The following is a 144179-nucleotide window of genomic DNA, read 5'->3' as shown; positions in this document are numbered from 1 at the left end:
CAAGGTTGGCTGACCTGGAGAGAATGAAGGGGAAAGGATTAAGATATGAGGTTAAAAAGGAAATGGGGTCCAGCCCGTGTATGACTGTGTGAGTCAAAATAAGGACTTGCGTTTTTATTTTGATTAAAATGGGAAGTCATGGTGATGGGGGAGCCCTGAGTGACCCTGGCTGCACTTGTGTGCCGAAAGTAGATTAAAGGGGGGACAAGGGCAGAAGCTCATCAGTTAGGAAACTATTGAAGTAATCAACGCAAAATCTGATAGTGTCAGATCAGAATGTTGGCAGAGGGTTTTGTGAAAAGTAATTAAATTCTGGATGTATTTTGAAGGTAGAACAAATAGGATTTGCAAGAAGGCTGGAAGTGGGGAATGAGAGAGAAGTCAAGGATTATACCAAGGCAACCAGAGGGATGGAACTGCCATTAACAAAGCATGTTTTGTGGGGGTGGGGAGAATTTCATGAGCTCATTTTTAGACATATGTTTAATTTAAAATGCCTATTAAACATGCAGGTAGAGATGTCAAGCAGGAAGTTAACTATGCGAATCTGGGGTTTGTGGGAGACATCCGGGCTGGGGATATGCACTTGTCTGTGTAGGGGTGGTATTTAAAGCTAGGAGATGGGATGAGATCAACTGCGGAGTGAGCACAGATGTAAAAGAGAAGCAGTTCAGGGACAGAGCCCTGGAGCATTTCAACATTCCGATGTCAGGGAGATGCAGATGATCTAGCAAAAGAGGCAAAGGAAGCATCCAAAAGTGTGGGAGAAAACCAGGTGAGTGTGGCATCCTGGAAACCAAGTAGAGAAAGTGCTTCAAAGGAGAACAGAACGAACCCCTGCGTCAAAAGCTGCTGGTGGGAAAACGTAAGATTAGGACTGAGACATGTCTAGTGGGCCAATGCAAAGGTCTTTCTTCACCTTAATGAGAAAGGGTTTTGCAAAATGTTTGAGAAGACAGAAACCTGCTGTGGGCTGAACAGAGAACAAAAGGAGAGAAATTGAAGACTGAATTTAGGCACATCTTCCAGGAAATGCTGCTGTAAGGAGAACTAGTGAAAAGGGTGCTGTTGACAGAGGGGAAGATGAGAATAATAACAGCATGTCTGTATGCTAATGGATCCGACAGAGAAGGGGGAAAAGTGATGCAGGAGAGAGAGGGCAGACTTGCTGGAATTAGTCCTTGCGTGGGTGAGAGGATCATGATGTTCTTTTCTGAACACTTCATTTTTGTCAAGTGGGAAGCAGGTCAGAAGCTGTGAGATAAGAAGGAGAAGGTGCTGGGGGTTTGAGAAGAAATGAGACAGTGTGAAACGATTATTGGGGAGAGTGGGAAGGAGAATGGCCAGGGGGAATGTAGTACGATGGCAGCTTTAAGAACTTACTTAGTGATCGCAAGTTTAAAGAGAAATCAGTAGTTGTGGCTGGGGTTTATTTTGGGGCCTTTCTTTTACACATTCTACCCCTGAGTAGATGAAGAATTAAATTTTACCGTGACTGTAGTTCAGGAAAGCAAATGTGGTGAAAGGGTGTGCATTTAGGAGTTCAGAACCTGGGGAAGGGAATTAAGGGTTGTCAAAAGAGAATGAATATAATGAATGATCATATAATATAGCAAGATAAGGAAGTGAGTGAGGCCATAGGTCAAGGGCCTAAGGACAGTATAAAGCTGATGGGATCGGGCTTCCCTGGTGGCGCAGTGGTTAAGAATCCGCCTGCCAATTCAGGGGACACGAGTTCGAGCCCTGGCCCAGGAAGATCCCACATGCCGCGGAGCTACTGAGCCTGCGCTCTAGAGCCCACGAGCCACAGCCACTGAGTCCACGTGCTGCAACTACTGAAGCCACGCACCTAGACCCTGTGCTCTGCAACAAGAGAAGCCACCGCAATGAGAGCCCCGCGCGACACAACGAAGACCAAACACAGCCAAAAATAAATAAATAAATAAATTTAAAAATAAAGCTGATGGGACCAATGGATTGCAAAAACAGGGGGAGTCAAAGATTGCTGGAGACAGGAAGTCCAGCAAATGAGCTTGGAATTTAGGAGGTGGCAAACAGAGTTGGAACTGAGATTTTGGTGGATTTGAAATTATGGGAACTGATGAGGTCTAGGTTATGACCATGAGAGCGGATAGGTGAGGAAGGAATTGGATCGTTAGAGGAGAGGAGGTTAAGACACTGCAAGGACTACTTGCTGCTCCCTATTTTTTAAATTGAAGTGCTTATTTATTCAGGACTGGGGCAGATGTTACTACTGCTTACTGATACCTATTTCACCTCTATTTTTAGAAAAACGGAGAACATTGTATATACGTATACATATACGTGCGTGTGTGTATATATATGTATATGTATGTAATTCATCTTCTTGATGTTAGGCATGGCCATGTGAATTGCTTTGGCTAGTGAGGAGTGGGCAGGTGTCACATAGGTCACTAGAAGGGAGCATTTATTTGCCAGAGTTTGATCTGTCAGTCTTACTTGTCCCCTGCCATGTTGAGCTTGGTAACACAAGTTGACACAGGAATAGTTGTCTCAGATACCTGACCGTGACTTGGAGAGCCGCTGCCTTGGAGACCCAGCTACACTTGCAGTGGACTTTGGGCGAGCAAGAAATTGTTGAGATGAGGGTGTTGTTTTCCAATGTAGCACAACCTAGCCGAGGCTGGATGATATTTGCATCACTCTGTAGCTGTCCCTGTGCCAATGGTTGAGGACACAGAGATGAATAAAACCCCTTCCTTGCCCTCAAGATGGCAGGGGTGAGGGACAGGGTGGAAGAGAAGAGGTGTCACACCAGGGGCAATGAAACAGAGAGCAGCTGCAGAAGGGGTACAGAGGAGGCTTTGGAAACAGGCTTTGGGGGCACACGTTTTCTTGCTCTGGCTGGACTTTTGGAGCCCTCCACAATTAGGCCTTATTCTCACTTTTCTGACTCTCCATTTGAGTTCCTGGGCTCCATTCAACAAATCTGTATTGAGTGTCAGATACCATACTAAAAGTTCAATGCAGCAGTATATGAAACAGACACCCTCTGTCCTCCTGGATTAACAGTTTAGTGGAAAAGGATGTTAAATAATTAATTTACATCTGGAGTGAGTGTTCTGAAGGAACCATATATATCAGGAAACCCAACCTGGATTCACCCAGGAAATGAGCAGCAGATGTCGAGGTGCCATACTGTAGTCGTTGAAAGCAGCTTGTTCAAGTGTCCTTATGTGAGAGAGACTACGTCCTGCTCAGGACACTGAAGGCGATCTGATGGCTGAGTAGGGAGACACAGGAAGTGAGTGGCTGGAGGTGAGGCTGTAGAGGTAGGTGTGGGCCAGGGCCAGTCCCTGGAGACTTTACAGTCTAAAGACTTTGGATCTTGATTCTAAAGACAATAGGAAACAATCTAAAGTCATATTCTTAGTAATATTCCTTCATTTTCATTTTTAATATCACTTGGGCAGTAGAGTTCAGAATGGATTTGAAAGGAGTAAATGTAAATATGGTTAGAAATATAAGGAAACCTTTGTAATTGGCAGATAAGAGAAGGTGGCAGCTTGAAAGGATGGCTTGGAAGGGGTCGAATAGAAGTGGGCAGCTACAAAGTATATTTTGAAAGCAAAATTCAATTTAACATGTGATCACGGTTGATACAAGAGGTAAAGGAGAGGGAAGGAGAGGGAAGATTCAAGGATAATTCCAGTTATCTGAACAACTAAAGGGACAGTAGTGCCGTTGCTGATAAAGGAAGGCGATTCTAGGTAGGAGTAGAAGAGGGAATTCAATTTGAGGCATGAAAGATCTGAAATCTTCAAGTGCACCCATCCGTCTTAGGAGAATACATTTCTCTGCACTTCGTATTTGCACCCATGCCTATTTCTTCCATTTGGTTATTAAAGTTCTGAGAGCAAAAACCATATCTGATTCATCTCACATGCAGTTGCTTACCAACAGGCTTGTAGGACTGAGCTATGCAACAAATAAGCCCAAGGATATGCTGACCCAATGGGCAAAATGGGCACATCTGGTTCTTGGTGTCCAGATTGGGAGAAGCTGTTCACCTTGCCTCCACTCCAGGATCCATTCTTGGTTTCCTGGTGCCTGTATCACTGTGGCATCAGTGTAAGTTGTATGCAGGTTTGGTTCATCTGAGGTGAGCACATGAGAAGTGGTTGGTTATTTCTCAAGCATACGAACTGTTTGTACTTCTTTGATCTGAAGGCTTCACCTGAAACCAGTACTAAATTTTTTTTTAAATTGTGTTCTTGGTAGATTTCTGATATATTCCATTTCATCAAGCTGGAAGTGTCTGGAGTGAGAACTCTGTCTGATAGCAGGTTTACCAAATACACCCTTTGCCTCCTTTAAGACCTCGGAGGTAAAGAGAAAAAACAGGTAGTTCAGAATGAGTGCATTTATCATTATCTGTGCACCGTAGTTCATGGGTTTCAGGATGGACTAGTATCCCTTTGAAAAGCCATATGCACCAAAGGATGACTTAAATATCCCCATTAGTACAGCATTCTTCAGCTTAAGTCTTTGGTTCCTGCTAAAAGATAAATCCATCTCCCCTCCTCTCCACTTTGTCCTCTCAAAAATGCTAGGATAATGCCTCAAGCTATTTGCATTCATTTACACTTGAGTTCAGATGAGATTTTGAATCTTCCTTGAGCACAGGATTGCTTTAGGAAAACCATCTGGTGTTCTAGTAAGGGTGGTGGGGCTCAGAGTCAAACGTCTGGGGGCCTTGCACTCTGCCTTGCTCTGTGTGGCTTTGGGAAGATAAATTAACTATTCTGGGCTCTAGTTTGTTATCTGTGAATGGGAGATTCTCATCCCCACTCTGCGTATCTAATTGATAACTACAACACTTATTGGAGAGTTTTAGAATGCCTGCTCAAATCACTCCTCCTTTTCTCTAAGAAATGTCCTCCCAATTTCCCCTAGCCAAGAAGCTAGTCTCAAGCAACTGTGTCATCTAAATGACTTCCCTACCAGCCAACGTTGGGCAGGCAGGGTGGACCCTAAATTTCAGCTGGACCAATCACATTGTCTCTTCCAGAACGTTAGAATTGTGATTTATAGATGACAGCTCATCTGTGCTGGTGGACTGCGGCCAGCTGGGACTCATGGGGCGTCCTTATGCTTTTTGAGTCAACTAAGGAGTCCCCAGATCAAATTTTCAGAGACGGAGGATGAAGTAGAGGTGCCAAGAGGAGCAAGGACTAGAGACCAAGCTGTGCCTGGGTTCCTGAAAACATTTCAGATCTTTGTTCTAGGCTTTTTCTGAGGTCTAGGGGTGACATTCCTGGCCTCAGGTTTTCTCAGGCATTCTTGTACCTTTTTAATGATTTCCCTCTTTTTGCCTAAGCTAGCACAGGCTGATTTCTCTTCTGTGCAAGCAAAATGTCCTTATCAGATTAATACACTGATGCAGGGAGCCACCAGGGCTGGAGGAAGGATGCCCTGTCGTGTGGAAGTGATTAGGTAGAAAAATAGCCAACTGGAAAGCCTGTTCACCACCACTGGGTTTCCATCCACTGATTAACTGAGGTCCCTAAAGTATCTCACAACCTTCCAGTCTAATGACCATTTTTCCCTTTGACCTTTTTTAGCTTTCTGCAACATTCGATGTTTTAACCAAACCTTTCTTTTCTTTTCCTATAGTGGCATTTTTATTTTGTTTATGCATTTTTATACCGTATTGAGTTATAATTGATAGAGAATAAAAGGTACATGTTTAAAATGTATAATTTGATGATTTTGGTTCCTGTATACAGCTGTGCAACCATCACACAATCAAGACAGTGAATACATCCATTACTCCTTAAAGGTTCCTGGTGCCCCTTTGCAATTCCTCTCTCTTCCCCTCGTCCCAGGTTCCCTGACAACCACAGATCTGCTTTCTGTCACTATAGGTTAATTTGCATTTTTTAGAATTTCATATAAACAGAACCATATAGCATGTGCTCTTTTTAGAAACCCGTCCATTGATAAATATTCAAGCACTTCAGCCCTGGGGATACAGCCAAGAACTGGACAGACATGGTCCTTGCCATCACAGAGAGGCAAGACTTGGTTTAGTCTACCAAGTCTACCAAGAGAGGCACATCTGTTTTCATAAGAGGAGAAGCAGTGATGGAGGTATATACCAGGGGGATCTCACCTTGGGGCTTATGAGAGATCTGAAGGTCTATTAGGAATAAGACCAATTAAAGGCACAGGGGTGGGAGTGGGGTCCAGGCAGAGGGCACAGAGCGAGAGAAGTTCAGCCATAGGGGGTGGGGGTGTGTGAGGTGAGCAATGAAAGAGGTGTGTGGAGAGGTGGGCAGATCACTATTGCCCTTAGTCTTAAGATTCTCTTTCCTCCTCACTTCTGACCCTCATCCAGCCTTTCCAACAGTTCTTTGTCTTCTTTCATTTCTTTGCCAGGATGTTTGCTCCATAATGGTTGAGGCAAAGAAAAATTAAAACTAGAGAAGGAATTGAATTACTGAGAGTCACACAGCTAGCTGGAACCAAGGTGTGGTTATAACTCAGTTCTCCGAACTCCACTCTTAATAATTCTGCACATCTAGATGGTAGGACAGAACGTCAATTACCCAGGGCTTCTGAGCACCTGACACCATAGCAGACTCCGGAATCATAGTAGAAATCAAGGATGTGACAATTGTCAGAGACACAGGGTTGAAAGAAGTTGTTTCATTGACACATAGACAGCCCCACACCACTTAGCACTTGATTACCTACAGTAAAGCCTGTTTATGCCAGCCCTTACATTTTTCTCCCATTTAATGAAGTAATTAATGCTATAAAAAGCTATGAAAATATCAGTGTAAGAAAGCATGTTGCATAATTAATAATATATGCATATGCATGGCAGGGTGTTTCTGGCATACATATGCATATGTCATTAATTAAAACATAATCACTTTGTTTTACTGCCAGGGCATTGGCACAAGCCGTGCTGTCTATATGTCAGCTCCCAGCCTGATTCCAGGATATATTACGTTGATCCAACAGAGGACCCTCAGGGACAAAGTGCTTGGCCAGAGAACTGGGGTGCTGACTGGTTTCCACAGTCTGTATTAACTCATTGTGTGACTTCAGTTACTTTCCTCTGGGCCTCAATTCCGCCACCTGTCAAGTTGCGAGTTGGACTGCATTGGTTGTGTATGTACAACAAAGGCAGCATAACGCTTTATTCAAACAAAATCTAAGTGGAAACTGATATGGAAGACGTAGAAGCAGACTCTCTAGTTAAGTTTGGAGCAGGGCCTTCCCTCCCGTTCAATGCTTTCTTACTCCATACTCCTCTGTGCCCCTCGAGGAACTCTCTATTAACTTGAAAAGTACTGGGCTAGATCATTGGAAAAGTCCATTGCAGTACGTTTCATTTCCTTTCAGGAATACCTGCTACAGAAGGTCACATCAGGCCATGTAATATGGTGGGGAAACTGGACGGAGGGTTGAGAGACTGAGCACACTTGGGCTCTGTCCCCTGTTAGCACTGTGACCTCACATCTGTCTCCTCCTCCACCTACTTGTCTTGCATTTCCTACCTCTCAAGAAAGAAAGCCATCCTTGTCCCCTATTATCACATAGAGATATCATATTAGATACTGTATATCAAAGTGCTCCGAATGTCAAGTGGTCAATGAGAAGACAAAAACACTCTTTTCCTAAGGGTTAAGGATGTAGGCTCTGAAACCAACTGCTCTGCCACTTACTATGTGACCATGAGTAAGTTACTTAAGCTTTCTGTGCGGTGGTTTCCTCATCTGTAAAATGGGCATCATACTATTATCTATGTATCAATGAATGGTTGGGTTACTATATCTATTACACTTCAAAGCAGTGTCTATGTGCAATAAGCATTCACCATTATTACTGGGTTTTTTTAAAAATATATTATTATTATCGACATTGGTAGAAAGCTTGAGGAGGCCTGGATTTTACCTTGAATGTACCACTCCCTAAATGCGAGTCCTAAGCAAATGAAGAGGCCCACCTCAGAGAATTCTGCCAATCACGTGAGGAGAGAGATCAAATGAAGCGTGGATATTAAAATGCTCTGAGAAAATAGCACATCTTTACAAATATCAAGTTTAGATATGCCTTCCAAAAACAAACCTAAATGAAGCAACAGTATTGAAAAATGATCCTGAGGGTTAAATGGAGAAGATAACAGGTTTAACAGGACATGCAAATTTCCTATCGCAGTTTTGGTTGAAGCATGAAGAAAATAGGTGCTGTGTTTCGAAGTAAGACTTGTAAGATTTGTAAAAATGAGATGGCAGGTAAATCATTTACCCACCTCAGCCTGTAAAGTTAGAGAGGCTGAGGAACAAAGCACAGAGAGACTGAGCAAGGATTTTGGAGAAGAATGTAAGTGTTTTGTGAACCTGTCTGGCAAGGGGGAGGAGTGGGCAGTAGCCTGTCCCTCACCTGAAGCCTGGGTAGAGGGGCTTTAAGATAAGACTACTCTTTGCTTTTCTTGGGGTGTGACAGATGGAGGAGTGGTGGCTAGAGAATCATGGCAGCAGACTGGTTATTCCTGAGAAACTCACTGGCCGGCTCCATAAACGGTAGAGCAAAGGAGAGGAGACAGAGGTGGAGATCAGTGGTCCCAAAAGGAGGTTCTCAGAGTAAAAGACCCCTGAACAGTCCCAGTGGACCAAAGGTGGGCCATGCGTGATAGACACTGGAATGGGGTCATCTTAGGCATTTCCAAGGGGACCTCCTGAAGAAGTGAAAAGATCTCACCCAAAAGAGGGTGGAGGTATACTGCCTAGTTCCCAGGGATTAACAAGGAGCCGTAAATAACAAGGGAAAACAGAGCATTAGCCCTCTTCATGGGAACTGTAGATGCCAGGTATGCATTAATAAAAGTTCTCTGAACACACCCGTCCCCCTGCCACACACAAAGAAAACAGTCAGCTGTGAACATCTCCCAGACCCACAGAGTGCAACACCAGCTCACACAGAATCATTCCAGCCAGAACTTCCCCACTCACTCCTCCCTCCCCCCTCAAGCCTGAAGAGTCAGAAATCTCAGTTAGCAAAATGAAGCGAGGGCTGAAGCACAAGGTGGGGAAAGAGATTAGGAACAATCCATGATCTGTGTCCCTGTCCACCATCTGTAACCACCTGCTTATAAAGTGTTTAAGTTGGGTATGGGGAGAAATTTTGCTTTGAAATTTTGACTCTTACATGGGACTAGATATTTCACTCTCTGGATGGAGACTGTGCATATTACTTGGGAAAAGTATGAGACCCCTATATGGGCATGAGGAGCTGGTCCCCCTGTTTCATGGGACAGAATGAAACAAAAATATAGTTGCTTGGTGATAACATCTCTCAGACTATGATTTTCAAATGAATGGTTACCAGGTCCTGAACTACATGTTATGAAAGTCAGACCTCCTTTTGTCCCAAGGGATAGAAAAATTTATTGTTGTTGTTTTAATCTGAAAAAGAATGAAAAAAAATCAATTTCAGCCCTTAAGCTGTGTAAATCATAAGGCTGCTACCAAGATGTCAAGGACTCAGAATTAAGTTGTGAACTCAAGGTTATTCTGGAACAGAACTCGTATACAGGTAAAGTAGTTAACTCCCCAAATTATATAATTTTAGAGGGATTGGAGGGTTCCATCATATCTCCTACTCTCTGCTTAAAAGTATATATCCTTAATATTTCATTTGAGCTAAGAACTATTCCTTTTGTTTCAAACCTTGGGTCTCTGAGTCAATTAACTTTCTTATGGGTGAGTCACGCTTTGCCGTTCTCAGTCACTTATGCCCCAGGCAAGATGGGCACAAAGCATTTCTGATTTCAGGCTTTGATGGAAGAGAAGGAGAGGTAGATGGTCCCTGTGTGTATGAGGGAAGTCAAGGAGCGCCCATAAAGAAGGTAATATACAAGGTCTACAAGAAGGTTGCTCGGGCAACCTTCTAACTGACTCAGATAAGCTCTGCCCCCAGAAGCTTGCTATCATTCCCTCTACTATTCTTTGATTTTCTTTAAGCCATGATAGAGAGGAGAAGTTGAACTTGTATCATAGCATCAACATATCAGAAGCAAACCTAAAGATCATCTAGAATTAGGAAGGTAATCACATTTCATCTCGCATGTTAATTCCCAAAGTGGTCCTGACAGCCTGGCCCACGGGGTGGAGGAGAATTGTAAGGCCCTCTTCTTACTGAGGAAATCATGACGAGGTCTATAGGTGAACGGAGGCAAGGAGGGCACACACTTCATCTCATTCCCAGCCTGATCTCCACAATCTGCACCCACCCAGAGTCTTCCCCTGTTACCAAATTGGGTCCCGCTGCTCGCCACTTATAAAATCAGTACTCACAAATGTCAATAGAAAGGAAAGTTGCCTTGAATCAGAATCAGAAAGTTGCCTTTTTTTTTTATATGACTAACCCTTCCTGGGTGAGTTGAACAGAGATAAGGAGGGAGGGCTTCTCATAGGAAACAACACCGTAACATTGGGTTTTGATGGGTGAATAGGAGTTCTTAAGGAAGACAGTTCATGAGGAAAGCAACAGGCTTTGAAGTCTTAATGAAATGGGTTAAAATTGTGACTCAGTTGCCAGCTGCGTGAGCATAAGCAAGTTACTTTCCCTCTTTATGTCCGTTTTCTTACCTAGAAATTAGGGATAATAAAACAAATGCTGATCCAGCGTTATTGTAAAGATTGGCCATAGTGCCTGTGAGTTGCTTGGCAGACTCTAAGTGTTCAATAAATAAGCAAAAATTCAGGACTTCCCTGGTGGCGCAGTGGTTAAGAATCCACCTGCCAATGCAGGGGACATGGGTTCGATCCCTGGTCCGGGAAGATCCCACATGCCGCGGAGCAACTAAGCCCGTGCGCCACAACTACTGAGTCCATGCGGCACAACTACTGAAGCCCGCACGCCTAGAGCCCGTGCTCTGCAACAAGAGAAGCCACAACAATGAGAAGCCCATGCACGGCAAGGAAGAGTAGCCCCTGCTCACCACAACTAGAGAAAGCCTGCGTGCAGCAACAAAGACCCAAAGCACCCAAAAATAAATAAATAAAATAAATAAATTTAAATAAATAAGCGAATATTCTTCTTTGGGGGCATTCATGTGGAGAAGTCTGAGGCCCAGAAGGGTCTGCCATGTTTGGAACATAGAGGGAAATTCTGTGGGCTCCATCATGTTCCAGGGGCTCGAGTTCTCTCCTGTCTCTTGGCCCAGCCCAGCCCAGTTCACTGTACTTATCGTCTTGACCCACTGATAATAATTCGTTACAAGTGGAAGCATCCGGGTTCCAGGCATGCTCAATGTGGAGGCTGGGCTGAGAGAGAGGCCACGAGGGAGGTAGGGAGTTGGAGGGGAAATTGCCTGGGTTTGCTGGGCAATTGCTGGAACGTTGGCAATCTAGGGAGACGGTGGACTCAGCGCCTTCCAGAAACCACCTCTGAAAATTCTGCTCCGCCATTAACGTTTTAAAGGGAAGAAGGGAAGTAATCTCAGTAAATCGTTGAGATAGGGGGTCAGAGCCGTCTCCATCCCTCAGCTGCGTGCAGGCTCATCAACTCTACGTGATCTTCCTCTAGATGTTATCTTGTTCACACAGTTTGGTCACACAGTTTGTTTGGGAGATTACCGAAGGGGAAGCTAGGGAAGAGATCTGGTCACCTGTCACTTATTCTTCATTTCTACTTCTTTGATCTATGGAAAGAACTGACACGTTTGGCAAGATATCGTGTGATTAAAAGATTTGAGAGGTGTGCTTGGGCCGGAGATGACTAGAGCATGGGGGTGCCAGGTTTAAAAGTTAGTTACAATATAGCTTTGCTAAAGTGACAAGAAAAGGGGCTTCCTGCTGAGGGCGGTTTCCTGCAAAGAGCTGCTTACAGCCCTTTTGCCTGTCTCTCCCCACAGCCAGGATCATTTGACATCCTGTGTCCTTCTCTGTAAAATGAAGATAATAGCACTCATGCCGTAGAGTAATTGTAAGATGTAAGTGAGGTAATGTGGGTATAGTGTTGACCTACATCTAACTTATATGAGTGAGTGCTGAGTCAATGGTGATTATCAGGTATCTCAACAGCTTTCCCAGATGAGATTCATTCTCATATTTCAGGTCATTTTAAGATGTTAAAAAAGGATTCCACCCGAGACACACAGCACCACACGGCTGTAAATTGCCAAGCTAAGATTCAAATCTAGATCTTTTCTGACTCCAAAGCCTAATGTTTTTTCTACTAGACTATTCTAGGGATTGAAATCTTATTCTTTGGATTAGTCTTGGAACTGGGACCCCATCTCTTGCCTGTCATTTTGTGGATGATGTGTGTCTGTCCTTCAGAGGCTCACCTGTTTCTGGAGCTGTTTTTACTGTTGATACCCTTGCACCCCATAAGGAAGAGCCCAGCGTTGACTGATGGCCTGGACTGGAAACTGTTGCGTGTCCTCATGAACTCAGATACACACCTTCTGCAATGGACCTGTCCTCCCTGTGGCAGTGCCAGGGAGTAAATCTAGTCCACTCATTCAGTCATTATTTAAGGAGTCCTAACGATGGGCTGGGCATTCTACTTTGCAAACAACAGTGAACAGTTACAGCCTGTACCCTAGTGGAGCTTATAATCTAACGGGAAGGCAGGCATTAGAAAAAGTCCCACAAATATATAGTTGTCCCCCCTTATCTGTGGTTTCACTTTCCCTGGTTTCAGTTACTCGTGGTCAGCTGTGGCCCAAAAATATTAAATAGAATTCCAGAAATAAACAATTTGTAAGGTTTAAATCTCGTGCCATTCTAAGTATAGTGATGAAATCTCGAGTCACCCTGCTCCGTCCTGCCCTGGATGTGAATCGTCCCTTTGTCCAGTGCAACCTGCCCTTTAGTCACTTAATAGCTGATCTGTTCTCAGATCGACTGTCCTGGTATCGCACTGCTTGTGTCGAAGTCACCCTTATTTTCCTAAATAGTGGCTCCAAAGCGCAAGAGTAGTGATGCCGGCAATTTGGATATGCTGAAGAGAAGCCATAAGTGCTTCCTCCAAGTGAAAAGATAAAAGCTCCTGATTTAAGAAATGAAAAAAATGATATGCTGAAGACGTTAAGATCTACAGTAAGAAAGATTCTCCTATCGATGAAATTTTAAAGAAGGAAAAAGAACTTCATGCTAGTTTTGCTGTTGCACCACAGATTACAAAATTCCAGCCACGGTGTGTGATATATATTTAGTTAAGATGGAAAAGGCATTAAATTTGTACAATAAGATATTTTGAGAGAGAGACCACATTCACATAAGTTTTTTGTACAGTACATTGTAATAATTGTTTCATTTTATTATTGTTGTTAATCTCTTACTGTGTCTAATTTGTAAATTAAACCTTATCAGAGCTACCTTGCCTCAGGGTTCGGCGCTTTCTACAGTTTCAGGCAGCCACTGGGGGTCTTGGAATGTATCCCCCATGGGTAGGAAGGGACCCCTGTAGTTATGAGCTGTGACAATTGATATGAAGGAGAAGAGAAGTACAGAGTATACCAGTGGAACTGGACCTAGTTTGGGGAGTCAAGTTTTGAAACTCTCTTAAACCCCATCTCTTTACTGACATTCTGGAGATGAGACGAGTACTCACCTCATGCTGATGTTATTATACAAGGATTAAGTGATAGAATGAGTATACAGCGCTAAGCACAGGGCGTGGCCCAAAGAATAATGAAAATTTAAAAATCAGTGATGGCTGCCATTATGACCATTATTTATTTTATCCTCACCTGCTATGGAACAGGCATCTGTACTGAGACCTGAAGGAGATGGAGACATTCGTCAGGGATCTCTCATTTCTAACCTGTCTCACTTTCCCTCTCCTGCCATAGCCAGTTGGTCCTCACATGGCTAAATGTCAGTACCATACAAAATAGGATACATTACTGTTCATTCTGAAGAGCCAAGTGAGGTGGGTTTTTCGAGATCACTAGGAAGGTCATGGCTGAGGGCGAGACCTGTGTGTTAACCCCCCTCACCTAAGACTCTTTCGATGTCTTCATTTCAAGGTGATATCTCAGTCAAAAACAAATTTCCCAAAGTTGACAAAGTAGCTCAAGACACAACAATCTAGACTCCATATATGCAACCAGGCTTTAGGAATTTCTGTTTTTGATATGTTTTTCTTTCTGTTACAAAACCAGAGGCTCCAGTGGCTTGGACCATAATCAGCAAGTCCTGGTATCTGTGGTTTCATCGGTCTCCTGAACCCGGAAGTCCCTCTCCCCGGAATTTCCCCCCAGGAATCCTATCAGGAAAGTCAGTGCCAGGTGGAGTAGACTGAGCTGTGCAGATCTCAAATACCATTTGATGCTTGTTTTCAGTCCCTAGCATTCAAACCAAGCAAACAAACGTGAAATGAGAAAGATAAAAGGATGCAAATTAAAAAGAGGCGGCCAGGCTGGGAGGAGCTTGGAGCGGTAGCAATTGCCACAATTCAGAACGCCTGGCAGAGATACCACGTGCGTGGTGGCAGCGGCCGACCTTTCCCAGGTTCCCTCTCAAACCCGCCAGATAAACACGCATGTGAGCCTCGTCTGAGGTGACTGATCACGGCCGTTCTAACAGTCAAAGGAATCCAAGCTCTGAACGAGACTCGTTTATTCAAGAAGAAATATCGAGTTTTATTCCTTGCAGCAGCTTGAGATCCAGTTCCCCTTCATCATCACTCTACTTAAGGAGGATGAGCAAGCCATCTCACTAAACACAGACTGCCACACTGCACAGTGTCAGGGCGCCTCCCTGCTCCCCATGCTACCGGGTGTGGAAAACCACGGCCTACCTTGCCTCAGGTTTTGCTGTTGTTCCGTAGATCCTCAAGGAGTTTTGAGCCCTTAACCAGAGTAAACTTGGCTTTGTCAGTAGGTTCTTTAATGCTTGTACCTTAGTTTGTTTACTCATTCATTCATTCATTCCTAGAGCTGTTGAGTATCTACCTCTGCCAGGCTCAATTCTAAGCACAGGGGGTATAGAAGAACGCAAGAGGCAAAGTCATTGCCTTGCTACCCTCATGGAGCTTATGTTTCAGTGGGCTTGGACTGTGTAACTGTCTTACAGTTACTGAATGTGTTTTATCTGTTAGGATTTATGCCAGGTGCTGGGAAAACTAAAGTGAATAAGAACATGGACCCCACCATGTAGTGATACCAAGGACTCAAGCAGATCACTGTATTATTATTATTTTTTTTAACATCTTTATTGGGGTATAATTGCTTAGATCACTGTGTTATTAAGTGGCGGGAGCAGTAGGAAAGACAGGTCCCAGAGAGCGTTACTAACTTAGCAATATGAGGGGAAACGTCTTTAAAAAATAAAGTTTCTCGAAAGGACTTGAATTCATCTTTCTCTTTCATAGTTATTCATTTGTATGGTAAATAGCTGAATACCTCAAAATGCTTAGAAGAGTATCTGGCACACATAAGCCCCAGATAAACTGTTGTCTGTGTTATTTTTAGCTCCAGGCATATAGTATTAGGCACATAGTAAAACGAGGAATACGAAACCTAGAGGCAGCTACACCTATGAGGAAAGTGAGACCAGAGAGATGAAGGAATGTTTCCAACTGGAAGCAGAATGCAGATAGCCAGACACCTAGTCTGGTTTCTCTCCAACACGATGCTGTTGCACACACTACGAGCAGTGCAGGGGAATTCATGGCAAAGGTCTCTATTTTTAAAAATGAATAATGAGTTTTTAACACGCTCTTCGTAGACAGGCCCAGAGAGCAAATGTGGCTGAATTCATCCTTTCTCAGCTGTATCAGACCTAGAAAATTCTGCTGGAGTAACGCTCAGGGAGAGAAAGCTTGGGGTTCTGTCACCATCTGTTCTAAGTAAATACCACTGCTGGTCTTTATTTAGCAATCTCTCTTCCCAAGATCTCCATGCTTGAGTTTAGAGGAAAAGGATACAGGACACAGGGCAGTCGGCCAACCTCAAGTGGGGGACTAGCTAAAGAATAAAACCAAGGCCATCCACAGTCTCTGACAAAACCACAGAAGTTGCTGTTTACACCCTGGCTGGGGTCTGGAGAAACCCTGGAGAACAGAATTCCTCAATCCCCGCAGCAGAGAAATACGGTTTGGATATTTAAATCCAGGCATATCTTGCCTGCGGGTTATGTTTCCAAAGGCAAATATTGTTGAGCGAGTCATTCCGTCATGCTGTGCCGTGGGTGGAAGCAGGTTGAGGGGACCAGGACCAGAGCCAGGACTAGGGAATACAGCACAGAGGAGGCGTGGGGTGTCAGGGAAGTGATGGGGTCAGAAGCCAGGCCGTCAAGTCACAATTGTTACAGGGTGAAGCAATGGAGGAGGGCCAGAGCTGGTGTGAATAGCAACCCACAGGAGATGAAGTCTGCAGAGTTTGGGGGCTCAACCGTCAGCCTGGAAACTAAGACACACCAGGCACAAGCGGCACGTTGCCGGCAGCAAGAAAAGGACCGCGGCATGGAGACTGTTTCTGACCCAGCCTCCTCCGCCTTGCATTTCTTTTCATCCCAGTCAGAGCCAATTGAGAGCCAGTCTCACCCGTAGCCTTGGGATGTTACCTCTCAGCCATTGCTTGTTTTGGTTCCCGTGCAGGAGTAGGGAACATACAGAGCTCTGGCTCTGGCATATTTATGATACTCAGCCTCAATGAAAAAATCTGCAAGGGGAGAGCTCTTAGTAAAAAGTGGAAAGGGAGCATTTGTTCATTCATTCAAATATTTATTCAGCGCTTTCTATGCGCCAAACTCTGTGCTAAGTACTGTAGATAAAATTGACAGATAAGAGCAGCCATGCATGGTGTGTGCCCTCATATAGGTTTACAGACTCGTTGGGGAGAATAGACATTAATCAAAGATTTATAAATTGAGAGAGAGAGCAGAGAGCCAGAGAGACAACACTGTGGTGTGTGCTCTGAAGGAGAAGTATCCAGTGCTGTCAGAGGGATATAAACTGGTCAGGGTGGTCAGAGAAGGATTCCTGGGGAGGTAACAACCTCAAGTTTGCAAAAAAAATACTAGGGTTTGGCGGGGAAGGAGAACATTCCAGTTCTGCTGCTAATGGACTTCAGCAGGAGAGAGCAACATAAGAATAAATGCCGGAGCTTCCCTGGTGGTGCAGTGGTTGAGAGTCCGCCTGCTGATGCAGGGGACGCGGGTTCGTGCCCCGGTCCGGGAAGATCCCACATGCCGCGGAGCAGCTGGGCCCGTGAGCCATGGCCGCCGAGCCTGCGCGTCCGGAGCCTGTGCTCCGCAACGGAAGAGGCCACAACAGTGAGAGGTCCGCGTACCGCAAAAAAAAAAAAAAAAAAAAAGAATAAATGTCAAGTTTATTTCAAAATTAAGTTTTATGCTTAACTAATTCATTCATAAAGCAGCCCACTATGCGCTAGATGCTGGGCAGAATCCCAGTTTAGAAGTTACAGACCCTGTCCTGGAGAAGATCTATCGAAAGAGGTCCAAACCCACCAAAGGTTTTTATTAAATTCTTCCTCCGTGCCAGATGCTTTCCCTTTGCTATTTAACACTAAGAAGCTGCTACTGTTATTCCCATTTTACAGATGGGGAAACTGAGGTTGAGACAGTTAACTTGCAGGGTCACAGGCCCAAACCTGCTAGTTACATCTCTATTGATTGCCAAGCCACGAGCTTTTCATATAACACAGTGCCTCTAATCAGAACCCTGTATGAGAACTTACCCGGGAGGATTTTGGCTGTCAGCCTACTTTTTTCCCTTCAGCAAGAGTTCTATTTAGACTTGAACTGGGGGTCACCTATGGGTTGTGTGTGTGCAACCATAAATATGCGCAGTTTAAAATTTTCACTAAAAGTAATGTGTGCGCAGGCACGCGCGCGTGCGCGCAAACACACACACACACACACACACACACACGGATCATCTTTAAATGATCCAGATATAAAAAGGCATCCAGTCCTAAACCATGAGGAACATAATTTTAATCTTACTTTGTTGGCTCTGATTGCCCTTTAGGATCTCAAAAATGTGCAGGTCACCATAATAAACATCAGTTATCACAATATGGTTTGATTTAACAAACACAAAATGGAGTGTTACCAAGTCATAAAAATGCCAATATTTTAAACCCACCAAGGTCTCTAATTATGATTTTAATGAATTTAAGGGCTTGTCAAACTGTATTCCATAAGAAACTGAGTTCTACAAAAAGTCAAGATTTGGAACCAGAGGGGTGAAATATTATATATGGTCAAATGAACTTGAGAAACATTTTATTTTATTTTATTTTTTTAACTTAGTTTTAATTTTATATTGAGGAAGAGTTGATTTAAAATGTTGTGTTAGTTTCAGGTGTGCAACAAAGTGGTTCAGTTGTACATATACATATATCTCTTCTTTTTCAGATTCTTTTCCCATAGTAGGTTATTACAGAATGTTTAGTAGAGTTCTCTGTGCTGTACAGCAGGTCCTGTTGATCATCTATTTTATATATATTCGTGTGTATACGTTCATCCCAACCTCTTAATTTATCCCTCCCCACCCCCCTTTCCCCTTTGGTAACCATAAATTTGTTTTTGAAGTTTGTGAGTCTGTTTCTGTTTTGTAAGTAAGTTCACTTGTGTCATCTTTTTAGATTCCACATATAAGTGATATCCTATGATATTTCTCTCTCTGTCTGACTTATTTCACTTAGTATGATACTCTGTAGGTCCATCTCATTTTATTTTAAACCATCATGGCTCTTCTTAGAGCCTTTAATGGAATAAGGAGAATGTGACCTTACAACAGGGGAGAAAGAATACACAGGTTTTCCTAAAATTATATTTAGCTGTTCGATGGAACACACTATCCCTTCCTGGAAAACAAGTTTTGTAACAGGGGTTACTCAAAGCTACTTGTTTCATGCAAAGGTAGACAGGCAGAGAGACTAGCTCTTCTTTTGCCCAAGATTATTGCCAATAATCTTGGCAATAATTATTATTATTATTGCACAACTAGGACCAGAATCTGAGAACTCAGGAGAAATTTAAAGCATTGCTCTGACCCTTTTACATGTCCTTACTTGGACTGACAAATCATATTTTTGAGCGTGTTTAGGGAACAAAAATGTATCATGTTTAAATTCAGGTTTTCTTTTCATCCTCATTTCTTTTTTCTCTTTATTCTAGGGTCAGAAATGGAAATGGGAAAGCTCCATAAAAAAGAGTTCTCCTGGGCTTAAAAAATAGAAAGGGAAGAAAGAGGTCTGATTTTAAGATTATTCAAACACATAAATAATTTGCTAGTATTGCCTGAGTTTTCCAGGACATAAAAGCTTCCTGGGGCTTTTGCCTCCTGTCTTTTAGGTCCTGGTTACTGTCCATGGGTGTCAGAGTGGGCTGAGCATGGAGGGTGAACCATCAAAATCCTTGGTGATTTATGTAGAAACCCATTGTTTCTTCAGCTTGTCTACCATGGCATTTTTTTTTGCTCCAGACGCTGTGACTATGAAATGTCACTGTGGATACAGTTCAGTATTCTCTTAAAAATATAAAAGCAACTGAAATGAAAAAACTACGCAGAATCTCAAGCTCTCTTCAAGTCCAAGCTTTCTATATATGGAAGCAGATTGATTTTGTGTAGGGCAATGTGCACGCTTGTCCCTTAAAAATAATCTCTCTTCCACTGCCTGATAAGGTGTCCAAAGTTCCACCGTGAGGGAGGCATGAGGCCCTTGTTAGAACGACAAGTATGAGCAGACAACTTAGTGGGGACAGTTTAACAGTCAAGGGATAACGCAGATGTAAAGAAACGGAGTAGAGGCTGGTGTGTCTACAAAGTTGCTCAATATCACCTCCATACCCACCACGTGCTAAGCATTCTACATACATTGGAGTATTCTGTCACACTAAAACATGGATAATCAGAATGACAAGTTTGATGGAATCACATACAGGGATTTCACTCACTGAATTGAATTATTATGTTTATGTGCTGAACTAGAAAGATGGAATGAAATGCAACAGGGGATTTAAATGCTTGCCTTTGAAATGTGACTCTTTCACTTCTCGCTCGGCATGTCCAGGAGTCGGTGTGAGCTCGAAGAAGTCCACATGGTGTGGCAGGGGTGGGGCTCGGGCCCCCCAGTGCTTTCATGCTGGGAATAGCTTGATACAGTAAGACACTCATGGGTAAAAGCACATATATTTTCGTTCAGCATGGGAAAAAGCAGGTGAGAAAATGCCATTCTTAAGAACTAAATTAAAAGATTTTTAAGGGTAATTTTAACAGTTCAAGATTTTCTTTTAACACAGTGATTAGATGCTTAGCCCCAAGTATGATCGGACTCTATTGAATCAGCCATCATTGGTTTACATATAACCTGATGTCCTGAAATGTTGCTTGTATGATGCCACACAGCTGACGACACGAAGAACCAATTTCAAAGAGGGCCTCTCCTCTAAGAGCCAATCCCAATCTTCTGTAACACGCTAATATTGAGGGGACACTCACCAAGGGTGGTAGAGGTTTCCCTCTGTCTAACCCATACCCATTCCCCTTTGTTCCTTAGCAAGACATCCCTATATTGTAGGGGATGGCAATTTGCCCAGCTATAAGTGTGTGTTTCCCAGCTTCCTTCACAGATATGACTTATATGTGGAAGTCATTGGTTAGGACTTGAAAGGAATTGGCCTTTCCTGGGAGCTATGCCCTTTTTTCTCTTTTTTTGCTTCCGCCTTCTAGCTGCCTGGAATATTCATTTAATGTCTGGAGCTTCAACAGCCATTGAGCACCATGAGGCAAACTAGAGGGGAGCAGCCATTCAGTAAAGGTGGTAAAACAGGGAGAAGAGAGATCCTGAGTCCCTGATGAGTGGGTGTCTATCTATCTAGGTCCTTTACATGAGAGAGAAATCCACTCAAGTCTTATTTAGGGCAATGCTATTTTGGGGAACTGTCACTATCAGTCAAAAAGAATTCCTAAATGGTATACTACAGTTTTCATAAACACTTCTATTATGGATCGTTGAGCAAACACAGAAGAAGAATTCAATTTTAGTGGCGGAAGAGACTCTAGTTTGATCCAACTGCTTAATTCTTTAGACTAGAATAATAAATGCTAGTTATTCATTCATTTAAAAAATTATCAAATAGGTAGGATATATCAAGTTCGGGGAAACTGAAATAAAGAGAGATGGTTCTTTCCTACAAAGAACTCACCACATAGCTGAGAGGTTCAGTAAAAATAAAACTTAAAATTCAGCCAGATAAGAGCTATAATGGAAGAATATACTAGGGTATTTTAGGAATATCCGAGTAGAGTATCTAATTCAACTTTGGAAGGCCTACGTGACCTCAGGATATTCTTTGAAAAGAAATGAGCCCAGGGACCAAGGCTCCAAGGAGGAATAGAAAGTTAAATAGAAGGAAACCAACTGGCCAATGTCATATAACAAGCTCGTAACAAGGTCAGAGCCTCATCACCAGGGTCTTAAATCCTACTTCTTTGTTTTTGCTATTATATCGATTACTAAAATGTTCTTTTATCCCCCTGTCTTGACTTTATCTATTTTACGCAACCAGGAGATGATCCTCATCTCTATAGTGAATAACCACACTGGTGAGCAACTGAGGCTTCAGGACAACTTGGGGAAAATATTAATGAGACAGCTTTCTAAAAATATAAAAGTAGCTAAATTTTGATTTTTAAAAGTGTACATGTTCGTTGTAAAAAAGGGCAATAATTCAGCAACGTATGCAGAAGAAAGACCTGAATTCCCATCATCAGAGCAGGCCTGGTTTAAAATAACAGTATCTCTTAACTTACTACTTTAATGCGTACCCATGAAAGGAAGGAAGGAAGAGACGGAAGAAGAGTATATTCTTAATGTACTGTTACCTGCTTTATGAAACATGCTCCATGAAATACGCTCAAGCATCATGAGAAAGTTCAAGCAGATAGATCAGACTCCACCCACCACCCCCTCAGCATAATAATCAGACTCCAAGCAGAACAATTCAGCTTTTATCTATTTCATTTATTTACATATGAGATCAAGGGCTATATCTTCTTTTTTTTAGATGTTGGGGGTAGGAGTTTATTAATTAATTAATTTATTTTTGCTGTGTTGGGTCTTTGTTTCTGTGCGAGGGCTTTCTCCAGTTGTGGCAAGCGGGGACCACTCTTCATCGCGGTGCACGGGCCTCTCACTATCGCGGCCTCTCTTGTTGCGGAGCACAGGCTCCGGACGCACAGGCTCAGTAGCTGTGGCTCACGGGCCTAGTCGCTCCGCGGCATGTGGGATCCTCCCAGACCAGGGCTCGAACCCGTGTCCCCTGCACTAGCAGGCAGACTCTCAACCACTGCGCCACCAGGGAAGCCCCCAAGGGCTATATCTTAAAACTTGGCAGCCTAGATGAAAAGGCAGGGAGAGGCAGACAAGTAGGCTAGCCAGTGCATTAATATTCCTTGAAAATGATACCCTTCAAACATCTGAGGGTTGCGTAGGGAGGCAGAGCACCACGTGAGGAGGGCAGAGTAAGAGGAGGGCTGATGGGGGCAGCCTGAAGCTGAATCTGGCTTCTGTACCCCGACACTGAATTAAATCTCGGAAACAGAGTTTTGGGTGAAGTAGAAAAAAAATAGCTTTATTGTTTTGCCAGGCAAAGGGGACCACAGCGGGCTCATGCCCTCAGAACTGTGTGTCCCAACTCCCGGGGATTTGGTGAGGAGTTTTATAGCAATGATTCAAGGCCGGGGTTGCTGATAAGTATCAGGGTGTGTTCGGGGCCTGCATTCCTTTAATCAGGCCTCAGGTGGTCTCCTGATGAGCTTCTGTGGTTCTCCCGGTTATCAAACTGTGACCTTCTCTCAGAAATGAAGAATGCTTTATCGAGTAGTTAATATCTTCCATGTGTTGTGGGGTTTTAGTTCTGTAGAAGAGCTCAAAGTTATGGTTATGTGTATCCCTCGAGGGGGAACCAGGACCCTGCCCCAAGGCTGCACTATTGTTTCTGGACTGCTCCTCCCTTGTCTCCACATCCCCTCCCTTCCCTGATTAGCAACTGTTTGAACCTGCCCTTTGGAACTCAGGGAAGGTCATGGAGGCTGAAGCCTATTTCCTACAAAAAACCAGGGGACACAAAAAGGCTTCCATGCTGAGGAGCCCCACAGGGTCCTGCTCCGTTTCAAGCCTCCCTCCATGGTCTGGAGAAATTCAGCTTTGGTCCAAAGTAGCAAATGTTACTGAATCTCCCTGTTTAGGAAGAAGTTGTATCTGGTAGGATACTTGTGGCTACAGGTAATGGAAACTCCATTTCACATTGGCTTAATAATGAAGACATTTATTACTTTATATGACAGGAAATTTATAGGCATGGTTCAGAGCTGGTTGATTCAGTGTAATCCAGCACCCAAGTTCTTTATTTTTTTCCCTCCTGACTGTTGTCCGCAGGCTGTCCCTTCTTGGTCTCTAGATGGCTTCCAATAGCAACTGAGTAACCCCAGAAAAGGCCATAAAGAGAAACCTATACCATACAAAAAGAGAATAAGTTCTTTCCTTCTGTCTGATCAGGTCAGTATAGGTCACGTGCTCACACCTGTTCCAATAACAGACCCCAAAGGAATACCAAACTCTGCTTAAACCAGGGATTTGCAAACTATTTCTGGAAAGGACTAGGTAGTAAATAATTTAGGCTTTGTGGGATGTACAGTCTTTGCCACAAAAATGCAACCCTGCTATCATAGTGGTAGGTAAATGAGCATGGATATGTTCCAATAAAACTTTATGTATATGAAAAGTTGAGAATAGGCAAATCTATAGTCACAGAAAGTATATTGGTGGCTGCCTAGGGTTTCAAGGGGTGGGGGATGCATGGGGTTTCTTTGGTGGTAAAGAAAATGTTCTAAAGTTGATTGTGGTGATGATTGCACAACCCTGTGGATCTACTAAAAGCACTTGAATTGTACGCTTAAAATGGGTGAATTATACAGTATGTGAATTATACATCAACAAAGCTGTTAAAAAAAACTTTAGGGACACTGAAATTTGAATTTCATATAATTTTCACAAGTCAAGAAATACTATCCTTCTTTTGCTTTTTTTCTAATTATTTAAGTTGCAGAAACCATTCTTAGCTTACAGGCAGCTGTGGCCAGCCAAATTTGGCCCATGGGCCTTAATTTGCCAACCCTGGCTTAGACCAATCAAGATGCCCTTTCAGAGGTAGGAAAGGAATGTTCTTTCCAGAGTCAAATAGGGGAAAATTTCACATTTGAAAAAGTCAGGAGTCCCTTAGGGAGGAAGAAAAGAGAAATGGACAGCAGGAAGGCAAACAGCTGTGCTTTGGAGACAGTTTAGGAAACATCTCTTATTGGCCAAGCCTGATCCTTGGGTGTGAAACCTTAACCCCAAGCACTGTATCAAAATATTCTTTCTAATCCTGCTACCGCCCTGGAGGAATTCTCATAAATAATAATTTTCTCCATCTCATTATATTTCCAATGATACATGAGCATCCTCACAGATGCTCCCAGGAGTCTGGGAGTCAAGGGTACCTTTCCTGTCAGAGTTAGACGTGCAGACAAATACGCCATTTTAAGTCACTCCTTGCGGGTGTCACTGCTGAAACAAAGCTTCTGGGACTTAGGTAACTTGCCTCTGTGGCAAGTAATGTAAGAAACAACGACTTTTATTTTATTCCTTTGGCTTCTATTCTGGCTTGGGAATTTGCCTTCCAGAGTTTGAGAGGAAATGTGATGCATGTTACAAAGATCACAGACAGAAATTCAAGAGACCTGGCCTCACATTGCTTCATGACCTTGGGGCAGTCCCCTTACTTACTGGATAGACAAGTGTACCTAAGAACAATAAAGATAAGTTGCTTTTCTGAGTCCAGAGGATGAAGAGATGATCCTTTCTAGTTTGGAGGAGAGAAGAGGATTTTTAAAGCAAGAGCATGTGAAATATTCAGGGAGTGGTGGTAATTGAGAGGTTGGAGAAGGGGCCCCAAGTGGCAAGAGGGTGACATTGATTTAGGGTTCAGGGAGTGTGCTGGAATGCTGGAAGGGGAGGGGCATGGAGATAGAGCTGGGAGGGGGGTAACGGATGGATCAGCGGAGGGCCTTCAGGAGGGAGTGGGTGATTCATCCGGAGCAGGGCAGGGACGGGCCACGAGGGCTGAGGATGCTCACCTGGCACTTTGCCTGCTGCCCCAGCTGTGGCCCCAAATCTCTGCTTTCTTGAGTACAAACCAGGAAGCAGCTCCCTGCCACAAATCCACGATTGCTGCATCCTAGTTGCAGTTTCCGTCATGTTCCCTTCCCCACTAAGAAGGATGGAGTTGTCCGCTTCAGCGTATTACGGCAAGTTTCTTTCACTTTAAAGTGAACGCAGTTGAGTCCATTGACTTCCTGAGGCTCCTGGTGCACACTTTGTACGCTTTCTCACCGCTTTCCTAAGATAGCCCTTCCTTAACCATGTCAGCCAAGCAGGCAGGTGAACAGGAGGCTACGCAGAGTTTCCAAAGGGAGTGACCAACCTTCTTCCAGGACAGAATTTTCCAAAGGCAGTGAAGAGCAGAGGACTTGGGGTGGGGGGTAGGGTGTTCCCTCAGGAATAATCAGAGGGGCCACTTTTCAGGCTAACAGGGAGTTGGGTACTGAGGAAATCGTGCTAACAACCTCCCCTTAGAGATTTTGGCAGGGAAGCTTCCATTCTCAGTAACCGAGCAAGTCCTTTAGCCATGTAATTGGAAACAACTGTGGGTGGAGTGGGACGAAACCCTGGGGAGAGCAGGTGTTAACAAATGCTCGTGCACCCTAGGTGAGCCTGGGGGGAGGAGTCAGCGGGCTGCCCGGTGCCTCCCAGAGGCTGGGAAGGACACGCTTTCCCAGCTCCTGAAAATGTCTGCCCTACCGGGGTGACATTGACCTGTGAACTTGCCTTGAGAATTTCAGTGATTTGGTTTCTGCGTGGTCTCCTCTAGCATCCTCCTCAAGATGCCAGTGCCCTTTGAGAAACAGCATATGGAGGTGAGCCTGTGTTCAGTAGAGCAAGCCTTGTTGAAATAGCTGCTTAGAGTTTCTTTTTTTTTTTTTTAATTTTATTTATTTTATTTTTGGCTGCTTTGGGTCTTTGTTGCTGTGCACTGGCTTTCTCTAGTTGCAGTGAGCGGGGGCTACTCTTCGTTGCGGTGCGTGGGCTTCTCATTGCGGTGGCTTCTCGTTGCAGAGCACGGGCTCTAGGTGCGTGGGCTTCGGTTGTTGTGGCACGTTGGCTCAGTCATTGTGGCTCGCGGGCTCTAGAGTGCAGGCTCCGTAGTTGTGGCGCATGGACTTAGTCGCTCCACGGCATGTGGGATCTTCCCGGACCAGGGCTTGAACCCGTGTCCCCTGCATTGGCAGGCGGACTCTTAACCACTGTGCCACCAGGGATGCCCTGCTTAGGGTTTCTGAACCTCAGTTTCTTCATCTGTAAACTGAGATAAGTATAATCTTTCTCCTGGGATCGTTGTGAGGATGACGTGAGAGGTGTGGGTACGTGCCAGCCATATTCTGTATGTCTTTGCACGTATTGCCTTATCTAACCCTCACTACTTCCCTAGAGGCAGGGACGATCAGCATTCCTGTTTTAAAAGTGAGGACTCTCAGTTCCCAGATACACGGCAGGGCTGAGATTTGAACCCAGGCAGCTTGACTTCAGAGCCTGAGCCCCATGCTGTACACCACAGTGCACCATCAGGGCTCAACAAATAGAGGTTGGATACTGTCAGTGTGTACAATTTTATAAAATCCCTTTTCTTTGTGTCAAAAGGCTCCCAGGCTCTGAAAAACCCTGGGGGCCTAAGAAGAGAAAGGGAGAAAGAAGAGAGGCAAGGGGGCATGTGCAGGAAGGGTCTGCTGCTTAACTGGAATTGGGCTGGACCAGTCCCGTGTGGTCGTGAATGCTCCCAGCTGGGTGTGCACAGCAGTGCTGCCTGTTGGGCCAGCCAAGACTCACATCCCATCCATGGGTTGGGCTCAAGACCCAGAAGGCACAGGCTGCACTGGGTAGCCAGTGGGCTTCATGCCAGGTTCTACTCTGATACACTTTGGCTTGGGGAAGTCATCAAACCATTGTGAGCCTCCATTGTTCTATGAAGAGGGAATACTATAATCCTCCCTGCTTTCCCTCATAGTAAGGTTTTGTTTTTGTTTATTTATTCATTCACTTATTCATTCCAGTTCTACTGGGATGTAATTGACACATAGCTCTGTATAAGTTCAAGGTGTAAGCATCGTGATTGGATTTACATATATCGTGAAATGATGACCACAGGTTTAGTTAACATACATCATCTCATATAGTCAATACAAAGAAAAACAAAAAGGAAAAAAGGTTTTTTGTGCTTGGGATGAGAACTCTCGGGATTTAGTCTCCTAACAACGTTCGGTTTTCTGATACAGCGATGTTACTCTAGCCCTCGTGTGCATTACATCCCTACCACTTATTTATCTTGTAACTGGAAATTGGTACCTTTTGACCACCTTCATCCGCATTTCCTTCCCCCAAATCCCTGCTTCTGATAACTTCACATCTCTTTTTCAGCCCCCCAGGTGTTCTTGGTCAGCTGCACTCAGCAAGAGGCCGGGCTATGACTCAGCTCCCCTGCCTGGGCAGGGGCAGGCCAAGCTCCAGGGCCAGCAAATCTTCTTGTCTGAGGATCCGAATCAGGCAGAGCTGCTCCTTGCCGAGTTCCCTGGTCAGACTGCACCACTGCCTTCGCTCCACAGATGAGCAAAGCTGCCAGTTGGGACAACTACGTGGGTGATGCAGGTAGGACCTTGATTTGCCAAGATCCAAGTGCTGGTTGTTTCAAGCCCCTCCCGCCTTCCTTGTTACAATCAGATTGCCAGTGGTCAAGCCTCCCAGACTCCCCGACAATGTCTGTGGGTCGAGACCAGTGTAAGCCTCCCAAGAAGCAACCCACAATGCTGGGGAAGCTGGATGTCCACGCTGGTATCTCTTTTTCCACTGGAGGAACCACAAGGGAGACCTCTCAGTGTGGTGCTGTGCTGGCCTGGGGGATGGGCCCTGTGGTCAGCATGTAGCCGCTCGCCTTACCTTTCTGATGTGGTCTGTCTTGGTCTCTGTGATGCAGGGGTTGCTTTAGCCGCACCCCCACGTTCTCGGATTTTCTCAATGGTGTCTTGTCCATGAATAGTTGTTAGCTGGTCTTCTTGTGATGCGGAGTAGAATCAGGAACTACCTATGTCGCCAACCTGATGACGTCCAGTGAGGTTTTGAATGTCTAGTGCCAATATGGAGTGGGGAAATATTACATTAGGAAAGCACAGCATTCATCTGAGTAGAAGGAGAAGGACAGTTAAGTTTAATTACTCAACTCCTTTATACATTTATTCACTCATTAAATAAATATTGACCCAGTACCGATGCTGAAAATTTGGCTTCTGTGCACTGGTGCCGAATCGAATCTTGAAGACAGAGTTTTGGGTGAAGTAGAAAAGAATAACTTTATTGCTTTGCCAGGCAAAGGGGGCCACAGCGAGTTCATGCCTTCAGAACTGTGTGTCCCAACCCAGGGAGATCTGGTGAGGAGTTTTATGGCAATGGTTCAAGAGCAGTTGTTCCTGACAAGGATCAGAGTGTGTGCAGGGCCTTCATTCCTTTGATTAAACTGGCTGCAGGTGGTCTCCTGATGAGCTTGGCTGCAGGTGGTCTCCTGATGAGCTTTTTGTGGTTATCAAACTGTGACCTTCTTTCTGGAATGAAGAGTGCTTCAACAAGTAGTTAAAGTCTTCTATTTATTGGGGATTTTATTTCTGCAGAAGAGCTCAAAAATATTGTAATGTGTATCCCTCGAGGGGGAACCAGGACCCTGCCCCAAGGCTGCACTATTGTTTCCGGACTGCTCCTCCCTTGTCTCCACATCCCCTCCCTTCCCTGATTAGCAACTGTTTGAACTTGCCCTTTGGAACTCAGGGAAGGTCACTGAGGCTGAACAGAAAGGCTCTTGTGCCCAGGAAGCCCACAGGGTCCCGCTCGGTTTCAGTACTCACTTTGTGCCAAGCCTAGTGTTAAGGACAGTGGTGACATGAGCAAGATAAAGTCCCCATGCTCAGGAGTTTCATTCCAGAGATAGATATGCACACAGAGTGTGACACACACCCTCCACAGTCATGTTATTAAGTGCTATGAGAAGAGAACAGAATTCCGACAGCTGGATTGGTACTGATAAACCTGATTCTCATGAATTCATCTAGTCATCATTTGTGCTGTACAGGAAATGAGCTGGTACTCTTTTTTCTTTTTTTCAATTTATTTCATGATTTTATTTGGATCTTGGTTGAGCTGGTACTCTTAATTAGAACCCATTTCCATGTTATTTGGCCAAGAGGCAGAAAAGCAAAGAAATAAAGATAACACCTTGAATTTAGTTTAGTCTTAACACTTTTTACAAAAGGACTGGAGGGCAGCCCACCCTCTCTCACGTTCCCCAGTTTCACATCTGTTTCTGGGAAATGGTCTTAGCCTTATTAGTCATTCACAATGGACCAACTTTGGAGGATCCCATAGGTCAGACATTCCTAGTCTTACATGTAAGGACCTGGGGCCCACTTGGACATGCCCAGGGTCAGGTGAGAAAGATGCATTATACTCATTGCACAGGGTGTTGCATCTGACCTCTTAGACAGAATTGTTAACAAGCAAAAGGGTTTGAAAGGTTTATGCTTTATATACTAAAACAGGCAATTTAATCAAGTTCTCATTCCTCCAGCGATGTGATGGTTGAATACTGATGACGCGTACGAACTATGCCATGACCCTGGGTAATAGCAGGTCTGGGGAAATGAAGCATTACCCTGAAGGGTCATATGAGTCAACCTGAGGGCATCAGGTTAGAGCTTAATACTGTCTCTTCAACCAGTGACACAGACTCAGGACCTGGAACACTGCTACCATTTGCCCAGAGCATGGCATCCAGATACGCTTTCCTCCCCAGAATGGCTGCTTGAGTTCAGTTCCCTGTTACCATCAACATTATTGTTGAGTAAATCAGACTATAGCAATGAAAGCCCAGTCTAAATTACTATATTTGACAAGGAGAAGGTGTAGTGACTAATAGTCATCGATTCAACACATGTTTGGATTCCACTTAGGTGAAGAGCCCTGTTGGAGGGACTGGGGATACAGTACTGAACAAAAAAGTCCTTGACCTCATGGAACCTATATTATAGGGAAGGGAGACAAACAGATACACAATTACATACTTTGGCTTAAGCCAGTGAGTGATAAATGTTAATAATGAAAAATCGAGTAAAAATAGACCAATAATAAGGAAGAAAGTTGTCATTTTAGTTATGTGATCAGCAATAGCCTCTTTAAGGAAAGATCATTTGAACAGTATCTGAATGAAACCAGGCGTGAGGTAATACCTGGGAGGTAAGCTTTCCAGGCAGAGGAAACAACAAGTACAAAGGCCCTGAGGCTGGGGTAAGTTGGGATTAGTGTTCTGGCAAAGTAAAAAGGGCAGAGTGCCTGGGATAGAACGAACAGAGGGAATAGAGGTAGAAAATGAAGTTGGAAGGATGGTCAGAGGCCAGACCTTGGAGGGCTTTGAAGATCGTGGTAAGAACTACATATGAGTGAACTGGGAAGCCAGTAGAGGGCTTGATCTGCAGAATGGCATGATCTGATTTACTTTTAAAGGCTCACTTTAGCTTCTGTGGTGGGAATAGACTGTAGCAGATTTAAAGTGAGAGGTCAGTACACTACAGTCTTCCTGAAGTCAGGTTGGATAAGGGTGTTGAGATGCATAGGTGGTGTCTGCCCTGGGTGGGTCGTGGGGGTGAATGCAGGAAGGTAGGTAGCACCTATGCCAGTGTCTCTACGTTGGGAGAAGGTTCAGGTTCGGCAGTTAGACTACCACTTCCTAAATGTTGGACCGTGTGCAAATCACTGAACTTGGGTGTCAACTGCTTCATCTGTCCGGTGGACAAAAGCATCTCTCAGGGACTTTTAAGTATCACAAGAAACACCGTGCTGTCTGGCACATCAGTGTTCCATAGCTGTGAGCCGTTGTTTATTTCACCTCTCAATTTACAGAGAAGCACGCTGAGGCCCAGGGAAGAGCAGGCTTTGCTCAACCATCCAGGTTATTACTGGCAAGCCCTGGACCAGATGCCTATCTTCGCATTCCTGAGCAGCCCTGTGTCAGGATGGAAAAGATGGAGGGGACTGTGAGGCCAGGGAGCATGAGGGATGGCTTGGAGAGGCATTCAAACTTGAATCAGGCCCTTTTCCCCCAGCCCTCCTCTCTGAGGGTGGAATGTGGGAAATTAGGCAAGAATGGGTATAGCGCAAAGCAACTGCTCGTTCCCCATGCCTTTCACTGGTGACACCTGGAGATAAGACATCAGCACGGGCACCATTTGCTCAGGAGCTTCTCATGTGGGCCTTCCCATCCATCTGTTCTCTGTATGTCCTTTATGCTTATACCAGGCCTCCACCTCTGTCCCGAGTTAGAAGGGGAGGTTTGACGGCCCCTCCCATGCCATGTGGTTGCCTCTTCCCAGGCTGTGTGTGTGTGAGGGGTGGGTGGGTTCCTCCTCACTGAGTTCCCTCACTGGTAACGCTTTCTTCCGTCGCTGATTGCCCGAATACACTTCCTCAAATCATAGCGTGCTCGTCCAGTCTGCTCAGCGTACAGATGAGAAATGGAGGCACAGAGGCCAGGGACCCAACCAAGGTCACGCGGTAAACTGGGGGCAGAGCTAGGACTAGACCTCAAGTCTCTTTATTCCTAACGCAGTGCTCATGCCTTACCCCATTCTGTTGCAAGATGGATGACTCAGTCCTCTTTTCATCTTCTGCAAAGATGGAACAGTTCAGATATAAGGAAGGCTTCAGGGAGTGATGGAGTGAGGGCAGCGCATGGATAAAGCAGGAGAGAAATCATCTTCCTAAGGCCTGAAAGATGAAATGACTAGCTGTCTCAAGTGAGGATAAGCCCTACAGTTGCTCTCAACCTCCTCTTCCAGTTACCCTCCGTCATTTTGCACTGGTGACACATAGCCCCATGGTGCCTCATCTCTCCCCATGAGGGATGGCATGAAGAAGGTCGTTTATCCTTCTCTCCACTTAGTACCAGGACCAGCTGCAGATGGATCACTAACAAGGACTGGAAGGCAAGTTGCCAACAGCCCAGCCAGAAGAAGAGTGGAGTGTCTGAAAAGGCGGGGCTTTTATCTCAGAGGCTCCCCCTTCCAGCCCTTCCCAGCTGACAAGTCATTTACACGTTTCAGGCTTCCAAGGGCTCCTCATAGGTCAAGCAGGAATAAAAACGCCCAGCCTGCCTGAAGCTAGGGGCTAAGCCAGAAACTGTACGTGCCCACAGGAAGAGAGCTAAGGACAGGGTGAGCACATGAAAACAGAGGCAGTAGAGGAGCAGGAAAAACTAGTGGCTCAGAATACAGCTCTGTGCTCACCAGTCCAGAGTTCTTGGGCAAGCCAGGCATGCCTCTGTGCCTCTGCCGCGTCGGCTGAAAATGGAGATAATGTAGTACCTACCTCATAAGGCTTTTTTGAGCCTTGGTTAGGCGACGATTATAAACTATTAGCCACACAGTTACCGCCACTATTGTTATTATTGTTATTATAATAACAGTAGGTGGGGATCATTCTTGGGGATCGTTCTTCCACCTGTGATGGAAATCAGGAGTAAATTTGCTCACTCTTCAACGCTCACTACAATGCTTCTCTTGTGAGGTCTTCTGCTATCCTTCTCACTCCTGCAAGTGAGAAACAGAAGTATCCCTCCTTTGAACTTCCTTAACACTTTACTACCACAGCTCCAGCACGTACCACTACTATGTGAAATCATGTACAGCTGACTGTCTTTTTTGGTGCTCCTTGAGGGCAGGGTATACTCTCTACATCCTAGTCCTTGTTTCTGTGAGCCAGAGAGAACTAGGTCTGTAGACACTGGAGTCAGACCAACCAGGCTGTACTCCTTCCCACCTTGATGGGTCTTGTGTAAATTACTGTCAGAGTGTCATTTTCAGAAAGAAGAAAAAAATATGACCTGTGTACAAATATACAATGAGCACACATTAGAGATTTAAAATCATATTAAAGAAAGGATCAGCAGAAAGATACAGCTCAGTCAAAGAAGGATCTGACAACTGGCATCTAGTCGCTAAAAAACAAAAACACCGAAATAAGATGGCTAAGTTGCATACAAAGGTAGTTCATGCCCTACGGGGCAATAAACCATAACTTTCAGGGTTTTCTTTCCTTTTGGACAAAAATCATTTGCTTCCTGCCAGCCAAAAGTCATCAGTAACTTGTTCACCTTCTACAAATTAGCATCTAACATGAAAGAGTCTGGGCCAAATTAATGGTAAATCATACAAAGTACATTCCCCTTAAGAATCAGAAAGACCTCGGCTAGGCCCGTTAGACAATGCTCTAATACACAAAGGACATGAGGTTGTCTTTTTTCGTCTTTTCCAAGTTTTGAATACTTTTTAATCATTATTAACCTCGCTAAGCCTCAGCCTCTCAGTTTGTCAAAAGGGCATAACGATATCTGTGCCCCAGGGTTAGTTTGGTGATTAGTGAGACAACGTACATAAGGTACCCAGCACACTGCCTGATGTGTTACGTGTTGGCTCAGGACTAGCCACAGATTAAGGTCCAAGCTTTGGAAGGAAAATGACAATTGAGTATCTACTGTGTGTCAGACACAATGCTGTGTGCTTTATATATGCTTATATATATTCTGTTTACCCTCAGAACAGGCCTGTTGGGTGGTATTATTTAGTTCCACTTTATACGCTAGGACGCTCAAATTACCAGGAGTTAAGTGACTTGCCTGAAGATCTCAGAACTAAGGAGTACAGAGTAGGTCTGTGATTCCAAAGCTCTTTCCATCAATGTTGCTGCCTCTTTAAAAGACAGAAAAAAAAAGAAGAAAGAAAAATCACAAGCCAAAGATTTTCAAAAGCATTTGCATTGAACTCGAATTGGATTTGGAAACATTTATTCATTTTCCTGTTATTCATCCAGATTTTGTTCCTTCCTTCCCCCCTCCCCACCCTCTCCCACCCCTAAGCCCAAAAGCTTTTTTTTTTTTTTTTTCCACCATTCGCTTAGCACTTCAAAGTGGGAAGGATGTGCCTCTGAGTGAAACATTGTGCCGGCAAAATGACACTCCATTTTCCAGGAGCCCTGACAAAGCCTTTTGATTTGAATGTCAATGCTGTGAGTATGATTAAATATAAGATTCACTTTTACATTCCCCAGCTGCAAAATAAGTTGTACAGTTCAATTAGTTTGCCATGTGGCTGAGGATACAGACCCTAAAAGTTGCTATGGTGACGCGACTAATGAGAATGGTGTTGGGACCGGGGATGGAGGCCAGTGAATTTCCAAGTACTGAAACCAGAAAGGTTACAGGTTGGGAGGATGCAATTGATTTTTCTTTAGAGCCTCCTAGAAATGCTGTGTTTCCACGTGATGCTTGGGCTCTCCATACTGACATGTGAAAATACGTCTTCTTGGAGAAAGAATTAGCCACAGGCAGGGATTTTAGTCGGTTTCTCTCTCTCTCTCTCTCTCTCTCTCTTTCTTTCTTTCTTTCTTTCTTTTTCTCTCCTCTGTCTCAAATCATTTGCTGTCCTGTGACATGAATTGGGATCTGGAAAGAATAATCTAGGAAAAATGTCAAGGCCTTATAATTTATCTATTATTGCCTTAGGCCCTGTCCTCTCATTTCGGGTATCTCTTGCTCCTACCAAGGAAATCTCCTTTAGCTCTTGGCAGTGCCCTTTCGATAGCATGTTCCTCCTCGCCCATTAGCAATTTGAGCAGACATCTGAATGAAGTCAGGGAGCAAGACATGTGAACCTCTGGGGGGAAAATGTCTCCTGTTGACTTCCTTCAGGGTAGTTTTCAGCAAGTGTCCTCATTTGTTTTATTTTCTAGATTCTGTCCCCTTCACTGAGCTCTAAATCCATGGTGGCAGAGACCATATTTATTAGTCGACTGCTGTACTTCCCGTATGGTACCCAGCCTAGAGCCTGGTGGTAGTAGGCACGCACTAAATACTTGTTAATGGAATGATTGCATCTGAACCCGAATCCCGACTCCTGCTGGGTTAGGTGAGCCGTGATTTTTGCTAGACACAAATTCCCTCTTTTGTAAACTAGGGGTGATCAGCTTCCTCTGCATACCTTTGGGGTTGTGGCACGGAAACATTAGTAATAGACATGTAGGACATGTAGACATGGTAAAAAAAAAAGGGCTTTGTAGAAATTAAAGCCCTTTGTTTGGGATGGATGGCGCCTTTTGCATGCGTGGGTTTGTAGAGTAATTGCAGAGCCACGCAAAATCCTCTTTTGCACAAGAACTGACTTGAAGGTGTGCACAGCATGAGGTGATCAACATATAGTACTCATTACCATGGCCCTAGAGAGCCACACTGGCAAGATGTTGCCTTAATCTCTCTTTTTTTTTTGCCTTAATCTCTTTTGCAGGAGTGTCGTAAGAATTCATTAAGGTTGGTGGCATGCTTTGATAACCTCAGAGAACAGGTGTGACAGGAGTGTAAACTTATATTATTAAAACATGAATTGGGTTGTTTTCTGGATGACTTAAGCAGGGAATGGGGTGAAGGCAATTTCAAAAGGTGCTTTGCAATGGCTGGTGAAGAGTGAATGTGGAATTTGGCTACTGTCCATCCGCTTCTTTCTGCAGGAGGATGCAGGCTGTACAGGGAGGTAGGTAGAAAACAGTGCTACTAGTGGGGCAACAGGGTCCTGACGTCGTAAGCTACTAGCTGAGGAACCTTTGGCAGAGCACGCACCTTCCTGAGGTCTCCACTTCCTCCTGGGACAATAGAAACACTTTCACATCTATTCCACAATAGATCTTCAGGCTGTCAATTAGAATCACATGGGAGAAATGAAGGAGGTTCTTTGGTCCAATAAGGTAGATAGAGTTTGAGTTTAAGATTAAACAAGTGGAACTTCCCTGGTGGCGCAGTGGTTAAGAATCTGCCTGCCAATGCAGGGCACACAGGTTTGAGCCCTGGTCCGGGAAGATCCCACATGCTGCGGATCAACTAAGCCCATGCGCCACAACTACTGAGCTTGTGCTCTAGATCCCGTGAGCCACAATTACTGAAGCCCACATGCCTAGAGCCTGTGCTCTGCAACAAAACAAGACCCTGCGATGAGAAGCCCGCGCACTGCAAGGAAGAGTAGCCCCCGCTCGCTGCAACTAGAGAAAGCCCGCGCGCAGCAGCAAAGACACAACACAGCCAAAAATAAAAAGATTAAACAAGTGCCTTAGGACCTTACTTCTGAAAGCTTTTAATAAGTACCTGTCAATCTTGTGTGGGAAGAGGTGATGAAAGGCAGATGTGTTCTGTTTTTTAAAATTATTTTATTATGGATTGAAATTTTTTTATTTTTGCTGTTAACATCTTGACAAGTAGAGTTCTTTGACTACTTTGGGAAATATCAGACCTAAAAATGGTGTCTTAGGTGACTCTCCATCTGTAAGAGTCATTCGGGGCAACCTCCCAAGACACTACTATAATTTCAATTATAGTTTCAGGTAACATTTAAAAAAAATTTATTATTTGGCTGCATCAGATCTTAGTTGTGGCATGCAGGATCTTCGTTGCGGCATGTGGGATCTTTTGTTGTGTCTCGTGGGCTCTTTGTTTTGGCATGTGGGCTTCTCTCGTTGTAGTGCACAAGCTCCAGAGTGTGTGGGCTCAGTAGCTGCAGCTCACAGGCTCTCTAGTTGTGGCACTCAGGCTCTAGAGCCCGCGGGCTCAGTAGTTGCAGTGCTCGAGCCTAATTGCCCCGTGGCGTGTGAGATTTAATTCCCTGACCAGGGATCGAACCCGTGTCCCCTGCATTGGAAGGCGGATTCTTAATCACTGGACCACCAGGGAAGTTTCGAGATAACATTTTTACACTTATTAGATGAAATGTTAAAAACAGACAAGCAAATCCAAAGCACAAAGCCAGAATTCTTCCCTTTAGACAGCTTGTGAATGTCTTAAAAGCACTTAAAATCAACCTGTCCAAAGCCAAACTCAAAATCCTCCCCTTCTGCGTCATATCCATCCCACACCTCTTCCCGTGTTCTCTCTCTCAGTGAGTGGTACCATCCCAGCCATCTGGGACACTTCTTCTCCCTCGTCCTCAGCTCTGCATTCTCTCTTAGTCCCCTGTGCCTTTCTAAAACTGATCACTTGTCTCCATGTCATACGAGGTAAATGCTGGCAGGCAATTCTGGGTTTTATGTTCTAGCACATACGTGATCTCATTTAATCCCCGGGGTGGGTATTTCTCCCCAGTGACCAGATAAGGATATTGAGGCATGGGGAGCTTAAGGAACTTGGCCAAAGTCACACAGCCAGCCTACTCAGAGTTAAGCTGAAAGACAGGCCCAGCCCTAAAGCACCCTTTGAGTACATTATTGCTGCTTCTCTGAGAGCAACTCAAGTCCAAGTTTCTCTGTTGTTCAAATGTGATTTTAAAAGATCCTACCTGGCCTACATTATATAGTATTGATATAAGTATAAAATTCAGGACAGAGATGGATAGCACTTTAGGAATGTACAAACTGCTCTACAGATGCAAGGTCCTATTGTTCTACTAGGCCGCAAGATTCAAACAGGCCAGGAAAGTGCTTCTCAGTTAGAATAATCTCTGTGATAACAGCTTTGGACCATCTTTGAAAAGAAGGTACTGAGAGCTCTGTCCATTTCCTTGAATAAGAACTCTTACAAAATTCATGAAAGGCAGGCAACATTAAGCCATTTGAACTGCATTTCTCATTTCTCAGATACGTCAATCCAGAAGCCAAAGCCCAATTTTAGAGCTTTAAAGCTGTTGAGTAGCACATAGCTCATCTCTCTCATTTTATGGATGGGGAGACTGAGGCCTATAGCAACCTCAGTCAAGGTCAAAACCATAAGGCAAGTCACAATTCCATTTCTCTCTTTCTCTCCCCCGTGACTCCTGACCTAGGCTGCTTTCCAGAGGTTTTCATCCGTTCCATATAATCTCTAAGTTCCTAAAACTAAGACTAACAGTCTCCTTTGACAGGTAAGAGGCCCCTGGCAGCCTAAGAGGAGAGGAGCCTATGGACATTTGCCTTGGGAAGGAAGAAGGCTCCAGATGGGGCTGGCAGACGTAGCCATACTCTCTGCACGTTCTCTGAGTAAAGCATCTGATGGGTGTTCCCGAGGGCCTGTGAGCCTGGGGGCTGGGTTGTAAAGCGAGGTGTCAGGGTGAAAAGAAAATAACAAGAGTGAGAGCCTTGGCTAACAGCATCTCCTCCACCTGGAATGCCCCACCTCCATGCCCAAACGCTCAAGACGCAGCCATCCAGGTGTGGACCAAATATCACCTGAAGGTTCTATATTTCCTCCCCAGTATTTACAAATTTGTCTTCTTACTTTATAAAAGCAATACTGCCCTCCACTAGAGGTAAGCGGTATGTACATTTTTGGAACGATCCATGAAAGCCTGCTCACCAGCACCCCAATCCCCCCCCTTACAACCCTCCCAACTCACCTTCCCTTCCATATTTCCAGGTTTTCTATGTGCCTCTTCATTAGCAAGGGATGGAGGTGTGTGACCAGAATGCCTGGAAGGGCCAGGCATTAATAAAAATATATTCGGCCCCTGTATCTGTGGGTTCTGCATCCATAGATTCAACCAACTACAGATAAAAAAAAATTCCAGAAAGTTCCAAAAAACAAAACTTGAATTTGCCTCTCATAGGCAACTATATACATAGCATTTATATTATATTAATTTATAATTATTTACGTAGCATTTACAGTGTGTTAAGTATTATAAGTAATCTAGAGATGATTTAAAGTGTACGGGAGAATGTGCGTAGGTTTATGCAAATACTACACCATTTTATATAAGGGACTTAAGCATCCCATGGATTTTGGTATGGGGGCGGGTTTGGTCCTGAAACTAATACTGAGCGACACTGAGGGATGACTGTGAGTTAAGGAGGCTGTATTGGAGAGCACATGTCCCGCCTTTGGGGGACAGCCATAATTCTGTACCAGCTATTGCTCATGTGTGGCATTGCAGGCCTCCAGCATTGTCAGATGCTTCAATTTAAGACTAGCCCCAAATCCAGACTTTTTGGGTGGAAACTCCTGACTTTAAGATGTTGGCAGTGAATGCTAAGTATTTTGAAATGGGGCAGAGGCCAGAGAAGACACTTGTAAGTGAGATGTGGCCCATAAGTTTACAATCTCTGATTTATTAGCAGATGTACATAAATGGGGTATATTTTATGCGTTGCTCTATGATTGACTTGTTTTTCCCAACTCCATACTGTTGATAGTGATCTTTCTGTGTCAGCTCCCATAGATCATGTCATACATTTTAGTGGTTATATAGTATTCCCTGACATGGATGTATTATAATTTACCTTTCAGTCTTCCTATTGGTAAGCGTACAGGTGTTGATACTTTTTCAATATCATAAGGGGTTTCAGCAGATTTCTTATACATGAAATATGCATGTGTGAGGATTCTTGAGGATGATCACTGGTTACTTTCTGTCCTGACACTTGCCATGCTGTCTCATTTCCCTCAATGGATGTAGAGATCAGGAACCACACCTTAATCCTTTGTGTACTCCCACCGGTATGTAACCAAGTATACAACCCCTGAAAGTATGACAAAGTAAATGAACTAAAAAAAATGTCATAAAAATAACACTCATCAAACTTGATTTTTACCTCTGACTTTCTGAGTGACTTTTAGGCAAGCTACTTTCCCTGACCAAGCCTCTAACTCTTCATCTCCAATATGGACCCCATTCATTTATTCAACAAAATTTAAATATTTACTGAGTACCTTCTGTATAATGGATATTGGGTTGAGTGTGAGGAATACAGCAATGCCATGAAGTTATCTTCTGGGTCTACTCCAAGTTCCTTTCTAGTTCTAACCTTCTTTGATGGTGGTATGATGTCGTGCCATGCCGCTCAACCTCAAGCCCTAAGCAGATATGAAAATGGAAATAGTGTCACACTCTCCCAGGAGCAAGAGCCTTCCACTGAACATACATACTGTGGGGATTATTAAATGCTATGTACTGACAACTGCTAGGGACAAAATATTCGTAAGCAGGTTTCACTGTTGAAACATGTTATGCTTTGGATCATTTCCTCTGTCTTGTGAAAACTCGTTATGGACTCTTTCAAAGAGCATGGCTTCCACCAGTTAAGTTGATAATAATTGAAAGGCATCTTCTCTCTCTCTCTCTCTCTTTTGTTTTTTCCAAAACAAAAGAAGGTGTCTTCTTCTTTGGGGAAGGTAGGGTGTCCCAGCTTTGCTAAATCTTATTCCCCAAGGTTACAAGATAGTAAAAATAGGAAAAGTGAAAACAAGTAGGACTTTATACAATGGGGAATAAGTCAATAAACTCATTAACCATCAAGGAAAGACACAGGGGAGTCAGCATCCTGTCGTAGAAATAAAATCGCATTGAAAAGGAAGGCAATACAGTATGGTGGTTTAAATCCCCGATTTTTGAACCAACTGTCCTATTTTCTTGATTTGTGAGATGGTGATAATGCCACCTAAGTCACTGGAGTATTGAAATCATCAAAATAAATGTATTATCATTATAGAAGATGCAAATAACCTATTGTCTAGGTTTGTTTGTAAATGGGCTAGCTTTATGACCTTGGGAAGACGTTTTCTTTCTTGGGGCTTTTGTTGTTTCATCTCTAAAAGGGGGAACAAAACCTGCCATAGCCACCTCCAGGAGCTGTAGTGAGACTCCAAGAAAAAGGGTGAATGACTGCAAAAGCATCTTATGACCTCAAGTATGAATTGACAGTTAACCCAGTGACTCAAATTACACATTAAAGAGAGCTATGAATTGACGTATTTTCCCAACATTTGAGGTTGTTTCCATCCCACAGTTTCATCAGGGCATGAAAATGTAGCATCTGAGAGCAGGGCACATGACAACGCAATTAGATTCACTTTCTGGTCCATTCACTCTATATCTGAGCATCTACCAGGAAGCATCTAGGTGCTATAGGACATACAATGGTGAGGAATAGGGACTAAGATTTTGCTCTGATGGAGCTTAGAGTTGAATGGAGGGCACAGGTACTGATTCAATGATTACAAATAATAATCAGAGACTCAAAATGTGCCATGGCCAACGGAACAAAAAAGGAAGAAAGGAGGCCAAATTTCCATTGGGAATTCTGTATGTGGAGGGACCCCCGTGTTAAGATGGGGGAAAGATGGCCTTAAGTGGTTATTAACCCCTTACAACCTCTACCTCATTCCTGATTCTGATTTTATTATATAAGAATCTTCCAGTTACAAGGTGATATATGGACAAGAACTCTGATTTTGCATTTAGATCATATATCAGTCATTGAGCCCTTATTATGTGCCGAGAGGTATTCTAAGTACTTCACAAGTATTAATATTTACTTCTCAAAAAAAATTCCTGTTTTTTAAAATCTCTGTTTCTTAGATGAGGAAACAGATGTGAAGGAGTCACCAGTTCAAGTGGCGATTCGCCTCTTGGAGAGGGTGAAACCTTGAGCCTCATTGCTCTGCTCTGTATGTTGAAGGTAAGGGTCCCAGGCAGTATTTAGGGTCAGCATAAGATCACATAGAATAATATATATCTTCTGCATACTGAAAAAAATTACAGTATACCTATAAGGGGTTATTATGTGGGGTATTCAGGGCGTAGAGTCCCAAGTTCCTGTCAGATGCAGCAAAAACACTATATAGCAACAACACTCTGTGAATATTTGCAGCACTGTATTTTGTTCATGACTTGTAGTTTGCCAAGCTCTTTTTTTTTTTTTTTGCAGTACGTGGGGCTCTCCCTGTTGTGGCCTCTCCCGTTGCGGAGCACGGGCTCCGGACGCGCAGGCTCAGCGGCCGTGGCTCACGGGCCCAGCCGCTCCGCGGCATGTGGGATCTTCCCGGACCGGGGCACGAACCCGCGTCCCCTGCATCGGCAGGCGGAATCTCAACCACTGTGCCACCAGGGAAGCCCCAAGCTCTTTTTTTTTTAACTGTATATTTATGTCATGGTATTCCTAGATCCTCTTCACACTATTTTCTGGGATATTTGAAACTACACTGGTAACTGGAGAGGGCACTCAGCATCATTGATTTTGTGTGTGGAGGGAAATTTCATGGGGGGATGTTTTATGTTATTGTACATCTGATGACTTAACGCCTTCTAAAATATCCCATGGATAACTTTGCCCCATAAAAAATAATGGGGCAAGAATCAAGGTAATGAGCATCTAAGAGTGCTGACCTTGGGCTAGAGGCTAAAGCAGCAGTCCCTTCCCTGAAGAGCTGATGACAGCAGAACTAAATCCATACCACCTTAGAAATGGAGAGGGGTCAAAATTGGTAACATCACTGGTAATATAATTCATGCCATCACCAGGGATTTTTCTGATGCTCTTTCGCGAACATAGCACAAAGATCTTCAAGTCTGACATCCCCCAAATTTTCCTGGCCTCTCCCATAGGGTGGTGTAGGGAAAGTAGCATTAGTTAAAGGTTCTCAATTTCACATTCACATTTCACATCAAGGTGGCTTCTCCTGGTTCCCGGTGACTGCAAATTGCAGAATGGACTTTGCGGATATGATTACGTTAAGGCTATTGAGATGGAAAAATTATCCTGGGTTATTCAGGTGGGCCCAATGTAATCACGAGGGTCCTTTTAAGAGGGAGACTGGAGGGTCAAAGTGACAGAAGGAGATGTGACAATATACGTAGAGTTCAGAGTTATGCAACTTTACACCAAGTGATGCGGGCAACCTCCAGCAACTGGAAAAGGCAAGGAACAGATTCTCCTCTAGGGCCTCTAGAGGGAACGTAGCTTTGCCAACATCTTGATTTTAGCCCTGTAAGACCTGTTTCAGACTTCTGACCTCCAGAACTGTCACTTGCTAAATTTGTGTTATTGTTTTAAGCCACCAAAGGTGTGGTCATTCATTCCAGCAGCAATAGAAAATGAATGCAGGTGGTCTGTAGTTACATAGTCTGAATTTGAGAGAACAGGCAAGTGAGTGCAGGAGAAGCAAAGCCCTTGCTCAGAAAGGTGGAAAACTTGGTTTACCCTGAACGGTACTTATGGACTGCAATGCTGCCATCCTTAGGTATGAAAGATCTAGCAAGATGTCTATATACCTTGTGTGCCGACATCTTCTGCCAACTTGCACACCACAAGCTAGCTCTGATCTGCCAATTGGCTCTTCTCCTGGTGTCCTAACTGCTGAAATCAGCAGTTTCCCCCTGTATGTGGCAGTATTTTATAAGTACTAGATTTCTTATCAAGGCTTCTCTTGGGTTTCCAACACTTGCAACTATCTATGTAGGCGGAAGTCTAACTGAATCAAAATTAAGAAGATGATCTGGATCCCCTTTAATCCTCTTCATTTTTCCCCCTTCAAGTTTTAAGGTTTTTATTTACACAAGGCATTTCTATTCTTAAAACGTTTTACACATCACAATACATAAAATAAAACATGAAACACTCACTTTTATGCTCCTGCACCAAATCCGCTTTTCATATATGTCATCTCACTCTTTTTGGTACATATTCTGCTTATTTTTTAACCCTTTTCTGAAACTTGATACTATAGGTCTTGTAAAAACGGATTACATCCTCTCCATAAAGTGGTGATACCCTAATTTAATTAATTCCCTACTGATGGACTTGTAAGTTGTTTCTGATTTTTCACAATTACATGCAATTTGCAGTGTAGCCTTATAAACATCTCTGCACTCTACAGAAGCGCTTCAGTAGGATAGAGGTCTACAAGTAGGATTTCTCCACGAAAGGGTTGCACGCTTTAGATTATCGATAGATTTTTGCCAACAGGTTTTCCTGATTTACATTCCCATTAACAGTATATGAAAGCACCATTTCTTTATACCCTTAAGATTATACCTTGGGTATGATTCATCTTTTTACTGTTTGCCAATCTGATATGTGAAGAATGCACTCTGGCTGTTGCTTTTATGGGCATTTCCCTGGTTAGTAATAAGCTTGAACATCTCTGTATATATTCACTGGTCATTTATTTTTTTCTTTCTTTGTGAGTGGGATCCATTTTCAGTGGGATCAACAATGAAAAAGTAATGACAAGGAATTGTCAGGCAGTGTGGGAGCTGCAAATCGAGGCCCTGCAGCCCAAGGCTCAGACTCCAACACCTTCCTGTGATATTTATACCACAGCCAAGAGCAGCATGCATACCTGAGAAAGTGCTGGGTCTATTTTAAACCTGCAGGAGACGGGGAGAGTATCAATTCCATTGGCACACTTACTCTTTTACCACTCGGTCACTTTGTAACTTTTGGCATATGCCTTCTCATTTCCCATTTTGTTTCCTCCTTTATATTATGAAAAGCCTGGGAAGGGTGACAGATCTGGTCTTTTTTGTTCTCAAATTTTTAGGTTCAAAGAAACATTGACTGAATGAACACCAATATTCTCTAAGAACCAACCTTCAGCAAAATTATCAAGTCAGGGCCACCCTGGTGGCGCACTGGTTGAGGGTCCGCCTGCCGATGCAGGGGACACGGGTTCGTGCCCTGGTCCGGGAAGATCCCACATGCCGCGGAGCGGCTGGGCCCGTGAGCCATGGCCGCTGAGCCTGCGCGTCCGGAGCCTGTGCTCCGCAATGGGAGAGGCCACAACAGTGAGAGGCCCGCGTACCGCAAAAAAAAAAAAAAAGAAAAATCAAGTCAGCTCACTAGGGCTTTCATAGTTACAGACAAAGACTTAGAGAGGGAAAACTACTACTCTAGGCAGAGCAGCCCTATGGAGGGTAGGGATGTGGACTTTATAAGGAACAGAACCATGGCGAGGGGTAAAGAAATATGGAATGAGGCTGGAGGGGACAGTGAGGGCCGGACCATAGAGGTCTTTCACACCACGTTACAGGTCTTGTTCTATTTCCAAAAAGCAAAGAAGAGTCCCTGGGTAGGTGGGGGGCTTTCAACAGGCGGAATAATCCTGTCTAATTTGCCTTGCAAAAATATCACTCTGGCTGCAGGGACGAGAATAGATTGATGGCTGACCCAAGAGGAAGCAGTGAGACCTGTTAGGAGGCTCTTGTCATCAGCCAGACAAGAGAGGGTGGTTGTGAGGACCACAGAAGTGGTGTTGGAAATGGAAAGAAGTAGAAAGACTTAAGAGAGATTTGCATGAGTTTATGAAACTGACTGGGGAGGCAGACACGTGAAAAGAGAGCATAGGCCGCCTAGTTCTTGTAAGCAAACATCTGATGGCTTTTCTCAACTCTAATACCCCCTTAGGGCAAAGGACTACTGTATTTCTAGCAACTGGCCCAGAGCCAGTGCACAATGAATATCTCTTCCGCGAGGGAATGGTATGGTGAGAAGAAGCGTTCAGAACAGCAGGTAGCACTGCTTGGTGGTGAAGTTTCACGGGAGAGATGAGCTTGATGCTGGTCTCTGAGGGGTGATAAAGGCACTACGATTGTTTCACCTAATCCAGCCGGAAACACTTTCATTTTCTATATTTAAAAATCAGGCTTGGTGAACAACTCCCCCAAAGTTATTGATTGAAGAATTGGTGGAATGAGAGTTGGAACCCTCATCTGTGGGTCTATGAGGCCTTCCTTCTCTTGACATATTTTTGGACTTAACGCAATAGAGTATCTGGGTGAGTGTACCCAGGGGAAGTGATTTTCAAGCAATTTCTGGAGAGAGAAGAAGCTGTAGAGGGTGGAGATTTGACCCCTTGGATTCTCATGCTGTTCATTTTTAGGTTTCTAGTTTTTAATTACTGTTTATTAAACGGTTACTACCTGCCCCTCAGATCACTCTTGTTTTACATATATCTTATTTAACCACCAGGGCTTAATTAGATACCTAATATAATTATCCCCATTTTAATTTAGCAAACTGAGACTCATAGAGGCTAAATGACATTCAAAATTGAATAAGAAACATGTGGCGGAATCACTGTTTGAATCCAGGTCTAACTACAAAGCCCTTACCCCAAATGGCTACATGATCTGACTTAAGGGTCAAGGTGAAGAGGATTGAGGAAGAAAGAGTAATTATCTTGACTGAAGATAGGCTGATTATCGTTGTATCTAAGTGTGTTTGCCTCTTTTTGTTTCTTATATGATCATAGCATCATACATGCTCCCTGCCCAAATGCTAGAGATCCCCAAATGCTTCCTTCTCTCTAGAAGCTTACTATCTAGAAATAGCACAGCATAGTGGTTCAAGGTATGACTGGTATCTAATCCTGGTTTTTCACTTCCTAGCTCTGTGACCTCCTTAGGGAAGTTACTTCACATTTTTGTGTTTGAGTTTCAGCATTTGCAAAATGGAGAAAGCAGCCAAACATCCTTCATAAATTTGTTGAGAAGTGTTAAGCTCCTGCTACAGGGTAGGCATTTAGTACAAGTTAATTATTCCTGCCCTTTGAGGCTTCCCCAATGGCCTTTATGCATTCGTCGTTCAGAAGATGTTTATGATTGTCTACGATATGTCAAACATTGTGCTAAGGATTAAGGATACAAGGGTGTTCTGGTAGCCCTAAGCATAATGGCTTCAATGACAACAATTATATCTCATGATTTTGTGGGTCAGGCATTTGGGAAGGGCATAGCTGGGTGGTTCTTTTGGTATTTAACTGGTAACTGGGTTATTCTGGAGGGTTCAGGTTGATTTCATGCACATGCCTGGAGCCTTGGTGGGGGCAGCTGGAAGGCTGTGCTCACCTGGAGGCTTCCCTGTCTCTCCACATTGCCCCAGGGCCTCCCGTATAGTCTCTGGGGTAAGGGATTACAAGACTGGAAGGTGGTGCAGCCAGGACTTAAACCTGAGTTGGGTGAATCCAGAAACCATCAGTCTGTACCAGCCACGTGGCACACTATTTTAAGATTAAGACCTCTCTGGCACTGTTTCTTGGGTGTGCATATGATCCCCAGGCCTTTTTCATGAGGGGAGTGTATCACTGGGGTCAGGAAGCCTGTGTTCTGGACTCACCTCAGTCTCTTCCCAGCCACATGATCCTGAACAAGCCACTGCCCTTCTCAGTCCTACTTGTCTCCCTCTATGAAATAAAGACACCTTCTTCCTCTGTTTCTCATGTTCACTCGAAGGACTGTACTTGTAGCAGAGGTATCACAGGGAGTGAGCCAGGAGACCCCATGTCTAGTCCTGGTTCATCTTACTTACTGTGTGCCATTGGACAGTTCCTTCTCCATTTCTGGAACACAGGCTTCAAGAAGTGGTGTCTATGTGTCATTTCAACTCAGATTTCAAGGAGGATATTGACAAAAACACCATGAACAAACAGTGTGTTCAGCTGCAAGACAGCATTGCCATGATTAAGATTACATGGGATAGAATGTGCTGAGTATGTCTTTGTGAAAGGCAGACCCATCTTCTCTAGGGAAGAGCATCCTATAACTGGCTAGGGCTCAGGATGCCATCTGTGGGCCTGGATCAGAGCAAAACCAAATGGGACTGCACTGATGACGGTACCCTGGTACCGTGGAAAAATCAGCCAACCGTCATCCACTAAGCATCTTCATGCACGACCAGCCATCACAGATGCCAAGCTTTTTAAATCATCGGGCGAACCTTTTGGGTAACACATTTAAAATTAGCCAGAGTAGTCCAAGCCTCAGGGCTAGATAATGAATGATGAAATACATTTGAATTCATTATTATAAGCAAGGGACTTTTTTGTTTATCCATTTTAGTATCCCAGGTACCTAAGACAGGGTCTAGCAGATAGGAAGCACTCAGACATTTGTCACTGAATAAAATGATTAACGTTTAATGAAAATGGCATTGAGTCCTACCCATTATTCATGTATTGGGATTCTTTAAAACCTTGGTCAATAGCAGCAAATGTCATTTACATAAAGCTCCACTTCAAATTATTTTCTCTGCTTAGTTGGTTATATGGAATTGATCCTTGATTGAAGGAGATATCCTATAAGAAATAACTTATATTCTAGGCCAACCAAGGTCATGAGCCACGAAGGGCCCATCAAGGTTTTGCTGGCCGTTAGAGGCAGCCCACAGTGGTGCTGTGTGACCTTGAATACACTTTACCTTTGAGTCCTCAGTGGCTACATTTGTAGAATTAGAATACATTTAAAGTTCACTGTAGTTCTAAAAGTCTAGGATCTTAAGAAAATTCTTATTTTGCCTACATACAACATGATGTGACAGAGATTAAGTGAGATCCCTTCTGTTCAAGATAAAGTTTGATATAATAACAGTGATAAAAGGTATTAGCCTTGGGTTGTTAAGCTCAAGTTTTAGATTTGGTTCTTCCATTTGTCTACAAGATTTGAGGCAAGTCACCTTACCTCTCTGGGCTTTATTATTCTCATTTGTCAAATCACTCACCTAGATGACAGGTTTTGGGGAAGATAATTAAATAACAGAGCTGCCAGTGTGTTCTGCTGGAACAGTTTCCTGCCTGTCTCTATATGGCCCTTTAGAAATAATTTTGCTGAGTCTTCTAAGGTTCCTGCTGAAGAAACTAAAACCTAGAAAGGGAAATTGATTTATTCGGTGTTAAACAGCAAGTTCATTGAGACCTGGGGCAGGTATTTTAACTTCTTATTCATTTACTATGTTTGGTCAATGAGCATCTTAATAATAACAGCTAACATTTGAGGACTTAAGCATAGTACTAGGAACTTCACAGCAATTAATGTGTAATTCTCAGCATAGCCCAAAAATGTAGGTCTTATTATTATTCTTGTTTGGCAGATAAGGAAACTGTGATTTGGAGAGGCTAAGTGACTTTCTCAAATTTACATAACTTATAAGTGTTAGAACCAGGAATTAAACACAGGGGGATAACCATCTTAGTTGTTAACCTATACTGGTCTCTTCCACCATGCTAGGTAATAGTGGTACATATTAAAACATAATTTGTCACATTGCATAAACTGTTACCTTATGTTAGCCTTAGTTATGATATAACAAAAGGAGTGATAAGGAGGGTCTGGGCTGCTTTGGAGTTATAGGGCTGAACCCAGTGGGAAGGGAGTAAAAGCCTGTGTCATACAGCCTTCCAAGAAGTTCTGTATAGGTTGTAGTTTAGAAATGGGGATAGGATTGGGAATGCGAGAAAAGAATGTTCTAGGAAGAAGGAACAGCGCATGTGAACATCTGGAGACGAGGAAGAGCACGAAGCCCTTGAGGAACTGCAAGAAGTTCGATCAGGATGAGGAGAGATGAGGGGCCAGAAAGTAGCAGTGGCCATAAGGAGAAGGGCCTTGTGAACCCCGGTTCAGAGTTCATACATCCAATAGGGAGGTACAGGAGGGTTGTAGGCAGGGCAGTGACACAGTGTGACTCATGACTGTGATTACAGTGAGGAGAATGGAGAGAGGCATGCAACACTGGAGGCTGGGGGAGAGGTTAAGGGGCATTGCAGTGATGGTGAGCCCTTCTTCAAATCCCCTAGACAAAAAAGGGGCTTTGAAAACACAAGTACTAGACATGACCTTATTATTTCCCAACTTCTGCCTGAAAATCTGTTGCTCTGGCCCTGCTAGATGAAATCCATACCCAAATGGTGATGAAATCCATACCCAAATGGTTTTCACCAGTGTTTTCTGAGACAGAGCTGGAGTTCTGGTTTTTCCTCTTGCTCCCTGTCTACCCACAGACTTAATTGCTGCTGAGCCTTTGGTGCCTGTGATGCCATTGGCTGGCTGGTGGGGTCTTTACCCCACACCATGTCCCCTGTATTGTACACAAAGGGAAAACTTCAGGATGAGCAGCTTTGGAAGCTGACAGATAAGAGACCAGACCCTGTTTGGAGGCATTTAAGCTTATTTCACAGTTAATACAGCTTCTGGGGCACATTTTCCTACTTTTATGCTAATTTTTGGGTGTTTTTGCCACACAATCGAAAGCCAGGATCATAAAAAAGAATGAAAACAGTGCAAAAAATAAAAGTAAATAAGTACGTTCTGCTTTAACATTCTCGGGAGCACTGAGTCTGGCAAGTTTATGAGTTAGAGAAAAAAACAAAACAAAAAACCTATACCACTGTATATAAAGGAAAGGAAATACTATCCCTTTGTATTCGAGTACGTCAAGCAAAGATGGGAGAGGAAGCTCTGAGCTGAGAGTAGGCAGAACTGTGTTTAGACAGAATGTGTCACCAATTGTCCAAGTGGCTTGGAGCCAATCAAACCTCTTCTATGGGTCTGTTTCTCACTTATAAAACACAAAGTTTGTACCAAGTGCTCTCTAAGGCTCTCTAGTTCCACAGTTATGTTTATCATCCTTTACGTGCACAGGGGATACAGGCAGATATAGAAGACCTGATTTCTGATCTCAGGGAACTGAAATATATTACAAAAACAAGACTAACCTTACCTTAGCAATTTTAGAGCAAGGATGTCTCTAACCACACTGCTGTCAAAAAGACCAAAACCTTGCTTAAAAACTGAATACTTTGGTTTTACTTCTAATTTACAGAAAGTAAATTAATGGATAACATTGTCAGTGTTGAGGACTTCTAGAATAGATGACTCTTATTCCTCTGTTTATATTATATAAACTAATTAAAAATGTTATCTGATTTAGAAGAAAGTGATATATAACTATTTTGATTTAATATAACATTTTTATTTTCCATAAACTTATTTGTTATGCTTGAATTTGGATTTAGGCTCTAACATCTAGCTATGAGTCTTTGAGAAAACTTACTTCAGCACCCATTTCTTCAACTATAAAATGGGAGCAATGATAGTACCTACCTCACTTATTTATTGCGGGAATTAACTCAAAGAAGGGCCTAAAACATTTGGCATAGGGTTTGGTAAAATACATGCTGTGTTAAGTGTTAGGTATCTGATGTGTGGTATGAAAAAATAATGAGTTTGAACAGGGCCTTGAAGGAGGAGAAAGATTTAAGACAATTAAAGTAAGGAAACAAAAATTCCATTTGGCAGTTATGGTAGATTGCAGAAATAACCCCAATTCTTCACACTTCTTGCATTCATTCCCTTTGTAATTTGACTTTATAGCCCCTCCCATGAAGAGATAGTCTATTTCCTTATCTTTTAGTATAAAGCTAAATTTGGGTTTTGCTTTAGCACATAATATGTAGTGGAAACAGTGTTGTGCTAGTTTCATGCCTAGGCCTTACACAGTTTTGCTCCTTCCCTTGGAACTCTTCCTCAACTATAAGAACAAGTCCAGCTGTCCAGCTGCAGGATAGAGGTCATGTGCAACAGAGCTGAATCAGCCAAGTTGTCCAAGCTGAGGTCCCAGGCATCTGAGAGGTCCAACTAGAACCACCTTACTGACTTTAGCTGACCCCAGATGCCTAAGTGATCCCTGCCAGTTCAGCTCAGATCAGCAGAAACATCCAGGAAAACCACAGACTTCTGAACAATAATAATTAATTGTTGTTTTAGGTATTAGGTTAGTTTGTTACACAGCAATAGCTAACAGATACTGTGTTGACAGTGGTGGTAGTGGAGAAAAAGGAATGGTAAAATGGTTTCAACCAGAGGAGATTAAGCTGAATAAAATAGATGTCACACATCTATGAGCTGGAGAATATTAGGTTTTGTAGCAGAAATAAAGATTAGTTATAAAGTATATTAAAATGTACACAAAAAGAAAGAATCATTTATTATAATTTGTGTGAAAGCAAAAACATTTCTGAGTGAAAATACCGTAAATTAGAGTATAAGGAAAAGGACAAATGATGTTGAGAACAAATGACATTAAAGATTAATACCCTTAATAGAGAGAGTTCTAAGATATCTATCAAGAAAAATGAAGCCCCCTAAACCCTTTTAAATCAATACAAAATATTCACATTATCTTAGAGCTGTGGTACATGTTGTTACCAGTCTTCTCCCTTTATCCAGCTACTTTTTATTTATGTTTTTGATCTCAGTCTCTTCTTGGGGATGTCTTTCCTGAACTTCCAGATTACAATAGGTCCTCTTAGTGTATGCTTCCAAAGCGACCTGCTCTTCTCATTTCACTCATCATTTGTTCAAAGTTATCTCCACTGGGTTGTAAATTCCTTAAGGCATCAATTGAAACTATTCTGTTCACCAGTATAATCCTGGCATCTGGAAAAATACCTGACATAGGGTAGACATTCAATAACTATTTGAAAATAATGAGCCCTTGAGTGATGACCATGAAACCAAATCACTCACTGAAAATCAAATAAAAATAAAACAAACATGACTATAAAAAGCTAATACTTATGAGTAAAATGTCCAGTCCAGCCACATATGTAATCAAGAAATACAAAGGAAAACAAACTATGTTATGTGGCTGAAAAATAAGGGCTAAAATAATAAGGCTCCATGCAAGAGAGGCTGTGATAAGCATGCATCACTAAACTGACTAGCAGTTGATGCAAATGATACAGAAAGCCGTTTAACAGAGTGTTAATTCAAATATTCATACCCTTTAGCAGCAAGTGCACTTCCAGAGAAACAAAATCAGATGTAGTCTCAGTATTATGACTGAAGATCGCCATTGATCCTAATTTTAACAGAAATAACCTGTATGATCAGTAATGTTTTTGTATTGAGAGTCAGTGTAGTTTAAAGTTGGAACGTGGGTTCTGCAACAAAAGAAATAAGTTTTAATCCTGGCTCCATCACTTATCAGCTATGTGGCCAGAGACTAATAATTCAACCTCACTGACCCTTATGACTTCATCTGTAATGGTGACAGTACATTAATTAGGAAATTTCTGGGTTTTAGGGATTAGTCATTTATCTCATTTTTAACTTGTACATTCATTGCTCTTTGAGGAAGCAATAGCTTGCATTATTTCCAATTCTCAGTTTGCTTTTCTGTGCTCTTTATGGCCCACTGTGTATTAGTGTGTTTAAATGTATATTAGAACTACAAGAGGCAACAATGAGTAAGGAATAAGGAAAGGGATTACTCCTCTCTCTCTCTCTCTCTCTCTCTGTCTCTCTCTCTCTGTCTCTCTCTCTGTCTCTCTCTCTGTCTCGTCTTTTGCTGCCATGGTTTTCTCTGTTCTGAGCTACGTTTATTCTCACAAAAGAGCATACTCTTGAACACTAAGTATTTCTCCCTGTAGAAAAAAAGAAAAGCAAAAACAAACAAGTTAATGGCTAGGACTATATTATAACAAATAGTTTTACTGGGCTGTGTGGTATGTCTAAGTTCTTGACAAAAGACAAGACTAAACCAGTAAAAATAGACCAGAAATGAGATGTTCTTGGATGTTAGGGTTATAAAATCAACATAGTTGCTCTATCTTTAAGAAATATTAATATTTCTGTAACAACAAAAATAAACAAATGGGACCTCATGAAACTTCAAAGCTTTTGCACAGCAAAGGAAACCATAAACAAGACCAAAAGAGAGCCCTCAGAATGGGAGAAAATATTTGCAAATGAAGCAACTGACAAAGGACTAATCTCCAAAATTTATAAGCAACTCATGCAGCTCAATAACAAAAAAACAAACAACCCAATCCAAAAATGGGCAGAAGACCTAAATAGACATTTCTCCAAAGAAGATATACAGACTGCCAACAAACACATGAAAGAATGCTCAACATCATTAATCATTAGAGAAATGCAAATCAAAACTACAATGAGATTTTGTCTCACACCAGTCAGAATGGCCATCATCAAAAAATCTAGAAAGAATAATCGCTGGAGAGGGTGTGGAGAAAAGGGAACCCTCTTGCACTGTTGGTCGGAATGTAAATTGATACAGCCACTGTGGAGAACAGTATGGAGGTTCCTTAAAAAACTACAAATAGAACTACCATACAACCCAGCAATCCCACTACTGGGCATACACCCTGAGAAAACCATAATTCAAAAAGAGTCATGTACCAAAATGTTCATTGCAGCTCTATTTACAATAGCCAGGACATGGAAACAACCTAAATGTCCATCATCATCGGATGAATGGATAAAGAAGATGTGGCACATATATACAATGGAATATTACTCAGCCATAAAAAGAAACGAAATTGAGCTATTTGTAATGAGGTGGATGGACCTAGAGTCTGTCATACAGAGTGAAGTAAGTCAGAAAGAGAAAGACAAATACCGTATGCTAACACATATATATGGAATTTAAGGGAAAAAAATGTCACGAAGAACCTAGGGGTAAGACAGGAATAAAGAGACAGACCTACTAGAGAATGGACTTGAGGATATGGGGAGCAGGAAGGGTAAGCTGTGACAAAGCGAGAGAGAGGCATGGACATATATACACTACCAAATGTAAGGTAGATAGCTAGTGGGAAGCAGCCGCATAGCACAGGGAGATCAGCTCGGTGCTTAGTGACCGCCTGGAGGGGTGGGATAGGGAGGGTGGGAGGGAGGGAGACTCAAGAGGGAAGAGATATGGGAACATATGTATATGTATAACTGATTCACTTTGTTATAAAGCAGAAACTAACACACCATTGTAAAGCAATTATACTCCAATAAAGATGTAAAAAAAAGAAATATTAATATTTCTGGAGCCCAGTTTTCTCTTAGAAATGAACTTGTGGTGACAAATTGATATCTAGCTATCACTGTTTCACTGTTTCCAGTATTTTGTGATACAGTGTATTTTATTCAAGAGTAAATTGCAGGGAAGTGTTATGTAATTCATGGTAAATAATCCTAAATGGTTTAGTTTGGGGGTCTTTTAAAAAGTAATTTTCTTTTTATTTATCAGAGTTTAAACTCAGTGTAACCCAGTGTTTTGTAGGGAAAAGTATTAAATACCATGGTATATCAATTATGAAATAACTGAACTATTTTAATTAATTATTTAAGCTAAACTTTTAGTTTGGTAATAATTTTCAGTTTATACAAAAATTGTAAAAATGGGAAAGAGAATTCCCATATATATCCCTCATTGTCAGCACCTTCCATTGCCAGGATACATTTGTCTAAACAGAAACTGACATTAACCATTAACTACAGTATAGACTATATTTGGATATTGCATCGGTGTTTTTTTATGTTCTAGGATCCAGTCCAGCGTAGAGACCATGTTGCCTTTTGTCACCTCCTCAGTCTTCTCTGGACCATACCAGTTTCTAAGTGTTTCATTGCTTTTCATGGCTTTGACGGTCTTGAGGAATACTGGCCAGGTGTCCTGTAAAATATTCCTCAATCCAGGTGTGTCCCATGTTTTTCTCAGGATTAGACTGAGGTTATGCGTTTATGGACAGAATACCACAGAAATTAAACGCCCTTGTTATCGCATATCATAGGGTACATGATATGGACAAAACATGCTATGAAGATGGCTGTATAAATATGTCTTTGAGACACTGTTTTCAATTCTTTTGGGTCTGTCTCCAGAAATGGCATCCCTGGATCATATGGAAACTCTACTTATTTCTGATTCTTTGAGGAACCTCCATACTGTCTTCCACAGTGGCTGTATCATTTTCCATTACTAGCAACAGTGCACAAGTGTTCCAATTTCTCCACATCCTTGCCAACAGTTTTCTTTATTTATTTTGATAATGGCCATCCTAATGGTGTGAGGTGGTATATCATTGTTGTTTTGATTTGCATTTCCCTAACAATGTAATGTAATGTTGAGCATCTTTCCATGTGTTTATTGGCAACTTATATATATTATTTAGAGAAATGTCTAGTCAAGGCCTTTGCCCATTTTGGAATTGGGTTATTTGTTTTTTTTTGTTGTTGTTGAGTTTTAGGAGTTCTCTATATATTCTGGATATTAATCCCTTATCAGATATATGATTTGCAATTATTTTCTTCTACTCTTTGGATTACTTTATTACGCTGTTGATAGTATCTTTTGATGCACATTTAAAAAATGTGTGAAGTCCAACTTGTCTATTTTTTGTTTTGCTGGCTGTGACTTTAGTGTCATATGCAAGAAATCACTGTCAAATCCCATGTCATGAAGTTTTTGCCCTGTGTTTTCTTCTGAGAGTTTTATAGTTTTAGGTCTTACATTCAGATCTTTGATCCATTTTGAGTTAATTTTTGTATACGGTAAGAGTTCAACTTCATTCCTTTGCATGTGAATATCCAGTTTTCCCAGCACAATTTGTTGACGAAACTGTCCTTTTCCCATTGAATGGTCTTGGAACCCTTGTCAGAAATCATTGGACTGTATATGTAAGGGTTTATTTCTGGGTTCTCTAATCTATTCCATAAGTCTGCATGTCTGTATTTATGCCAGCACCACCCTGTTTTGGTTATGGTAGCTTTGTAGTAAGTTAGAAATCAAGAAAGTGTGAGGTCTCCAGCCTCTTCCTTTACAAGATTGTTTTGGCTATTTAAGGTCTCTTGAGATTCCACTGGAATTTTAGCATGGGTTTTCTATTTCTGCAAAAATGGTCACTGGGTTTTTGATAAGGATTTCATTGGATCTGTAAATGGCTTTGGGTAATATTGACATCTTAACAATATTAGGTCTTCCAATCCGGGAACATGGAATGTATTTCCATTTATTTATGCGCTCTTTAATTTCTTTCAGCAGTATTTTATAGTTTTCATTGTACACGTCTTTCACCCACCGAAGTTAATTCCTAAGTATTTTATTTTTTATGTGCTATTGTAAATGGAATTATTTTCTTAATTTCTTTTTTAGGTTGTTTACTGTTAGTGTGTAGAAATGGAACTGATTTTTTTAAAATTAAAGTGTAGTTGATTTACAGTGCTGTGTTAATTACTGCTGTGTAGCAAAGTGATTCATTTATACATGTACATACATTCTTTTTTAAATATCCTTTTCCATTATGATTTATCATAGGATATTGGATATTGTTCTCTGTGCTATACAGTAGAACATTGCTGTTTATCCATTCTGTATGTAAAAGCTTACATCTGCTAACCCCAACCTCCCGTTCCACCCCTCTCCCAGCCTCCTCTCCCTTGGCAACCACCAGTCTGTTCTCTATGTCTGTGATTCTGTTTCTGTTTCATAGATAGGTTCATTTGTGTCATATTTTAGATTCCACATATAAGCGATATCATATGGTATTTGTCTTTCTCTTTCTGACTTACTTCACTTAGTATGATAGTCTCTAGTTGCATCCGTGTTGCCACAAATGGCATTATTTTGTTCTTTTTTATCTGAGTAGTATTCCATTTTATATATGTACCACATCTTCTTTATCCATTCATCTGTTGATGGACATTTAGGTTGTTTCCATGTCTTGTTATTGTGTATAGTGCTACTATGAGCATAGGGGGTGTGCATGTACCTTTTTGAATTACAGTTTTGTCTTGATATATGCCCAGGAGTGAGATTGCTGGATCATATGGTAATTCTATTTTTAGTTTTCTGAGGAACCTCCATACTGTTTTCCACAGTGGCTGCACCAACTTACATTTCCATCAACAGGGCAGGAGGGTTCCCTTTTCTCTAAACCCTCTCTAGCATTTGTTGTTTGTAGACTTTTTAATGATGGCCCTTCTGACCAGTATGTGGTGGTACCTCACTGTAGTTTTGATTTGCATTTCTGTAACAGTTAGCGATGTTTAACATCTTTTCATGTGCCTATTGGCCATCTGTATGTCTTCTTTGGGGAAATGTCTGTTTAGGTCTTCTGCCCACTTTTCAATTTTGTTTGATTTTTTTGTTGTTGAGTTCTGTGAGCTGTTAGTATATTTTAGAAATTAAGCCCTTGTTGGTCACATCATTTGCAAGTATTCTTCTATTCTGTAGGTTGTGTTTTCTTTTTTTTTTTTTTTTTTTTGCGGTACGCAGGCCTCTCACTGTTGTAGCCTCTCCCGTTGCGGAGCACAGGCTCCAGATGCACAGGCTCAGTAGCCATGGCTCACGGGCCTAGCCGCTCCGCAGCATGTGGGATCTTCCTGGCCTGGGGCACGAACCCGTGTCCCCTGCATCAGCAGGCGTTCTCTCAACCACTGCACCACCACGGAAGCCCGGTTGTCTTTTTATTTTGTTTATGGTTTCCTTTGCTGTACAAAAGATTGTAAGTTTGATTAGGTCCCTTTTGTTTATTTTTGTTTTTATTTCTGTTGCCTTGGGAGATTGACCTAAGAAAACATTGGTACAACTTATGTCAGAGAATGTTTTGCCTATGATCTCTCCTAGGAGTTTTATGGTATCATGTCTTATGTTTAAGTCCTTAAGCCATTTTGAGTTTATTTTTCTGTGTGGTGAGAGGGTGTATTCTAACTTCATTGATTTATATGTGGCTGTCCAACTTTCCCAGCACCACTTGCTGAAGAGTCTGTCTTTTTCCCATTGTATATTTTTGTCTTCTTTGTTGAAGATTAATTGACCATAGGTGTGTGGGTTTATTTCTGGGCTCTCTATTCTGTTCCATTGATCCATATGTCTGTTTTCATGCCAATACCACGCTGTTTTGATTACTGTAGCTTTGTAGTATTGGCTGAAGTCTGGGAGGGTTATGCCTCCTGCTCTCTTCTTTTTCCTCAGGATTGCTTTGGCAATTCTGGGTCTTTTATGGTTCCATATGAATTTTAGGATTATTTGTTCTAGCTCTGCGAAAAATGTCCTGGGTAATTTGATAGGGATCACACTAAGTCTGTAATGGGTAGCATGGCCATTTTAACAATATTAATTCTTCCAATTCAAGAGCATCAGAGATCTTTCCATTTCTTTGAATCATCTTGAGTTTCCTTTATTAATGTTTTGTAGTTCTCAGGGTGTAAGTCTTTCACCTCCTTGATCAGGTTTATTCCAAAGTACTTTATTTTGGGGAGTGCATTTTTAAAAGGTATCGCTTTTTACATTCCCTTTCTGATATTTCACTGTTGGTGTAAAGAAATGCAACAGATTTCTGTATGTTAGTCCTGTATTCTCTACCTTGCTGAATTCATTTATCAGTTCTAGTTGTTTTTGTGTGGAGTCTTCAGGGTTTTCTATATATAGTATATATCATCTGCATATAATGACAATGTTACCTCTTCCCTTCCAATTTGGATACCTTTTATTTTTTTCTCTTGTCTGATCATTGTGGCTTGGACTTCCAATTCTTTGTTGAATAGAAGAGCTGAAAGTGGGTATCCTTGCCTTGCTCTAGATTTTAGCAGGAAGTGTTTTAGCTTTTCATCGTTAAGTTTTATATTGGCTGTGGGTTTGTCATAAATAGCTTTTATTATCTTGACATATGTTCTCTCTATACCCATTTTGGTAAGAGCTTTTTTCTTTTTTTTTTGTGGTACGCGGGCCTCTCACTGTTGTGGCCTCTCCCGTTGCGGAGCACAGGCTCCGGACGCGCAGGCTCAGTGGCCATGGCTCACGGGCCCAGCCGCTCCGCGGCACGTGGGATCTTCCCGAACCAGGGCACGAACCCGTGTCCCCTGCATCGGCAGGTGGACTCTCAACCACTGCGCCACCAGGGAAGCCCCATGATACTCTTTTTTGATCCTTTTTATTTCTGTCGAATAGGTAGTAATATTCCCACTTATATTTCTCTTTTTAGTAACTTGAGTCTTCTTTCTTTTTTTCTTAGCCCATCTACTTAAAATTTTGTTTTTTTTTTATGTTTTCAAAGAACCAATTTTTGTTTTAATTGATTTTCTCTATCGTTTTTCTATTTTCTCTTGTACTTATATTTACTCTAGTCTTTATTATAGTTCCCTCTCTTTTGTTGGCTTTGGGTTTAGTTTGTTCTTTTTCTAATTCCTTAATTTGTAAAATTTGGTTTTTAATTTGAGACCTTTCTTTTTTTTTTTTTAAATGTCAGCATTTATGGCTGTAAATCTCCCCCTTAACACTGCTGTTGCTGAACCTCATAAATTTTGCTATGCTGAATTTTACTTTTCATTCATTTCTAAGTATTTTCAAATTTACCTTGTGATTTTTTCTTTGATCCATTGGTTGTTTAATTTCCACAAATTTGTAAATTTTTCAGTTTTCCTTCTATTACTGATTTTTATTTTTCTCCTGTTATGGTTGGCGAAGATACTTTGTATGGTATTTACCTTTTAAAATCTATTGAGACTTAATTTGTGGCCTAACATATGGTCTATCCCACGTGTACTTGAGAAGAGTGTGTATTCTGTTGATGGGTAAAATGTTCTGTACATGACTGTTAGATCTAGTTGGTTTACTATGTTGTTCAAGTTTTCTGTTTCCTTATTTATCTTCTATCTGGCTGTTCTATCCATTATTGAGAGTAGGGAATTGAAGTCTTCAGCCATTATTATGGAATTACCTTTATCCCTCAATTCTATTTTTGCTTCATATAATTTGATAGTCTGTTATTGAAAATGTTTGTACTTGTTATATCTTCTAGTTGCTTTGAATTTTTTACTAATATATAATGTTCTTCTTTGTCTCTTGTAAATTTTTTTTAAAGTCTATTTTGTCTGATATTAGTATAGCCTCCCCTGCTCTCTCTTTTGGTTTTTATTTGCCTAGAATATACTTTTCCATCCTTAACTTTCAACATTTTTGTGTCTTTGGTTCTAAAGTGAGTCTCTTGTACACAGCATAGAGTTGGATAATTTTTAAAATCCATTCTACCAATATCATTTTTTCTTATTTAACACTAACTTATCCCACACTGTTTTGTTTTTTTTGCGGGGCGGTTGTTTTGTTTCATTTTGCCTCAGACTGGTATTTCTTTACTCTTTCACCCACAGAACTTTCCTCTTTCACCCACAGACTTTAACCTAAGTAATACATTTTTATTCTTGATAGTCTTTTATTTATTTATTTATTTATTTATTGCGGTACGCAGGCCTCTCACTGTTGTGGCCTCTCCCGTTGCGGAGCACAGGCTCTGGACACGCAGGCTCAGCGGCCATGGCTCATGGGCGCAGCCACTCTGGGGCACGTGGGATCTTCTCGGACCAGGGCGCGAACCTGTGTCCCCTGCATCAGCAGGCGGACTCTCAACCACTGCACCACCAGGGAAGCCCAATAGTCTTTTATTGACCACCCATTGTGATGTGTTGAGAGAAACACTCTTTCCTCTTTTTTGTATCTCACAAGCACAATGCAGGGCACACCAGCCTCCTCTCAGTCAGCATGACAATAGCATCATGCACATCAGCAGCCTTTAGTCAGTGCTTGCTGCCTGGTAGGCTATTTTCCTAGATGTTCCATGTATTAATTCCTCATCCTCATGATAAAGTTGAGAAGGAGAATACTCATCATCCAGAATTTAGGATAAGAAAATGAATTACAGAGAGGCTAAGTGATACTCATGGACCACAGAGTTGGAAGTGGTTGTCTGGCCCCCAGCTGGACAATCTCTGTCTTTACATTGGAGAGTTTAATCCATTTATATTTAAAGTAATTACTGATAAAGAGGACCTTACTTCTGTTGTATTTCCCTTGCCTTAGACTTAGATCAGAATTTATGACTTTTTAAATATGACTTTCTTGAAGTGCTTGATTCCCACCATTCATTCATGGTAACTTAAGTAATTACCATTTATCAGGCATTGGTACTGGGTGTTCAGGGGATGGAAATCAGACAGTTGTCTTCTAGTAAACTCTTACTGTCTATCTCTCTTTTTTTTGTTGTTTTTTTTTGTTTTTTCTGTTGACCTATGTTTAAGTCCATTGATTCTTTTTTTTTTTCACATACACACACTGTATTTTATTTTTACAAGAGATAAATAAACTGACACCAAGCATTGTAAATGGATAACCACAACAACAGCAACAATGAATGCAATTACCAAACACGAAACACATTCATACTATGTCACAATATTGACATTCAGTCAAGTAATCCTCCACTGTAACAGCTCCTTTACTTTGCAGTGAAAATTGATTTGTATATTTTTGCCTCTGAGTCCTTGTGGGATTTTTTTTTATTCAAACAGAAAGTCACAAAAATTATAATCATCCTCATCAGTTGACTCAATCCCGTATAATTAATGTCTTTTTCATCTTGATCTTTTGTTAGCACTTTTATGAATTCATCAGTTTTCCATTAGAGTTCTGAAAATGCTTATTCATTAAGTTCAGCAGTATAGTCAGTTACCAGAAACCTGTACTTGTCAGAGTCTTTTCCATGAATTCCTTGAAGATGAAACCCTTTTATAGGAACATTTTTGCAAAAGCATCAGAGTATACCCAGAACTGTCTGTAAATGACAAAAGACTTAAAAATGACCACGGTTAAAGATTTGATGAAAGTTCATAATAATGCAATTGACAAGGAAATTCAGTTATTTCTGAGATATACATTTTAAAGTAATAATTATAATTTTGACTTATAACATACCAGAACATATAAGATTTTTAGAAATTTCATGTAATGTCTGAAAATTTATATTAACATATTTCCATACAAATAACCCAAAGAAAGTTTAGTATCAGTTGTTTTTGTTTGTTTGTTTCTTTGTTTTCTTATACTGCATCAGTTTTATACACATGAGTGTATACATGTCAATCCCAATCGTCCAATTCAGTACATCACCATCCCCACCCCACTGTGGTTTTTCCCCCTTGGTGTCCATGTTTGTTCTCTGCATCTGTGTCTCATCTTCTGCCCTGCAAACCTGTTCATCAGTACCATTTTGCTAGTTTCCACATACATGCATTAATATACTATATTTGTTTTTCTCTTTCTTTTTTTTAACATCTTTATTAGAGTAAAATTGCTTTACAATGGTGTGTTAGTTTCTGCTTTATAACAAAGTGAATCAGTTATACATATGCACAAGTCCCCATAGCTCTTTCCTCTTGCGTCTCCCTCCCTCTCACCCTCCCTATCCCACCCCTCTAGTTGGTCACAAAGCACCGAGCTGATCTCCCTGTGCTATGTGGCTGCTTCCCACTAGCTCTCTGTTCTATGTTTGGTAATGTGTATATTTCCATGCCACTCTCTCACTTTGTCACAGCCTACCCTTCCCCCTCCCCACATCCTCAAGTCCATTCTCTAGTAGGTCTGCCTCTCCATTCCCATCTTACCCCTAGGTTCTTCATGACTTTTTCTTTTTTGTAGATTCCATATATAAGTGTTAGCATACGGTATTTGTTTTTCTCTTTCTGACTTAGTTCACTTTGTATGACAGACACTAGGTCCAACCACCTCACTACAAATAACTGAATTTTGTTTCTTTTTATGGCTGAGTAATATTCCATTGTATATATGTGCCACATCTTCTTTATCCATTCATCTGATGATGGACACTTAGGTTGCTTCCATCTCCTGGAAATTTCACATTTTGTATGGAAACACAAAAGACCCCGAATAGCCAAAGCAATCTTTACAAAGAAAAACGGAGCTGGAGGAATCAGGCTTCCTGACTTCAGACTATACTACAAAGCTACAGTAATCAAGAAAGTATGGTACTGGCACAAAAACAGAAATATAGATCAATGGAACAGGATAGAAAGCCCAGAGATAAACCCACACACATATGGTCACCTTATCTTTGATAAAGGAGACAAGAATATATAGTGGAGAAAAGACAGCCTCTTCAATAAGTGGTGCTGGGAAAACTGGACAGGTACCTGTAAAAGTATGAGATTAGAACACTCCCTAACACCATACACAAAAATAAGCTCAAAATGGATTAAAGACCTAAATGTAAGGCCAGAAACTATCAACTCTTAGAGGAAAACATAGGCAGAACACTCTATGACATAAATCACAGCAAGATCCTTTTTGACCCACCTCCTAGAGAAATGGAAATAAAAACAAAATTAAACAAATGAGACCCAATGTACCTTAAAATCTTGGCACAGCAAAGGAAACCATAAACAAGACAAAAAGACAACCCTCAGAATGGGAGAAAATATTTGCAAATGAAGCAACTGACAAAGGATTAATCTCCAAAATTTACAAGCAGCTCATGCAGCTCAATAAGAAAAACACAAACAACCCAATCCAAAAATGGGCAGAAGACCTAAATAGACATTTTTCCAAAGAAGCTATACAGACTGCCAACAAACACATGAAAGAATGCTCAACATCATTAATCATTAGAGAAATGCAAATCAAAACTACAATGGGATACCATCTCACAGCGGTCAGAATGGCCATCATCAAAAAATCTAGAAACAATAAATGCTGGAGAGGGTGTGGAGAAAAGGGAACACTCTTGCACTGCTGGTGGGAATGTAAATTGATACACCACTATGGAGAACAGAATGGAGGTTCCTTAAAAACTACAAGTAGAACTGCCATATGACCTAGCAATCCCACTACTGGGCATATACCCTGAGAAAACCGTAATTTAAAAAGAGTCATGTACCACAGTGTTCACTGCAGCTCTATTTACAATAGCCCGGAGATGGAAGTAACCTAAGTGTCCATCATCAGATGAATTGTTTTTCTCTTTCTGACTTACTTCACTCTGTATGACAGTCTGTAGGTCCATCCACACCTCTACAAATGACTCAGTTTCGTTCCTCTTTATGGCTGCTTAATATTCCATTGTATATATGTACCACATCTTCCTTATCCAGTCGTCTGTCAATGGGCATTTAGGTTGCTTCCATGACCTGGCTATTGTAAAGGGTGCAGCGATGACCATTGGGGTACATGTGTCTTTTCTTTTTTTGAAATTTTTCAAAACAAATTTTAATTATTTTAAGGGTAATACATGCACATTATTTTTTTAACATCTTTATTGGAGTATAATTGCTTTACAATGGTGTGTTAGTTTCTGCTTTATAACAAAGTGAAGCAGTTATACATATACATATGTTCCCATATCTCTTCCTTCTTGCATCTCCCTCCCTCCCACCCTCCCTATCTGACCTCTCTAGGTGGTCACAAACAACCGAGCTGATCTCCCTGTGCTATGCATGTGTCTTTTTGAATTATGGTTTTCTCTGGGTATATGTCCAGTAGTGGGATAGCTGGATCATATAGTAATTCTATTTTTAGGTTTTTAAGGAACCTCCACACTGTTCTCCATAGTGGCTGTATCAATTTACATTCCCACCAACAGTGCAAGAGGGTTCCCTTTTCTCTACACCCTCTCCAGCATTTGTTGTTTATAGATTTTCTGCTGATGCCCATTCTAACTGGTATGAGATGATACCTTATTGTAGTTTTGATTTGCATTTCTCTAATAATTAGTGATGTTGAGCAGCTTTTCCTGTGCTTTTTGGCCATCTTTATGTCTTCTTTGGAGAAATGTCTATTTAGGTCTTCTGCCCATTTTTGGATTGGGTTGTCTGTTTCTTTAATATTGAGCTGCATGAGCTGTTTATATACACACACACACACACACACATATATATATATATATTTTTTTTTTTTTTTTTTTTTTTTTTTGGCGGTACACAGGCCTCTCACTGCTGTGGTCTCTCCCGTTGCGGAGCACAGGCTCCGGACGCGCAGACTCTGTAGCCATGGCTCACGGGCCCAGCTGCTCCGCGGCATGTGGGATCCACCCGGGCTGGGGTACGAACCCGTGTCCCCTGCATCGGCAGGCGGACTCTCAACCACTGCACCGCCAGGGGAGCCCCTGTTTATATATTTTTGAGATTAATCCTTTGTCCGTTGATTCGTTTGCAAATTTTTTCTCCCATTCTGAGGACTGTCTTTTCGTCTTGTTTATGGTTTCATTTGCTGTGCAAAAGCTTTGAAGTTTCATTAGGTCCCATTTGTTTATTTTTGTTTTTATTTCCGTTACTCTAGGAGGTGGATCAAAACATATCTTGCTGTGATTTATGTCAAAGAGTGTTCTTCCTGTGTTTTCCTTTAAGAGTTTTATAGTGTCTGGTCTTACATTTAGGTCTCAAATCCATTTTGACTTTATTTTTGTGTATGGTGTTAGGGAGTGTTCTAATTTCATTTGTACATGTAGCTGTCCAGTTTTCCTAGCACCACTTATTGAAGAGACTGTCTTTTCTCCATTGTATATCCTTGCCTCCGTGTCATAGATTAGTTGACCATAGGTGCGTGGGTTTATCTCTGGGCTTTCTATGTTGTTCCATTGATCTATGTTTCTGTTTTTGTGCCAGTACTGTATTGTCTTGATTACTGTAGCTTTATAGTATAGTCTGAAGTCAAGGAGTCTGATTCCTCCAGCTCTGTTTTTCTTTCTCAAGATTGGTTTTGCTATTCAGGGTCTTTTGTGTCTCCATATAAATTTTAAGATGATTTGTTCTAGTTATGTAAAAAATGCCATTGGTAATTTGATAGGTATTGCATTGAATCTGTAGATTGCTTTGGATAGTATAGACATTTTCACAGTATTGATTCTTCCAATCCAAGAACATGGTATATCTCTCCATCTGTTGGTATCATCTTTAATTTCTTTCATCACTGTCTTATAGTTTTCTGCATACAGGTCTTTTGTCTCCCTAGGTAGGTTTATTCCTAGGAATTTTATTCTTTTTGTTGCAATGGTAAATGGGACTGTTTCCATAATTTTTCTTTCAGATTTTTCATCATTAGTGTATAGGAATGCAATATATTTTTGTGCATTAATTTTGTATCCTGCAACTTTACCAAATTCATTGATTAGCTCTAGTCGTTTTCTGGTGGCAGTTTTAGGATTCTCTATGTATAGTATATGTCACCTGCAAACACTGATAGTTTTACTTCCTCTTTTCCAATTTGTATTTCTCTTATTTCTTTTTCTTCTCTGATTGCCGTGGCTAGGACTTCCAGAACTATGTTGAATGATAGTGGTGAGAGTGGACATCCTTGTCTTGTTCCTGATCTTAGAGGAAATGCTTTCAGTTTTTCACCATTGAGAATGATGTTTGCTGTGGGTTTGTCGTATATGGCCTTTATTATGTTGGGGTAGTTTCCCTCTACGCCCACTTTCTGGAGAGTTTTCATCATAAATCGGTGTTGAATTTTGTCAAAAGCTTTTTCTGCATCTATTGAGATGATCATATGGTTTTTCTTCTTCAATTTGTTAATATGGTGTATCACATTGTTTGATTTGCGTATATTGAAGAATCCTTGCATCCCTGGGATAAATCCCAGTTGATCATGACATATGATCCTTTAAATGTGTTGTTGGATTCTGTTTGCTAGAATTTTGTTGAGGATTTTTGCATCTATGGTCATGAGTGACATTGGTCTGTAATTTTCTTTTTTTGTAGTATCTTTGTCTGGTTTTGGTATCAGGGTGATGGTGGCCTCATAGAATGAGTTTGGGAGTGGTCCTTCCTCTGCAATATTTTGGAAGAGTTCGAGAAGGATAGGTGTTAGCTCTTCTCTAAATGTTTGATAGAATTCACCTGTTAGCCATCTGGTCCTGGACTTCTGTTTGTTGGAAGATTTTTAATCACAGTTTCAATTTCATTACTTGTGATTGGTCTCTTCTTATTTTCTATTTCTTCCTGGTTCACTCTGGGAAAGTTATACCTTTCTAAGAATGTGTCCATTTCTTCCAGGTTGTCCATTTTATTGGCATACAGTTGCTTGTAGTAGTCTCTTAGGATGCTTTGTATTTCTGTGGTGTCTGTTGTAACTTCTTTTTCATTTCTAACTTTATTGATTTGAGTCCTCTCCCTCTTTTTCTTGATGAGTCTGGCTAATGGTTAATCAATTTTGTTTATCTTCTCAAAGAACCAGCTTTTAGTTTTGTGGAACTTTGCTGTTGTTTTCTTTGTTTCTATTTCATTTATTTCTGCTCCGTTTTTTATGAGTTCTTTCCTTCTGCTAACTCTGGGTATTGTTTGTTCTTTTTTCTCTAGTTCCTTTAGGTGTAAGGATAGATTGTTTTATTAAGCTTTTTCTTGTTTCGAGAGGTAACTTGTATAGCTATAAACTTCCCTCTTAGAACTGCTTTCGCTGCATCCCATAGGTTTTGGATCATTGTGTTTTCATTGTCATTTGTCTCTAGGTATTTGTTCATTTCCTCTTTGATTGCTTCCGTGATCTCTTGGTTGTTTAGTAACGTATTGTTTAGTTTGCATGTATTTGTGTTTTTTACGTTTTTTTCCCCGTAATTCATTTCTAATCTCATAGTGTTGTGTTCAGAAAAGATGCTTGATATGATTTCAGTTTTCTTAAATTTACTGAGGCTTGATTTGTGACCCAAGATGTCATCTATCCTGGAGAATGTTCTGTGCACATTTGAGAAGAAAGTGTAATCTGCTGTTTCTCAATGGAATGTCCTATAAATATCAATTAAATCTATCTGGTCTGTTGTCTTCTGTTTCCTTATTCATTTTCATTTGGATGATTTGTCCATTGGTGTAAGTGAGGTATTAAAGTCCCCAACTATTATTGTGTTACTGTCGATTTTCTCTTTTATAGCTGTTAGCAGTTGCCTTATGTATTGAGGTGCTCCTCTGTTGGGCCCATATATATTTATAATTGTTATGTCTTCTTCTTGGATTGAGGCCTTGATCAATATGTAGTGTCCTTCCTTGTCTCTTGTAGCACTCTTTATTTTAAAGTCTATTTTATCTGATATGAGTATAGCTACTCCAGCTTTCTTTTGATTTCCATTTGCATGGAATATCTTTTTCCATCCCCTCACTTTCAGTCTGTATGTGTCCCTCGGTCTGAAGTGGGTCTCTTGTAGACAGCATATAGATGGGTCTTGTTTTTGTATCCATTCAGGAAGCCTGTGTCTTTTGGTTGGAGCATTTAATCCACTCACATTTAAGGTAATTATCGATATGTATGTTTTTATGATTATTTTCTTAATTGATTTGGGTTTGTTTTTGTAGATGCTTTTCTTTTCTTGTGTTTCCCACTTAGAGAAGTTCGTTTAGCATTTGTTGTAGACGTGGTTTGGTGGTGATGAATTCTCTGAGCTTTTGCTTGTCTGTAAAGCTTTTGATTTCTCCATCAAATCTGAATGAGATCCTTGCCAGGTAGAGTAATCTTGTTTCTAGGTTCTTCCCTTTCATCTCTTTAAGTATATCATGCCACTCCCTTCTGGCTTGTAGAGTTTCTGCTGAGAAATCAGCTGTTAACCTTATGGGAATTCCCTTGTATGTTATTTGTCTTTTTTCCCTTGCTGCTTTCAATAATTTTTCTTTGTCTTTAATTTTTGCCAGTTTGATTACTATGTGTCTTGGCGTGTTTCTCCTTGGGTCTATCCTGTATGGGACTCTCTGCGCTTCCTGGACTTGGGTGGCTATTTCCTTTCCCATGTTAGGGAAGTTTTCGACTATAATATCTTCAAATATTTTCTCAGGTCCTTTCTCTCTCTCTTCTCTTTCTGGTTCCCCTATGATATGAATGTTGTTGCGTTTAACATTGTACCAGAGGTCTCTTAGGCTGTCTTCACTTCTTTTCTCTCTTTTTTCTTTATTCTGTTCCACAGCTGTGAATTCCACCATTCTGTCTTTCAGGTCACTTATCCGTTCTTCTGCCTCAGTTATTCTGCTCTTGATTCCTTCTAGTGTAGTTTTCATTTCAGTTATTGTATTGTTCATCTCTGTGTGTTTGTTCTCTAATTCTTCTAGGTCTTTGTTAAACATTTTTTGCATCTTTTCGATATTTGCCTCCATTCTTTTTCCGAAGTCCTGGCTCACCTTCACTATCATTATTCTGAATTCATTTTCTCGAAAGTTGCCTATCTCCACTTCACTTAGTTTTTTTTCTGGGGTTTTATCTTCTTCCTTCATCTGGTACATAGCCCTCTGCCTTTTCATCTTGTCTGTCTTTCTGTGAATGTGGTTTTTGTTCCACAGGCTGCAGGATTGTAGGTCTTCTTCTTTTGCTGTCTGCCCTCTGTCTATCTCTCTTTATTCCTAAAAAAATTGTTAGACCGCAAATACTATACTTAAGAGTGATTCTGATAAACAAAATGGAGTTAAGGTGAGACTAAGCCAGAGGCTAACTTCTCACAGATCTCTGTTTCTAATAACTCTAGCCCTTGAAGCCTGAGTAAATCTCCATTCTATGGATTTAACTAGTCAATTTAAAGTATATTTCAATAACTGCAAAAGAAATATGATTTCAAAGGGATTCAGGTGCAATATGTAACTGGAAAGGGAGTAGGTAGTGGATGAATTACTGTTTTATTGATCATACGTTTTCTCTGGGATGAGACAAAGTGGTCTGATGGAAGGAAAGGAAAAACTGAAAAGACTCACTGTGATCCAATCCTTTGTTCCCTTTGATCTCTCATTACCATCTCCCATCCCTCTGATTCCCTAAAATTTTAGGCTGTACCAAACTCATGGAAACACTAATGATGCTGAGCCATACACGCTCTCCATCAGGGTTCTGTTCTCTCTACTCACTGAGTGGCATTTGCAGAAATATTCAGAACTGTATTTATCTGCCTTCGTTTTCTGATGCCAGCAAAGCCAGGGGGTTCCTTCATCCTGTTCTATTCTCTCTGCAGTATAATTCGGAGAATATACATTTCAAGCTGCCCACCTGCCCAATTTCTATACATTCAGTCAAGTACAGGGCATAACTTGAGGATTTTCATTACAACTAAAGGCTTCACTGTAGCTGCAATGTGCCCTGGGATACCTGGATGCTTGCTCTTTATTTTTAGTAAAAAGGACACATAGCCTTAAGCCCCTGGTTGTTACTTTTCAGAAAGGTCCTGGCCTGACATCAAGAGACCCCAGTTCTAGTCAAAAGTTAATACTTAAACCATGCATTTTGTAGTATCTTGACAACCTTACAGCTTGTGGGAAGAATAACTAAAAGTTGAACAGTTTCTTTTATTGGAGATAATAGGATTCTAGCAATCATGGTCTGGTCCTTGTCAACTACCAAGGACAGTCTGGAATCATGATCTTTGAGGACAGTTGTTGGAACCCTCAGTGGGTCCCCTGTTTTCTCCGGTCCCTGGTCCACTGTGCCACCTGAGTGATTTTCCTCAATAAATCCCCAGTATTATTCTACCTTGAAGATTCATTTACTTACAGTATTCTCTCAAATGCTACGGGAGTTTCTCAAACTGCAGGGTGCCTAGCATTACCTAGGGTGCTTGTTAAACTATGAATTCCTACAATTCAGTAGGACTGGAATGGAGCCAGAATCTTCACTGTTGTCAAGCACTTCAGGTGAGACAGGTGGCTGGAGAGCCACCCAGTACTAAGCCGGACCACAAGATGAAGTCCAGATTCCCTATCCTGGCATTCAAGGCTTTCCTAAATCTGATCTCAACTACCTTTTTCTCATGTTATTTATCCCACATCCCAATTAGCTTGGCAACTAACAGGAATAAGGACTGCAGAACTCTCTTCTTTAGGAACTGTGCCAATGCCTGGCTTCAGTCCCTACCCATTCAGGATGTACTCCCACTCCTTACCAGCCCATAGCAATGTCTCCCTCTGCTGAACTTTCATTGTATGAGAATTACTGAATCACATTTTTGGGGAAAGTGAAGGGAATGGCAATGAGACAAGTTTTCCTAGAAATACAATTGTTTGAGTTGGGACTACAAAGAGGGAAAATTGTTTCCACCAGGAGATTTCATACATAAATGAGAAGAGGTATTTTAGTAAAAATCCAGTGTAAGCAAAGGTGATTTCTGTGCACATTTTAAAAAGAAGTGGCCTGTGTCTGTCATGTTTAATGAACGTGGAAGTTGAAGGTTAAATCAAGGTCGGTTCACTGAGAAGACCTTAAATGCCCTTCAAAACATCATGGTCTTCATTCCTGGCAAAAAGCACGGTTGACAATTTGGGGGCTGTTATGATGCTGGCTTGCAAAGTACTCATCTCATGCAAACTCAGGAACGAAAACAGAGGCTGCTCTGGAGGCGGCTTAGGTTCAAATGTTAACTTGTCTATTTCTTAACCATGTAGTCCTGGAGCAGTTAGTTCACTTCTTTGAGCCTATTTTCTCATCTGGATTATGGCAAAAATAATAGATCTCATTTTATAGCGTTCTTGCATTTATTTATGGCAAGGAAATCAGCCCTTAGTAATTATACAATAACAAATATTTAATACTCATATAGCTTACAGGGAACGGGTATTATTCCTCTTTCAAAAATGAAAATAGTCTCAGAAGGTAAAGACTTGTCTATAGTAAGACAGCTAATTAGAGCAGAAATGGGCGGTATTTTGCCCTACGTAAAACCTGGATGGGACTTAAGGGACTGTTTATTTCAACTCGCTCATTTTATAGTAAAGAAAACTGAGGATTATAGTGGTGAAGCAATTTGGCCAGTGTCACACAGCACCCAATATGAGCACATCCTAATACTGGGAAATAAAGAAGACAGAAAGGTGGGCAAGACAGTCTCTGCCCATGAAGAGCTTTCAGGCCAGCAGGGAAGATCACAGGTGTGGCAAGCATGTCTGAGCAGGAAGAAGTCTTAGGGTCTGGGATGGCTGGGGGAGGGGTGATTGCATCTGTGCCTTAAAAGTTTGGCTCACTGACCAGTAGGCAGGTGAAGGAGGGGTAGGGGTCTAGTCAGACGTATACTGGAATTGACTTTGAATGCCTTCTCAGCAATATGCACTCAAGTTTCTGGAAGAAAGCAACTTTGGAGCAGTTACAGCCTCTTAAAACTACTGTCTATAATTATGTTTGCTGGAAAAAAAAAAAAAAGAAAAAACAAAAAGAAACTGGAGCAACAGGGAACAGACCCTGTCATTAATCCCAAATCCTACTCCCTCTGTCACACACATTCCCCAGGGGCACATGCAGTGACAGCTGTCACTCCCCAAGCAGCTTAAAATCCCTAAGTGGCCTTGAAGCAGAGTAGAGCCAGGAAAGCTGCCTAGGCCCCCGCCTGGGTGGCCTCACACAGTGTGCTGGCAGCCGCCTTTGAAGCATAGCCTGGAATCCAGAGGCACCACAGGCCGCAGCGCTCCGCTCCTTCCCCTGACAGGGAACTGCTGGGCTTCAGTTTGGGTTCTTCTCCCAGCGGACAAACTCCAAGACAGATCTGAAGCCTGGGATTCCTCTCCAGAGCCTTGTAGGGCCACCCCGCATGGCTAATCACAGCCAGGGCCTCGTGGGAGAGCGGAGTAGGCAAGGAGGATAGTCATTAAAAAGGGAGCTTGCTGAGATGAGGCTTCTGGAGATGAACACTTTTGCTCTGTTCTGGGAGCTGGAGAGCCAAGTACAGTTCAAGAGAGCCTTAATTTGAGAGAGGCTGGCATAAGCTAAATGTGTACGTCAAGGAAGAAAGGCCAAGCAACCCCATGGAAATTAGAATTTGTTGTTGACAAAAGAAAAATCAGCCTCCCTCTATGGTCCTTTGCCTGAAATTCTACCACTAAGGGCATAGGCCTTGCTCCTTTGGGTCCTGGACGTTTCCTGGAAAGGATAGCTTCAATGATCAGTTCATACCAGAAAGAGGAATTTCACTTAGACTTGCTTCCAAAATCTGACCACTAATTGCGAAGGAACCAGCCACACTGACCACCACTAGGGCTGGAGGGGTCACGTTAGGAACATTGAGAGGAGCAGGCGGCAGGTGCCTTGGTTACTTTTTGCCAGAGACATCCTTATGTCCTTGTTGCTACAACTGCTGCGAAATTCCTCACCTCTACAGGAATAAGGAAGATTTTAATCAGACACAGCTTCTATCCATAACTTTTGCTAGCTATACTTTGCCATCTCAGTAAGGTGGTTTATTATCGTCTATTACCGTAACTACAGAGAATGGCCATCCAAATTGTTCTTTTCAGAGCATGTTCTGAACCTTAGTCCTGTACATCCTTTGAAGTCCTGCAGACATGCCACCTTTCCCAAGGACCTTTCCCTTCAGTAACCATAGGGAGCTTATTCTCCTCTAAAATATAATTTAAAAAATATTAAAAAGTACTATAGCACTTCATATCACTCCTAGAAATCTAATAAAAGTTGCATTTGTTTTAAGAGTGAGGGATCCTCCTTAGTTGGATGTTTACTTCATTTTTTTTTTTACCCTTAAAAGTTGGCATGAAAGCAATAATCACGAATCCAAAACGTTTACTGATTAATTGACCCCAGTCATATCAGTGTCCACAAAATCATCTCTGTTTACTCAACACTAGCATCAGTCCACGCTAAGGGTTGGAAAATTTTTCCTGAAAAGAGCCAGACAGTAAATATTTTGGGATTTGGGGGCATATGGTCTCTGTCACAGCTAGTCAACTCTGACATTGTAGCCTGAAAGCAGCCGTAGACTATATAGGCATGAATGTTTGCTCATGGCTGTGTGTTGATAAAACTTTATTTACAAAAACAGGCAGTGGGCCGGAGTTGATTCTTGAGCTTGTTTGTTGACCCCCAATACAGACCATCATGTCCCCTTCATTTGACAATTTTCTGTTGATTGTCAGAGTTTTGAGTTACATTGTAGCAGTGCAAAGCAGCTATGAAGTCAGTTTGCAAACTGCAAGATTTCATGGCCACTTTGAAAATGAGGTAGCATAATTGCTTGAATTAAACTTAAGCCAGGACAAATGAGAATCTGGCAGAATTAGACCAGCGAAAGAGAAAAAATTCAATAAGAATCACAATAGCATAGGAGCTTCAAGCAAAAAGGACTTGAACAGGGAAAGATGTGGGAAAGCCCTGAAGAAAATTGATGAACCATCAAATATTTTTGCAAAAATTACCCATTTTATGGCAGTGGTTTAAAAATCCAACACAAAGCAAAGAGTGGTAAATCTTGCTTCCACAAAACTAAAGAAAAATTATCGCAACAGATAATGTGGTCATATTTTATACATCCTATGAATTAGGATATTGTTGCAATTTTAAAGTAGAAGATATACCTTTTTTTTCTTCATCTCATTAGTTTAAGAGGAGTTTTTTTTAATTTTTAAATTTTGTTTATTTTTTTATACAGCAGGTCCTTATTAGTCATCAGTTTTATACACATTAGTGTATACATGTCAATCCCAATCTCCCAATTCATCACACCACCACCCCCCTCCCCGCCCCCACCGCTTCCCCCCTTGGTGTCCATACGTTTTTTCTCTACGTCTGTGTCTCAATTTCTGCCCTGCAAACCGGTTCATCTGTACTATTTTTCCAGGTTCCACATATATGCGTTAATATGCGATATTTGTTTTTCTCATTCTGACTTACTTCGCTCTGTATGACAGTCTCTAGATCCATCCACGTCTCTACAAATGACCCAATCTCGTTCCTTTTTATGGCTGAGTAATATTCCATTGTATATATGTACCACATCTTCCTTATCCATTCGTCTGTTGATGGGAATTTAGGTTGCTTCCATGACCTGGCTATTGTAAATAGTGCTGCAGTGAACATTGGGGTGCATGTGTCTTTTTGAATTATGGTTTTCTCTGAGTATATGCCTAGTAGTGGGATTGCTGGATCATATGGTAATTCTATTTTTGGTTTTTTAAAGAACCTCCACACTGTTCTCCATAGTGGCTGTATCAATTTACATTCCCACCAACAGTGCAAGAGGGTTCCCTTTTCTCCACAGTCTCTCCAGAATTGGTTGTTTGTAAATTTTCTGATGATGCCCATTCTAACTGGTGTGAGGTAATACCTCATTGTAGTTTTGATTTGCATTTCTCTAATATTTAGTGATGTTGAGCAGCTTTTCCTGTGCTTTTTGGCCATCTTTATGTCTTCTTTGGAGAAATGTCTATTTAGGTCTTCTGCCCATTTTTGGATTGGGTTGTTTGTTTCTTTAATATTGAGCTGCATGAGCTGTTTATGTATTTTTGAGATTAATCCTTTGTCCTTTGATTCATTTGCAAATATTTTCTCCCATTCTGAGGATTGTCTTTTCATCTTGTTTATGGTTTCCTTTGCTGTGCAAAAGCTTTGAAGTTTCATTAGGTTCCATTTGTTTATTTTTGTTTTTATTTCCATTACTCTAGGAGATGCATCCAAAATGATCTTGCTGTGATTTCTGTCAAAGAGTGTTCTTCCTATGTTTTCCTCTAAGAGCATTATAGTGTCTGGTCTTACATTTAGGTCTTGAATCCATTTTGAGTTATTTTTGTGTATGGTGTTAGGGAGTGTTCTAATTTCATTCTTTTACATGTAGCTGTCCAGTTTTCCCAGCACCACTTATTGAAGAGACTGTCTTTTCTCCATTGTACATCCTTGCCTCCTTTGTCATAGATTAGTTGACCATAGGTACATGGGTTTATCTCTGGGCTTTCTATGTTGTTCCACTGATCTATGTTTCTGTTTTTGTGCCAGTACCATATTGTCGTGATTACTGTAGCTTTATAGTATAGTCTGAAGTCAGGGAGTCTGATTCCTGCAGCTCCATTTTTTTCCCTCAAGACTGTTTTGGCTAGTCAGGGTCTTTGTGTCTCCATACAGATTTTAAGATGCTTTGTTCTAGTTCCATAAAAAATGCCATTGGTAATTTGATAGGGATTGCACTGAATCTGTAGATTGCTTTGGGTAGTATAGTCATTTTCACAATATTGGTTCTTCCAATCCAAGAACATGGTATATGTCTCCATCTGTTTGTATCATCTTTAATTTCTTTCATCAGTGTCTTATAGTTTTCTGCATACAGGTCTTTTGTCTCCCTAGGTAGGTTTATTCCTAGGTATTTCATTCTTTTTGTTGCAGTGGTAAATGAGAGTGTTTCCTTAATTTCTCTTTCAGATTTTTCATCATTAGTGTATAGGAATGCAAGAGATTTTTGTGCATTAATTTTGTATCCTGCAACTTTACCAAATTCATTGTTTAGCTCTAGCAGTTTTCTGGTGGCATCTTTAGCATTCTCTATGTATAGTATCATGTCCTCTGCAAACAGTGACAGCTTTACTTCTTCTTTTCCAATTTGTTTTCCTTTTATTTCTTTTTCTTTTCTGATTGCCATTGCTAGGGCTTCCAAAACTATGTTGAATAATAGTGGTGAGAGTGGACATCCTTGTCTTGTTCCTGATCTTAGAGGAAATGCTTTCAGTTTTTCACCATTGAGAATGATGTTTGCTGTGGGTTTGTCGTATATGACCTTTATTATGGTGAGGTAGATTCCCTCTATGCCCACTTTGGGGAGAGTTTTTATCATAAGTCGGTGTTGAATTTTGTCCGAAGCTTTTTCTACATCTATTGAGATGCTCATATGGTTTTTATCCTTCAGTTTGTTAATATGGTGTATCACATTCATTGGTTTACGTATATTGAAGAATCCTTGCATCCCTGGGATAAGTCCCACTTGATCATGGCGTATGATCCTTTTAATGTGCTGTTGGATTCTGTTTGCTAGTATTTTGTTGAGGATTTTTGCATCTAGAGTCATGAGTGACATTGGTCTGTAATTTTCTTTTTTTGTAGTATCTTTGTCTGGTTTTGGTATCACGGTGATGGTGGCCTCATGGAATGAGTTTGTGAGTGTTCCTTTCTTTGCAATTTTTTGGAAGAGTTTGAGAAGGATAGGTGTTAGCTCTTCTGTAAATGTTTGATAGAATTCACCTGTGAAGCCATCTGGTCCTGGACTTCTGTTTGTTAGAATATTTTTAACCACAGTTTCAATTTCATGATTTGAGATTTGCCTTTTCATATTTTCTATTTCTTCCTGGTTCAGTCTTAGAAGGTTATACCTTTCTAAGAATTTGTCCATTTCTTCCAGGTTGTCCATTTTATTGGCATAGAGTTGCTTGAATAGTCTTAGGGAGCTTTGTATTTCTGTGGTGTCTGTTGTAACTTCTCCTTTTTCATTTCTAATATTATTGATTTGAGCCCTCTCCCTCTTTTTCTGCATGAGTCTGGCTAGTGATTTATCAATTTTGTTTATCTTCTCAAAAAAACAGCTTTTAGTTTTATTGATCTTTGCTATTGTTTTCTTTGTTTCTATTTCATTTATTTCTGCTCCAATATTTATGATTTCTTTCGTACTGCTAACTTTGGGTTTTGTTTGTTCTTCTTTCTCTAGTTCCTTTAGGTGTAAGGTTAGATCGTGTATTTGAGATTTATCTTGTTTCTTGACGTAGGCTTGTATAGCTATAAACTTCCCTCTTAGAACTGCTTTTGCTGCATCCCATAGGTTTTGGATCATCGTGTTTTCATTGCCATTTGTCTCTAGGTATTTTTTGATTTCCTCTTTGATTTCTTCAGTGATCTCTTGGTTATTTAGTAACGTATTGTTTATCCTGCATGTGTTTGTGTTTTTTACATTTTTTCCCCTGTAATTCATTTCTAATCTCATAGCGTTGTGGTGAGATAAGATGCTTGATATGATTTCAATTTTCTTAAATTTACTGAGGCTTGATTTGTGACCCAAGATGTGATCTATCCTGTAGAATGTTCTGTGTGCACTTGAGAAGAAAGTGTAATCTGCTGTTCCTGGATGGAATATCCTATAAATATCAATTAAATCTGTCTAGTGTGTTGTGTCATTTAAAGCTTCTGTTTCTTAATTTATTTTCATTTTTGACGATCTGTCCATTGGTGTCATTGAGGTATTAAAGTCCCCAACTACTACTGTGTTACTGTCAATGTCCTCTTTTATAGCTGTTAGTAGTTGCCTTATGTATTGAGGTGATTGTATGTTGGGTGCATATATATTTATAATTATGTCTTTTTCTTGGATTGATGCCTTGATCATTATGTAGTGTCCTTCCTTGTCTCTTGTAACATTCTTTATAGTCCATTTTATCTGATATGAGTATTGCTACTCCAGCTTTCTTTTGATTTCCATTTGCATGGAATATCTTTTTCCATCCCCTCACTTTCAGTCTGTATGTGTCCCTAGGTGTGAAGTGGGTCTCTTGTAGACAGCATATAGATGGGTCTTGTTTTTGTATCTGTTCAGCAAGCCTGTGTCTTTTGGTTGGAGCATTTAATCCACTCATGTTTAAGGTAATTATCGATATGTATGTTTTTATGACCATTTTCTTAATTGCTTTGGGGTTTTTTTTGTAGATGCTTTTCTTGTGTTTCCCACTTAGAGAAGTTCGTTTAGCATTTGTTGTAGAGTTGGTTTGGTGGTGCTGAACTCTCTTAGCTTTTGCTTGTCTGTGAAGCTTTTGATTTCTCCATCAAATCTGAATGAGATCCTTGCCGGGTAGAGTAATCTTGGTTTTAGGTTCTTCTCTCCCATTACTTTAAGTATATCATGCCACTCCCTTCTGGTTTGTAGAGTTTCTGTTGAGAAATCAGCTGTTAACCTTATGGGAATTCCCTTGTGAGTTATTTGTCTTTTTTCCCTTGCTGTTTTCAATAATCTTTCTTTGTCTTTAATTTTTGCCAGTTTGATTACTATGTCTCTTGGTGTGTTTCTCCTTGGGTCTATCCTGTATGGGACTCTCTGCGCTTCCTGGACTTGGGTGGCTATTTCCTTTCCCATGTTAGGGAAGTTTTCAACTATAATCTCTTCAAATATTTTCTCGAGTCCTTTCTCTCTCTCTTCTCCTGGGACCCCTATAATGCTAATGTTGTTGTGTTTAATGTTGTCCCAGAGGTCTCTTAGGCTGTCTTCATTTCTTTTCATTCTATTTTCTTTATTTTATTCCACAGCAGTGAATTCCATTCTTCTGCCTCAGTTGTTCTGCTATTGATTCCTTCTAGGGTAGTTTTCATTTCAGTTATTGCATTGTTCATCTCTGTTTGTTTGTTCTTTAATTCTTCTAGGTCTTTGTTAAACATTTCTTGCATCTTCTCCATCTTTGCCTCCCTCCTTTTTCCGAGGTCCTGGATCATCCTCACTACCATTATTTTGAATTCTTTTTCTGGAAGGTTGCCTAACTCCACGTCATGTAGTTGTTTTTCTGAGTTTTCATCTTGTTCCTTCATCTGGTACATAGCCCACTGCCTTTTCATCTTGTCTATCTTTCTGTGAATGTGGTTTCTGTTCCACAGGCTGCAGGATGGTAGTTCTTATTCCTCTGCTCTCTTCCCTCTGGTGGATGAGGCTATCTAAGAGGCCTATGTAAGTTTCCTGATGGGAGGTACTGGTGGTGGGTAGAGCTGACTGTTGCTCTGGTGGTCAGAGCTCAGTAAAACTTTAATCTGCTTGACTGCTGATGGGTGGGGCAGGGTTCCCTCCCTATTGGTTGTCTGGCCTGAAGCAACCCAACACTGGAGCCCACCTGGGCTCTTCGGTGGGGCTAATGACAGACCGTGGGAGGGCTCATGCCAAGGAGTACTTCCCAGAACTTCTGCTGCCAGTTGTCCCCACGGTGAGCCACAGCCACCACCCGCCTCTGCAGGAGACCCTCCAACACTAGCAAGTAGGTCTGGTTCAGTCTCCCCTGGGGTCACTGCTCCTTCCCCTGAGTCCTGACGTGCACACTGCTTTGTGTGTTCTCTCCAAGAGTGGAGTCTTTGTTTCCCCCAGTCCTGTCGAAGTCCTGCAGTCAAATCCCAATAGCCTTCAAAGTCTGATTCTCTAAGAATTCCTCCTCCCATTGCTGGACCCCCAGGTTGGGAACCTGATGTAGGGCTGTGAACCTTCACTCCAGTGGGTGGACTTCTGTGATATAAGTGTTCTCTAGTCTGTGAATCACCCACCCAGCAGTTATGGGATTTGATTTTACTGTGATTGCGCCCCTCCTACCATCTCACTGTGGCTTCTCCTTTGTCTTTGAATGTGGGGTATCATTTTTGGTGAGTTCCAGTGTCTTCCTGTCGGTGATTGTCCAGCAGCTAGCTGTGATTCTGGTGTCCTCGCAAGAGGGAGTGAGAGCACGTCCTTCTACTCCACCATCTTAGTTCCTTATGTTTTTGTGTTTTTTTAATAAATTGTTTTATTTTATTTTTGGCTGCGTTGGGTCTTCCTTGCTGCACGTGAGCTTTCTCTAGTTGCAGCAAGTGGGGGCTACTCTTCATTGCAGTACACAGGCTTCTCATTGCAGTGGCTCCTCTTGTTGTGGTGCATGGGCTCTAGGTGCGTGGGCTGAGTAGTTGCAGCACACAGGCTCAGTAGTTGCAGCATGTGGGCTCAGTAGTTGTGGCTCATGGGCTGTAGAGCACAGGCTCAGTATTGTGGCACACGGGCTTAGTTGCTCCTCAGTATACGGGATCTTCCTGGATCAGGGCTCAAACCCATGTCCCCTGCATTGGCAGATGGATTCTTAACCACTGCACCACCAGGGAAACCCCCAATATACCTGTTTTTATACTTCAATTTCAATTTTTCAAGATCAGTTCCTGGACAAAATTTTTCCCTCATATAAAAATTTGGTCCCTATTTTAAAAGTGTTTACTTTAAAGTGACATTTTAAATGTGAATTATCCTAACATTATACATACTTCCTTTATGTGGAATGCTCATCTTCTTAAAGGTGACCATGAAGTCCTTGAGCGTCATAACCACATCCAATTCATTTGTCTTTCCCACAGCTTCCAGAATCAGTTTTATAGACAGTAGACATTAAATGAATATGTACTTTCTTTGTGACTGTTGTCACCTTATTTCTCCCTTAAAAAAAAAAAAATCTCTGCAGTCTTCACTTTAGGTGATAGTACAGGACCATAAAAATGGCTGTGTGCACTGTAAACATGCAAAGCAATCTTAATTATCATTGCAATAATTATGATTGTTCTGTGACCTTTAATTTTTTTGTCAAAACATTAAAACTCTTAATGTTGGTCATATATATGTATATATAATATGTATATATACATACATATATATGGAAATGAAAAATAGTAAAGCTAATATTTGTAAACCATAATTAAGCCAATAGAAACAGTGAGTATTAAAGTGTTGCTGCTGTTATTGAAAACACTTATCAAGAGTAATTCGAGGGCTTCCCTGGTGGCGCAGTGGTTGAGAGTCCGCCTGCTGATGCAGGGGACACGGGTTCGTACCCCGGTCCGGGAAGATCCCACATGCTGTGGAGCAGCTGGGCCTGTGAGCCATGGCCGCTGAGCCTGCGCGTCCGGAGCCTGTGCTCCGCAACGGGAGAGGCCACAACAGTGAGAGGCCCGCATACCGCAAAAAAAAAAAAAAAAAAGTAATTCGAACAGTGCTGGTCTTCTCCTTGTGTAATTTACCACACAGAGCAAACGTGTTTTCTATGCCTTGGAGAAGTGGCATCCTTTTTTCTAAATTTGGATTAGCTTTTAACGTTTTATCCTTTTCTCTTTCTATGTCATGAAATAGCTCCAACAGTTCCTTTAACATGAAACATTTTGCTGACATCACTTGCTTTAGGATATTGCAATCTTTTTTGTGACAGACACTTTCCTCATTAATGTCAGTAAACTGGTCTTCACTAAGTTCCTTCAGCTGCATATTTAGAATCTCTTTGAATGGCGGGAATGTCGACATGCCCATGGTCAGGTCAGCTGTTTTTTTCTGTTAACTCCATTACATCCAATTCACATTTCACTTCCAGGATCATCATTTTTTTCCTTTGCTGCACTTTCATATTTGTGGGCCAATCCCCTTTTTTAAAAATAGAATTCCATTTCTATAAAATGTCACATGGGCTTATCACTGGAAGACAAGAAGAACACAGCTATATGCTTTGCTGTCTGTGTATGAACAGTATACCAGATACACAGTGACTACCTACTGACAGACTTTGAAAGAAGTGATGTGCCTGCTCACTGATCATGATGCACACCTGTTATTTATGTAGTGATTTGTGGACTGAAGAGCTAGCAACACAGTTTGCACTCTATTCAGTTATTCACAGTTCATATCCTGTGGTAACTGAACTTATGAACCATAATGTTGGGGGAGTGGTATTATCTAATTAAACTGTGGCAACTGAAATTTGTGCATGCTGGAACTGTACAAAATGAGGCCTGCCTATAAATAATATAAAATTATTTCTTAAAGTACATAAATGTATTATCCACTCAGAAGTTTTTTTTTAATGAAGCTAAATGTAAATTTATTTAAAAAAAAATTTTTTTTTTACATCTTTGTTGGAGTATAATTGCTTTACAAAGGTGTGTTACTTTCTGCTTTATAACAAAGTGAATCAGTTATACATATACATATGTTCCCATATCTATTCCCTCTTACGTCTCCCTCCCTCCCACCCTCCCTATCCCACCGGTCACAAAGCACTGAGCTGATCTCCCTGTGCTATGTTGCTGCTTCCCACTAGGTATCTATTTTATGTTTGGTAGTGTATATATGTCCATGCCACTCTCTCGATTTGTCACAGCTTACCCTTCCCCATCCCCATATCCTCAAGTCCATTCTCTAGTAGGTCTGTGTCTTTATTCCTGTCTTACCCCTAGGTTCTTCGTGACATTTTTTTTTTTTCTAAACTTCATTACTTTCAACAGTTATGCCCCAAACAACTTCATGGTACCATGACATTTCTCTGCATTTTTCCTCCAGTCCAATAAAATTTGCTTTTTGGACAGTGATTCATCCTATGTTTCACAATGGGGAACACAGCTGTCCTTGTGCATGAGCAGATGGCCCTGTCCCACCTTCTGGGGATTCAGAACAGAGGGAACCTGCCTCCACCTCCCTCCTTAGCACATACCCCTTGGTGAGGTGTCTGATTATATGGTGCAGAAGGGTGAGGTGGTACCCATGCTGGGACATGGTGGGGACTCGAAACTCTGTGTCCCGTCTTAGAGGGGGTAGTGAGGAGTTTTATAGTAATGGTTCAAGAAACAGTGTTGCTGATAAGGGTCCAAGTACATGCAGGGCCAGCATTCTTCCCATCCATGGATCATCTCAAGACCGTCAAGGTTGGCATCAGGCAGTCTCATGATGGTTTCTATGGTTCTCAAGGTTATTGGATTGTGACCTCTCTGGAATGAAGAATGCTTGCAAAATGGGGGGGGTAGAGGGGAGTGCTCAAGGGAGAGAAAATACCATCTGCAGTGATATGGCTAAGCAAGAAGAAAGAAAAACAAGCAGAGTGAGTTAAACAGATCATAATACAATGGAGGCTTCTTTAACTAGTTTTTAGCTGGAATAGAAATAAGCTAAAAGGTAGAGATGGCATCCCATAGACTTAAGGAAAACATTTAGTGATGGAACTACATGGTTATGTGGGAGCTACCTGAGAGAAGGGGAAACTTGGTATGAAACAATACTTAGTCCCCAAAGAAGACTCCTCTGGTCCCCAGATTCCAGGGATGAGAGTTTTGTTGACTCCTGTAATTTCTACCATATGGTAATTTGTAGTAAAGATAGATAAAAATGAGGCTGTAGGATGACAAGGCTGTAAGTCCCCACCCTAGAGGACCAATCATTTACTTACTCATGGATGAATTATCATGCACAAATGATTCCCTCCCTTGAGCAGTTTCTAAGAACAGACTAAACTCTGGGAAAAGCCTGTAGTAATAGGTCTCAAAGTTCTGAAGTTGAAGTATCTGCTCAAAAGTACCAGGATCAAAAGTAGGCACTAGTAGGAGAGGCTGGTGCCCTAGGTGACTCCTGCAGAGGTGGTGATAAGATTAAAATATTGGTTTAGTAAAGGGACATTTATACCAAAGGGAGACCTGCCTTTCTATCTGAAGGAGACCCCTCTCCTATGTCCATCATGTGTACATTCCCCCTTCTTTCATAATAGTATCTTAATCTCCCTTTTGGAGAATCTTCCCATCTCTCACTCTCAGTTCATATAGTCTTAATGACCTCTGAGGACACAAGGGTGGCAATCATACAGCCATAGATAAATCAGCACATCTTCCTGGCCACAGTGACTTTTCAGGGACAGGGGCATGACTTATCTGGAAAAGGTGAATGGGATATTTTCTTTCTGTACCGGGAATGGACCTGGGAAGATGTAAGCCTTTAGCTTCTGTGCTCTATCATGCAAAGAGAGGTTACCAGAGGAAAGCTAAAGCCAAGGAATGAAAAGCAGAGCCAAGTGTTGGAGAATGGCAGAGTTCTGACAATATAGTTAGAGCCCCTGGATCCAGCCATACCTGATGCCATTACCTGAACTTTGCAATTATGTGATCCAATAATAGTCCTAGTGTGAGGTGAGGGGGAAGAGATTTAAATATAGCAAAGGGAAATGTCTTACTCAGTCACATAGCTGGTGAGCCACAGAATTGGAATAACAACACAGATCTTTGGACTCCAAGCTCAGACTCATTTTACTCTTATAGGTATGAGGGAAACGAAAAAATGTGAGAAATAATGTTGCAGAGTCATAATTCATGATAGGAGACAAATGAAGTAACAGGAACACAAAGAGGCTAGTAGCTCAAACCATATAAACATACCACCATAGCAAAAGGCATCTCACACTGTAATTTTAACCATTCAAATGTAACCAAATAATGTGATTGGTGAAGCACATATTTCTGGCTTCAGGAGCCTAGTGCAATGATTTTATGATTTTTTCAAAAATCACAAAGTGAGGTAATGACAAATTTTAAATGTAGGCATTTAGATTTCTCTATCATTCAACACTGATTGTAACATAAGAGAAAAATCCTAATTCACTGAATTTTCAGTATAAACCAATGTCATGATGTTTAACATAGGCTTTTCCTGATGTACTGGAAGGACCAAGACTCTAATTCAAATTGCCCATAGCACCACCTGTTGGATTTTGTAATGACTTTCTAATGGTGCCCAAATCATTTGTGTTTTTCCTTGTTCTCAAGCCCTCGATAAATTCTAAAAGGTCATTTTATTTTTCCTTTGGATCATTGCCTTGTAAAAGCCAAGTTCCAGCAAATTAAACAGAAATGTGATAGAATTAGGGATGTTCTGAAAATGGTTCATTGGTATAAACATGATTTTTCAGAGAAAGCCAAAGTGAAGCGCACCTTTCCTTTTATGACTTGCCTGTCCTTAGTCTTTCCTCCAGAAACCCGGAAGGAACAGACTACAATGCCTTGATTATGTCCTTTTCACTCTTAGGAACACATCTGTGTCTTGCCTGCCTTTTTGTTTCCAAGACAGTCCTGTACGGTATTACCGAAGGTTGAGTGGTAACAAAACTTTTATGCTTTTCTTCTGAGCAGGAAAACCTAAGAAATGATTGCACGTGTTGGATGACAGAGGAAGCCCATTTCCTTCCATATTTTTTCTCTTGTGTCCTGACAATGAGAATAATCCTTACAAATCAAATGAGAGAATGGCCATTGTTAGTGGAGAATGGAAACTCAATGCATGAGAAGGGATGGTAAGACTTACTCTCAAAAAGTTCAGTTTTCCTGGCTTTGAAGAAAACACACTGAGAGAATTGTTAAATAAGATTACTGACTAGTTTTTGAGGAGCCCCATTAAAATAGAAACTGTTATAGATAATTAAAGATAGGCAAGGGGATCTAAGCAACTCCTGACCAATGAGTATAATGCCAGTTTTGGAGGAAAACTTACAATAAAGTATTTGCAGATGTGTTTTGTAACCCCTTTTAAGAAGAAACTGTAATTAGTGAGGGCCATCATGGTTTTAGTTAGATTTATTGATTTATCTTTAAAGCATAAATGGAGAGACATAAATTTTTCTAAATGTTCATTTGGATCCATTGCTGAATAACTCAAGTTTCTGCTCTCATAGTGCCTGTGTATAGTGGGGTGAGATACACAAAGAAGTAAAGAGATAAGATACTTTCTGTTAATGGTAATTATTGCCAGGAAAATATATCATGCTTAGGACATAGTAATATAAACTTACCGTCTTTATTTATTTATTTGATGAAATTATTAGTCTAAAGCAAGTGGTTCTCATTTGGGGACACTTTGACATCCCTCCCCTTCCATGGGACATTTGGCAATGTCTGGAGATATTTTTGGTTGCCAGAGATGTGTAGAGGAGCTACTTGCATCTAGAAACCAGGGGTGCTTCTGAACATTCTGTAGAACACAGGACAGCTTGCCACAATAAGAATTTTTTGGCCCAAAATATCAATTAGTGCTGAGATTGAGAAACTCTTGTCTAGATCCTACATTCTCAACAGGAGCAGTATTGCCCTGAAGGGGGACAAATTTGGTTTTTAGGATGTGAAAAAAACCTTACTATTTGCATGTATAAAGCATAGATACACATACAGTACAAGAACAGATATACAGCATATCCATGGTATTAAAATTTCATGGGGCTGAATGATTAAGGGGAAAAAGTCTCAAAAAGTTCCTTGGGGGGATGATAATGGAAAAAAAGGTTGGGAAGCACTGGTTTAGGCAGGGATCACCACACTTTTTCTGCTAGTTAGTAAGTAGTTTTGTATTTGTGGCCATACAGCTTTTGTGGCAACTACTGAGCTCTGTCATTGCAGCCCCAAAGCATCCATACATAGACAATACAGAAACAGAGGGGGATGGCTATGTTCTAATAAACTTTATGTAAAAAAACAAGAAATGGGTTACATTTGGGTCATGGTCCATAGTTTGCTGAATCCTGGTTTAGAGCATCAGTAAAAAACAATAGAAATATGAGCTACATGCCTTATTATTATTACTATTTTTTGCGGTATGCGGGCCTCTGTGGCTGCTGTGGCCTCTCCCGTTGCAGAGCACAGGCTCCGGACACACAGGCTTAGCGGCCGTGGCTCACGGGCCTAGCCGCTCCGCCGTATGTGGGATCTTCCCGGACCGGGGCACGAACCCGAGTCCCCTGCATTGGCAGGTGGACTCTCAACCACTGCCCCACCAGGGAAGCCCCTACATGCCTTATTAACGTGCAGATGCATTAATGACAGTTATCAATGTGCATATGTGTGAACATTAAAGAAGATTCAGTTATATGAATGAGCAATTAAGGGGTTTTCCCATTATATACAATTAAATCCTCGAAAATTTGATGAATGGATGGATATCAAACTTGAAGGAGATCTCTGATGATATGGCAAAAGTTATGGCTGGCCTTTCAGTTAAAAACAGTTAAAAATATAAAACAAAACAAATCCATGAGGCATGTGTATCAAATAGTAAAAGACTGGATGTAAGGAGGGAGAGAAAATGCATTAGATGTCAAATTAGGGACCATAACAGAGAGAAATGGGGAAGTGATTTAGAGAAATATAATGGGGTTTCCGTACCAAACTTCAGAAAACTTGCTCTGCCTTCTGAGGTATCACATGGTATAATAGGAGCCATCAGCTTTAGCTTATAGTATTTATATCTTCTCCATCTACTCCCCAAATGGTAAATCAATATTATGTATACTGTGGTATATTTTATTTGCTGAACTTTACCTCTGGTACCAGAATACAGGGTAGCAGAGGTAAAGACTGTAGACTGTAGATCTATTAGTAGACTGTAGGTCTAGATGAATGTAGTAGTGTCAACTCAACATGGCTTAAATAAGGTAGTAGTGTATTTCTCTATCATGTTATTGTCTAAAGGTGGGCAGTCAAGTGTATGGCAGACCGTCTTGGCCCTTTAAGATCATCCAGGAACCCCAGTTTCTTATCCACGAGCCTTATTTCACATTATTTGTGAAATTTTTATACCATCATTATACTCACTCTATCATCTGTCTATCAACTGTTCATGTTCTTAATTTGTCGTCCTGCCATCCTGATGAGGTGGCCCCTCTTCTGTGCAATTCAGGATGGCTTATCTCGAGGCAGCAGGGTGTGAAGAGGGAAGGAGGAGAGCTTCCATTAAGATCATGACTCAGAAGTGGTACATGTCACTTTCATTCACATTCCATTGACCACAATAAATGCATAGTTATGTCTGATACAAAAGAGGCTGGGAAACATAGTCTGTAGCTGGAGGTCATGTACACACGTTATATCAGAAATGGTTTATGGACATTGAAGGCCAACCAGAAGTCACAGCCACAGACTTTAAACCAAAGTAAACAAGTTTTTTAACTAGTCAGGGAGCAAAATCAATATGTCAATAGGGACTTGAAGTCATGTCGTAGAAGGAAGAAAAGGATATTTGTCTTATAAAATTAAAGAAGTTGGGGAATCATGAAACCAGCCTTCAAGGGCTTGGAAAAGAGGTGCAAGCTCTTTACTTAACCTGTGAGGTTAGTCCTAAGATCAATGGCTAGAAGTTACAAGGAGAAATTTAAGAAAACGTTAAGAGACGTTATCTTTATGAGGTCAAAGTAGAACTGCCTGTTTGTAAAAGAAACCCTACTTCTCATCATCCAAGCTTTCAAACACTATTCTGTAAATTAAAAAATATATATATTTATTGAGTACCTACTTGATACCAGACACTGTTTGTTTGTGCTAAAGAGATAAAGATGAATAAAACAGTTAGGACCTGTGACCTACCAGATTATAATAAGCAATGAGTAGAGGGGTGTGTGTGTGTGTGTGTGTGTGTGTGTATGTGTGTATACGATGGGATAAATGATTATGCAGTCAAGTGTTAGAAATATTTGGAGATTTAGGGATAGTATGGGGACTTTGCTGTACTCTTTTTTTTTTGTACTCTTAACATGTGTTTTGTATTTCAAAAAGGTATGATTCTCTCATATATAAAGTTTTTCATTCTCAATTCCTACCAGCCAGTTGCCTAAGGATCAAAAGCAAGAAATAGTTTAAAAGATAATAGCCATAAAAACATCATGTATTTAAAATACAACAATCATTGTTTGTTTTAAAGACTCTAAATTAAATATAGTGTCAAGGGAGTCTAATTGATGGTTGCATTTATTCACAAGTCTTGGCCCTTTTCATCCCTGCAAAAAACTATAATCCCTACACTGGAGCACTCAGCAATATGTCACTGGGGGGTTCTCATGCCCAGCGGGGAGCAATTTAAATGCTTGGGTAGGAGAATCCCATGCCCACAAGCACTGCTCAGAGTTTCTATATGAATAAATGTTTTCAGCTTATGAGGAATAAGAGCTCATTTACAGAAATAAAAGCAAAAGATGTTCTTCAGAGAGTAGAAGGAAATAAATACAGAGCAGTAGAACGAGACCTGGCCAAGGATAAAATGGGCATAGGTTCCATGTCAGACCCTACCACTGTGAAACAATACAAGCCTGGCAGGCCCCTCTGCTTCTCTGGGCTTCAGTGACCTCACCAGTAAACTGAGGGTTCATGATCCCAATCCATTCTGCCAGTATCAGTTATTTCGCTTACACCTATTTCTCTGAAAATTGGCTGGAAAATCTATAGACAGGATGTGACCTATGGAGTACTCCACAGTCCCCACCACTCCCTAATGCCATGTCCAGGCTGATTTTACTCCTGCACATTCTCTTCTAGTTTTGCTAGGCATATAAGTTTGAAACTTAAACTCATAGTAGTTGAGCGCTTTCCATGTGCCAGGCATTTACAGGCATTTGTATATATTATCTCATTTAATTTTCACAGCTGTCCTCTTAGAGGCATACATTTTACTGTTTAAAAAACTGAGCTCAGAGAGTTGAAGTAACTTGCTCAAACTTAAGCAGCTAGGAATTAGTTGGGGCAAGATTCAGATCTAGACAGTTTGTTCCCAGAACCTGTACTCTTAACCACTGTATTCTGTTGTCTAAAATATTTCTAAAGTCGTGTCATCTGCCAGCAGTGAGTGAAGGATTAAAGAGCTTGGAGAATTAAAAAAAAAAATCTGAATCCAAATCCAGACTCCACCACTATTTACCTCCATATTTGTAGGATTCTTGTGAATGTTAAATGAGTCAGGGCTTCCCTGGTGGCGTAGTGGTTGAGAGTCCTCCTGCCGATGCAGGGGACACGGGTTCGTGCCCCGGTCCGGGAGGATCCCACATGCTGCGGAGCAGCTGGGCCTGTGAGCCATGGCCGCTGAGCCTGCGCGTCCGGAGCCTGTGCTCCGCAACGGGAGAGGCCACAACAGTGAGAGGCCCGTGTACCGCAAAAAAAAAAAAAAAAAAAAAAAGTAAATGAGTCAAAGTATGTAAAACACTCAACACAGAGAACTTGCTCAAAAAATAGCCATTATTATGCTAGAAATATGCCTGTAATGTAGATATAGAATAATTGTTGAATGGATAAAATATCATATTATTGGTCCAAAAAGAATGTCACAAAGCTGATGTTTTCTTTGTAAGCTGGTTATTGGCATATTCTGTAGTGCTGTTCTTTGTTCAGTTTTTCTCATTTTAAAGGCACATGCTCCTAGACCAGTAGTTCCTAACCAGGGGTGACTTTGCCCCTGACAAGATATTTGGCAATACCTAGAGACATTTTTGGTTGTCAGAACGTGTGTGTGTGTGGGGTGGAGTTGACATTAGAAATCAGTAGATAGAAGCAAGGGATGCTGCTAAACATCCTTTAATACACAAGGTAGCCCCCCCAAAACAAATAATTATCTGGTTCCAAATGTCAGTAGCACTAAGGTTGAGAAACCTTGATCTAGACTAGAGCAAAAATCCTCTAAAGAGTCTTTAATCTAGTTGGATAGGCCAGATGTTAACAACAACAAAAAAGAGCCATCCTCCGCACAGAGTTGCTATGTTCTCCCTGCCCCCCTCAACCTGAACCTGGCTGGGGCCCAGGGTTTGCTACTTCCAATGCAGAGAGGTATACCAACCATGTGGCACATTCCAAGTGTTCTAGAAGGAAGGGAGTCACCCTGCGTGGAGTGGCACTCTGCAGTTCCCAGGAAGAAATCCAAAGAAGGTGGGCTAGATAATGACCAAATCCCCATTTAACTTATATCCATGTTCCCTGTTTTATAAAAAGCAATGTGCTGTGCACACAGGGAGATTTCAATCCATGAGAGAGATGACTGAGAAATGATAACTTCCAAAAATATACATATATTATTCATTTGATTTATCCAACTGGCCTCTAAAGTACCCAAATTTCCTTATACAGATCTAGATAATAAACAGCATTTTGTAAGTACTCTTTGTTCAACTTCAGAGATGGAAATTTCCTTGCTGTTTGTTGGTTTTCCCCCTTTACTGTATACTGCTCATTTAAAAGCCCTGTAAAGTTCGTAACTCCAAAGTTGTCTTTTGAGATAAGAGCCAAACCTGCTGAAAGCCACAGAAATATTCCAGTTTACTGTGCAACCCATATGAAGACCAACTTCAAATCTGTTATCACTTGGTGGATTCGATTCACAATTTATTTCATTTAGAATAGAAAAACCCTTAGCAAATTTAATCCCAGTAGCATCTTAGAGTACTTTAGAATATAATAGCCATAAATCGGTTAACCAGATGAAAGATTGTATGTTTTATCCTAGTGCTATAAACCTCAAAATTCCCTAGTAAAAAACATTAAAATATCATTATGGACATAAAAAGATTCTGTTAAAGTGGTATCCTGGTGTTTCAAATTTATTCTTTCATTGATAGCATTTGAAATCAATGTTACTTTGTGAGGTTTAAGCAGTTTCCTCTCTAAATGGTGATAGGGCATACATTGTGAGACTCCAAGAGCAGGAAAGTGGAGGTTGGGAGATACTATGAGATCACCTGTTTCAACCTTATGGTTTTACAGATGAAGAAAATGGAGACTGAGATAAAAATAGGGTTTTGTCACAGCAAAAAATGAGGATTGTATCCCAAAGCTTTGGCAAGAAAATTTCCTTTCCTATCAAGCATTCTCCAGTAGAAGAAATCCAAGGTGCTTCTTGTCACCTTAATGTAATTGACTCCCCATCACATTTTGGTTGATTCGTTCTTGGAATTTTAATGAAAGACAGAATATAATTGTAGACTCCTAGACCCAGGGATGTTATTGATGATAAGTAGAATTCTGCGTACCTCATTCTCCAGCTATCTATTATTCATTCAACTATCTACAACTATGTGCTAGTAATTGTGCAGGAGAAAGGGATTTATGAATGCATAGAACCAACAAGTCCCTATCCTCATGAAGCTTACATTGTATTGGAAGAGGCAAATAAAATAAGATAATAAACATAATAATTGTGGAGCTTAATAAAGGCTATGAAATATTGATTGTGATAAGACAGAGATTATCTGGGGATGAGTGGGCTGCAGGGATAAGGGGAGGCAGAGCTTTTTCAGAAAAGGTGGTCCAGGATGGCCTTTCTTGAGAGGTAATATCTGAGGTGAGACTAGAAGGATGGGAAGTTTCTTCAAGGAAAGGAAAACATCAGGCAGAGAGAATACCAAATGCAAAGGCAGTAATGAGGTAATGGCTTAGTGTGTTTGAGGAACAGAAAGAGAGCCATGCGAACCATTCAGTTCATAGTGAGGGAGGGAAAGCTGGATAAGGGATAACTTTTAAGAGAAAATCAGGGGATTAGATCATGTAATGCCTCATAAGCTATGACTAATACTTGTGATTTTATTAATCTGTATAGTGCATACAAATTATAATGTGTATAGAACAAACATAAAAGTAATTTGTGACATCAGGGACTTCCATGGCGGTCTAGCAGTTAAGACTCTGTGCCTCCACTGCAGGGGGCATGGGTTCAATCCACGGAACTAAGATCCTGCATACCACATGGGGTGGCCAAAAAATAAAAAAAAAATAAAAAAAATAGTAATCTGTGACATCAGATAAAATAGTGGAGTACAGTCTTCTAAAAATCCACTTGTCAATAAAAACAACAAGAATATGGAAAACATTGCCATTAGCAACTTTTCCAGAAGTCTAGAAATTAACAAACGACCTATAGAAATCTGAGAAGCATTTATTCGAGAAAAATGGCTGAACATTGATGAGAATAGTAAGCTTTGTGACCTTTTAATATGCCCTATTCCCACCCCACACTCATCTCTGCATTAGCTTTGAAAATGAGCAGATTACAATGGCAATTAAAATCTGCAAGCCGGCCGCCTCTAGAGGGGACAGAACAGAGTTGAGCTCTTTCAGAGCCCCACTCTAAGAGCTTATGATAATTTTGCCTCTCTGGTGGTTTATTGGAGGAACTGACTCATAAGACTGACTTTATTAGATCTGACTTGGAGCTCACCCAGTGTGGACAGCCTTTACCCTGAGAGTATTTGTTGAAAGCAGATGGAGGCTTTTATCGTCATGATCATCATCACCATCATCATTGCAGCAGCCTTACCTGGTAAATATCAATTGGGGCAAACAATAAGCTAACCAAAAATCTTAAAGAGAGAAAGGCTGAGGAATGAGAAGTTTATAGAGGACTTTGAAAGTCTCTGACATATTACTGGGAACCTAGAAGACCACACATATATATGAAGCTGTGCACATGCCTGGGTCTATGTACATGTTCAGAAAAGATCTGAGAAGAGCCTAAGCTCCATCTCTGGCTGACCATGAGGCTGTGTGTAAGCAGGAACTGAAGGCTAAGGCAGAGTTGTAAATTTTCAGGCTGAGTTGAAGGCATGCCCCAGCATACACACACACAGTTCCTCAGCAAGGCTGGGAGGTTTGTTGGTTTGATGCATTTAAGGAAATCTCTGCCCTTTCACCAGCTTACCACTAATATAACCGAGCAGAGATTTCAGTGGCCACACAAAGAATATAGGTTCTAGAGAATTAGATCAGAAAAGTTACCAACCAAACAACCAAACAACAATAGAAATACCCTTAAAAATGGGAAAGAATTTATTTCCATATGTGCCACCTTATAGTGTTTAAAATATTTGGTTTTCAAAAGGAAATTACAGGATATACCTAAAAACAAGAAAGTATGGCATACACATAGGGAAAACACAAAACAAAACAAAACAACTGTCTCTGAGGGAGCCCAGACGTTGGACTTGCTAGATAGGACTTAATGTCAACTATTTTAATTATGTCCAATGAGCTAAGGGAAACCATGTCTAACCAATTAAAAATATATATAAGAATGATGTTTTAGGAAATGGGAACTACCTATAAAGTGATAAAAATTAAAAAAAGAACCAATAGAAATTCTGGAAAGTGTAATGGCAGAAAAGAAAATTTAACCAGAGGGGCTCAACGACAGATTTGGACAAGCAGAAGAAAGTCAGAAAACTTGAAGATGGGTCAATTGAGGTTCTGCAGTCTTTAGAACAAAAAGAAAAAAGAATGAAGAAAAATCACCAGAGCTCAGAGACCTGTGGAAAACTGTCACATATACCAACATATGCCTAATGGGGTTCCAAGAAGGAGAGGAGACAGAAAGGGGTCATAAAGAATCTTTGAAGAAATAATGGCCCAAATTCCCCAAATTCGATGAAAAACACTAACCTACACATCCAAGAAACTCAATAAACTCTACATAGGATAAAATATAAGAGATCTATACCTAGACACAACATAATCAAACTCTCCAAAGACAAAGACATAGAGTCTTGAAAGCAGCAAGAGAGAAGTGACTCCTCACGTAGAAGGAATTCTCAATAAAGTTGCCAGCTGATTTCTCATGAGAAACCATGGAGGCCGGAAGGCAGTGAGATAACATATTCAGAGTACTGAAAGACAGATCTGTCAACCGAGAATTCTCATATCCAGCAAAACTGCCCCTCAGAAATGAAGGAGAAATGAAGATATTTGCAGATAAATAAAAACAGAGAATTCACTAGCAATAAACCTGGCCTGCAAGAAATACTAAAATAAGTCCTTCAGACTGAAATGAAAGGACACTAGACAGTAAGTAACTTGTATCTATATGTAACTACATAGGTAAATATAAGGCAACATAAATGCATTATTTGTAACTCTTTTTCCTATATAATTTAAAATAAAAAGACAGTTGCATAAAGCAAAAGCTATGAATCTGTGTTGATGGGCACCCAATGTAGAAAGATGTCATTTGTATGACAGTTACAATGCAAAAGATGGGAAAAGGAATAGAGCTATATAGAAACAGTGTGTTTGTAAACTGTTGAAATTCAGTTGATATTAATATATCAAAGATACACATGTAAGAATTAAAATTGTAAAATTCTTAGATATGAAAACAATATTAGAAGCAACCAAAGAGAAAAATAGGTGTGTTAGACATCATCAAAATTAAAACATTTTTGCATCAAGGACACTATTAAGAAAGTGCAAAAGCAGCCCACTAAGTAGGAGAAAATATTTGTAAATCATATATCTGATAGGGGTTGAGTTACCACAAATATAGGAACTCTTACAAATCATCAATAAAAAGACAAGTGACCCAATTTTAAAAATGGATAAAGGATTTGAATAGATAGTTCTCCAAAGAAGATATACAAATGGCCAATAAGCATGTGAAAAGATGCTAAATATCATTAATTAGTAGGGAAATGCAAATCAAAACTCCAATGAGATACCATTCATCCCCAGTAGGATGGATATAACCAAAAAGACAGAGAGTAGGAAGTGTTAATGAGGAGATGGAAAAATTGGAACCCTTGAACGTTACTGGTGTGAATGTAAAATTGTTCAGCTACTTTGGAAAATAGTTTGGCAGTTCCTCAAATGTTAAACACAGAGTTACCATATGACCCAATAATTGCATTTCTAGGTATATAACCAAGAGCATTGAAAACATATTCCATGTAACATTTTGTACATGAATATTTATAGGTACATTATTCATAATAGCCAAAAATGGAAACAACTCGAATGTCCATCAGCTGTTGAATGGATAAACAAAACTTGGCATATGATACAATGGAATATTTTTATCTATAAACAAGGAATGAAGTACTGATACATACAACAATATGGATGAACCTTGAAAATATTATGCTAAGTGAAGGAAACTAGATGCAAATGCCACTTATTTTATGATTCCATTTGTATGAAATTTCTGGAGAGACAGAAAATAAGTTAGTGGTTCCCAGGGGCTGGAGTGGGGAGAGGGGAAGGAGGAATGGAGAGTGACTGCTAATGAGTATAGGGTTTCTTTTGGAGTGATGCAAAATTCTGGAATTAGATAGTGATGATGTTGTACAACTTTTTGAATATACTAAAACACACTGGATTGTGCACTTTAAAAGGGCGAATTGCATGGTATGTGAATTATGCCTCATTAAGAAAATGCAATTTGCACTATGGGAGCCTGTCACTGACCAGGTCCAAGAAAGGGTTTTTACTAATATATTCACTGAGATGGACTGATTCTTCATGAAACAGTCAACAAAATAGTGTGGATATGTATAAATCTGTTTCATTTAGTTTATAACTGAAGAATTCGGTATAATCAGATCTATATGGAAATTGGTTATTCTAAGTTCTCTGTAGCTCAGCCGTCATTAGGGCATGGTAAACAGATTTAACATTTCATGCTAATTCTAATTGGAAATGACTGCCTAGATTGTTGTGTTAAAAAGGATTCTGAGGCTCAGTTCAGACTTTATAGGAAATTGGTAATAATTGCTGTGGGGTAGTGTTGGCTCACATGTCATAGTATTACTGCTTCTGTAAGTCATTTTGTGACTTGGGACAGATGTCTTCGAAACATACAGTAGACAGATTTTCGGATAGCTGTGTTGAGTGATCCTTAAAGATAACTTAGTTTTTAAAGCTTTGTGATTATATGAAGTAATGATTCAATTCTACATCTTTCAACAATATGATATATACAGTTTAAAAAAGGATTTTAAAAATAAGCAATGTCAGTAGCAAGCATGCACAGTCTGAAATATTTGAACTGGAAGAGTATATAAATAGCTGTGGTCGATGATCTTGCCTTGTTCTTTTCTAAATACAGTGCTTCTCAGTGCTAGCATTTAATTATGCACTGTACTTGGATAAAAATGGGCATTAGGAAAGATTAGCTTTTATGATGGTCCTAAATATGGCTTAAATCTTTGCTACTGCAATTGGGAAACTAACAACCCACAGATGAATGCTCATTTCTTATGGAAGTGCATTGGGATATATTTGCTCTTGTATTATTTGAAGACAGATCCACATGCAATCAGTACAAACTTTAACACACGACAAGACGGATGCTGCAATCTTGTAAGGGGTCTCTATTTCCAGACAAAATGTCCCAGAAATTGTTTCAACTCACTTGCCTTGCCACTGTCTTACCAAAGACTATGCCCTAGTCTGCTGATTCCTTAGAGTAGCAACTTTCAAGCTTTCTTCTCCCTCAATATATGGAGCCTATGATATTCAAGTGCGTGATATACTTCCATCTGGGTATATACAAGTTTCCATGGGGATAGAAATCTCCTCTGCCCCTAATACAAGAATAATGATGATAATAGTAACAGAAATTACTAATATCTGTGTAGCACATACTATGTGTCAGATGCTGTTGTTAAGAACTTTGTATATATTAATGCATGTAATTCACAGCATCCCTATGAGATGGTATTATTATTACTCCAAATTCTACGATGAGGCACAACTGAGGCACAGAGAGGTTAAAGAACTTGCCCAAGATTTACATCTAATAAGTAGAAGATCTAAGATTCAAAAGCAGACTGTCTGCTCCAGTGACCATCTTTCTAACCAATAGGCATACTGCCTCTTAGATATGTGCTAATGAGAGCTCTTAGCATAAGGATGACTGTAAATCCAGCTTGGTGAATAAAAAGGGAAGTGATTTATAAACTCTGGTAGTTTATCTACTGACAGCAATGAATTATAATAGATAGGTCTTGGAAACTACCTTACAGAGGACTGTGACCCCGATGTGTCACGATATTGTGGTTCAGAAGCCTTGAGTATCACTCCCACATCCCTGACCTGGAAGTCCAGTACTCATCTGTCTAACCAAATCTCTTCTTTCGTATGGTGTTCTCCACCCCTTACCATCTCTTGTATCAGTGAGCCCTCTAATCTACATAAAGATGGATTTTCTTACTGTCACCCACTATGCTGTTGACTATTCCCTTTTGTTCCAGAGATCTTATCCCTGTTCAACTTATTATATTTATACATAAGATGTACTTATCCCACTACCAGAAAATAATCTCTGTTCATTCTGTGCTAGTCTAAACAGAATGGGGACATCACATCCAGCTAAGAAGCTGATGTTATTTATTCTTTCCTCTGCCCATAAGTCACCTTCACTTTAGAGGTACCTGCTCCTCCCTCCCTCTGTTAAGCCTACTCCCAAGATGCTCCCAGCCACAGGGGTGCACACAGGACTCACCTGGGCATAGCGAAGTGTTCACAGTCACAGTGTTCTGGGGATAGGAACACGATCTAAGTAAGACCCGCTGCAATTCTCCCCTGAGATGTTTTTTTAACTGAAATTGTCTGACAGGGAAGGACTTTCTTTGGTCTCTTGCTACATAACTCTGAGTATAAAAGCTACATATAAATGATTATAAATTTCTGGGGACGTCAGATTTGAGAAGGAAGCCAAAACCTAGGATCAAAAGCAGAAAAGAGAAAGGGCTCATGTGTCATTTAAGGGCCTGGTTCCAGCTGTCTCTTCATTTTCCCTTCTTGAGATTTGATTATATGAGACAACACATCCCTCACCTTATGCATAAACTGGTTGAATTTGGGCTTCTGTCACGTTCAACAAAGAGATTTAACTCATACAGACTGACACTGAAAAGGATATTGACATATAGGAATAGTGCCGTAATGGAACAAAAAAGCAGAAAACTTGGCCACACAGAGGAAGATTGCAAGATGTTTAATCAGAACAGAAGATTTGGAGTAGCTATCTTTAAATATCAAAAAGGCTAAGTACTAGATATCTGTACTGTGTAACAAATTATCCCCAAACTCGGGGGCGTGAAACAGTCACTGTGTGTTATCTCATACAGTTTCTGAGGGTCAGGAATCTGGGAGCGGATTCCTCAAAGTCTCTTATGAAGTTGCAGTAAAATGTTGGCTGTGACTGCAGTCATCTGAAGACTTGGCTGACAATGGAAGATCCACTTCCAAAACAGCTCACCCACAAGGCTTTTGGCCAGAGGATTCAGTTCTTTGCCATGTTGACCTCTCCATAGGGCTTCTTGAGTGTCCTCACGACACGACAGCTGGTTTTCCCCAGACTGATTAATCCAAGAGAAAAAGACGGAATGGCAATGACTTTTATGACCTAGTCTTGGAAGTGACATTCTGCAGTTTCTGTAATATTCTGTTGGATCCATAAGTCAGCCCTGTTCACTGTGGGGGGAGACTACACAAGGGCATAAATACCTTTTTTTTTATTATGAGGCAGGGATCATTGGGGGTCATCTTGGAGGCTGGATCCCACGGGCCATCACTTGGCAGAGACCTTGAATGTATTTCACATGGATTCAGAAGGGGAACTGGCCACCAGCGGAAGATTTCAGTAGATTCTGACTCCATACAAGTGAAGTCAGTGTCGGACAGGGATGACCCCAGAGCAAAACAAAACAAAACACCTGCTACATCTGAATGTACTGTGTTCCCTAATGTTGAAAGGAATAGCAGAGATCACTATTTTAAGTGATATCAAAGAGAGGATCTTAACTTTACATGGGCTCTAAAAGAAGGGGTTATAGTAGTAGATGACTTCTGGGATTTCTTTTATTCCTAACATTTAAAAATCTAACAATAGTCCACAGCTATATCTTTCTTCATTTAACTCCTAAAACACTTTTTATGAGATGCTGTGAGACCCTGCCCGTATCTTCTCGGCCTACTCCAGGGGTTACTGGTAGACAGTTTCCACATATGATTTCTGTATCTTCTCTTTCTGAGGTTGTTCTCTGTCCCAGAAAACCCCTCATCTAATGAAGGACAGGAGTTATAAGTGTCCCAGCTTCCCTGCCCCTCTGATAGGATAACTCTAAGCCATAAGGTCCCTAAGGACCCACAGTGATATCCCTCTAGTTAACACATGGATTACTGACTTATATCACTTCTCTCTCTTACTTCCTCACTCCCCACTTCCTGGAATCACCAACACATTAAGCTATTCATGTCCAAATGCTTCTCGCAGGTCTCTTTTTGGAGGAACTTAAACTGAGATATCCCTCTATTCCAAATCTTACAACTGAGTATTCTGTTTCATAGTTCTGGTTATTTTGATATAAACACACTCACTATATAAACCTCCTAGTCTTGAGCAATATATTTTATGTTTTTTGTTTTCTCACACCCCAGTTATAGGCTCCAATTCATACGTAGGCCAGAGGAGAAATCCTATCATTGTTGGTAGCTCAGAGCAGCATGCTGGCACTGGATTAGAAATTACAAGACCCGATGTCTAGCAGTTCTGTTTCTCTCTAGCCATGTGACCTTCTGCAAGTCACTTGACACCCCTGGGCATGAGTTTGCTCCCATTTAATTAAATGCTGATCTCAATCACTGGTCCTTAAACATTTTGAACCTTTTAAAAACACCAGTACAAGTTTTATACTGTTTTCCTGGAGAAAAACTAAAGTACATGAACATGAATGAATCTGTGCATAATTTCTGGTTATTAATGAGGCCACTGAAGCCTATCCATGGCCTCTAGGTAGAGCTCTTTGGATCCCAGGTTATAATCTTCTGGTCTAGATGCTCTTTAACTTCTCTATAAATTCCAGCACTTATGATTCAATGACTAATTGATTAAAGAGATAATGATTTCTTCTAGACTAAGATTTCTCAGTAAAGCAATCTTCCGGCTAAAATCCAGCTGCTTTATTAAACCTGACATTAGATTCAATATCCAATGTATTAGAAATTCATACTTGTTCTCCCAGTTACTGTAGCTTCTCTGGAAAAAATAGTGCCGAGAGATGCAAGAAAGAGTCTCTCTCAGGCCAAAGCCATATCAACAGCTGGTATTTTTCTTAAGCTAATAAACTACTTCCGGAAAACGTATGATTTCCTAAAATAAACTTCTTCACCTGACCAAACTGCTCAGAAGGACGAGTAAGGCAGGAAATTCAATCCCACTTCTCAGGAGCAGAAATATCTCCGTATTACTTCGATCGAGTCTGGCTGAAGTCTCCTCTCTGTTATCACAAAGGAAATCGATCTTAAATCAGGACCTAGAAGAGTATAGGAGGGAACAATGTTTCAGGCCATATAAGATACCCCATTTTACGTACCACAGAGCTTTCTCCAAAATCAGCAGCTTTTTCCGTGGTCTTCTTGTTGGCTATCGCAAATGAACATATCTGAGTTGTGGGATTTATTATAGTTGGGTCTTTGGAAGAGGTTATAACCAAATCCACTCAGAATCTCAACTGAGAACATATAAGCCATTTTCTTTTTCTTCTTACAATATTATTTAGTCTGCCTCTTCTCTGTGGTGCCCCCAGAAGAAATATCAATCCAAATTCTTATGGAGCTGCCCCACAGAGCTTCAGAGGATGAAAATCTAGTTCTGAATGTTTAGAAGACAGCAACAGAATCTAGCCATGGGCCCTTGTTTTTCATCTAGTTAGAAGGCTTCTGTGATTGCTACTCATCTTAAGCAGGGTCTGAATATTTAATTTGACTTGAATGAAAGCAAAAGAAGCTTTGCATTTATACAAGCAAAGATGTGGTAGTGATTGTTACTAACCAGTCATTTTTAAAGAGCTGCTTTATTTCTATTAAGGTATGGGGATTTCAACATGCAGCATTGGCTTAGACTTTTAAAATAACAAGTTGTCAACTTATTTAGCCCAGTTGCTTCAACTGGGGACAATACGCACAAGATCAGAATAATATAGAGGTTCTGAGCGTGAATTTAGAGGTAACTAAACTTGAAGTCAAGCGCTTGATTTATATATATGTCAGCTAAGTGACCTTGTGTGAATTGCCTAACATCTGTGGGTCTCAGTTTTCTCAACTGGGAACACTTTTCCCCTTGAAGAGTTGTGGAAGGCTTAAACAAGGTAGTGTATGTAACATCCTCACCAGTGCCAGGAGCACAGCAAACATTCAAGTAGTTAATGTTGTTGTCTTTATTTTAAATATGCAGTAATTTTAATGTTATATATTTTTTCAATGTAGTAAATAAATTTCCCAAAACGGAGATGTAGCAAACTGCTTATTTCCACTTTGGCAAAGTTCTGGCTCTGGATGGGTAGTTTAGGGGATCGACTGCTCTAGACAGCGGCTGAACATGTAGTCTGTAGATCAGGGACAAGCAGGAGATAAGAACAGGTGTCGGCAGCTACCCTATTACAGCAAAGAAATACTCACCACACAGTGTACAACTAGAGTAGCTTAAAAGGAACCCTTAAAAAAAATAAAGACAGAACTAGAACAATACCAGGCATAGGCACTTCTGTTCCACAGAGCCCTACCTCAAGCACAGAGGACATTATATTTAAATACAGGGCTGGTAGACTTCCTCTCACCAATGGGATCCTGGGCAAGAACTGGGGGTGGGGGATCTTAGCCTGAAGGTACATGATGATCATCTGTTTGAGAGGTTTCGTTTGAGGCTCCTGAGTTGAGCCAGATTCTATGTTACCTGTGAAATCTCTGGTCCTGCTCCGTTCCACCCAGACTTTCTTGCTTCCCTCTCTCTACTCGTATAGCATTTTATACATCTCCACTGACCACTCATCCCAATGAGCTTTAAATGTCTCTCGACACAGACATCTCCCTTAGATTGTAAATTAAAAGATCAGCTATCATGCTTGTTTTATTCACCTCCTCTTTCTCCCATTGGTGAGAGAAGAATTCCCATCCTAGGGTTGTGGGGATGACTGAACACAGGCCAGCTGACTTTGGACACATGCGATTGAGAGCTGTTTATTAGTTACTTGTATTCACAGTCTGGTGAAGGCTGCTGCATGCCATGCAAAGCCGTACAGGAGCGGAGTGAGCAAACAGGCACTGTGAGAGGCAGGTTTTGCAGTATTGAGGGTGACATGCCCCTTGATGTCTGTGAGAGGATATGGTTAGATTGTTTGAATGATTCTGTGGGCTAGCAAGCAACTGAAACTTGCTACTCAGAGATAATCAGGAATGATGCCTCTTCCCCTTGGCAAGGACGATTGTTTGGCTGGGGGACCTTATCTGTGGGAGGAGATAGGGAGGGCAACTTTTGGTTAGGCCCTTGGAGGCTCTCCTGTGGATGGATGTAGGTAATGTATTACCTGGCTGAAGTAGTGAACAGGAACAACCAATAAAGGGAGGCAGCTTCAGGAGAACAAAACCAGGCAATAGCCTTAGGCCACTGTTCCACAAAACAGGATCGTCAGCACCTACCACAGAATCACCTGGGATCCTGTTAGGAATGCAGGGCCCTGGTGCCCTTACCAATCCTGCTAGATCAGATTCTGTTGGAAGTTATGCAATGTCAGGAATCCAGTTGCAGAGAATTAATATTTTATTAAGCTCCCCAAGTGATTTTTTTGCACACTGGATTTTAAGAACCACTGCCCTGGGCATATTCGGGGGGCAGAAAACATGCCCTGGGAATACCCAGGAGGTAAACAGATTCACCTAGGGCTCTAGCTACTCCCCTGCAACAGTAGAATTGACTTAGATGTCTCAGTACTGTGTACTATGTGATCAGTAACCGCAGAAGCTTTGTGGTCATTTGCCACTGTGTCCTCTGTTACCGATTCCCTTCTTCAGTCCTCTTCTTCCCTCTCTCCCTCTCTCTCATCCTTTTCCTCAAACTGTTCCTCACTGCTTCTCTATTTTATTCTTTCTTTCCTTCTCTTCATTCTCTAGACATTTATTAACATCCACAATGTGCAGGCATTGTGCTAACTAATATGAGAGATAAAAAGATGTCATTTATTGATTCCTGCCTTCTAGGAACTTACAATCTACACGGGGAGATAACACTAATACATCGATAGGATTTAAGGTGAACTATTCTCAGATCCCGAAGGGAAATGGATCTCGAGCATTTAGAGAATAAAAGAATCCCATCTGCCTGGGACAGGATAAGTGTAGAATCAGGGAAGTCTTCCTGAAAGAGGGGCCCTTTATAGAACCCTTAAATAGGTGGAATTTGGACATAGGGAAAGAGGCATCCAGAGTGGAAGAAACAAAGACAGAGGATGTAGAGAGTGGGGGCCAAGTAGGACCAATTCTCCTTGGCTAGAGTAGCTGTACTGAAGGCAAGTAGCAGAGCTTTGGGTGAAAAAGTTTGGCCCTTCCTAACACTCCCTAGGCTTCAAGGAGAATTTGTTTTAGACATTGCCCTAAAACGTCCTATAGCTTTGTTCAATAATACTCCACTAAGAAGGAAAAAGAAATATAGAAAAGCTGTCCAATACTTAATGAATCTGAGGTGGAAAGATTGTGCTAAACTGAGTTTTAGCAAATTTAAAGAAAAAAATGGTTTGAGGAAAGAATAGCAATGACATTTACATTAGTTGTAGCTAATGTGCATTGATTGGATTAAAACATGACATTATGAATGAAAAAAAAAAGGTGTCTGGTGGAAAATAAAATGCCATTGCTTTCAGGGAGGGGAAGGGAAATAAAGTAAGCAGCCTGGATTCTGTTTTGCTTGAATGCTCTGGGTTTAGTGGGAATAGGGTCATTGATTTAAGCTCTTCCCTTAAAATACATTAATAAAACACAGTTTTAAAGTTAAATAGAACCCATTTGGGACTTTTCTTCCCAAGGATGTATTATTTGTACATGCATAATGCATATATCCTCAAAGCCCACCTCAATTCGTTTTAAAAGCACAGTTTCTATGCAAAACAATTTATCCATTGCACTGCACAATTGAAAAATGTCTGCTTGTTTTTACAAGGAGCCACGTTCTGTGAATCAGTGCAGGTAATAAATTACTATCACTGTCACTTTCAAAGCTACAAGGCATGGTCTCAACCTATGCCAGAGATGCAGCTAAGCTGAGTGGCTCTGTCTTCGGGCTAACTGTTCTCTGGCTAAAGAACCCCAGGTATTACAGGGAACTGAGAGTTCCTTCTATTGGTGGACTCAGGGTGTTGTAGGGCAGCTGCTAAATTCTGGGTTACAGCTCCAAAAGAAAAAAAAAAAAAAATCCTGAGCCTAAAAATCTTGCTATCAGGTGAAAAATACACATGCTCTCTACACTAGGTAAACATTTTCCTGAGCTGGAGACTCAGATAAATATAAACGTTAAAAAGGAAACCTGCTTGAATATTTTTTCTTCTTCCTAATTATGTAAAAATGTATTACTCACTCCCTTTTCTCTTCCCTGCTGCTGGCAGCTCATACACTTGAAAAGGTATGTTTTATTCAGGAGAACAAAACAGGCAGGGACATAAGACTTTGGTGAATAAAAAATTGATTTTGACTTGGCCTTTTAGCGCATTATGAATCTTTAAAATGGTGAAATGTGATTCTCTTCCTTCTCTGCAGAACTCCCAGTCATATGCTGGGGTGATGGGGTTGGAGCTAGGAGGTTTAATATCCAGAAGGGAAAGCTGGGATTAAAGGGAAATCTTGAGCCTGGAGTCAGAGGATATAACGTTGTGCTTCTATTCACCATTCGTTTCATCCATTCATCCATCCATCTGCCCATTTGGCCTTTCTTTGTAATGGTTAAAATCATTACCACTGGATTTGGAGGCAGCCAGTGAGAATTCAAAACCTGGCTCCACCGCTTAAGACCAGTATGATGCTGAGCAGCTCCTTGAAGACTCAGAGTCCTCATCTGTAAATGGGTAACATTAATATCTACATTTCAGGTTGTGAGGGATAAATTAGATATGTAAAAAAGGAACTTAAATTTTGTTCGGTGGTTGGCACTAGTAAATTTTCAATAAGTAGTAGCTTTAACTCAATTGATATGTATTAATAATCTACTCTGTGCCACAGGCTAGACTGGATGTCGTATGAATCTCATATAGAGCTGTTACTCAAGAGCTTTATAGTTTAATATAGGAGATAAACTGTGACTTCGAGTAAGGTTGGAAATGATGAGATTGGTAAGAAATGATCAGATATAGGGCTATGCTACTTCAGAAGCAGTTGACCTTACTTCCAGCTGTGGGGAAAAGGTTAAGGCCCTGTGGAAAGGGTGTTACTGGAGCTGGATTTAGAGGATATGCAGGGTTTATAATGAAGGAGTTTAGCAGGAGAAGGATTCTATCACATCTACCTATTGTAAATCTGCTGCTGTAATGGAACTCCACATTCATTATTTCACTGAATCCTCACTACAGTTTATACCATGATTGGGTATACTGTGGTGACTGACAGTGTTATGCCAACTTGCTGCAGTTTATAGAGGTGAGGTGACACACCCAAGTGTACACAAACAGGTTTAAAACCTAGTTACTTCCTCAATTATGTAAAGATAACAATAGCATCCACACTGAAAGATGTCTGTGATCATTAAATGAAGTAATACATCAGAAGGTCTAGCAAAATGTAAATGTACAAGTACTAGGTAGGGTATTGTTTGGGGCATGAAGCTGATAACGATCATTGTGAAGCTGTTAATGATGTGGTGAGGTCACAAATCTAATTCAATTTTGTCTGACTTTGAACACTATATTCTTTTCATGGGCTTTGAAAATGGAGAAAACGATGAAGAAATTGGTTGAGTGGGTACTTGTGCAAATCAGTGGAGGGAACACTCCTTATTACAAGGAATGCCTAGACCTAGTCTGGGCAGAGGTCTTTCTCATGGAATGTCAGCAATAGGAAATACCTCAGAGATTGTCCAACTTTATTGTTTTCAGATAGGAATTTAAGGTTCACAATAGTTAAGTCACTTTCCCAGGGTGACATAGCTCGTTAGAAGCAGATCTTGGTTAAAACCATAGCCTTGAGTTCTAAACCTACAGAGGTGCTTTTCCTAAATTATGGACGATTAGAGTCCTTTAAAGTCTAGCTCAGCCTTCATCCCCTCTCCCCACTAATTGTTTCTCTCACACAGTGTTGTCTAATAGAAGAAGTACAGTCCACAAATGTGAACCATGTGGTAATTAAAAATCTTTCAGTAGCCATAATTTTAAAAGTAAAGAGTAAGGGGAGACCTCCAAGATGGCGGAGGAGTAAGATGCAGAGATCACCTTCCTCCCCACAAATACATCAGAAATACATCTACACGTAGAACGATCCCTACAGAACACCTACTGAACGATGGCAGAAGAACTCAGACCTCCCAAAAGGCAGGCAACTCCCCACGTACCTGGGTAGGGCAAAAGAAAAAAGAAAAAACAGAGACAAAAGAAGAGGGATGGGACCTGCACCAGTGGGAGGGAGCTGTGAAGGAGGAAAGGTTTCCACACACTAGGAAGCCCTTTCGCGGGCAGAGACTGCAGGTGGCAGAGCGGGGGAGCTTCGGAGCCACGGAGGAGAGCACAGCAACAGGGGTGTGGAGGGCAAAGCGGAGAGATTCCTGCACAGAGGATCAGTGCCGACCAGCACTCCCCAGCCCGAGAGGCTTGTCTGCTCACCAGCCGGGACAGGTGGGGGCTGGGAGCTGAGGCTCGGGCTTCGGAGGTTGAAGGGGGTTGGGCATCACAACTAACTGGGAGGGAGTCGGGGAAAAAGTCTGGACCTGCCTAAGAGGCAAGAGACCATTGTTTCCGAGTGTGCGAGGAGAGGGGATTCAGAGCACTGCCTAAATGAGCTCCAGACACAGGCCCGAGTCGTGGCTATCAGCGTGGACCACAGAGACAGGCATGAGATGCTAAGGCTGCTGCTGCCGCCATCAAGAAGCCTGTGCGCAAGCACAGGTCACTATCCACGCCACCCATCCCAGGAACCTGTGCAGCCCGCTACTGCCAGGGTCCCATGAGCCAGGGACAACTTCCCCGGGAGAACACGCGGCGCGCCTCCCGCTGTTGCAACATCACGCGGGCCTCTGCTGCCGCAGGGTCGCCCCGCTTTCTATACCCCTCCCTCCCCCCGGCCTGAGTGAGCCAGAGCTCCCTAATCAGCGGCTCCTTTAACCCCGTCCTGTCTGGGCGGGAACAGGTGCCCTCATGCGACCTACATGCAGAGGCGGGGCCAAATCCAAAGCTGAACCCCTGGAGCTGTGCGAACAGAGAAGAGAAAGGGAAATCTCTCCCAGCAGCCTCAGGAGCTGCGGATTAAATCTCCACAATCAAGCTGACGTACCCTGCATCTGAGGAATACCTGAATAGACAACGAATCATCCCAAAATTGAGGCGGTGGACTTTGGGAGCAACTGTAGACTTGGGGTTTGCTTTCTGCATCTAATTTCTTTCTGGTTTTATGTTTCTATTAGTTTAGTAATTAGAGTTTATTATCAATGGTAGATTTGTTTATTGATTTGGTTGCTCTCCTATTTTTTTTTTTATATACAGATATATATATATTTTTTTCCCTTTTCTCTTTTTGTCAGTGTGTATGTGTATGCTTCTTTGTGTGATTTTGTCTGTATAGCTTTGCTTTTACCATTTGTCCTAGGGTCTGTCTGCTTGGTTTTTTTATTTTAGTATAGTTTTTAGCACTTGTTATCATTGGTGGATTTGTTTTTTGGTTTGGTTGCTCTCTTCTTTCTTTCCTTTTCTTGTTTTATTACTTTTTAATTTCTAATAATTCCTTTTTTTATTTTAATAACTTTATTTTATTTTATTCCTCCCTCCCTCTCTCCCTCCCTTTCTCTCTTCTTTTCTTTTCTTTTCTTTTTTCTTTCTTTCTTTCTCCCTTTACTTCTGACCTCTGTGACTGATAGGGTCTTTGTGCTCCAGCCGGGTGTCAGGCCTGTGTCTCTGAGGTCAGAGAGCCGAGTTCAGGACATTGGTCCACCAGAGACCTCCTGGCTCCATGTAATATCAAGCGGCGAAAGGTCTCCCAGGGATCTCCATCTCAACGCTAAGACCCAGCTCCACTCAACGACCAGCAAGCAACAGTGCTAGACACACTATGCCAAACAACTAGCAAGACAGGAGCACAACCACACCCATTAGCAGAGAGGCTGCCTAGAATCATAATAACGTCACAGACACCCCAAAACACACCACTGGACACGGTCCTGCCCACCAGAAAGACAACATCCAGCCTCATCCACCAGAACACAGGAGCTAGTCCCCTCCACCAGGAGGCCTACACAACCCACTGAACCAACCTTACCCAGTGGGGGCAGACACCAAAAACAACGGGAACTACAAACCTGCAGCCTGCGAAAAGGAGACCCCAAACACAGTAAGTTATGCAACATGAGAAGACAGAGAAACACAGAGCAGATGACAGAGCAAGGTGAAAACCCATCAGACCAAACAAATGAAGAGGAAATAGGCAGTCTACCTGAAAAAGAATTCAGAGTAATGATAGTAAAGATGATCCAAAATCTTGAAAATAGAATGGAGAAAATACAAGAAACTTTTAACAAGGACCTAGAAGAACTAGAACAAACAAACAATGATGAACAACACAATAAATGAAATTAAAAGTTCTCTAGAAGGAATCAATAGCAGAATTACTGAGGCAGAAGAATGCATAAGTGAGTTGGAAGATAAAATAGTGGAAATAACTACCTCAGAACAGAATAAGAAAAAAGAATGAAAAGAATTGAGGACAGTCTCAGAGACCTCTGGAACAACGTTAAATGCACCAACATTCAAATTATAGGGGTCCCAGAAGAAGAAGAGATAAAGGGACTGAGAAAATATTTGAAGAGATTATAGTTGAAAACTTTCCTAATATGGGAAAGGAAATAGTTAGTCAAGTCCAGGAAGCACAGAGAGTCCCATACAGGATAAATCCAAGGATAAAACACACCAAGACACATATTAATCAAACTATCAAAAATTAAATACAAAGAAAATATATTAAAAACAGCAAGGGAAAAACAACAAATAACATACAAGGGAATCCCCATAAGGTTAACAGCTGATCATTCAGCAGAAACTCTGCAAGCCAAATATGGCAGTACATATTTAAAGTGATGAAAGGGAAAAACCTACAACCAAGATTACTCTACCCAGCAAGGATCTCATTCAGATTCAGTGGAGAAATTAAAACCTTTACAGACAAGCAAAAGCTAAGAGAATTCAGCACCACCAAACCAGCTTTACAACAAATGCTAAGAGAACTTCTCTAGTCAGGAAACACAAGAGAAGGAAAAGACCTACAATAACAAACCCCAAACAATTAAGAAAATGGTAATAGCAACATCCATATCGATAACTACCTTAAATGTAAATGTATTAAATGCTCCAACCAAAAGACATAGACTGGCTGAATGGGTACAAAAACAAGACCCATATATATGCTGTCTACAAGAGATCCACTTCAGACCTAGGGACACGTACAGATTGAAAGTGAGGGGATGGAAAAAGATATCCCATGCAAATGGAAATCAAAAGAAAGCTGGAGTAGCAATTCTCATATCAGACAAAATAGACTTTAAAATAAAGACTATTACAAGAGACAGAGAAGGACACTACATAATGATCAAGGGATCAATCCAAGAAGAAGATATAACAATTGTAAATATTTATGCCACCAAATTAATAGCACCTCAATACGTAAGTCAAATGCTAACAGCCATAAAAGGGGAAATTGACAGTAACACAATCATAGTAGGGGACTTTAACACCCCACTTTCAACAATAGCAAGATCATCCAAAATGAAAGTAAATAAGGAAACACAAGCTTTAAATGATACATTAAACAAGATGGACTTAATTGATATTTATAGGACATTCGATCCAAAAACAGCAGAACACACTTTCTTCTCAAGTGCTCGTGGAACATTCTCCAGGGTAGATCATATCTTGGGTCACAAATCAAGCCTTGGTAAATTTAAGAAATTTGAAATTGTGTCAAGTATATTTTCCGATCACAACGCTATGAGACTTGATATAAATTACAAGGAAAAAACTATAAAAAATACAAACACACGGAGGCTAAACAATATGCTACTAAATAGCCTAGAGATCACTGAAGAAATCAAAGAGGAAATCAAAAAATACCTAGAAACAAGTGACAATGGAGACACGGCGACCCAAAACCTACGGGATGCAGCAAAAGCAGTTCTAAGAGGGAAGTTTATAGCAATACAATCCTACCTCAAGAAAGAAGAAACATCTCAAATAAAAAACCTAACCTTACACCTAAATTTTTAGGTGTAAGGTCTCTCTTTCAATTAGAGAAAGAAGAACAAAAAAACCCCAAAGTTAGCAGAAGGAAAGAAATCATAAAGATCAGATCAGAAACAAATGAAAAAGAAATGAAGGAAACAATAGCAAAGATCAGTAAAACTAAAAGCTGGTTCTTTGAGAAGATAAACAAAATTGATAAACCATTAGCCAGACTCATGAAGAAAAAACGGGAGCAGACTCAAATCAATAGAATTAGAAATGACAAAGGAGAAGTAACAACTGACACTGCAGAAATACAAAGGATCATGAGAGATTACTACAAGCAACTCTATGCCAATAAAATGGACAACCTGGAAGAAATGGACAAATTCTTAGAAAAGCACAACCTTCTGAGACTAAACCAGGAAGAAATAGAAAATGTAAACAGACGAATCACAAGCACTGAAATTGAGACCGTGATTAAAAATCTTCCAACAAACAAAAGCCCAGGACCAGATGGCTTCACAGGCAAATTCTATCAGACATTTAGAGAAGAGCTAACACCTATCCTTCTCAATCTCTTCCAAAATATAGCAGAGGGAGTAACACTCCCAAACTCATTCTACGAGGTCACCATCGCCCTGATACCAAAGCCAGACAAAGATGTCACAAAGAAAGAAAATTACAGACCAATATCACTGATGAATATAGATGCAAACCCCCCCAACAAAATACTAGCAAACCGAATCCAACAGCACATTAAAAGGTTCATACACCATGATCAAGTGGGGTTTATCCCAGGAGTGCAAGGATTCTTCAATGTATGCAATTCAGTCAATGTGATACACCATATTAACAAATTGAAGGAGAAAACCATATGATCCTCTCAATAGATGCAGAAAAAGCTTTCAACAAAATTCAACACCCATTTATGATAAAAACCCTCCAGAAAGTAGGCATAGAGGGAACTTACCTCAACATAATAAAGGCCATATATGACAAACCCACAGCCAACATCACTCTCAATAGTGAGAATCTGAAACCATTTCCTCTACGATCAGGAACGAGACAAGGTTGTCCACTCTCACCACTGTTATTCAACATAGTTTTGGATGTTTTAGCCACAGCAATCAGAGAAGAAAAAGAAATAAAAGGAATCCAAATTGGAAAAGGAGAAGTAAAGCTGTCACTGTTTGCCGATGACATGATACTATACATAGAGGATCCTAAAGACTCTACCAAAATACTACTAGAGCCAATCAATGAATTTGGTAAAGTAACAGGATACAAAATTAATGCACAGAAACCTCTTGCATTCCTATACACTAATGATGAAAAATCTGAAAGAGAAATTAAGGAAACACTCCCATTTACCATTGCAACAAAAAGAATAAAATATCTAGCAATAAACCTACCTAAGGAGACAGAAGTCCTGTTTGTAGAAAAGTATAAGACACTGATGAAAGAAATTAAAGATGATAGAAACAGGTGGAGAGATATACCATGTTCTTGGATTGGAAGAATCAACATTGTGAAAATGACTATACTACCCGAGGCAATCTACAGATTCAGTGCAATCCCTATCAAACTACCAGTGACATTTTTCACAGAATTGGAACAAAAAATTTTATAATTTGTATGGAAATACAAAAGACCCCGAATAGCCAAAGCAATCTTGAGAAAGAAAAATGGAGCTGGAGGAATCAGACTCCTAGACTTCACACTATACTACAAAGGTACAGTAATCAAAACAGTATGGTACTGGCAAAACCCCAGAAATATAGATCAATGCAACAGGATAGAAAGCCCAGAGATAAACCCACACACATGTGGTCACCTTATTTTTGATAAAGGAGGCAAGAATATACAATGGAGAAAAGGCAGTGTCTTCAGTGAGTGGTGCTGGGAAAACTGGACAGCTACATGTAAAACAGTGAAATTAGAACACTCCTTAACATCATACACAAAAATAAAGTGAAAATGGATTAAAGACCTAAATGTAAGGCCAGACACTCTAAAACTCTTAGAAGAAAACATAGGCAGAACACTCTGTGACATAAATCACAGCAAGATCCTTTCTGACCCACCCCCTAGAGAAATGGAAATAAAAACATAATTAAACAAATGAGACCCAAAGAACCTTAAAATCTTTGCACAGCAAAGGAAACCATAAACAAGACGAAAAGACAACCCTCAGAATGGGAGAACATATTTGCAAATGAAGCAACTGACAAAGGATTAATCTCCAAAATTTACAAGCAGCTCATGTAGCTCAATATCAAAAAAACAGACAACCCAATCCAAGAATGGGCAGAAAACCTAAATAGATATTTCTCCAAAGAATATATACAGATTACCAACAAACACATGAAAAGATGCTCAACATCACTAATCATTAGAGAAATGCACATCAAAACTACAGTAAGGTATCACCTCACAGCAGTCAGAATGGCTATCATCAAAAAATCTACAAACAATAAATGCTGGCAAGGGTGTGGAGAAAAGGAAACCGTCTTGCACTGTTGGTGGGAATGTAAATTTATACAGCCACTATGGAGAAGAGTATGGAGGTTCCTTAAAAAACTAAAAATGGAACTACCATATAACCCAGCAATCCCACTACTGGGCATATATCCTGAGATAACCATAATTCAGAAAGAGTCATGTGCCACAGTGTTCATTGCAGCACTATTTACAATAGCCAGGACATGGAAGCAACCTAAATGTCCATCAACAGATGAATGGATAAAGATGTGGCACATATATACAATGGAATATTACTCAGCCATAAAAAGAAACGAAATTGAGTTATTTGTAGTGAGATGGATGGACCTAGAGTCTGTCATACAGAGGGAAGTTGGAAGGACCTAGAGTCTGTCATACAGAGTGAAGTTGGATGGACCTAGAGTCTGTCATACAGAGGGAAGTTGGAAGGACCTAGAGTCTGTCATACAGAGTGAAGTTGGATGGACCTAGAGTCTGTCATACAGAGTGAAGTAAGTCAGAAAGAGAAAAATTAATACCATATGCTAACACATATATATGGAATCTGAAAAAAAAATGGTTCTGAAGAACCTAGCGACAGGACAGCAATGAAGATGCAGACGTAGAGAATGGACTTGAGGACACGTGGAGGGGTAAGGGTAAGCTGGGATGAAGTGAGAGAATGGCATGGACATATATAGACTACCGAATGTAAAATAGTTAGCTAGTGGGAATCAGCTGCATAGCACAGGGAGACCTGCTATGTGCTTCGTGACCACCTAGAGGGGTGGGATAGGGAGGGTGGCAGGGAGACGCAAGAGGGAGGAGATATGGGGATATACGTATATGTATAGCTGATTCACTTTGTTATAAAGCAGAAACTAACACACCATTTTAAAGCAATTATACTCCAGTAATGATGTAAAAAAAAAAAAAGTTGAGAGTAATAGGTGAAGTTTATTTTAATGATATATTTTAATTAGCCCAATATGTCTAAAATATTATCAATATAAATATGTATCAACATATATATATATATATATAAAGTATATCAGCATAAATTATTGAGATTAGGTAGTTTACATTTCTCTTTTTCATGCTAAGTCTTCAGAATCTGGTGCATGCTTTGTAATTATAGCACTTCAGTTTGTACTAGCCGCATTTCAAGCATTCAGTAGTCACATGTGGCTGATCAGTGGCATGGCATTGCTCTAAGTCTAATCCACATCTCACAGCTCTCATAGACTTATTTCACACCTATAACAGCAATAATAATAATAATAGCCATCATCATCATCTCTCAGCTCTAATAGATATTCAGTGGCCCACATGACGGGGCTTTCAATCTCTGGACACTTCTGGTCTTTGTAAAGAGTTTCTTCTTCTTGACCTGTAATCTGATCCCCTGTAACGTATTCACATTTGGCCCAATTCCACCCCTGGAGCCATATTGTTTCTCTTCCATGGTCCAGCACTTGAGAGGTTACAGATGTCCTGAGTGAGTCGTTTTACTTCAGCACCCTTAGTTGCTCAGTCATTTCTCAAGGACAGGTCTTTGGACCCCTTCTTCATTCAGTACTCTGCTCTGAATGTGCTTTGTTTTTTTTTTTTTGTCTTCTGGGCACAAATGAGCCTGAAATTCCTAAGGAGGCCTGGCCAATACAGATATGTCTACCATTTCCTTCAGTTCAACTATTCCATTACTTCTAATGCACATTTAAAAGGATTAACTTTTCTGTTTGTTAGCCTCATTATATTGTCTATATGGCATTTATTACCTGTTAAATTTCCCTAAGTGTATTCATGTGGGCTATTTCTCAGCTCTGTGTCTCCTACCTTATATTTGTGCTATTGGTGTTTGAACTCCAGGGTAGGAATTTACATTTATTTGTTTCATTTCATCTAGGTATATTCAGCTCACAATTCTGACATATTAAGATATGAGGATGTTGCTTCTATCATTCTGTGAATTCTCTATCCTTTTCTGCTTGGCATTCTTAAGTGCGGTAAGCACACTTTCTATAGCATCATCCAAAGAATTAATTAATATGCTGTTTGGGGCAGGAACTAGTCCAAGAAGTTCGTTTTTGTGGTTTATATCTTCGTATTTCTTTCCAACCCACCCTCTTCTCTCCTTGGTTCCCTGTCCGCTCTTTAGTGAGCAATAGCGTTACAGACCAGGATAGTTCAGTCAGGACTGTGCATCAGAAACCACAAGAATAATGCTATGGGTCAGTCCTTAACCACTGAAAACCCTGGCCTCATAGCTCCTTTATCTCCTCCCACCCATTAAGTTTTACCTTCCCTCTGGCTCAGCATCACACTGCCATGATATCTGCCCTTTGTCCACCTCTGATACGTTAAATGCCAAAGATGTTCTCTCCAACCCAAACCTCCCATTCTTCTAGATCACTGAGTGTCTTTTCAAATTCGGTGAGATCATCGAGCTTGAGCCTCCCTCTTTATAAAAAATTATGGAAAATTTAAAACATTATAAAGGCAGAAAATAGTATAATGAGACTTTCGTACCTCTCACGTGTACTCAGAGCCAGTCTTGTTTCATCTTACCTCTACCAAGTCTTCCCTCTATTATGTTGAAGCAAATTGCAAATACTGGATCATTTTATGCTTAAGTATCTCTGAATGTATTTATAAATGATAATGACTTAAAAAAACGATACCACAATACCACCCAAAAAGTTCACAGTACTTTCACATATCATCAAACATCTTAGACCAGTTTTCTCTTGTGCAGGCAAACTTTTGAGAGGAGGATATGCTATGGAGAATATTCCTTTGACCATAGCCTTGTTAGACAAAATGAGAGACTTTCTATTAAGTAGAACAACATAATTCAAAAAGTCTAGAAATCTATAGCTGTTTCAAAATGTATTGTCTTGGCCACTTATCCGTGCAGCTTGAGAGCAGAAGAAGGCAAGGGGGAGTGGCAAAAGGATATTTAAAAGTTTCATTTATTCCTCTGGGAACACCCAGTATGTTCTATTAGAGAAGTGTGTTATAGCCCTAGAAATATCCAAGCTCTCCTTGGACGAACTCCTGGAAGATGTACGTGTGAACTGATAGCTTTTTGTGAAATCTTCCCTAAGCATCTCATATTTTCCCAGCAGGAGCAGCAGTGCGTACTTACTTACCAAGAAGAACAATTTTCCTCAGGCTGTCCAATAGCTGAAATAGTTTTTCTGGAAATAAAAGACTGAGGGGGCAAAGATTCATTCGGAAATAACTTTCTTGGGTAATTATGCCCTACTTGATCATGGAGTTGAGTGCAATCACAGATCTTTCTTTTTTCCCTCCCTCCCTCCCTCCTTCCTTCTTCTCCCCCCACCCCCAATAGAACTTTCGTCTGCTGTTCCCCTGGCAGGCAAAAATGTGAATTGAATTTCACTCCTCTCTACAGCTTTACCACTGTGGCCATTAGGACCCAGCATTGCTCTTGTGAAGTCATTTGCCAGGAGCAATACGAGTCAAGGTGTCTACAAACTTGCAACAATTTTCTAAGTCACTGAGTTCATAATTTACTAGTGCCATCGGGAAGAAAATAAAGACTGTTTACTGTGTTGTTTGTCCATAGGGAGATATGAGACATACTCTCCAACTTGTTCAAATCCCTCATCTGCCCCATGAAACTAGCCAGTATAACCCCAACTGGGATTAATCTCTCCTTCTCCATTCTGCCATTATGTGTGGCCGTTCTATTAAAACAGTTTTAATAGACTGCCCTGAACTACAGTTACTTTTATGGATATGTCTCTTCCACTTATGTCCCTGTAAAACAGGGACTCTATCTTATCCACACATCTGTGTGCTGCATGTAATAAACTAACAGACATTTGTTGAAATGAGACTCCAAAATGCATGTTTGATGGTATACAAGAGGTAAAATTAGCACACAAATACCAAATATAGACGTTTTGAAAATTCAGTTCCATAAGTCTTTGTTAACACCTACTACGTAAAATTAAATATAGTGAAATGTATTGAGAGTTTACTACGTGTCCAATACTGTGCTAAGAACTTGCTGCATCATCTTATTTAATCCTCAGAATAAATCAGTGAGATAGGAACCACAGTTATCCCCACTTTACAGATGAGGAAATTGAGGCGAGGCAAGTTAAGTACCTGCCCAGCTCAAGTTGTGGGTGTGGTATTTGACAACTAGCTTGTCCAAATACAGAAAATGCCAGAGTCCTGTTCCGTTGTCCTATGACGTCTCTCTTAGTTTTAGACAGGAGGCAAAATTACACATATAAATCCTGTGTGTGCCCATCTGTTAGAACACAGTTTATATATTCTTGTCCAGTTTCCCATGATTTGCCCATCCCAGTTATTATAGCTCTGAGTACCCAAATGGAAAGAAAATCCTGGAATGTAGTAAGAGTTAGAAGGGATCTCAGAAAGAATATAGTCTGAATTTCTTTTCCGCATGTATAGGGAAGGCCAGCAAAGCCATTTCACTCAGATTAAAGCTCCAAAAAATTTTTTAACTTTTTATTTTACATTGGAGTGTAGCTGATTAACAATGCTGTTAGTTTCCCGTGTACAGCAGAGTGATTCACTTATACATATACATGTATGTATTCTTTTTCAAATATGTAACAACCTAAAAAGCCCAAACTTTGAAGGGTCTGAAATACTCACTGCTCTGTCCTCACATCCTCCTTCTCTCTTTGCTTACTCCAAAATAGCTACACTGGGCTCTGTGTTTTTCGGACACATCCCCTCAGGGTCTTTTTTTTTTAACATCTTTATTGGAGTATAATTGCTTCACAATGGTTTGTTAGTTTCTGCTTTATAACAAAGTGAATCAGCTTTACATACACACATATCCCCATATCTCCTCCCTCTTGCGTCTCCCTCCCACCCTCCCTATCCTCTCCGGGTCTTAATCTAGGTCTTTTCTTGCCCTTGATGCTTTTCCCCCAAATACCCACTGGATGGCCTCCCACCTCTTTCAAGTCTGCTCAACTATCCCTTCCTCAGTGAGACTATTTAATGCTGGATCCTGCCTGCAGCCCCCCCTCCCCTGTCCCACACCAGCACTCTCTGTTTCCCCTTACCCAGCTCAACTTTTTATTTGTTCCGTAGCACTCATTATCCCCTAACATACTACATAATTCACTTTGTTGTGTTGATCTTCTTTTGGTCAGTGTTTCCTACTGACCACACATTTGTAAGCTCCACAAGGGCAGGGTTTTCGTCTATTTTTGCTTCTAATATATTTCCAATTGTTGAGAGTAGTGTCAGAGTCTCCAAGAACAGTGGATGAAGAAGTGAAATTGTCTGATGCACAGCTGGTTAGTGCCCGGATCTGAACTAGAACCTAGGGAGATTCCCAGCCTGATGTTCTTCTCATTGTCCCATGCTAAAGATTGACGTTAGAGAGGTGACCTTGCTGAGCACTATTTGAGGTAAAGCCACACACTGAGCCATGAGGAAGAATAGCCACTTAATTCCTCTTTTAGCCTTTGTGGAGAAGTTTGGAAACCTGACATGTCAGTGAAGTCAGAGTAGAGATCACTGTAGAAAAGAAAGCTGGTATTTGTTGAGAATATGGTAGACCATTGCCAAAAGGCTATACAATATCCCTCATATACTTTATCTCATTTAACATTTATAAAACATTATTTCAGTTCTGCAGATGAAGAAATTGACTCTCAGAGAGTTAAGAAACCCTTCCGTGGCTGCAGGGCTCATATCTAGATTCAAATACAAAGAAGTCTATTAAGAATCTCAGGCTTTCCTCTACCCAGTGCTACTACTTTAACATCCCGAAGGAGGTAGAAGAGTTTTTAAAATGTTTAGAAGTAAAACATAGAGATAAATATTTATAGCAGGTGTACAAGCAGAGGCAGCTATTTTCATACTCATTTAATGAGCAATGAATTATTGAGTTCCTGCCACATTCAAAAGGCTGTACCAGGAAGTTGTATGTAAGCTATCTGTCAATGAAATATTTATTCGTACCTAGTATGTGCCACGCATTGTGCTAGGGATTGCAGATGCAGAGATTAAAGCTCATGTTGCCTATTTGCAAGTAGTTCACAGTCAGGGTCAGCTTCTCAGTGATAAAAAAGTAACATGAACCTTAACTGAAAGGTGCAGTAGATAACCCATTTATCCAACAAATACTTACTGAGCAGTTGACATGCTCCAGGGAGTTTGTTAGGCACTAGGAAGAAAGTGAATGTACTCGTTGCGGTGTGGCCCCTGGGAGTGACTTACTGGGAGAGACCATAATTCATGAAATAATCACACAACTGTGTAAGTCCCAACAGTAGGTGCTATGATGGAAAACTACAGGGAGTTAAGACTCTCCATATAATAGAAGGATCTGCTCTAGACTTGGGGAGAGAAAATGAAGAGTGATCAATGGATGGCTTTCCTGAGTGGGTGTCGAGTAAGCGCCACATAGTGTTTTCATAATTTTCAAATCAGTTTCCTGTCTCTTACCTCAGTAGACCCTCACAAAAGCTTTGTTGAGTTAAGGGAGGCCTGAATTATTAACTCTCTTTTATAGGTGGAGAGACAGTCTTAGGCCGAGGACTGGAACACAGTCCCCTAAATTCCTGGCCTGGAGTGCTTTGCACTATAGCAAAATCTGAAAACAAGTCTAGTGAAACCATGAAGCCAACCATGGGGTTGATCTCCATAAGGAGCAGCTTAATTGCCCTTTGCCACGTTTTGAGACTGCTCTACCCATACCCCACTCTCCACCTGGACTTGTTTCACAGCCACATTTCCTTTTCTTTTTTTTTTTTGCGGTACGCAGGCCTCTCCCGTTGCGGAGCACAGGCTCCGGACGCGCAGGCTCAGCGGCCATGGCTCACGGGCCCAGCCGCTCCACGGCATGTGGGATCTTCCCAGACCGGGGCACGAACCCGTGTCCCCTGCATCGGCAGGCGGACTCTCAACCACTGCGCCACCAGGGAAGCCCCACAACCACATTCTTGATGCTAAGGGAGGGTCAGGAAAATGTTTCACTGAAATGAGGATCTGCTCTTGGAAATAATTCAGATAATGGTGGTGAGTGAGTCAGTAATCATATCTTAGAGCCTGCTGCAGTCTGTCCCCTGCCCATCAAATTCTCCCAGTAAATTGTTTGCTTGTCCAATTCCTACTCAGTATTCAAGATCCAGATCAAATAGCACCTCCTTTGTGAAGCCTTCCCTGGCGCGTTTATTAATTTAATGACTTGCCTTTTCTGTTTTGAAAGAAACTGATTCATCCCTCCAATAGAGCACTTATCACATTGCGTTATAATTACGTGCACTTTCCCAGGCTGGCTGTTCCATGTGGGAATGGGGATAGAGTCACGTTAATAGAAAAAGGTACCAGTTCATTTCTCAGCCTTGTTATTATTTCAGGTTTCCCAGCCCCTGATAAATTTTACTTATTTTTTAGAGACCCCATTGTGTCGGACCCCATTGTGTGTGGCGGAGGGGAGGCATTTCCCTTGTGCTCATGAATGAATCCAGTCAGGTTTCTTGTGATGGGTGTTGTCACTTCCTCTGTCCTCTTTGGTCATTTCCATTTGTTGCGGTCCGCAGTCTCTGTGATACCACATGAAGCTACTTCCTCTCTGATTTCAGTGCCTTGTTGGAGGTTGGATTCCCTGGGGAGCAGACAGTGCGATGGAGTTGGGAGTATAAGGGTTTCTTTGGAGTAACACCTGTGAAAGGAAAGTGTGGGTACGAGAGAGGGCAGGGGGAGATGTCAGACTGTGATGCCAATCAGACAAAGTTTCTACCAGTCCAAAGGGGAGCTTAGAGCAAAGATTTCCTATCACAGGAGTCCCACATTATACAGAAATGGCGAGTTTTATACCATTATTGCTCAGTCATTGGCTGGGGGCCATCCTGAGAATAGCATGCCCTTGGCTTGAAAACTGAGGCAGAACTTTAAGCCTCTTAACAAGCTACAGTCCTCATAGCCCGGGAGGAGTCTTTTCTTATGGAGGGTCTGAGTGTAGCATCTCCACGTCCGCCAGATGCAGTGGTGTGCAGGAGATGACTTGTACTGGAGTAGATAGTTAATTTTCTAGGAATTTTGCAAGCTAATTATTAAACACAGCCATTATTACAAATAAAATAATATAAATTCACAAATAAATGTATTAAAAACAAAATTCATAAATACTCAAAACTCATCATTGCCTCATCTGTGCTCCAGAGGATATGTGTGTCAATTGTATCTGTATGATTATGTTATACTGTATAATGGCGTGCAGTACACACCTTGTCCCAGCTCAATGCCATCACATTGGTAGTTTGAAATTGGCCATATTGGGAGTATTTATCCCATGGAAACTGGCAAACTCTACAAACCAGAGCTTGACTCATTGTTTTGTTGTCTAGACTTAAGAAAATGATAAAGAAAATGTCAATAAGACAGAATATATTTTAAAGTGTATTATGTCTGGAGCCAATACATTGTTAATAGAACAAAAATTTTTAGGGAATGTTCTTCCAGTACTCAAAAACTATTTTCCAATTCATCAAAGAAGTCATGATTGACAATGAGTGAAGTTCTGACATATGTTTTACTTCTTTCACTTTTGTCTTACTCATTAGCTTAAAGAAAATATCAACTAACATTCCAGTTAGAACTACACTTGTTTGTCAGTGGCAACCATAGGTTGGTTATAGGTACAAGGGTTCCACAAAAATCAAATGAAAGCATTCTGTGAGAATTCATTGGTTCTATAGAATTTGCAATAAAGACTATTGTATATTTTATTATTAATTGTGAATTGTATGTTATATATTCTTAATATCAGCAAACTTTAAATGAAACACAGACACAGTTTCTTTTCCTGGACATCTAGTTGTTAAACCTCTACCAACCTTACACCGCGCAGAGGCCCTTTGCCTGGTACCATTAGCCCCATTCTCTGCTGTAGTTTCCACTGAGTACCTTACCTTAGGTGCTCTGGCTCCCTGGAGGTGCCAATGGACTATGATCTCTGCTGCTCTCAATGTGCTAAACCAAACCAAGGCTCAGGCAGAGGGGGTCTCTCTTCTCCTTTAGTGCCATAGGTACAAAGAAAATACTGCCCTGTGCTTCAATCGCTTAAAGAGTTTTAGTGAACGCTCTTCTTTCAGTTCTGACTCACAGTATTCCGCCTTCTCTCCCTAAGGACTCAGGTGTGAGTCCATGATGGGCTGGATGAGAAAAGGAAGTTGGAGGAGGATGTATTGAGTTACCCATCTCCTCTACTATCCAAGGCTTTCTTATGTGTTGCCTACCTGAATCTCTTTCCCAGAACACTTCTCATTACTTTATAGCAAGCCATCCTGGTGATTTTAAGTTACAAATTGTCCAGACCTTCTTTGAACACAATCATGACCATAGCTTAGGACGAAGCTGGGCTTCTCTCGCTCACATGTCCTAATGATGCTATGATTTTCCCAAGAGAAGAGCTCTCACCTTTCCATCTCCAGCACCCCCAAGTGACATAGTAGGCACTGAACAAGTTATTGTCTAATGAATGAGTGAATGTTAACGCAGCAGACAAGGGCAGACACCAGATGTATTAGCCTCCAGTCATGGAATTTTTGTTAGTCCATACCGAGATACATGCTCTCCTAGTGCCAAGAGGATCTTACGGTCTGGGCCACAACACATGCATGAAATGGCTGGAACTGAGTGTGAGGTTTAACGGGTACCATTCTGACTGTAGGGCAGAGGGGCAGGAGCCATGGGACGCTTTCTGTGTGCTCTCTCCTAGGTGATCTATGCTCCTCGAGTTCCGTTTTAAAGCCTTCTCTTCTCAATTTTTTTTGGCTGCTGAGCCCTTGCCTGGAAACAGCACTGTTCCTTTGTTCTGATATGTAAAAATCTGCCTGGCCCTTCCTGTGAGCATACGTTCTCCTGCTTTGGCCCACTTTTGATGATAGCTCTTGTAATAATTTTTAAGGTCTTGGTGTCAGTAGAAGCACTGTCATATCCCTTACATTATCATGAGTCACAGGTTGCCCCAGGATGTCCCAGATGGGGGAGGCAAACATGTCAGAAACTGTTCAGATCATTGCTGTTTCAGGTGATAACAGGGGCTGGCAAGATCACTTAAGACGCAGGTGCTATGGATATAATACTCTCTAAAGTGAACTTGTTCTTGCGTCTTTTCCAATCTCAGGGAAGCACAAATGGTTCCCACACTGTATACAGGTGAAGTCCCAATTCATTTTCCCTGGCTTTCACAGAAATCACCATTTTAACCTTGACTCTCTCATAAATAAATAATGTAGTTAACTCTTACTCTGAACCAGCTGTTGTACTAGAACCTTTCAATGAAATGGTAAACAAAATAGACATGATCCTTGCCTCCTTAGGATTTATAATCCAATAAAAAAATGGATTAAAGTAAAAAGGTGAGTACAGTGAAATGAAAAGCAGAATAAGCTTATAGAGTAGGGGCCCTGGTTAGTCCAGGGACTTAGAGAAACCTTCTCTGAGGACATAACATCTACCATGGCATCCTGAAAGTGAATAGAATTCAGCTGCAATAATTATTATTGCACACACTCAAGTAGCCCTTTCTGTTGGATATTGGTATATGACTTTCTATGTGCTCCTTTAACCCTCAACCATACGAGGTAATTAGAAGTATGACGAAATGGAGACAAAGGGAATTTGAATGACCCTGTTAAAAGGTCACACAGGTGATAAGTATCAGAACCAGGTTTCAACACACCACACTGTGGTTCCATAATCCTTATTCTTAATGACTATCTGAAATTCACCTCTCTGGTGCATAAGATGCATCCAATTATTATTTGAACAAATGAAGGAGGAAAGAGAGAAAGAGAAGCGGGGAGAGGGGAGAGGGGAGGAAAGAGAGAAACAACATTCTGGGCAGAGAAACCAGCAAGTGCAAGTGTGTCCAGAGAGAGCAGGATGTGTTATGTCAGTGTGATGACATTCAGTGTGGCTGGAGTGTGGAGAGGAGGCACCAGCAAGGTGTCCTCTGAGGCTGGAAAGGCTACGGCACCCTGTGGCCCATGTGAAGGGTGAGGTCTACATGTTTGTTTGTTTGTTTTTTTTTTGCGGTACGCGGGGGCCTCTCACTGTTGTGGCCTCTCCCGTTGCGGAGCACAGGCTCCGGACGTGCAGGCTCAGCGGCCATGGCTCACGGGCCCAGCTGCTCCGCGGCATGTGGGATCCTCCCAGACCGGGGCACGAACCCATGTCCCCTGCATCGGCAGGCGGACTCTCAACCACTGCGCCACCAGGAAAGCCCGAGGTCTACATCTTGAGAGCAGTGTGGGACTGTTGCTTTAGGTACGAGAGTGACCTGATTAGATATATTATTTTCAAAGATCACTTGGGCTGCAATGTGGAGAATGGATTGCAATGAAGAAAAGAATGTGGGGAGAATAATTTGGAAGCTAGTTCAATAATCCAGGAGTCAGATAAAAGGATCGGAGTGGTGGCAGTGGAGGAGCCGAGAAATGGAAGGGTTCAAGCTATATTTAGAAGATAAATTCAACACCCTTCCCTCCAGCCAGATGTGTCCCCACAGTACACAGCATCTACTCCGGCTTCTGTAACTTTGCTCACGTGTTTCTGGGGCACCTGAAATGTCTTTGCTTCCCTCCTTCCATTTGAACCCCCTCTTTCCTGATGAACCCAGCATAGGACTGCTATAGTTATTACTTTGGTTCTGTCTATAGAAAACTGATCTTTGTGTTTTCAGTTTATTGTATCTGAATCTATTTTATCTCCCCTTATAGATAAGCTTCTTGAGTGCCAAGCCAGCTACTGCACCATATGTTTTTCTACAGCTGCACAGTTGCTTTTACGCCACTTTGTGGTTACCAGACTTGGTGTGGAGTGGGGAGGTAACTGCTGTATCGTACAGAGTGTGGGACTAAGAGTCAAAAATCTTGTCCCCACTAGCTGCATTACCAAATAAATCAGTTTTTGCACCTCTGTTTTCTAATCTACAAAATGGGTACAATTCCATCTACGTTAACTACTTGTAAGGATTCAAATGTTGTTGCTAGAATCCAAACTGATGATGAATGTGAAAATACTTTTTAGTTTTTAAATTTGTATTGAAATATAGTTGATTTACAATGTTGTGTTAGTTTCAGGTGTATAGCAAAGTGATTCAGTCATACATCTATCTGTCTATCTATCATCTATCTATTTATTCTTTTTTAGATTCTTTTCCATTATAGGTTATTACAAGATATTGAGTATAGTTCCATGTGTTATACAGTAGGTCCTTATTATTTATCTATTATATATATAGTGTGTGTGTATTTTAATCCCAAACTCCTAATTTCTCCCCCTCCCCACTTTTCCCCTTTGGTAATCATAAGTTTGTTTTCTATGTCTGTGAGCCTCTTTCTGTTTTGTAAATAAGTTCATTAGTATATATTTTTTTAGATTCCACATACAAGCGATATCATATGATATTTGTCTTTCTCTCTCTGACTTATTTCATTTAGTATGATAATCTCTAGGTCCATCCATGTCGTGGCAAACGCATTATTAATGGCATTATTTTGGGAATTCCCTGGTGGTCCAGTGGTGAGGACCCTGTGCTTCCACTGCAGGAGGCCTGGGTTTTTTTCCCTGGTCGGGGAACTAAGATCCCACAAACTGTGCAGTGCAGCCAAAAAAAAAAAAAAAATCATTTCATTCTTTTTTATGGCTGAGTAATATACCATGTGTATGTGTACCACATCTTCTTTATCCATTCATCTGTCGATGGACACTTAGATTGCTTCCATGTCTTGGCTAGAATGCTTTACAAGTTTGTGGGATTATAAATCGTATAATTGTATAAGTCATTTATTTGGATTGCAATTGAGAGAAACCCAGCTTGAATGTCCTTTAAAAAATACGGGCTTTATGGAAAAGATATGGATACTGGGATAGCTCACATAATCAAAGGAATCAGGACAACTCTGCCACCTTAGGAACTGGAACCAGGAACTCAAATGCCATCAACATTGTCTCTCATATTCTCTCCCTTTCTTTGCCTCCATCCTTTGCCCCCTCCCCTCCCTTTCTCTCTCACGCTCTCACTGCACCCACCCCCCTCTATGACTATTTCAGCTGCCCACCTCTGTATCACCCTGAGCCTCTCCTCTCTGCTCTTGTGTATTCTCTGTACTGAAGACAGGCCTTCTCCACATGGTAAGGCATATGACGACAGGAAACACTGGGCTAATATTTTATTTTAGAGAGATAAGAGGAAAAAGGACACTCTCTGTCAGCTCATTTGGAGAATTCCCAAAAGTTTGGTCTGGCTTATATCATGGACCCATCCTGGACCAAGCACTATGACCAGGGAATGGGGATATCATAGCTGGTAAATTTTTTTAACATCTCTTTCTATGACCAAAGGCATAGAGTATTCTGCTTTGCCGCCCAAACTATAACTTTATGGTTGAGATCCCCAAAAGAATGGGATTGCTGTTAACAGAAAAAGGGGAGAATAATGTCAGACATACAAAACAACTCATGCCCACTGCAATTCATAATAAGAAGTGTTTGTGCAGTTGACTCGATCAGGCAAAGCTAGCTAGTATGATAGAAAGGGAGCGAGAAGCTGTGTTAAACATAAGCAATATATTGCAAAATTAAGTCACCTTGTACAGATGATATGCTCAGAATAAATGAGCAGAGATGACCTACAAATTTCATCCAAAGCACCTGGATTGATAGCAACTCACAATAAAAGATAGAATTTTGCTGAAGGGAATCAAGACTGATTGAATCACGTAAGATGGTGAGGGGCAGCATGTTAGAAAATGACAAAAAGGCACAAATAAATCAACACATGCAAGGTGCGAGAATATATATATATATTTTTTTAAGGTGCGAGACTATTAATGTCCTTCCCCTGATGGAGATGGATTCTAATTACAAACAGAAGTCAGTTGATTGTGGGCAGACTTTATTTATGATCAGATTTGATTAGACAAATGATGACAAATGAGAAATGGTAAATTGCCGAGTGATAAGCTCTGTTGCTAGGTAACAAACCAACATAATTCCCAGTAGGACCAAAGAAAAGGGAGGAATTAGAGGAGCAGAATATTTCCTGGATCTTCCTTTTTTTTTTTTTTTTATTTTCTAAGGGACTTACACAGTGTGCTAACCTTTTAGGATTTCCACTTGGGTTCTCACATCTCATTTGAAGTGAAATATCAGCATAAACTCAGTTCTATGATACAGACTTTCTCCGAAGAACCTAGGTTGAGGGAACTGGAAATGAACAGACTTAGAAACAATGTAATAGATGTCTTTGGTTATGTTAATTCAGTTCATCAAATGCTCACCCACATTTTCCTATGTGGAGAGTATATTTCTAGACACTGTAGAGTGTAGAAGAAAGTATACCTAACAGTACCCGTTCTTGTGATATATGGGAGCCGGGGCATGTTAACAACCAACTACAAGACAGTGCAAGAGATATGGGCCATCTGACGTAGACCCATCAGAGGCTGGGTATGTGAGAAATGACTAGGGAATACAACTCTTAGAAGAGAAGGCTTTAGAAGGAGGCTATATTCCAAACTACTTTCAAGTATACAGGTATATCCTGTGGGTGATGAAGGAAGTTTGCTCTATATGGCTCCATGGCTATAACACTACTACCAATGAGTGAAAACTCCAAGGAGGATATCTCAGTTCCAGGGGGAGGGACTTGGAACAGGAGATATCTGAAAGTAGAGCAGGATCTCTTATGAGGTTAGGGCTCTAAGCCAATAGCGCCTACCTGATAACAAGGACCAATTTCACTGAGTGACTCTACTTCATTGAGTATGTTGGATGACGAAGAAATGTCTTCTGGTTTACATTACCCAAAGAGTATTATGCAGACTGCTAGAATTGTGAGATGCTCTGTGACGAAAGCAAGAGAGCCTGGTTATTTCCAGATAGTGTTCTTCATGTCTTGTGGAATAGTGCTTTGCTCGTGGTATTTTGGGAAAAGCTGCTTTGTTGTATGGGAGGTTAGAGTAATATCTGTAAGAGTTCCAAGGTGAGTATGTCTTCTCCTTCTCAGATCACAGTAATGACAATTTCTTTCCTTAGTTGCACTTCTTTCTAACAAGATACACGAGAATCTCTATTCAGAAGGGGGATATTAGGAGTGTGGGGATTCATTTACAGGAGCTGTGAAAGAAATGGCCTGAACTCTCTGAGACATCATCTTTTAAGAGAAAGCAAACAAGGTTAAAACAAATAAAGATCTAGAACTGTGTCCTCCTACCTGTGGCATACCACTTCCCAGACCTAAAACATTCTCCAGGAATCCTCACTGTGAGCAAGTGACTCCCAGATTTCTATGTGCATCCTAACTTCTTCCCTAGTTCTCAGCTGACTGCTGGGCCACTCTACCCTGACATCGTTTAGCCATTTAAACTTAGCATGTCCTGATTTATGTCCTCTCCTCCTAGGCTAAACTTTTTCCTCCCCTGGTCACTGCCATCGCAGTAAATGGCACCATCATTATCTCCCACCAGGACAAATATATTAGGCTCCCAGTTGGTCTCTGTATTTCCATCCTTACCTCTGCAATCCATTCTGTGAACAGTCAAAATAATTTTTGTAATATAAACCAGTCTTGCCACTTCTCTGCTTAATAACCTTCAGTGCCTTCCCGTTTTTCCTTGTGTTAGTATTGCCACAATGATGTTTCATAACAAACCACCCTAACATTCAGTGACTTAGAACAACAGCCATTTCTTCTCATTCACATGTCAGTGAGTTGGATGGATAGTTCTGCAAATCTATTGGACTGAGCTCAGCTTGGCTCCAGGCTGCAGGTTTGATTCAGGTATGCCCTGGACGTCTCTCATTCTTTTGGGGCCCAGTGGGCTACACTCAGTATATTCTTCTCACGGCAATGGCAGAAATCCAGCAGCAAACCTTAATGCGTGAGCACATTTTAAGCCCCTGTTTGTGTTATGTCTGCCAACAGGATCGGCCAAAGCTAGTCATGTGGCCAAGCCCAGATTCAAGGGGAAGAATGCTCCTTCACCCATGAGGCTATCTCAAGGGTGTAGATTTGCAAAACTTGTATATGGAGCAGAGCATTCTGCACAACAGTTTCATCTACCGTGCACTTAGAATAACATTCAAATTCCTTACCATCTTCTCAAGACCCTAAGTGATTTGGCTCTTGACTGCGTATCCAGTATCATCCAGTGTCACTTTCTGCCTCTCCCACTGAATTCCAGACACACTGATCTTTTGTTTTCTCATCAAATATGCCAAGTTCACTCTTGCCTTAGGAACGTGAATCAGCTTCTCCCAGTACATGAAATGCTCTTTCCTCTTCCAGATGTATAGAGGACTCATTCTTGCTCTTTCTACTTAAACATTACTTCCGTGGAAAGGCCTGAGCCTTAGGAAGTCTCCCTTGCTCCATTTATTCCTTATTACCTCCACTTGTTTTATTTATTTTTTTCAGAGCATTTATCTCTGCCCAATGTGTTGTTATTTATGTATTTGTCGGTTGGATAAATTATCTGCTTTCTGCACTAGAAAATAAATTCCACGAGATAAGTTGTCGTGTTTGCATTGAACTTGTTTGTCGTGTTCAATTTTGCATCTCAGCATCTAGAATAGCAATTGGCACCTAGTTTTTTGATTGAGTAAAAATATGTAATTTCTTATTTCTCCCCAGAATGTCTCCCCAGGACATATCTTCCCAAACAGAATAAATAAGTACTCAATATGGTAACATTTTTGTCCCTCTCCTTTTTTCCTATATTTACACAAATAATATATTTTAATTGGTAAAAAAAATGAGAAAATACAAGTATGCAAAACCAACATCAAATCATCAGAAGTTACCACTAAGAGTATATATTTTTCCAAGCTTTTTTCCTTAGCAATTATATGTATATGCAATTATTTTTATAAACCCCATACTGCTTTTACTTTGTATTTGTCATCTTTTCATGTCAATAATCATGGATCTACATGATTTTCTGTTGGCTGCATATTATTCCTTGCAGCTGGGCATGAATATCCTTGTGCTTAAAGCTTTTCACACATGTCTTATCAGCTCCTTAGTATAAATTCGAGAAGCATAATTGCTGGGTTAAAGGGCATTTGCACTTTTTCAAGCCTTTTGAAACACAGCCAAATGATCAAGGTGTACCAATTTACACTCCTACCAGCAGTGTATGACAATGCTATGGCTACATTATTTAACATCCCATTGGTCACTATTAGTCTAATTCATTGAAAATGAAGTTAGCATTTTCAGTGTTCCTAACATTTGATGTACCCTGAATGTCTGAAGAGTATTGCATTGCCCTTTGGGACGTGTTGCTCCAGGTCATTTTCTTTTCCATGGACCGCCAAAAGGTCCTCAGATAGAATTTTCGGGGCTCATGAACTTGAATGGCAAAAATATTGCAGCTTTATTTTCACTAATCTCTAACTATAATTGAGATTTCCTCCAGTTGTGAATATAGACAGTCGTATTGGCAGTGCCTGTGACCTCATCATCGATAGAAATCAAATAGTTTCCTATCATATTGTAGTAGTTGCAAATATCTTAATATCTTTATTTCTCCCTGCTACTTTGAAATTATGGTAGTTATAGATATGCTGCTAGATCTTTTGATTTAATGCATTAATATAGGAACACATGTATTATTATTTTCAAATGTATTATTTTTAATATTTAAAGTCTGTATTTCAATATACTTGGTTTCCATTGTAATGCTGTGTATTGTAACTTAAGTGTTAAAATCATTATTCTGACAATGAGTCCATAGGCTTTATCATCTTGATAAAGGGATCCACCACACAAAACAGGCTAATTACACTGACAGGTAAATGGAGCTGGTGTTGGTTAGCTTGGGGACTTGGTCTACTGCCAGGTCTAGGGCGGCCTGGATAGAACTAGGCTAGGCAAAATGTTTTGGGAAAGACCAGCTGCTGTCTATGGGGAGTATGTGACAGAGATTTAGCAGAAGCAGCCAACCAGAGTCAGGGAAGTACAACAAAGCTACAGGAAGGATTTTTGGTAAGGATTTAGGCAGGCAGGGGTGGCAAACTGGTAATCCAGTAGCAAGATTTTGTCAGAATATGTGTTTTGCTTGACCTCCACATATTTTTTTTTAAATATGAATTTTCATACAATCAAATAGGGAAGTACTCTATTTCTGCACAGTGCCTAATACATCTTTTCATTTTCTTATCAAAGAATAGTTGATTTATAATATTATGTTAGTTTCAGGTGTACAGCATAGTGATTCAATATTTTTATAGATTATACTCCATTTAAAATTATTACAAAATAATGGCTGTATTTCCCTGTGCTATACAATACGCCCTTGCTGCTTGTCTATTTTATACATAGTACTTTGTATCTCTTAATCACATACTTCTATCTTACCCCTCACCCTTCCCTCTTCACACTGGTATCCACTAGTTTGTTTTCTATATCTGTGAGTCTGTTTCTGTTTTCTGACATACATTGATTTATTTTTTAGATTCTACATGTAAATTACGTCATACAGTATTTGTCTTTCTCTTTCTGACTTGTTTCACTAGCATAATACTCTCTAGGTCCATCCACATTGTTGCAAATGGCAAAATTTCACTCTTTCTTAGGGATGAGTAATATTCCATTGTACATATATACCACATCTTTATCCATTCGTCTGTTGACGGACACTTGGGTTGCTTCCATATGTTGGCTATTGTACATAATGCTGCTATGAACATTGGGCTGCCTGTATCTTTTCAAATAAGCAGGGTTGTTGTTGTTTTTTGGTTTTGCTTTGTTTTGGTTTTTGTTTTTTGGTATATACCCAGGAGTGGGATTACTGGGTCATACTGTAATTCTGTTTTTAGTTGTTTGAGAAACCTTCATGCTGTTTTCCACAGTGGCTGCACCAATTTACATTCCCATCAACTGTGTACAAGCATTCCCCTTTCTGCACATCCTCTCTGACATTTGTTATTTACAGACTTTCTGTTAATAGCCATTCTGACAGATGTGAGGTGATATCTCATTGTGGTTTTGATTTATATTTTTCTAATAATTAACAATGTTGAGCACCTTTCATGTGCCTGTTAGCCATCTGCATGACTTCTTTACAAAAATGTCTATTCAGGTCTTCTGCCCATTTTTTAGTAGGTTGTTTATTTTTGTTAACATTGTGTTATTAGCTGTGTGTATATTTTGGATATTATCCTCTTATTGGTCATAACATTTGCAAATATTTTCTTCCACTCAGTGGATTGTCTTTTCATTTTGTTAATGCTTTCCTTTGCTGTGCACAACTTTTTAAGTTTAATTAGGTCCCATTTGTTTATTTTTGCTTTTATTCCTTTTGCCTTAGGAGACTGATGCAAAAAAAATATTGCTATGGTTTATGTCAGAGAGTGTTCTGCCTACTTTCTCTTCTAGAACTTTTGTGGTTTCAAGTCTTACATTTAGGTCTTTAATCCATTTTGAATTTATTTTTGTATTTGGTGTGAGGAAATGTTCTTATTCTTTTGCATGTAGCTGTTCAGTTTTCCCTGCACCACTTATTGAAGAGACTGTTTTTTCTCCACAGTATACTCTTGCCTCCTTTGTCATTGATTAATTGACCATAAATGCGTGAGTTTATTTCTGACCTCTCTAATCTGTTCCATTGATCTATGTGTCTGTTTTTGTACCAGTACCATGCTGTTTTGGTTACTGTAGCTTTGTAGTATAGTCTGAGGTCAGGGAGTATGTTAACCTCCAGTTTTTTTCCTTTTTTGTCTCAAGATGACTTTGACAATTCATGATTTTTGTGATTCCATATAAAGTTTAGGATCATTTGTTCTAGTTCTGTGAAAAATGTCGTGGATATTTTGATAGGAATTATTAAATCTGTAGATTGCTTTGGGTAGTATGACCATTTTAACAAAGTCAATTCTGCCAATCCAAGAGTACAGAATATCTTTCAATTTCTTTGTGTCATCTTCAGTTTCCTCCTTTGATGTTCTATAGTTTTTGGAGCATACATCTTTAACCCCCTCGGTTAAGTTTATTCCTAGGTATTTTATTCTTTTTGATGAGATTTTAAATGGGATTTGTTTTTCATTTCTCTTTCTGTAGTTCATTATTAGTGGATGGAAAAACAACAGATTTTTGTGTATTAATCTCATATCCTGCAGCTTTGCTGAATTCATTTATTAGTTCCAATAGTTTTTTGGTGGAGACTTTAGGGTTTTCTGTATATGTTGTGTCATGTATTTTGCAAATAGTGACAGTTTTAGTTCTTCCCTTCCACTTTGGATATCTTTTATTTCTTTTTCTTGTCTGATTGCTGTGGCTAAGATTTCCAATACTATGTTTTAAAAAAGTGGTGAGAGTGGGCCTTCTGGTCTAATTTCTGAATTTAGAGAAAAGACTTTCAGCTTTTCACCATTGAGTATGATGTTAGCTGTGGGTTTGTCATAAAAGGACCAACTTTTATTGTGTTGAGATATGTTCCCACTATGCCCACTTTGATGAGAATTTTTTATCATTAATAGATGTTGAATTTTGTCAAAAGTTTTTCTGCATCTATTAAGATGATCATATGGTTTTTCTTCTTCAATTTGATCATATGGTGCATCACATTGATTGATTTTTGGCTTTTAAACTATCCTTGAATCCCTGTTATAAATCCCATTTGACCATAGTGTAGGATCCTTTTAATGTATTGTTGAATTTAGTTTTCTAATATTTTGCTGAGTAGTTTTGCACCTATGTTCATCAGTGATATTTACCTGTAATTTTTCTTTTTTTGTGATATCTTTGTCTTGTTTTGGTATCAGGGTGATACTGGCCTTGTAGAATTAGTTCAGAAGCATTCCTTCCTCTGCAACATTTTGCAATACTTTGAGAAGGATAGATGTTAACTGTTCTCTAAATGTTTGGTAGAATTCACTTGTGAAGCCTTCTGGTCCTGGACTTTTGTTTGCTGGTAGTTGTTTTTATTAGAGATTAGATTTCATTGCTGGTAATTTGTTTTTATTTTCTAGTTCTTCCTGGTTCATTCACTATACTCACTTTGATGAGTGTTTTTGTCATGAATGGATGTTGAATTTTGTCAAATGCTTTTTCTGTATCTTTTGTGATGATTATGTGATTATTTATTCTTCCTTTTGTTAATGTGATATATCACATTAATTGATTTGTGAATATTAAACCATCCTTGCTTCCCTTGCTTCCCTGAAATAAATCTCGCTTGATCAAGGTGTATGATCCCTTTAATAGGATTGTTATATTTGGATTGCTAATATTTTGTTGGATTTTTACATCTATATTCATCAAAGATATTGCCCTGTAATTGTCTTTTTTTTTGTAGTGTCTTTATCTGGTTTTGGTATCGGTGTAAGGGTCTGTTTGTAAAACGAATTTGAGAGTGTTCTGTCCTCTTCAATTTTTTGGAATAATTTGAGAAGCATAGGTGTTCATTTTTCTTTATATGTTTGGCAGAATACCCCTGTGAAGCCATCTGGTCCTGGACTTTTTTTTGCTGGGAGTTTTTAATTTAAATTACAAATTCAATATTCAATTTCACTATTAGTGATTGATCTGCTCAGGTTGTCTGTTTCTTCCTGATTGAATCTTGGCAGGCTGTATGTTTCCAGAAATTTGTCCATTTCTTCTAGGTTGTCCAATTTGTTGGCATAAAACTCTGAATAGTATTCTCTTATGATTTATTTTGTATCTCTGTGGTATTGGTTGTTATTTTTCGTCTTTCATGTCTTATTTTGTTTATTTGGGTCCTCTCTCTTTTCTTCTTGGTGAGCCTGGCTAGAAGTTTGACAATTTTGTTTATCTTTTCAAAAAACCAGCTCTGGTTTCATTGATCTTTTATCTTTTTGGTCTCTATTTTATTTATTTCCTCTCTGATCTTTATTTTTTATAAATGTATTTATTTATTTTTGGCTACGTTGGGTCTTCATTGCTGCACCTGGGCTTTCTCTAGTTGTGGCAAGCAGGGGATACTGTTTGTTGTGGTGCGTGGGCTTCTCCTTGCAGTGGCTTCTCTTGTTGTGGAGCATGGGCTCTAGGCGCACAGGCTTCAGTAGTTGTGGCTTGTGGGCTCTAGAGCGCAGGCTCAGTAGTTGTGGCACATGGGCTTAGTTGCTCTGCGGCATGTGGGATCTTCCTGGACCAGGGCATGAACCCATGTCCCCTGCACTGGCAAGCAGATTCTTCACCACTGCACCACCATGGAAGTCCCTCTCTGATCTTTATTATTTTCTTCCTTCTGCTGATTTTGGGCTTTGTTTTTTCTTCTTTTGCCAATCACTTTATGTGAATTAGGTTGTTTTTTTGAGACTTGTCATACTTCTTGAGGAAGGCTTGTATTGCTGTAAGCTTCCCTCTTAGAACCTTTAGCTGCAACCCATAGATTTTGGAAGGTTGTGTTTCCATATTCATTTGTCTTGATGTATTTTCTGATTTCTTATTTTTTTTCTTCATTGAACTATTGGTTTTTTAGTAACATGTTGTTTAGTTGCCATGTGTTTGTGCTTTTTCCATTTTTCTTTCTGTAATTAATTTTGATTTTCATACCATGTAGTTGGAAAAAGTTCTTTATATAATTTCTATCCTCTTAAATTTGTTAAGGCTTTTGTGGTCTAGCATGTGATCTATCCTGGAGAACACTCCATGTGCACTTGAAAAGAATGTGTATTCTGCTGTTTTTGAATGGAGTGTCCTGTAGATATCTATTAAGTCCAGCTGGTCCATTGTGTCATTTAAGACCACTGTTGCCTTATTAATTTTCTGCGTGGACGATCTATCCATTGATGTCAGTGGGGTATTACATTCCCCTACGCTTATTGTATTATTGTCAATTTCTCCATCTTTTTTTCTATTAATATTTCCTTTATATATTTAGGTGTTCCTGTATCAGGTGCATATGTTAAGGAGTGAAATATTCTCTTTTTGTATTAATTCCTTTATCGTTATATAATATCCTTCTTTGTCTTTTGTTGTAGATTTTGTTTGAAAGTCTATTTTTTCTGATATAAGTATTGCTACCCCCACTTTCTTGTTATTTCTGTTTGCATGAAATATCTTTTTTCATCCTCTCGCTTTCAGTCTATGTGTGTCTGTAGCTCTGAAGTGAGGCTCTTGTAGTCAGCATATAAATGGGTATTTTTTTAATCCAGTCAGCCACCCTGTGTCTTTGATTGGGGCATTTAGTCCAGTGACATTTAAAGTAATTATTGACGGGTATGTACTAGTTGCCATTTTTCTTCCTTGTTTTCTGGTTGTTCTGGTAGTTCTTCTCTGTCCGATTCTTCTTGTTTTTGTTTCTTCCCTCGTCATTAAATGATTTTCTTTAGTAGTATGCTTGTGTTTCTTTCTTTCTAGTTTTTGTGTGTCTATTGTAGGTTTTAGACTTGTGGTTACCATGGAGTTCATATATGTTGACCTATAAGTATGTCTACTTGTTTGAAACTAAGTTATTTAACTTCAAACACATTCTAAAATTTCTATATTTTTTACTCCTCTTACCCACATTTTGTGTCTTTGTTGTCATATTTTACATCTTCATGCTTATCCCTTCACTGTTTATTGTAATTATAATTCCTTTTTGTCTTTTAATTTTCATACAAGCTAGATTCTCAGCCCTTACTATACGTTTGTTTCTCATAGTGGGCTTTTTCCTTTCCTAGTTTTCTTTCTTGTTATACCCTTTTATTTTCTACTTAGAAAAGACCCTTTAACACTTCTTTTAGGGTAGGTTTAGTATTGATGAACTCTTATACTTTCTTTCATTTTATACTGAGCTTTTTCATTTATTTATGCTCCGCCATGCTCCTGTAAATATTTGAGTTTGTAAGAGACTTGCAGAAACTGGTAACAGAGTTTGTTGGAAAATGCAGTGAGCATCACCTTGGTGAAGGACCTGTGTACTTATCTATGGCCCCTATTAGATTAAAAGCTCCATGTGTGCAGCAATTCTGTGTTGTAAATTATTGTGACTCCAGCATCTTGCACACCAAAACCCCCATAAATGCTTGTCAACAGCTTGTAGGACCTGGGCTAAATCTGCAGTCTCCTCAATGACGAGGGCACTCTGCCTGAAGTACTGACATATCAGGCACTGGGTGAAGCGAAAGGACTCTAGAGCCAGGAAAGTGTTCAAAACTGAGTCTTCTTTGCCAGAAAATAAAGAAACTGAATGGGAAAGTTTTAGGTAGACATAAATTAAAGAAAGAAATCAACTGAAGTGGAATTGGCCTAATATCTGCCTTGCCTTTATATCTTTAATTTCCCCACTTGAAAATTTTGGTCCCAGAGCCTCAGGTTAGATTGAACTTGCAAGTGAGGTCAAGAGGAGAGATAAAGAAACCAGGCAGTGGTGATGGCCTGAGAGACATTGCCTGGCTAGTGTCTGCCATATTGAAAGCATGGTGTAAATGTCTACATCTGCTGAATAAATGAATAAACTGGGTTAAAAAATATCTTGCCACTGCTTCTTTGTGTGGTCGTCTACTGTATCAGAGATCACAAAAATCAAATGTCCACAGAGACCATTCAGGACACATAAAGGAGGGAAGTGGTATCTATCAGGTGCTGTTGACTGTGGCAAATAATCCTTGCTTCATCTGAAAGGGAGCAGCAGCCACTCAGCTCTCACCAATTTGTGTCATGAGAATTTGTGGGCCTATTTAAAAAAAAACTTTCAGATTTTTCAAGATCAAGTGTAGTTTTTTTTGTTGTTGTTGTTGTTTTTGCGGTACGCGGGCCTCTCACTGTTGTGGCCTCTCCCGTTGCGGAGCACAGGCTCCGGACGCGCAGGCTCAGCGGCCATGGCTCATGGGCCCAGCCGCTCCGCGGCATGTGGGATCTTCCCAGACCGGGGCACAAACCCACGTTCCCTGCATCGGCAGGTGGACTCTCAACCACTGCGCCACCAGGGAAGCCCAATCAAGTGTATTTTTAAAAAAATGTTAAATCTCCCTGATTTAAATGCTGGCAACTAATTTGATTTAAAACAGCAAAACAAAGCAAAATGCATACACAGAAACCACCACTGGCTAAAAAATGGACTTTTACAGATAGTATACGTACTCATAACCATCATGTTTCAGTATTTGGCCAAATATAAGGTGAGGTGAGTGAAGCATTCCTCTTGGATGTAAAATTTAAGGTGATATGACAAAGCTCAGTAATCAAAATAAATTATATTTTAAAGAAATATTTTCCAAAATGATCAGAAAAACAGTGCCATGCAGAGCCATATTAAAGCCTGAGGACAAAGGATAAATTAGTAATACTAATCCTGTCTTTGCTTAAAACTGAGGTTTTATTCATCATGAGTTTTTGGCATTATTTTTGATTTCTTAAAATTTATTGCATTAAAATGTTGTTCATCTTGATTACTGAGGTTTTAAAATTGTTAGATGAGTGCTGGGTGCCTCACTCAATCTCACCCTAGTCTTTCCTTCTACATTCATTTCCTACAGCTATAAATTAAGGGGTTTGGGGCAGATCAGTGTTTCGAAAGCTATCTACGCCAAAAGGACTGAGGGGGCTTCAAAAATTACAAATTCCTGTGTCTGACTCCTGGAGAGTCTTAGTCATTAGGCCTGAGTGGGTTTTTGGGGAAAGATATGTGTCTAAAGAGACCCCTGATAATTGATTCTGTTCAGAAACCACTGAGTTAGATGTTGTTTAGGCCCCTCCCGGTTTTAATATCATAGGACTTTACCTTATGTTCTTTTTTCGTTTTCAATGCAAATACCCCCTGGGATTATGCTCTATTAAGTCAGTAACGTCTTTATGTCACTTAATTTAATAGCTTGTTTTTCTCTTGACTTGAAGGACCCTGGAGCACAGGACCTGGTGTGGGGGGGCACAGCTGATGGGAGGAGAGTGGGGTTCAAAAAGGGGCTGTCCCCTCAAAGAGGTTTCACTAAATCTAGGGGACCAGAAGTGCCCCTTGGTTCAACGATGAACAACAGGAAATTGCTTTTAGTCAATCTGAAAATAAATGGAAGCGAATGCCGGAGCATCCTTGCTCTGAAGAGATGTTAGGAACACTTTCAATCTTTTACCTTCCCGAAAACAGCGGGAGGAACGCTACTGGAATCAGCCCTGTAATTTCTACCCAGTAATTATACCTGTCACCACTTCCGACAGAGCAGATATAAATAGCCAGTATCTTACTTTTTCTGCTTCACTTTGTATTTTTCCTTCTCCAGCCATCGACTATGGTGTCTGATGCTAATAGCCGTACAGAACTCCAACCATTCGCAGAAAGTGTGAGGGTAGAACTTAGACCAGTATTCCAGAAAGACGCATGCAGTGGATTCAGAGAAGCTCATTTGCCCCCAAGCTCTGGTCTCTTAAGATTTATGACAGGTGACAGAGAGAGACAGGCACCAAGGGAAGGGACTTTGCTTTCCGTTTCTATTTTCATTTCATTCCTGGTAGGGATGAGCACGTGCGTGCCTGCCTGCTGCTCTGTGTGTGCTATTACACCCACGTACCTCATCTCCTCTGTGCCTGAGTGACTCAGTGGGAGAAAGTCAGGGCTTCTGGTATGTGGATTAACCCTTTCAGGATCTCTGAAAAGCCATGTGAGTATGTCACTGTCCTTAGGACTGGGCACAACAGACATGTACCAAAAGATTATTCCTTATGATGATGGTTATTGCTTTTGATAGTAATAATACTGTTTCACAGTCATATAGGGCATTTACTTGTTCTTCAAAGAGATTTGACATCGATTGTTTTGGAACTTCCCACCAGAATAAATGTGTTATAGTGGAAAGAAGATGGATTTTGAAGTCAGGCATTCTGACACTGAAATTCCAGCTTTTCCACTTGCTTGTGGTGACCTTAGGTGAAATAATGTTTCTGAGTGTCAGACTCCAGATCTGTAGAGTGGGGATAATAATAATGCTTAACTTCGGAGAATTTCTCTTGGAGAATGTTATAACATTGGGTAGATCTTGCCATTGTCTATACACACTAGTTCTAAAACTTTAGTGGCATCAGACTCACCAGGAGGGCTTGTGAAGACAGAATGTTGAGTCTCATTCCCAGAGTTCTTGGTACGGTAGTCTGGGGTGGGGCCTGAGAATTTGCATTTCTAACTAGTTCCCGGATGCTGCCCCTGCTGCTATTGGTCCAGGGACCGCACTTTGAAAACCACTGGTTGGCAATTCCTCAGTATATATTAGGTTTCCTTGTTTTATGTAGTCAATAAAAATTAATTCTTAAGCACCCTTCATGTTGCAGACAATGTGCATGATACAAAGAAGAGTAAGACAGATAAGTCTCTTCCTTTTAGAAACATACTCTAATGGAGAAGACAAATCTCTCCCCCCACTGCCACTTAAAAAATTATGGCATATTCAAGGAGCTAAGAGCAAGGTGATAAGGGTTGAGTGGAGTTGAGTGATATGAGAGGGAGAGGGAGGCAAGTGAAATGCTGACCCCCATTATACTTATGGTCTAGTTTGTAAATTGCATGAATTATTTTCAGACCAATACCCAGAGATGGAGCCCTGCATTGTGGGGTCTATAGCTTACATATTTTGGGGATTCACTTTAAGAAAATGGGTACAAAATTATAAGTGTAAAATTAGGGGTAGAGCTGTGGAGGGAACCCATGCAAGAGAGGGTCCCTGAAACCTCAGTTATCTTCCCTAGCTTCTTTGTACATCCACCTTGGTGCATGTATGTGCAGTCGGGGTCCCTGATATCAAGGAGTCTATACATAGCTGGTCAGATCGATCTGATGTACCTGACCTAGAGATAAGAGCATCTGCAAAGAATTAGAGAAATGACACAGAGGGCAAGAAGTTGCTGGGAAGAGGGATCTTGGTTGTCACAAGGGGGCAGGTGCTACTGGCATCTAATGGGTGGATTTCAGAGATGCTGCTAAACATCTTACAGCAAACCAGATGACAGCCACAACAAAAACTTGTCCTGCCTCTATCCAGGGTAGGAATGCTCTCCAAGGAGGAGACCCAGGTAGGAAATGACTGAGGCTCTACTATTTTGAGAAGCACATCTCTCCTTTCCCCTGCTACCCAGCCCCTGGTTCCTCAGCTCTGTCTGGAACACTCTCCTGAAGACACTTTCATGGCTGTCTCCCTCATTGTGGTCAGGTATCTGCTCAGAAGTCCCGTCCTTGGATGCCTTCCCTGACCATCCACCCAGTCTAACTAGCCCCTCCCTTTTCCGTGCGTCCTCATCACTTTCCCCGCTTGCTTTTTCTTCTCAGCCTTTATTACCTGAAATCACATTGTATTGCTTGATGGTTTATTGTTGGTGTCTGTCTTTCACGTGTCAAGTCTCATCAAGGCAAGGACTTCGACTTGTTCATTTCTCTAACCTCAGAACATTACAGCATTCTTGGCACATAGTGGGTGCTTAATAAATATCTGTTGAATGGATGGAGAAAAAAGGGTTTTATTGATAATGCTAGGGTGGTTGAGTAAGTGCTCAATGGATACCGCCTATTGTTATTAATATTGTAATCGAGGTTATTGTGTCCTACTTAGACTGCAGTGTGATGCTGACCAGAGGATTCTCATTATCTCAGCCTTTGGGGGGAAGAGGCTGACTCTCCCTCCCTGAGCCCTCTGGCCTGGCAGCAGCTTCACATTTTTCATGTCTGCTTCGAGAATGAAGCTGATGAGCTCTAAAAGGACTGCCATTCATCACTCAGTCCTTCCATCACCTGCTCTGCAAATGACAACCTCTGACAGGAAAGTGGCGGGGGGGGGTGGGGGCGGGGGGCGGGGAGCTGATTCGGAATTAATGCCCTGCATCTGGAGAGAGGCATGTTAAGACAGCAAATATTCAGGGAGCAATTCCAGACGATCAGATCAAGGACAGAGAGGCAAACCCAGATGACCTGGCTGAGCTTGACTTTGCATCTGGACAACTTCTTTGGGCAAGGTCCTCGAGTAAATGTAACTTGGATTTTATTTTATATTATATTTTTTAATGTGTAGAAGGGGGAGGGAATCCTCGAAAATGTAAAACTGCCCAGATTGCCCCTTTAGACATGATCCTGAGCAATGGGTGAAATGAAACAAGAATAGAATCAATTTCATTTATTCGACATACATTTACTGAGTGCTTGCCCTATGCCAGATGCTGTGAAGAAAGTGTTATTTTGGTTTTCAGGAGTGAGAATGAGGCTGGGAAAAATGTAGTAACTTGCTGAAGGAAGAATCAACCAGTAAGTGGCTATTGCTCAAATAGGCTCATTCTCCCTTCCGAGCCTTTGCACATACTGTTCCCTCAGTTTGATCCATTCTTCCTCCAGGTCATCATGTGGCTAGCTGCTTCCATCTTGCACGGTTCAGCTCAGCTATCACCTCCTCGTGGAGTCCCTCCTCGATCCCATTGTTCTAAGTCACCTTTCTCTTCACTCTGTCAAATGACTTTGCTTTATTCTTTTTTAATCATTTTTCTATTTGAAAATGACCTAATCGAATCTAGTCTGATCTATCTATCTATCTGTTCATTTATCTTCCGAAAATAGAATGGAACCTCTGTTGAAGCAAAGAACACACCATTCTCAGTTTTGTTCCCAGTTTCCAGCACTCAAATCAGGACAGCACATAGGAGTTGCTCAATAAATGCTTATTGGATGCATAAATTGGTGGTGATGGGCCTCAAATCAGATATGTCTGCAGCTGCATCCTACATTCCAGAGTGCTAACTGTCCTGTCTCTGGAAGAGCTCTGTTAATGCTCTGATCCAACATGAAGTGAACTTGTGTGAGCCACTTTCTCTCTCCTGGCTTCAGCTTCGTCTTCTTCACTCTTTCAGACACAGACAGTTGCTCCAAGACACCAGCCATTTAATGCTTCAGAATGTGTGGGATTTTTGGGGGGGAAATATCCAATACTATATATTGTAAGACATTTAAGTAGTGTCTGAAAAATAGTATGTGGGGACTATCTAAGTTCCGAGTTTAAATTCTGATGTCACTACTTATCTCTGTGACCTCTGGAAACTTCCTGAACTGCTTGGATATTGGGTTTCTCATCTGTGAGATGGAAATAGTGATACTTTAGAAGATGGTTGTGGAGATTACACGACGTGTCATATAAAAGACACAGAGAAATTCCTGGCACAGATGCAAATGGTGCTTGTGCTTTAATAGAATCAAGCAACAGTGGCATAGCCAGTGTCATGGTTGTGAGAACTCACAGATGGGTTGTAAATCTCAGGGCTAGTCCTTCTGCCAGACGCATGGGAGAAAAAACCAGAGGGAAGGAGTGGTTAAAAGAACGTATTAACAGTCATTATTAAGCACCTACTCTGTACCCAGCCTTATGATAAATGAGACAAATCTCTAAAACTAGTAAGGACATAGACGTGCACACTGATAGTGTCTTTTTTATTCTTTCTTTTTTTGTTACTATTTTAT

The sequence above is a fragment of the Delphinapterus leucas genome, chromosome 3, assembly GCF_059928025.1.
Source record: "Delphinapterus leucas isolate spDelLeu-1000000601 "Yukka" chromosome 3, BTC_Dleu_Yukka2, whole genome shotgun sequence".
Lineage (NCBI taxonomy): Eukaryota > Metazoa > Chordata > Mammalia > Artiodactyla > Monodontidae > Delphinapterus > Delphinapterus leucas.
This window is presented reverse-complemented; position numbering follows the sequence as displayed.